Source organism: Bos indicus, chromosome 27 (genome assembly GCF_029378745.1).
Source record: "Bos indicus isolate NIAB-ARS_2022 breed Sahiwal x Tharparkar chromosome 27, NIAB-ARS_B.indTharparkar_mat_pri_1.0, whole genome shotgun sequence".
NCBI lineage: Eukaryota > Metazoa > Chordata > Mammalia > Artiodactyla > Bovidae > Bos > Bos indicus.
Window position 1 is genome coordinate 27,956,822 of NC_091786.1, and position 144,179 is coordinate 28,101,000.

Genomic DNA, 144,179 nt, shown 5'->3' on the forward strand with positions numbered 1-144,179 from the left:
AGGGACTCAATTTTTATTGAATTGGGCTGGATTTCTGAAAGGAAACATGTCCCCCCCAAATGGAGCGTCTGGGCCAAGTGACATGTTGCTCTACCAAAATGGTGTTTAAGAACAGGCGTGTCTGATGTTCCATTTGAAGACACCTGCATTGCTGTGATGTCACCTCTGCTTGTACAGTGCTAAACTAACCACGTGTATCATCTCCTGGATGTGAGAGAGGGTAGAGGGTAACCTTTGATGATAAAACCAGGAGCCAAGTACAGGCAGGGCGCCCTGGGGGAGAAGGAGAACTGGAGTTGAAAGGATGGAATTTTCCGTAGGAAATACAAAGGCTTTTGCCACCTGACTCCTACTTACATTAATTAAGCTAAAAAGATTTCATCTCTGCTGAAAAACATTCTAGTCATATATCACTCACTTTCATCCCACATTGAAAGTATCGTTGCCACCTATGCTTCTACTAATTTCAGTGATGAACAAAAGATTACATAAGATAGTACATTTGTCATAATTATTGGCAGGTGCAATTTTCAGCTTCGTTATGAAATAGGATTATAACTGAATATAAAATGTTGACAAATGTGAACTGGTTTTTCCAAGAATGTTTGAATATTGAAGTACTTAAAAGTTTCCAAAAACTCAGAGAAGCGCAAGTGGGATCTCTTCCAAAATGATATGAATAACAAGTTATCATTGTATTACTCTAAAACATATTTAATTAACCGAATAGCCCATACGTATTATTGAGGCTCACATTTCTGGCTGTGATGTGGGATACAGATGAATTATTACAATTAGTACCATCCCTAGTGGAGCTTACATTCTAGTATGAGCAACAAGTGCAATGCCCGGAAACTAAGGTTGAATCTGAATTACAAAGCATGTGTTATTAAGTAGAGGGTGATCAGTAAGCTTCATGGAGGAAACCTACCCTTGAACATACTCATCAAGGGCTTGGACAGGTGAGAAATTGTGAACTGAGAAAAGGGCCCTCTCAGTTCACGTCATGCAAGCAGTCCCGTTCGTGGTATTGAGTATGGGATGCTGAAGGAGGAGAGAAGAGGGCAGGCAAAAGGAGAATGCAGATGAAAGGCTGAAAAACAAAGTGAAAGAAGTGAAGTTGGATCACAGAGGGAATTGAAATCTAAGGAGCAGGGTTTTGATGATTTAGGAGACCAAGAAAACTGGCATGCTATTTTAGGGTACATGGGAGGTTTACAGGAAAGTAAGATGAGCAAGATACTATAAATACAAGGCCAGCCAGAAAAAGAGTGGAGAGTGTCATTGCGACCTTGAGTTCTGCTTGTCTCATTCGTGGATCCGCTTTGGATCTTTGGACTAAAGACTTGGCCACAAAATCACTTATACTTTCATGGGTCTTATAATAAACAGAGTACCTGCCCTGTGGCATCTTTTAGTTGGTGATAAACACGGCTGCACACCCGTGGAATTGCTTACTGTGCTGTATCTTATAGCTTGACACAGTGACATGGAGACCAGATCGCTCACAGCCAACACTACTAATTGGCTCCATTAAAACAAGAAGTGATTGTGCCGAATCCAAATAGAGTTGAGGTTCAAACCTAACAGAGGAAATAGGCAGAGAGATAAAGAGTGGATTTTCTGATTTGATAGATTTAAAACATCAGTCTTTGCAATTCTAAAAGTAGTGACGTACTAATTCAATTTTCCAGGTGCTGGTTGCCTTCTTTAAAACATGTATGGTGCTATTTAGAGAAACTTGTAGCAAGACAGAAGAGAAAGTTTGAGGATAATTCCAGTGAGCTTTAAATGAAATTATTGGACCACATGAATTTATAAGATGTGGGTCTGAAGAGTATTCTTATTTCTTCAGTAGAGTGTTTCAGACTGCAAGGGGGAGTAATCAGTTAAGAATGGGTCAGTGGAAGGTCTCTGGGATGTGAATGTCAAAGGTAGAATTAGGAATGAATTTAAGTTGGATGTTAACATAGCTAAGTGTAGCCCAAAGTAGTTTGATAGATTAGATGCCTCCAGTGGCTCACCTAAGAGAAGACTGGTTGAGAATACCTTTTATTTCCCTTCTGGGCTTTTCACTTTGCAGTTGAGGACTTGGGTGGCCTCAAAAATCTTTAGGGTGAAAACATGTGAATCACTCTGACTTGGAAATGACAAAGTTTCTCTCTTGAGAATACAAATCAAGACACTTGGCTTTAGGTTAAAATATTAAATGATCACTAGCTTTTGTTATAATTAAAGGTCTTTCTTTTACAGTGAAGAGATCCAGTGCTTCAAGTGTTGAATTGGTTAAGCTGAACAATTTCTGAACATCTCAGTGACATGTTATCTAATAATATCTTTTGTTTTTCCAAGTTTTATTCTTGAATTATGTTATATTACCAAAGAGAAATATATTTTACTTTACATCCTCATAGAAATGCCTTCCCTGAGTTAACACTTTAATGTTTCGTCCTCATATTTTTTATGGGGTCACTGTAAGAAGTAGCACAGGAAGAGCCAATTTATATTTTCTATAAAACTGCAGTTGAAGACTTTGTTTAGTGTGATGGAAAATTCCTTATACAAAGATTTGCATGATGATATTTTCCAAGGACTTAATGCCCAGAAATGACAGATTCCTACCAACAGTCTCATAAATTGTCATTCATTAGTGATCTGTAAATAATCCATGACAGTTCTAATTTGTCCTTGGCTACCAGGAAGTTCACAGCTAAATTTAATTCACAACTAGAGTAACAATTAGAGTGACTAACCTACCCGTTAGTTTTGGTTCAATTATTTTTTTCTTTTCATTCAGAAACAATTTCTATTTGTTACTCCATTTTCTTAATTACCTTATTATATATATTTTAACTTTGTAGGCTGGAAAAGTAGTAGACTACCTGTAAGAGCTGTTGTTTGGTCACTAAGTCGGGTTCGACTCTTTTGCAATCCCATGGACTGTAGCCCACCAGGCTCCTCTATCCTTGGGATTTCCCAGGCAAGAGTACTGGAGTGGGTTGCCATTTTCTTCTCCAGTGGTTTGTAGGAGGCTAGGCTATAAATACAGAAACGTGATATACAAGTGAGTTCCTCACAACCTACCCCATATACCATTTCTTTCCCTTCTTATGAGTAAACCATAGGATTTAAAAGGATCTTTCATTTCATATCCACTTGCATAAGTCATGCAGTAGACACATGGATCATAATTTGCATATTTTATCATGCTATGAGGGTTCAGAAAATTTCCTGAAACAGTTAATGATCTTCACATATCTATTTGTTATTAGTAGATACAGCATCAGTCTTGATGCCATGGCCAAATGGACATTGGCCACGGACATTGAATTCTTGGGTTCTGGGAAGATAGCTCACATCTCTCGTTGCTTTATGCACTCAATGTTCCTTTTTGATTAAAAAAAATGATTTGATCTGGATTCTAAAGCTATTGTGAGCCCTTTAGGTATGGCTCAGTTTCTGGCCATGTTCCTGCTGCCTGCGCTGGAGGAAACATCCATTGGAAAGACTGAATTTGGAAAGGAGGGGAAAATACCAGCATCTTTCTTCATTTAGAAGTTCAGCGGGAGGTGCTAGAGAAATTTCTCCACCAGCAAAAGTCTTGCTAAGACTTTAAGCTTGACTTCTTGTCACATCCTCTGTGGAGCTTTCTTTGCTCTGTCCTTTATCCCAAGCTGAATTAATCCCTTTCACTTCGGTATATACTGAGAGTATATGTAATGCTGTTACTGCACTTGAAAAATTATTTTATAAGGTGTTTTGCTGTCTTGAGTAAATCCTCCTTATATTGTTCCCTTGATTTTATTCTGAAAACTAGAATCCTTCAAACTTTTTCACTAAAGAATTGAGGCTTTATTTTTATCTAAAATAAAGATCACATTGAAAGTCATATAATAGCAGTTGTCTACCTGGGATACCCTTGCAGCAGTGGGGGTACCAAGAGTTCTCTGGATTGTGTCTCATCCTCACTTATGTCATAGCTGGAGGCTCTCTTTCTGGACCTGATTTTGACAGCAGAGCATTTGCGTTATGTCTGAAATTTGGAGGCTTTAAAGCAGTTGCTTTACTTCTGTTTTCTCAAATAATTCACTTCCCTCTATGAGTCTTATTTTATGAATATAGAGGTACAGTTGTCCCTCAGCATCCATGAAAGATTGGTTCCAGGACCATACCTCTTCCCAATACTCAAATCTGAGGGTGCTCAAGTCCTTTATATAAAATGATACAGTATTTTTGTATAACCTATTAATACTCCCATCCTCTCATGTACTTTAAATCATCTCTAGATTACATATATTTGATACAATGTAAATGCTATTTAAGTAGTTGCTGGTGCATGGAAAATTAAATATTTTCTCTTTGGAACTTTCTGGAATATTTTTCCTAGTATTTTCTATCTGTAGTTGGTTGAATCCTTGATTATAGACCTTGTAAAGGTCTGAGTTGTACCTTTCTACACTAAAAGGTTGAGTGTACCTTTTTCTTAGCAGTGGACTTGGAGAGGGAATAAATTTAGGAAGAATAACATATTAATATTATTATTGCAATTACCTAGTCATATAAATATGATTTACCTTTTTTGTATTTGATTTACCTTTCTCTTACCCATATATATTATTTCCTGGACAGCTTACCTACAAAATTACCTTCTTTTTTCTATTTACATACTCTGTGTTGACCTAATTTGTTTGTTTCAAAACTCCTTTGAAATGCTATAATGAAAAGTGGTTTTATTTTCTCAGTACTCTGAACCTGTCCATCTTCTGCTCCTTCATGGTATCCATTGCTCCTGCTTCATCTCTCATGAAGTGTGCATGTTTTTCTTCATTTTCTCAGCTATCAAACCTGCTTGCATCTTTGCTTATTCCCCTATGATTTGCTTTCTCCTCTCCATTTCACAGGCTTCATCTCTTTGCTGTTAGGAATCCAGTAATACTAAAGGTCACTTTCTTTCATGAAGTCTTTGTACTCTAAGTCATGGGCATCTGATGGGATAAGACCACATCTTTTCCATATCCTTTATGTTGTCATCCCATGTAAACAAAAGGGCATGTTTAGAAGATGGTAGAAAGCTTAATGGGCTTCCTTGGTGGCTCAGACAGTAAAGAATCTGCCTGCAGTGCAGGAGACCCAGGTTCAATCCTTGGATTGGGAAGATCACCTGGAGAAGGGCATGACAACACACTCCAGTATTCTTGCCTGGAGAATTCCATAGACAGAGGAGCCTGGCAGGGTACAGTTCATGAGTCTCAAAGAGTCGGCCATCACTGAGTGACTAATGCACACACACAAACACACAGAAAACTTGGTGAGCACGTTCACAAAGAATAAGGACCTCTCAGTGGGATTTCAGAGAATATCATCTCCTTTGGGAAGATTCTCTTGTCCCGTTTGACATCTCTCCCATCCGAGTAATATTTAGAGAAACTTTCATTTCCATGGAAGGAAGCGGATTCAAGACACAAATGCTCTACAGTAGGTAACACCTGACGTGAAAATCTCAGAAAGCATGAAAGACTGAGAATAAATTTTGTTATCAGAGAAAGAAGCATTTAGGACAGTGAAACAATGCATAAAGAGGAAGCAAGTGATTTCTGACCTAATTGAAAACTCATAAACTTAGCTCAATTGACTAAAAGTCTTAAGTGAAGAATATGAATCACCTTAAAGAGTTGCATTGATTCAGCAATTTATCCACATTTTACCACTTGGACAATTGTATAAAAGACAATTGTGAATAAGGACAATTGTGAAAGCTGTATTTTGGTTAAGAGAATCTCCCCTACCCCACACCCCATCTTTATGAAGGGGGTATAAGTACCCAAATAGTTTTTCTCTTTCAGATTACATATATAGTAAGTATAGTGATGCTCTCAGATTCCAACTAGAATGCCACATTTGTTAATACAATCACTTATTTCTATTCTACTTTATCATTAAATAAAAATGAAAACTCAAGAGTTTTCTCCATGTTGGTTAAATTACGTCCTTTATCTTTAAAGTTATTTGAAAGGTAATACATATATATATATATATATATATATTTTTTTTTTTACCACTTGGCCAAAATAGATTGAGAAAGTACTACCCTTGTTGTGATAACTGCATTTTTGCTATGAACGCATTAATTTCATTTTATTTTTAGTGCTTGTTCACAGTTCAATTTCAAGAGTGTCTGTCAGGCTTGTTAGAGTCAAAGGAAAGAATGTATTTCCTTTTGATTTAAAATGTCTGTGCTGTCATTAGCTATTAATAGTAGAACTAATAACAGGATGGCTTGGCACAGACTTTTACTGTCCTTTTCCCAGTTAGACAATAAATGGTCAATGTTCCTCGGAATGCTTTTGATGAGAAAATAGAGATAACACTTCATTTTGTATAACATATTTCACAAAGCTCTTTCACGTTCATTACCTCACTTAATCTGCACAAACAATGATGTGAATTAGGTATTATTTTCTGCATTTAAATGTGAGGAAATTGATGCTCAAGGAAGCAATGATTTGGCTGAAGACACAGTGTATAAGAGCCAGGGCTTAAATCCATTTTTTTCTTACTTTTGCTTCAGGGCCCTCTCTGTTCGGTTGATCCAAAAGTTTGTTCAGATTTTTCCATAACAACTTACAGAAAAACCTGAATGAACTTTTGGGTCCCCAAGTCCCATGGCCAAAGGAGCCTGGCAGGCCTGCAGTCCATGGGGTCACAAAGAGTCTTTCGTGACTGAGCGACCAAACAACAAAAAATACATCATTACATTGTCTTCTTCTCCTGTGCTGTGTTCTGACCTGTTTAACTAACTAGTTAGTGTCCTTAACATGCTGCCTTAGAATACCTAGTGCTTACTGTTCTAAGTATTTGCATGTATTACGTAACACCTATAAGGCATGTCAGATTATTGTCTCTATTCTGTTTTTTTAAACAAGGATCTTAAATAACTTGCCCAAGATCTCATAGCCAGTAAATGGAATAAATAGGTCTTAATTTACCTTGAGAGACCATATGCTTAGTCGCCATCCATTGCTTCTGAAATGATAACTTTCTAAAGATTTTATAAATAACTTTTCTCATCAACAGCATGGTTTGGAGATGACTTTCTAGATACTGGTTATACCAATAAGAATTTGAGTAATCATTATATTGGACCACTTTCCAAAAAAGATGGATTTCCTAGTGGGTAAACTGAACTGAGGGAGAAGGCAATGGCACCCCACTCCAGTACTCTTGCCTGGAAAATCCCGTGGACGGAGGAGCCTGGTAGGCTGCAGTCCATGCGGTCGAGAGGAGCTGGACACGACTGAGCTACTTCACTTTCACTTTTCACTTTCATGCACTGGAGAAGGAAATGGCAACCCACTCCAGTGTTCTTGCCTGGAAAATCCCAGGGATGGTGGGCTGCTGTCTCTGGGGTCGCACAGAGCTGGACACGACTGAAGCAACTTAGCAAACTCAACTGAAATATGTATTCTGTTAGAATTCAAATCTTTGGAGGTATGAAGAATAATGCTATTGCCATAAAGTTGCCAGTTTTGAGACTAAGACTGTAGTATGTCAATTGCTCAGTCAACTATACATCTGTTTATTGAACACTTGTTATGTTCAAGGGCTGTGGTAGGTGTTTTGATAATATCTACATGAAGCCTCAGTTCAGTTCAGTCCAGTCGCTCAGTCGTGTCCGACTCTTTGCAACCCCATGAATCTCAGCACGCCAGGCCTCCCTGTCCATCACCAACTCCCGGAGTTCACCCAAACTCATCTGCATCGAGTTGGTGATGCCATCCAGCCATCTCATCCTCTGTCGCCCCCTTCTCCTCCTGCCTCCAATCCCTCCCAGCATCAGGGTCTTTTCCAATGAGTCAACTCTTCGAATGAGGTGGCCAAAGTACTGGAGTTTCAGCCTCAGCATCAGTCCTTCCAATGAATACCCAGGACTGATCTCCTTTAGGATGGACTGGTTGGATCTCCTTGCAGTCCAAGGGATTCTCAAGAGTCTTCTCCAGTACCACAGTTCAAAAGCATCAATTCTTGAGTGTTCAGCTTTCTTCACAGTCCAACTCTCACATCCATACATGACCACTGGAAAAACCATAGCCTTGACTAGATGGACTTTTGTTGGCAAAGTAATATCTGTGCTTTTTAATGTGCTATCTAGGTCAATCATAACTTCCTTCCAAGGAGTAAGCGTCTTTTAATTTCATGGCTGCGATCACCATCTGCAGTGATTTTGGAGCCCAAAAACACGAAGCCTAAAATCTAATAAAAGAAATACTTTTGAACAGGCACTTGTTAAACCCAGTAAAGGCACAAAACTTCACGGAAACATGTGCAGTTCCCTTAATATGGAAAAAACAAGGGAGACTTGATGGAAACAGTAGCCTAGGAGCTAGTCTTTGGGTAAAAGTGAGGAAAAGGCAGACTATAGTACATGGTATAGTTGTATATGGGTTCTTTGGGGATACTTCATCAAGGATAAAGTTTACAGAACTTACTTTATGAATCAGTAGGGACTTTATGTGATTGCAAAAATAAAGTACATCCATTTTCAAGCACTCTGTGCTTAGAGAAACCACTGCACTGACATTTGTTGAAGAAAGGTTCTCCCGAGTGTTTAATTGGGCATATTAGGAAGGATAAATCTTTCCCATCTCAAAGAATCAATTCTTGCAGTTATTTATATCTACTTTTATATCTTTTTTTGGTAAGCACCCAACATTCATTTTGATTACGGTTAAATCAATATAAATTCTGAATGAATTTCTGTGACTCTCACTTTGCTTATTAAGCTAGAAATTCAAGGGCAATAGAGATGAGACTTTCACATCATTTCTTGGAGAATGTTTTTGATCAATGGCTTTTAAAAACCTAAGCTTATTCTTCCTTTTGTTAACATCACGAGAGAGGACTTCTTTGCTGAAATTGATTGCTCTTCTACAAAAACAACACTAGACAAATTTTCCAGTGGGAATTGACAGGTATATTGTTAGACTGTTAAGAATCATGATTAAGAAGAAAACATTGTATTTTCATTTCCGAGCCTCAAGGTTATGTTCAAGAGTTGAATGAATTTTGTTTGCAGTTCATTTCCTAGTAAGTGTCCTCATCACACTTAAGCAACTCTGTACTCCTTTTTCCTACAAACTACCTATGGCAGCTGAGGAGTAAAGGTGAATAAGCCTAAGTTATGTGTCTAAATATATCTTCTCTATAAGACTTCTCTTGGTCAGAATCAAGAGATTAACTGGTTTTAAATTAACAGTGGATATATAGATTTTGACATATGCCAAAAAGGAAGTACAATTTAATTCCCAAAGGATGTACTAGTTGAAGTTTCAGCATTCATTTTCAGGGAACTTAGAGTCAAGAGGTTGTGGTCCATACGCTTGACTTTGGCAACTTAGTAAAATCCAGAAAATAGGTTCACTAGTAGTCTCTTCTGGAGAAGGCAATGGCACCCCACTCCAGTACTCTTGCCTGGAAAATCCCATGGACAGGGGAGCCTGGTAGGCTGGAGTCCATGGGGTTGCTAGGAGTCGGACACGACTGAGCGACTTCACTTTCACTTCTCACTTTCATGCATTGGAGAAGGAAATGGCAACCCACTCCAGTGTTCTTGCCTGGAGAATCCCAGGGATGGGGAAGCCTGGTGGGCTGCCGTGTATGGGGTCGCACAGAGTCGGACACGACTGAAGTGACTTAGCAGCAGCAGTAGTCTCTTCAAAGGAATCCATTTCAGTGAATTCAGGTGTGTTGTCACTACCATTAATTGGCTTCGATTTGATATTTGGCCAAACTAATACAATTTGTAAAGTTTAAAATAAAAAAAAGAAAAAAGAAAAAAAAAAGCACTAGTTAAAGAGGAAGCAAGGATATTAAGAGGAACAAGATAGCCTCATGCCACTGGAGTTTACAGTCAGATGAAGAAACAGGACCTTTACAATCAAATGAATCAAATCAAATGAGGAGGTAGATATGTAGACTATAATTCTAAAGTAGGATAAATTAAAATAACTGTTGTATGTTTTTGAAAACTAGAAGCTATGGGAACAAAAAGAGGGCACTTTCCCCCTGTTTGCTGAAATCTAAATGAGATTTATTGAAGAGAAGTTTGATCTGAAAATTGAACTCTGAGCAGAATTTTAAAAACTGGAGAAGTGGAGGAAACAGTGGAGGAAAAGAGAACTATATGAACAACGAAGCAGAGATTTTGAAAGGCAGATGCTGAATGCCAAGGGCTGAAGTACAGCTCTGCAAATGACAGCAAGATAGGAGATAATTAGGAAAAGGCTTATTGAAATCAGGTTGGAAAATTCTTTAAAATCCTACTAAATGCATGGACTGTTTTGTGTGAGTAGAAGCAAACAACACATATTTTGAACTCTAATGACATACTTGAGACAAACTATTTAGAACAAGCTTTGTAAGTTACAGTATCTGGGGATGACTCATGTCATGTGCCCAGAGCTGCCTGTTTTTGCGGGCCAGTACCTTAATGAAATATCTTCATGACATCTTGTCCTTGAAAATGAGTCTGACATCCTCAGCATCTTAGCTTTATCTTAACCAACTTTATTTTTGACAAGTTCACATGCTTGTGATTAAGATACGAAATAATGCAGACTTGCACTGAAAACAGAGGCTCCTCTCCTGCTTGTTCTTTTGCTTCTCTTCCCCAGAGAAAACTACATTGATCACTGAATTCATATGGCACTTAAATCCTTTTTTTAAAAATATAATACTACTGATTTTTTATGTTAATGAACCATCATTTGCTTACCAATTTCTTTAAGGGATATGGGGGTTGCTTTCATTTTTAAAAAATTTTTACAAGTAGCATTGTGATACACTTTTTTGCTTTTTAAAAATAAACTTTGTGTTTTCTTAAAACAGTTTTAGTTTTATAGAAAAATTGCAAAGATGGTACTATATTCAATTTCTCTTATTAGTAAGGTTTAAGCAATTAGTAAAGATATACAGTTAGTAAGTTGAGCTGAACAGTACTGTCGATCAATTTGATCTAATTGATACATGTGTACTACTCCATCCAATAGCAGCAGAGTGCACATTCTTCTTAAGCTTGTGTGAAAAATTCACCAAGTAGATTGTACACAGGACCATTTAAATATGCCTTTACAAATTCAAAACAATGGTGATCACTTTGAGGAACTTTTCTAGCAAGTATATAGAAAGGATAAATAAATGAAAGATAAAGGTGACATACAAAATATATCTTAAAACATTCATATCCATAAAATAGAAGTTCTAGAAGCAGCAAAAAATTAAGGGTAAGAGATATTTGAAGAGTATCTATTTTAATTTTTAAAATTATTCCATCTAGTGAAAGCTATGGTTTTTCCAGTAGTCATGTATGGATGTGAGAGTTGGACCATAAAGAAAGCCTAGCACCGAAGAATTGATGCCTTTGAACTGTGGTGTTGGAGAAGACTCTTGAGAGTCCCTTGGACTGCAAGGAGATCCAACCAGTCCATCCTAAAGGATATTAGTCCTGAATATTCATTGGAAGGACTGATGCTGAAGCTGAAACCCCAATACTTTGGCCACCTGATGCAAAGAACTGACTCACTGGAAAAGACTCTAATGCTGGGAAAGATTGAAGTTAGGAAGAGAAGGGGACGACAGAAGATGAGATGGTTGGATGGCATCACCGATGCGATGGACATGAGTTTGAGTAAACTCCAAGAGTTGGTGATGAACAGGGAAGCCTGGCGTGCTGCAGTCCATGGGGTTGCAAAGAGTCAGACATGACTGAGCAATTGAAATGAGCTGATATAAAGAGTAAGAATACAAACTGAAAGGTTTCTTAAAGGGCAATATAGACAAAATAGAAGTGAGAAAAGCCTATATATAGATACATTATGGTGAATTTTAGGACAACAAAGACAAAGAGAATACACTAAAATCTCCCAGGGAAGAGAACAGTGGGTCCTCTAGGAAGAAACAGGAATTAGAGTGCTACCATATTTCTCACTTTTTATGCTGAATACATGAGAGTAGTATTTTGTTCAAGGAAAGGGATTTCATCGAAATTTGTTGATCAAAATATTTGATTGTGAATATAAAACAAATGATTAGTTTTACCACTCAAGATGTTCTTTAAAAATGCCACTGAGAGTGGAACGGCTATACAATAGAATATTATTCTGTGATAAAAAATAAATGAGTTAAAAGGCTGTGAAATGCCAGTCAGAATGGCTGCTATCCAAAAGCCTATAAGCAATAAATGCTGGAGAGGGTGTAGAAAAACGGGAACCCTCTTACACTGTTGGTGGGAATGCAAACTAGTACAGCCACTATGGAGAACAGTGTGGAGATTCCTTAAAAAACTGGAAATAGAACTGCCATATGACCTAGCAATCCCACTACTGGGAATACACACTGAGGAAACCAGAATTTAAAGAGACATGTGTAACCCAATGTTAATCACAGCACTGTTTACAATAGCCAGGACATGGAAGCAACCTAGATGTCTATCAGCAGACGAATGGATAAGAAAGCTATGGTACATATACACGATGGAGTATTACTCAGCCATTAAAAAGAATATATTAGAATCAGTTCTACTGAGGTGGATGAAACTGGAGCCTATTATACAGAGTGAAGTAAGCCAGAAAGAAAAACACCAATACAGTATACTAATGCATATATATGGAATTTACAAAGATGGTAATGATAACCCTGTATGCAAGACAGCAAAAAAGACACAGATGTATAGAACAGTCTTTTGGACTCTGTGGGAAAGGGCAAGGGTGGGATGATTTGGGAGAATGGCATTGAAACATGTATATTATCATATGTGAAATAGATTGCCAGTCCAGGTTCGATGCATGAGACAGGGCGCTCAGGGCTGGTGCACTGGGATGACCTGAGGGATGGGATGGGGAGGGACGTGGGAGGGGGGTTCAGGATGGGGAACACGTGTACACCTGTGGTGGATTCATGTCAATGTATGGCAAAACCAATACAATATTGTAAAATATTTAGCCTCCAATTAAATAAATGAATTTATATTAAAAAAAAAAGACTGTGAAAAAACAGAGACATTTAAGTGTGTATTAATACATATAAAGAATCAGTCTGAAGAAGTTACCTACTATAGTGAAGACAGAAAAAGCAAACCCGTAGAAACAGTAAAAGGATCTGTGGTGTCCAGGAGTCCCAGGTGAAGGATGAGGGGCACGAATGAATAATAGGTGGAGCTCAGGGAAACTGCTGGGCAGTGAAACTATTCTCTATGATGCTATAATGGTGGACACCTGACATTATGCATTTGTTGAAACCAACAAGACTATATAACACAGGGAGTGAAGCCTAACATGAACCAGGGACTCTAGTTAATAATAGTATATCAGTGTTGGTCATCAGTTGTAGCAAATGTACCAAACTAATATAAGATGTATGTAATAGGGAAGAACTGTGGAGAAAGAAGTATTCATGTATGGAAAGTCCCTGTACTTTTGGTTCAGTTTTATTTTTTTGGTAGACTTAAAACTGTTCTTTAAAAGTCTATTAATTTAAAAAATGTATTCCAGGAAAAAAAAATCCAGAACACAAGAATATATGGGAATCCACTCCAGTACTCTGGCCTGGAAAATCCCATGGATGGAGGAGCCTGGTAGGCTGTAGTCCATGGGGTCGCTAGGAGTCGGACACGACTGAGCGACTTCACTTTCACTTTTCACTTTCCTGCATTGGAGAAGGAAATGGCAACCCACTCCAGTCTTCTTGCCTGGAGAATCCCAGGGATGGGGGAGCCTGGTGGGCTGCCATCTATGGGGCTGCATAGAGTCGGACACGACTGAAGTGACTTAGCAGCAGCAGCAGCAGCATGAATGAGAAAACTACCAGTAAGGTTTATGATTTGTAAAGTATCAAGAACCAAGAGAAAAAAAGCTGTATCTAAAATAATCTAGAGATTTTTGAGATAAAAATCCAGGTTAGTGGAATGGGATGGAGTGTGGGAAAAAAGAGCATGAGGGGCCCTCAGAGTGGTGAGAATATACTAGGGAACTTGACTTAGGTGCAACGTAGAATTGTATTAGTATATATAAAATGGTAAGGAAAATTATCACAGGTATTTTCTGAATCAAATGGGAGTAATTTAGGAAGAATAAAATTTGAGGATTTTAACTCTCAAACCAGGACAAAACTTATGTCTAATAAAAGAAAAGTAAAGAAAAATTAAAGAAAAGAGGGAAAGAAGGAGGGAGTTGGGGGAGAGAGGGAAGGAGTCAGGGGAAATGAGAGGGGAAGGGAAGTCCAAACATGGTCAGAAATTATTGAGCAGGTGCACAGCTATTCTATAGATTGGGTGAATTGAGGGGATGGGAGTGGTGAGGCTTAGCACGAGGGGCAGACGCTCAAGAGTCCTTTAACCGTACAAATTCTTCAGTTGTCAATGAAGTTTGTAATTGAAAGTCAATGGAAGGTATCTTAGAACTTTGGTCTGTTTTGCAACAGTTTTTTGTTTGTTTGTTTTGTTGTTATTTTTTTTGTAGCATGTGAGCAATTTTGTAGCATGTGAGGCAATTCCATGTGAGCCACTCCTATAAAAATGGTTGGGTTGGTCAACAGTGAATGAATATGAGAGATTTGTATGAGAAAAAATTTTCAAAATGATAATTGTTGAAACAGTCATCTGAAGAGTCTAGTGTAATGGCTAGTATTGCTATCAAGTAATGTTATTGAGTTACTGAACAACAGACTGGTTCCAAATAGGAAAAGGAGTATGTCAAGGCTGTATATTGTCACCCTGTTTATTTAACTTATATGCAGAGTACATCATGAGAAACGCTGGACTGGAAGAAACACAAGCTGGAATCAAGATTGCCGGGAGAAATATCAATAACCTCAGATATGCAGATGACACCACCCTTATGGCAGAAAGTGAAGAGGAACTAAAAAGCCTCTTGATGAAAGTGAAAGAGGAGAGTGAAAACATTGGCTTAAAGCTCAGCATTCAGAAAACGAAGATCATGGCATCTGGTCCCATCACTTCATGGGAAATAGATGGGGAAACAGTGGAAACAGTGTCAGACTTTATTTTTTTAGGCTCCAAAATCACTGCAGGTGGTGATTGCAGGCATGAAATTAAAAGACGCTTACTCCTTGGAAGGAAAGTTATGACCAACCTAGATAGCATATTGAAAAGCAGAGACATTACTTTGCCAACAAAGGTTCGTCTAGTCAAGTCTATGGTTTTTCCTGTGGTCATGTATGGATGTGAGAGTTGGACTGTGAAGAAGGCTTGAATGCCGAAGAGTTGATGCTTTTGAACTGTGGTGTTGGAGAAGACTCTTGAGAGTCCCTTGGACTGCAAAGAGATCCAACCAGTCGATTCTGAAGGAGATCAGCCCTGGGATTTCTTTGGAAGGAATGATGCTAAAGCTGAAACTCCAGTACTTTGGCCACCTCATGCGAAGAGTTAACTCATTGGAAAAGACTCTGATGCTGGGAGGGATTGGGGGCAGGAGGAGAAGGGGACGACAGAGGATGAGATGGCTGGATGGCATCACTGACTCGATGGACGTGAGTCTGAGTGAACTCCAGGAGGTGGTGATGGACAGGGAGGCCTGGCGTGCTGTGATTCATGGGGTCGCAAAGAGTCGGACACGACTGAGCGACTGATCTGATCTGATCTGATCTGAATGTTATTGAGTAATGATTCTTGGTAAGGATTAAAGACATTTTTATGCATTTTTATGTTTTACTTAATTTATCTTTAAAATATTTCAAAGGCAAATGGTGTGATACTTCAGACACTTGACTGACAGTATAAGTTTTCTACAATAATTCAAATGCCTCCTTGAAACAGATGAACGGAACAAAATGTTCTGTGGGATGAGTGTTAAATTATTATTGTTTAGTAGAAAAATGAGCTGAACTTTGGCTGCTCTTATGTAACTCCATAAGCTGGTATTATTTCCATTTCATCCTTTATATGTATGCACAAATATTCTAATACAATAAAGGTCACTAATGGGAGCATTAAAAGGAGTTTTTGAGTTCCCATTCACCAGAAGCTTCTTTGTTATAATTCATATGTGTTTAAAATTCTCTGATTTTCTCACTGTCCGATTACCTGCTTTAGATGTTTGTTTTCTATACTTTGGCTGCATCCACAAAAATTAAAGTAGAGAGTTTTAAGGAAATTATTTAGATAACTGTTCAGAAGATAAAGACCTCATACATTTAGGAAAGAAAACATTTTGGGGCTGGTGCACTGGGACGGCCCAGAGGGATGGTATGGGGAGGGAGGAGGGAGGAGGGTTCGGGATGGGGAACACATGTATACCTGTGGCGGATTCATTTTGATATTTGGCAAAACTAATACAATTATGTAAAGTTTAAAAATAAAATAAAATTAGAGAAAAAAAAATTTTTATTTCATACTAATTTTAAAATTGAAGTGTAGTCTATTTACAGTGTTGTATTAGTTTCTGGTGTAATATTTTACTTTACTTATTTAAATGGGTTACTTGTGTGGATCATATTCTCTTATACTTGCTGACTTCCTAATTTGCTGTTGGTTGTGTGAACATGAGTTGCTTTTGAATCCTGATTGGACTAGATGGGGGTGAGCTGGGGAATGTTTGTTTAAAGTTCCCACTAGGCAATGTGCTCTGGTCATAAAAATGGTCAGAACCTCTGAATTCCACAAAAAATAGAAGATACTCGTTTATCATTGTTTGCCTGGACAGAACACTATTTATCATTTGCAAAAACTTTATATTTAACAGCCTAGCAAAAAGTCATTATTATTCAGGCTTTGTGACTCTAGAAAAAATAAAAATAAAGCATACATTAAGGAAAATGTCTAGAAATGGCCCCCCAACTTCACATGATTAATACCGGTGTCTTTGAATGTGGTGAGTTATCACTCCCATGGTTATGTTACATTATATGGCACAGTTGACCTAAAAAAGGGTCAGGCCTCCCAGTGGACCTAATCTAATCACATCGCTGCCAAGAGAAGAGAACATTCTCCTGCAAGTGGCAGAAGAGGGAAGAAGGGAAAGTCAGAGAAATTCAAAATGTAGGAAGGACTTGACCTGTTGTTGCCATTTGAAGATGGAAGGTCCTCATGAGAAGGAATGTGGGTGGCCGTAGGTCCTGGGAGAATGATCCTCAGCTGAAAGGTAGCAGAGGGTGTTGGGCCTCGGGTTGCCCTGATTTTGTCAACACCCTGGAGGGGCTGGGAGTGGGTTCTTTTCCGTGGCCTTCAGATAAAAGAGCCTAGCCCTGTCAGCACCTTGATTTTGACCTTGCGATATTTTGAGCAAAGTCCAGCTGAGCCCACCCCACAGGACTTCTGACCTACAGAACCGTGCAATGATATATAGGGGCTGTTTTCAGGTTCTAAGATTGGGGAATTGGTTATGTAACAGTGGACAGTGAATATAGGATCTAAGACAGGTAGCCGTTGATGGTTTGAGATGCTAAAGAGAATCCCATTCCAGCATTTGATGTTTCAGAGCGCTTGCCCATTTTTCCTCACATCCCACTGACTTGACTTTTAGTTTGGTTAAAACAGGCTCCCTCAGACATCACAGAAAGGATTAAAAGTCATTAAGATTTTCAGTTATTAAGATATGTAGTGTAAATTTTTTTTTTTTTTTTTTTGCTCATAAGGGGTCTTGCAAATCTAACCACTTACTTAGGTAATACAGGTAGCAGGAAGTAAAGCTGATCCTAGAAGCCATGATGCAGAATTTCTAACCCAGTCACCTTTCCCCTCAAGGCACATTGCCTCTGAGCTGCATATTCTCATTGACTAAGAAAATAATCCCAACTCTAAAGAGATACTGTACTTGTTTGATCATTTGGCTAATTCTGCACAGAATCCTCTTTAAGTATCTATTGAAGTGTAGAGACAGGGACAGGATTTAAAAATCTATATTATAATATGAGTCTCCCTAATAACATCATAAAATAACATTGCTTCTAATGGACAATTAAATAAAGTCCAGAGGAAACAAGCAGCTCGTTCAAGGTCATCCTTTGCAGTTGAGAAACTGAGGCCCAAAGAGGTGCCATTATTACTTCAAATGTCCCCAGCCAGTTCATGGCAGAGAGAGAACTATAATGTGAGTCTCTTGATTTCCAGTATTTTTTTTATACTAAATTGTATGGACGTGTATCAGTTCTATAGAACTTGCACCCACACCAGTTTGAGAAATAAAATATGCTCACAACCTCCGAGTTACCACTATACTTCCAACAGGAATATCCATGACTTAAAGTGAAGCTATGATATTCTCCGAGGCTACCATTTTTCTTTCCCCTTTGGATATGGGCCATTTTTAAAGTCTTTATTGTATTTGTTACAATATTGCTTCTGTTCAATGTTATGGGTTTTTGGCCTTGCGGCATAATCTTAGATTTCAGATAAGGGCTCGAACCTGTAGCCCTTGCATTGGAAGGTGCAGTACTGACCACTGGACCACCAGGGAAATCCCTGGGGCTACCAGTTTTTAGAGTCATTTTAACATTAGTCTGGCTCCAGAATTGTGTTAAGCTTGGTTGGAAGGGAAACCCATGATGCTGCATACCTGAAGGATGGGAATTATACCCAATCCTGTTATGTGTGACTAAACAATGGTTTAATCCCTTACTCACTGCCCACTCCTGACTCCCAATCCCTACAGGGCTTAGGAGAAACCATGAGAAGATATGCTTAGTCATGAAGTCTAAAAATAGCTCTGAGAATAAAACACCTCCCTTGCCCTCAGGATAACTGTGGCTGATATACTTCTGCTGCTGTTTTCTCCATCTATTTGGCACATTAAAGAATGTGTCTGTTGCTTGAGTCCCTTGAACCATTAAGACATATCCTATTTCTTTGGCTTGTATGTTGCTTCGTGAAGATGAATGTCAGCTTGCTTTTGTTTTCCATGTATTTATTAGAGTATGCTTTCCTGGTGAATAGAAGCTTGGCTTTTTTTGAAGCTAGTTTAAACTCAGATGTTTTCCCCACCGGATCTGAGATCCATTGAGGGCCAGACGCCAGGGAGCTGTTAGACATATGTAACCCTCCCCTTCACGTCTCTTCAGGAGTTTCAAACAAGTTTTAATTATAAGAGAAACAAAAAAACATTTCTTCTTCTGTACTGCTAGGGGAAAAAAAAAAACAGCTTTGTTGGGAAATTGATTCATCATTGTGCTTTGATGTGCCTAGTTCTGTTTCTCAGAGTGACTATTTCAAATATTAAGTACTTATATTAAATATTATGTTTTTACATAAATAGTGAACATACACTATACATTATATGTACATGTGTGTATGTATGTGTGTGTGTGTGTGTGTGTGTGTATATATATATATATATATATATATATATATATTCTGTGTGAGACAGTTATGAAAAAGATGGGAGTGTTTTTTAACAAAATATTGAAATGTTTCAGTGCCTCTAAATATGAAAGTGACACTTTTAGTTACAAATGCATTGATCAGAATATGTCAGGTTCATGATTTGTATGATCCTAATCAGCCTCGGGACAGAAGGGAGCAAACCCTCCTCTAGCTTTCTGGGGAGTTGTGTAAGTCCCGAGAAATGCCTTTTCACTTTGACTCAAAGCACCAGAAAAATCTGGGAAGTTGAATAGTGCTTGCTGATCCTGTGTCCTGGTTCTTTCCATCACTGTCAGCGTGTCAGCTAGCCAAGCACCAAGACAATGTGCTTACCACCCAGCCTGCCTCCCTCCCCATCATCCAACTGTATTCGGATATCCAGGAGGTCACAGGTAGGACATCTCTAAGATGTTCTGTCTTCCGCACATGGCTGGAGACTAGATGGCTCTGTGGGTGACTTCCACATTGAACTCTGATGGCCTTCATCCTGGTTATTTTCTCAGAGCTTCCTCTGACACTTTTGTAAAATCAAGATGATACATAAAACGTACTTCTTAAGATTCTTGGGAAATTCATCATGGAAAATATGACCGTATAAGATTCCCATAGATGTCAAGAGCCTAGTAGCTATTTCAGACATCTCATTTCCCTTTACTTTCATCCCTCCTCCTCTCCAACCATTTCATCTTCCCCTGCTCTTTTGGTGAATGAAACCTAGTCTGGTGACCTAAAGATATATTTTTACTCCCAGCGGTGTATACAATGGTTAAGTTTACTTTCATTCATTCAGTCGACCAGCACATCAGGTTTTGAGTGTCTGCTCTTGAGAGACACTGTTCTGAGTGCTAGGGGGCAGGCAATGAACAAAACAGGCCATTGCTCTCCTGGAACAAAACTTCTAGTTGGAGGAGGAAGGCAATAAGGAAATAAGTAGTATAATATATTAGAATGTCATAAGTACTCTTGGGAAAGATAAAACAGGAAATGAGGTAGGGTTTTGGGGGAAAAGAGGAAATAGAAAAAAGATTTAATGGTCTAGATAACTGTTTGTTGAGATAGTAATGGTTGAACAAAAATGCCCAAGCTGGTAAAATAGCAAGGCATGCAGGTACATAGAAAAGAATATTCCAGGCAGAAGCAGAAGCCAGTGCCAAATCCTGAGGGGGAAGCATGCTAGATATGTTTGAAGAACTGTAAGGAGCCAACTTGGCTGCAGCAGTGTAGGAAAGAACAGGAGGAACTGGGGACATAGATGGAGAGTGGAGGAGTTGCTGGACTGTGCCGGTCCTTGAGAGCCATGAAAAATGAAGGGGCCTTTGGCGGGTTTGTAGGGGAATAGAATATGATTTGGCTTCATATTTTTAAGACTCACTCTTCTGGCCATGTTGAGAAGTGTGCTGGGGGCAGGAGCAGGGTGGAATCGGCCGAGGTGGGGTGCAATCAGGAGGGTATTGCAGTAATTCAGGAAAGAGATGATGATGATTTAGACCAATACAGTAGCCATGAAGATAAGTAATCAGTTTATGGTTATTAAGGTAGAGCCATGAAGGTTTGCTCATGGTTTAGATATGAGATTTGAGGTGAAAAAGGAGCCCAGGATGACTCCAAAGTTTTGGGCCTGTTGACTAGGATGGAGATGGGGGGGAAAAAAAAAAAAGATGGAGATGTTGTTAATGAGATGGGAAAAAAGCTGCAGTAAAACAAAACCATTAATTAAAATCACTCATAATCAGTGTAGGAAAAGCACTGCCACAAACCCCATTGGAAATAAGCCACGTGCAGAGTTATGTGGGTGGCTGCTGATTTTGTTGATACAATCTGGAAACTAAGATCTTTTCATAGCAGTTATCAGTGCTCACTTGGTCTTGCTGTCAAATAATGTGACAATGTCTAGAGTAATTGTTCTACTTGGAATTTTATGATGGGACTCAGGTTTGCTGGGTTTTGTTTCTGAGACTGGCTAGTTCACTATAATATGAAGTAAGCTTTAATGTAAAGTAATATTTCCTCATTAGTAATCATTGAATAACCCTTCATGACTGTGACTAATGGGGTGGTTCTGGTCCCTTTGTGGTCTTCTTTCTAGGTTCTGGGAAGTCTCTTTTACATGATTTGCAGTCTTCTTGTATAATGCTCTGTGGGCCTGACTGTCCAGCTCTCAGTTTAGACTCTTCATACTAAATCTTATCCATTGTTTAGAGATGTGTTCAAATGCCTCCTTCTTTTTCAGGGGATTCCTACTGAGGCTTATCTTTCTTCATGATCAGTGTATCTACCTATGTCAGAAGCACAAGACTGGTTAGGGAACATGTGTACTCTGTCTGCTTCACCTCCTTCCCTCATCGGCCCCCTCTACCCAGTGTTCTGTTCCTGAGTTCCCTTTCTCAGTTTTCCATTATGGCTGAGATAAAAATGGCCTTGGCATTCATGATAAGAGCTGGTGATAAACGTCTCTGAAAGGAAGTCACCTACCGCTTGGAATTCTACCTGAACCCAGATTCCCCTACTGATCAGTCCCACAGCATTTCTAAGTACTTGCTATGGACAAGTCTCTTGCAACAATAGCTTGAGAGGTATTATTAATTACTCTACATCCCAAATCAGGTAGATTAAATATATTTTTGTTATTATAGAAACAAAAAAGTGAAAGTATTAGTCTCTCAGTCCTGTCCAACTCTTTGCGAGCCCATGGACTGTCGCCCACCAAGCTCCTCTGTCCATGGGATTCTCCAGGCAAGAATGCTGGAGTGGGTTGCCATTCCTTCCTCCAGTGAGTCTTCCCAACTCAGAGATTGAACCTGGTTCTCCTGCTCCGCAGGCTGATTCTTTACCATCTGAGCTACCAGAGATGGAATCACATCATAATTAGAGTAACACAAATTGTCATGAAAGATTTCAGTATGTATGATGATATCTGAAAAGAAGACAAGGCCATTTATGTTTATTATAATATACACTGAATAAAGCGTTAGGTTATGTTGCGACCTCATCCAGGTGAGGCTGGTAGGAGACTGACGAATCATCTTCTTCTTCACTTCTTTTCTCCCCATCCCCTATCTATTAGTTTTTCTAATACCTAGAAATAGGGCAATAAAGAAAAGTACAGTATACAGTTTTTGCTTTCTTTTAAACTAGCCATTAATTTCAGGCAAGAGTAGCACATACCTGCTATATTTTTTTTAACCTTCACATGATTTAACAGAGAAGAATGGTGACTTTATCATGTTTTTAGTGTGATTTCTTATTGCTTAAAAATGTCAACCGGTGAAATTGAAATAGGTCATTACTTTGTTTTCTCCTTTATTTCAATGACTTGGTCCACCCAGCAGTACCCATCATTGCATTGTTTCCAGCTGATCTGTTTTATTTGAAAATAATTTATCCCTTAACATTGATAATGCTATAGAAACGTTTGACATTAAATGTACCTGATATCATCTTCAGAAAGTTACAGTTGACAGACTAAAAGGAATATGTGTGGTGTTTTATTTTTCAAATCTTAGTAAAATGACGTCCTACAATGTTTTAGGGGGAAGGATGATGGAAATTTTTTGCAACCAGAAGCTGAATATTCAGTTGTCTCGAAAGCAGTCCCCCTTATTCAAATAGAGTTTTAGGTGTTTGCTTTGAAATAAAATATTGGAAAAGTAGTGACAAAGCCATTTTTGAAATCACTGGTTGGCCACAGCATGCTAATAGGGATAGCACAGTGCCATGGGTGGTGGGAATGATGAGCACATTACATATGAAGTTGTTTTGTGGTGGCAAAACCCTTTAGCTCCTAACTCATGATATCATTAGTTCAGTTCAGTTCAGTCAGTCGCTCAGTTGTATATGACTCTTTGCGACCCCATGAATCGTAACATGCCAGGCCTCCCTGTCCATCACCAACTCCCAGAGTTTACTCAAACTCATGTCCATCAAGTTGGCGATGCCATCCAGCCATCTCCTCCTCTGTCGTCCCCTTCTCCTCCTGCCCCCAATCCCTCCCAGTATCAGGGTCTTTTCCAATGAGTCAACTCTTTGCATGAGGTGGCCAAAGTACTGGAGTTTCAGCTTTAGCATCAGTCCTTCCAATGAACACCCAGGACTGATCTCCCTTAGAATGGACTGGTTGGATCTCCTTGCAGTCCAAGGGACTCTCAAGAGTCTTCTCCAACACCACAGTTCAAAAGCATCAATTCTTCAGCATCCAGCTTTCTTCACAGTCCAAATCTCAGATCCGTACATGACTACTGGAAAAACCATAGTCTTGACTAGACAGACCTTTGTTGGCAAAGTAATGTCTCGGCTTTTCAATATGCTATCTAGGTTGGTCATAACTTTCCTTCCAAGGAGTAAGTGTCTTTTAATTTCATGGCTGCAATCACCATCTGCAGTGATTTTGGAGCCCAAAAATAATAAAGTCTGACACTCTTTCCACTGTTTCCCCATCTATTTCCCATGAAGTGACGGGACCAGATGCCATGATCTTCATTTTCTGAATGTTGAGCTTTAGGCCAACTTTTTCACAATCCTCTTTCAGTTTCATCAAGAGGCTCTTTAGTTTCTCTTCACTTTGTGCCATAAGGGTCATGTCATCTGCATATCTGAGGTGATTGATATTTCTCCTGGCAATCTTGATTGCAGCTTGTGCTTCTTCCAGCCCAGCATTTCTCATGATGTACTCTGCATATAAGTTAAATAAGCAGGATGACAATATACAGCCTTGATGTACTCCTTTTTGTATTTGGAAAAAGTCTATTGTTCCATGTCCAGTTCTAACTGTTGCTTCCTGACCTGCATATAGGTTTCTGAAGATGAAGGTCAGGTGGTCTGGTATTCCCATCTCTTTCAGAACTTTCTGTAGTTTATTGTGATCCACAAAGTCAAAGGCTTTGGCATAGTCAATAAAGCAGAAATAGATGTTTTTCTGAAAATCTCTTGCTTTTTCCATGATCCAGCAGATGTTGGCAATTTGATCTCTGGTTCCTCTGCCTTTTCTAAAACCAGCTTGAACATCAGGAAGTTCATGGTTCACATATTGCTGAAGCCTGGCTTGGAGAATTTTGAGCATTACTTTACTAGCATGTGAGATGAGTGCAATTGTGCAGTAGTTTGAGCATTCTTTGGCATTGCCTTTATTTGGGATTGGAATGAAAACTGACCTTTTCCAGTCCTGTGGCCACTGCAGAGTTTTCCAAATTTGCTGGCATATTGAGTGCAGCACTTTCACAGCATCATCTTACAGGATTTGAAGTAGCTCAACTGGAATTCCATCACCTCCACTAGCTTTGTTCGTAGTGATGCTTTCTAAGGCCCACTTGACTTCACATTCCAGGATGTCTGGCTCTAGGTGAGTGATCACACCATCGTGGTTATCTGGGTCATGAATATCTTTTTTTGTACAGTTCTTCTGTGTATTCTTGCCACATCTTCTTAATATCTTCTGCTTCTGTTAGGTCCATACCATTTCTGTCCTTTATTGAGCCCATCTTTGCATGAAATGTTCCCTTGATATCTCAATTTTCTTGACGAGATCTCTAGTCTTTCCCTTTCTATTGTTTTTCTCTGTTTCCTTGCATTGATCGCTGAGGAAGGCTTTCTTATCTCTTCCTGCTGTTCTTTGGAACTCTGCATTCAGATGCTTATATCTTTCCTTTTCTCCTTTACTTTTTGCTTCTCTTCTTTTCACAGGTATTTGTAAGGCCTCCCCAGGCAGCCATTTTGATTTTTTGCATTTCTTTTCCATGGGGATGGTCTTGATCCCTGTCTCCTGTACAATGTCACGAACCTCATTCCATAGTTCATCAGGCACTCTATCTATCAGATCTAGGCCCTTAAATCTATTTCTCACTTCCACTGTATAATCATAAGGGATTTCATTTAGGTCATACCTGAATGGTCTAGTGGTTTTCCCTACTTTCTTCAATTAAGTCTGAATTTGGCTATAAGGAGTTCATGATCTGAGCCACAGTACCTCCTGGTCTTGTTTTTGCTGACTATATAGAGTTTCTCCATCTTTGGCTGCAAAGAATATAATCAATCTGATTTTGATTGGTGTCAGTCTGATTTCGACCATCTGGTTATGTCCATGTGTAGAGTCTTGTGTTGTTGGAAGAGGGTGTTTACTATGACCAGTGCAATCTCTTGGCAAAACTCTATTAGCCTTTGCCCTGCTTCATTCCGTATTCCAAGGCCAAATTTGCTTGTTACTCCAGGTGTTTCTTGACTTCCTACTTTTGCATTCCAGTCCCCTATAATGAATAGGACATCTTTTTTGAGTGTTAGTTCTAAAAGGTCTTGTAGGTCTTCATAGAGCCGTTCAACTTCAGCTTCTTCAGCATTACTGGTTGGGGCATAGACTTGGATTATTGTGATATTGAATGGTTTGCCTTGGAAACAAACAGAGATCATTCTGTCGTTTTTGAGATTGCATCCAAGTACTGCATTTCGGACTCTTTTGTTGACCATGATGGCTACTCCATTTCTTCTAAGGGATTCCTGCCTTAGATATAATGGTCATCTGAGTTAAATTCACCCATTCCAGTCCATTTTAGTTCACTGATTCCTAGAATGTCGACATTCACTCTTGCCATCTCCTGTTTGACCACTTCCAATTTGCCTTGATTCATGGACCTAACATTCCAGGTTCCTATGGAATATTGCTCTTTACAGCATCAGACCTTGCTTCTATCACCAGTCACATCCACAACTGGGTATTCTTTTTTTGTTTTTTAATTTAATTTAATTTAATTTTTTAACTTTACAATATTGTATTGGTTTTGCCATATATCAAAATGAATCCGCCACAGGTATACATGTGTTCCCCATCCTGAACCCTCCTCCCTCCTCCCTCCCCATACCATCCCTCTGGGTCGTCCCAGTGCACCAGCTCCAAGCATCCAGTATTGTGCATCGAACCTGGACTGGTGACTCGTTTCATATATATTATACATGTGTCAATGCCATTCTCCCAAATCATCCTTTCCTCTCCCTCTCCCTCTCCCACAGAGTCCAAAATACTATTCTATACATCAGTGTCTCTTTTGCTGTCTCGTATACACAGTTATTGTTACCATCTTTCTAAATTCCATATATATGCATTAGTATACTGTATTGGTGTTTTTCTTTCTGGCTTACTTCACTCTGTATAATAGGCTCCAGTTTCATCCACCTCATTAGAACTGATTCAAATGTATTCTTTTTAATGACTGAGTAGTACTCCATTGTGTATATGTACCACAGCTGTCTTATCCATTCATCTGCTGATGGACATCTAGGTTGCTTCCATGTCCTGGCTATTATAAACAGTGCTGCGATGAACATTGGGGTACACGTGTCTCTGTCAATTCTGGTTTCCTCAGTGTGTATGCCCAGCAGTGGGACTGCTGGATCATATGGCAGTTCTATTTCCAGTTTTTTAAGGAATCTCCACACTGTTCTCCATAGTGGCTGTACTAGTTTGCATTCCTACCAGCAGTGTAAGAGGGTTCCCTTTTCTCCACACCCTCTCCAGCATTTATTGCTTGTAGACTTTTGGATTGCAGCCATTCTGACTGGCGTGAAATGGTACCTCATTGTGGTTTTGATTTGCCTTTCTCTGATAATGAAATGTCTATTTAGTTCTTTGGCCCATTTTTTGATTGGGTCATTTATTTTTCTGGAATTGAGCTGTAGGAGTTGCTTGTATATTTTTGAGATTAGTTGTTTGTCAGTTGCTTCATTTGCTTTTATTTTCTCCCATTCTGAAGGCTGTCTTTTCACCTTGCTTATAGTTTCCTTTGTTGTGCAGAAGCTTTTAAGGTTAATTAGGTCCCATTTGTTTATTTTTGCTTTTATTTCCAATATTCTGGGAGGTGGGTCATAGAGGATCCTGCTGTGATGTATGTTGGAGAGTGTTTTGCCTATGTTCTCCTCTAGGAGTTTTATAGTTTCTGGTCTTACATTTAGATCTTTAATCCATTTTGAGTTTATTTTTGTGTAAGGTGTTAGAAAGTGTTCTAGTTTCATTCTTTTACAATTGGTTGACCAGTTTTCCCAGCACCACTTGTTAAAGAGATTGTCTTTTCTCCATTGTATATTCTTGCCTCCTTTGTCAAAGATAAGGTGTCCATATGTGCGTGGATTTATCTCTGGGCTTTCTGTTTTGTTCCATTGATCTATATTTCTGTCTTTGTGCCAGTACCATACTGTCTTGATGACTGTGGCTTTGTAGTAGAGCCTGAAGTCAGGCAGGTTGATTCCTCCAGTTCCATTTTTCTTTCTCAATATTGCTTTGGCTGTTTGAGGTTTTTTTGTATTTCCATATAAATTGTGAAATTATTTGTTCTAGCTCTGTGAAGAATACTGTTGGTAGCTTGATAGGGGTTGCATTGAATCTATAAATTGCTTTGGGTAGTATACTCATTTTCACTATATTGATTCTTCCAATCCATGAACATGGTATATTTCTATTAGTGTCTCTTTGATTTCTTTCACCAGTGTTTTATAGTTTTCTATATATAGGTCTTTAGTTTATGTAAGTAGATATATTCCGAAGTATTTTATTCTTTTCATTGCAATGGTGAATGGAATTGTTTCCTTAATTTCTCTTTCTATTTTCTCATTATAGTGTATAGGAATGAAAGGGATTTCTGTGTGTTGATTTTATATCCTGAAACTTTACTGTATTCATTGATTAGTTCTAGTTCTTTTCTGGTGGAGTCTTTAGGGTTTTCTATGTAGAGGATCATGTCATCTGCAAACAGTGAGAGTTTTACTTCTCCTTTTCCAATTTGGATTCCTTTTATTTCTTTTTCTGCTCTGATTGCTGTGGCCAAAACTTCCAAAACTATGTTGAATAGTAATGGTGAAAGTGGGCACCCTTGTCTTGTTCCTGACTTTAAAGGAAATGCTTTCAGTTTTTCACCATTGAGGATAATATTTGCTGTGGGTTTGTCATATATAGCTTTTATTATGTTGAAGTATGTTCCTTCTATTCCTGTTTTCTGGAGAGTTTTTATCATAAATGGATGTTGAATTTTATCAAAGGCTTTCTCTGCATCTATTGAGATAATCATATGGTTTTTATTTTTCAATTTGTTAATGTGGTGTATTACATTAATTGATTTGTGGATATTGAAGAATCCTTGCATCCCTGGGATAAAGCCCACTTGGTCACGGTGTATGATCTTTTTAATGTGTTGTTGGATTCTGATTGCTAGAATTTTGTTAAGGATTTTTGCATCTATGTTCATCAGTGATATTGGCCTGTAGTTTTCTTTTTTTGTGGGATCTTTGTCAGGTTTTGGTATTAGGGTGATGGTGGCCTCATAGAATGAGTTTGGAAGTTTACCTTCCTCTGCAATTTTCTGGAAGAGTTTGAGTAGGATAGGTGTTAACTCTTCTCTAAATTTTTGGTAGAATTCAGCTGTGAAGCCGTCTGGACCTGGGCTTTTGTTTGCTGGAAGATTTCTGATTACAGTTTTAATTTCTGTGCTTGTGATGGGTCTGTTAACTCATACCTGTGGATAGATCAACTATACAGAAAATTAACAAGGAAACACAAACTTTAAACAGTACAATAGACCAGTTAGACCTAATTGATATCTATGGGACATTTCATCCCAAAACAATGAATTTCACCTTTTTCTCAAGCGCACACGGAACCTTCTCCAGGATAGATCACATCCTGGGCCATAAATCTAGCCTTGGTAAATTCAAAAAAATCGAAATCATTCCAAGCGTCTTTTCTGACCACAATGCAGTAAGATTAGATCTCAATTTCAGGAGAAAAACTATTAAAAACTCCAACATATGGAGGCTGAACAACACGCTGCTGAATAACCAACAAATCACAGAAGAAATCAAAAAAGAAATCAAAATTTGCATAGAAACGAATGAAAATGAAAACACAACAACCCAAAACCTGTGGGACACTGTAAAAGTAGTCCTAAGGGGAAAGTTCATAGCAATACAGGCATACCTCAAGAAACGAGAAAAAAGTCAAATAAATAACCTAACTCTACACCTAAAGCAGCTAGAAAAGGAAGAAATGAAGAACCTCAGGGTTAGTAGAAGGAAAGAAATCTTAAAAATTAGGGAAGAAATAAATGCAAAAGAAACAGAAGAAACCATAGTAAAAATCAACAAAGCCAAAAGCTGATTCTTGAAAGGATAAATAAAATTGACAAACCATTTGCCAGACTCATCAAGAAACAAAGGGAGAAAAATCAAATCAATAAAATTAGAAATGAAAAGGGACAGATCACAACAGACAACACAGAAATACAGAGGATCATAAGAGACTACTATCAGCAATTATATGCCAATAAAATGGACAATGTGGAATAAATGGACAAATTTTTAGAAAAGTACAACTTTCCAAAACTGGACCAGGAAGAAATGGGTATTCTTTTTGCTTTGGCTCCATCCCTTTATTCTTTCTGGAGTTATTTCTCCACTGATCTCCAGTAGCATATTGGGCACCTACTGACCTGGGGAGTTCCTCTTTCAGTATCCTATTATTTTGCCTTTTCATAGTGTTCATGGGATTCTCAAGGCAAGAATACTGAAGTGGTTTGTCATTTCCTTCTCCAGTGGACCACATTCTGTCAGACCTCTCAACCATGACCCATCCATCTTGGGTGGCCCCACAGAGCATGGGTTAGTTTCACTGAGTTAGACAAGGCTGTGTTCCTAGTGTGACTAAATTGACTAGTTTTCTGTGATTGTGGTTTCAGTGTGTCTGCCCTCTAATGCCCTCTTGCAACACCTACCGTCTTACTTGGGTTTCTCTTACCTTGGACGTGGGGTATCTCTTCACGGCTGCTCCAGCAAAGTGCAGCCGCTGCTCCTTACCTTGCTGCTGCTGCTAAGTTGCTTCAGTCGTGTCCGACTCTTTGTGACCCCATAGATGGCAGCCCACCAGGCTCCCCCGTCCCTGGGATTCTCCAGGCAAGAACCCTGGAGTGGGTTGCCATTTCCTTCTCCAATGCATGAAAGTGAAAAGTGAAAGTGAAGTCGCTCAGTCATGTCCAACTCCTAGCGACCCCATGGACTGCCGCCTACCAGCCTCCTCTATCCATGGGATTTTCCATGCAGGAGTACAGGAGTGGGGTGCCATTGCCTTCTCTGGCTCCTCTCCTTGGACGTGGAGTATCTCCTCACTGCCGCCCCTCCTGACCTTGAACATGGAGTATCTCCTCTCAGCCTGCAGAGCCCATGCATTTATTTTTCTTTTGTATATTATGGTAGTTGATGGTCAGATGAGGATTGGAGAAGGAGATGGCAACCCACTCCTGTATTCTTGCCTGGAAAATTCTGTGGATAGAGAAGCCTGGCAGGTTACAGTTCATGGGGTCACAAAAGAGTCAGACATGACCTAGGGACTAAACAACAACTGCAAACATTTAAATATTAGTGAGATTTGCTTGTGACGCTAGCCAGTTTAGCAAGCCTGAGCTCTTAGAACATTGCTGCAGATTCGTGTTCAAGTCTCCAAGCCAGCAGCTACCGCCTTGCCACGTCCCATGATGAACAGCTCAACCTCTCTCCTATTTGATGAGGGTAGGCATTCATCAAAACGTCAGAATGATTAAAATTACAACCCTAAAAGCCCTTTTATCAGCCCCTCCTCTTTAATCTCTTCTTCTCTCTGGCTGCATCCTGTCACTTTTGCAACTGACTATTACTGTTTGTTTTTTTTTTTTGTCAAGAAATTGTACCATGTTATCAAAATTGCTTGTTGTCCAAATTGCTTTCCGAGGCTACAAAACATTGTTTGTGGACAGTGCTGAGCACAGAGGCCTCTCTGTCTTCTCTCCCAGAGTTGACAGGGGAGGAGGAAGCGGGAGGAAGTCCCGAGACCTGGAGGGGCTGAGCCTTGCTTTGTCTTTATGCAGCTTGGCTGGAGAGCCAAGGAAGTTTAGCTTCCTCCAAGTAAAACTTGGAGGAAGCTCCAAGTAACTGAGCTTCTAAAAGATACTATTACATGAAATTTTCTTCCTTCTTTTTATTCGTAATTTATGCTTACCTTTATGTGAGCTTTTGTTTTTTGAATGAACTCTGAGAGTCTGTGGAATAGCATCCTGTCAACTTAATTATATATGAAACAAAAAGTAAAATAGGTAAGATATATATATATATATATATATATATATATATTATATATATACATATGTATGTGTATGTGTGTATATATATGCACTCACATATATATATGCCTTACCTATTTTACTTATATACACACATAAGTATAGAGTGCAGAAGAATTGATGCTCTTGAACTGTGGTGTTGGAGAAGACGCTTGAGAGTCCCTTGGACTGCAAGGAGATCCAACCAGTCCATCCTAAAGGAGATCAGTCTTTGGTGTTCATTGGAAGGACTGATGTTGAAACTGAAACTCCAATACTTTGGCCACCTGATGCGAAGAGCTGACTAATTGGAAAAGACCCTGATGCTGGGAGGGATTGAGGGCAGGAGGAGAAGGGGACGACAGATGAAATGGTTGGATGGCATCACCAACACAATGGACATGGGTTTGGGTGGGCTCTGGGAGTTGGTGATGGACAGGGAGGCCTGGTGTGCTGTGGTTCATGCGGTTGCAAAGAGTCAGACATGACTGAGCAATTGAACTGAACTGATACATATATACACACACATATATATATATATGTATATATGATAAGGTATATGAATATGTTTCTATACTTATATATGCCTTGCCTATTTACTTATGTTTTATTTATATTCACATATAAGTACACACATATATACACATATAACACAATCACACACATATATACACATATAGGCCTGTGGGAGGAGGGGACTCAGGAAAAACTTGGTGAGCCCCTAGAAATTTAGGGAAGGTCCTAAAGTCCTACTGCTGGGTCTGAAATTTTAGATGCTACATTATGGTAAGCAAATTGACCTTTGGAGGAAAGCAAGAATTTTGCACTGGAGGCAAGCCTGCCCCACATTGTCAGTTCCTTTGTTTGCAGACTTCTATAAATTCTGGAGCTTCAACTGTTTGTTCCTTATTTTTGTTTTATTGCAGCTGCTGAATGCTAGTAGGCTGTTGATGACAAGTATATTTACTAGGCATACAAAGTGCTTAGGCAAAAGGGCATCCATGATAATTCATCTTCAATGTTTAGAGAAGATGAGCATCAGTGTCAGAATTAAGTGGGGACAGGACTTCCCTGGTGGTCCTTCCAGTGAAGGACCTTGTGGTTAAGACTGTGTTCTTCCAATGGAGAGGGTGTGGGTCCCATCCCTGGTTGGGGAGCTAAGCTCCCACATGCTGCATAGCACGGTCATAAATAAATGTGTGTGTGTGTGAGTCGCTCAGTTATGTCTGACTCTTTGTGACCCCATGGACCACAGGCACCCGGGCTCCTCTGCCCATGGAATTCTCAGGGCAAGAATACTGGAGTGGGTTGCCATTTCCTTCTCCACATAAATAAATAAGTATTAGTAAAAACAGAATTAAGTGGGAAGAGTAGCCAGTGGTTCTTAGTGACAAGGTGACATGAGGGAGAGGCTCCTTCGTCATAGTTTCAGAGATAGTATCAATCTCAGGAGAGATTAGGAATGACTCTGTAGGATTGCATTACCAGATTATCACCTTTTTAAGAATTATAGTGAGACCAGAAGGGAGAATGCTGTTTAGTTATGTGTAGCTTTTTCTATTGAAATAAATAGAAGAGAATTACTTAGGCTTCACTCTTTGTTTCACTGTTTTTTTCCCCCCTTGGAGGATAATTGTTTTACAATATTGTGTTGACCTCTGCCATACATCAACATGAATTAGCCACAGGTATACATATGTCCTCTACTTGCTTTTGACTTGGGAAAAATAGTATCTTTCCTCTAAGGCTCAATTGCCTCATCTGAAAAATGGGACTAAAGCATCCAATATTTCAGGGTTGTTACCAGGATTAAATGAGATAATATATGTCAAGAATTTAGCATAATGTTTTGGCAGCAAGCACATGCTTAAGAAATGATATCATTTATTATTCTGGTGTGGAAATTGTATTTGACGGTGTGTGTGTGTGTGAAAAAGATATAAGTTGCTTTCTCTTTTTGCATTTTTATGAATATGTGACTTTCATCCAGCTGAGCTGAGGTGTCCGTCACAGAGAGGGCTGATGTAGGATGGTTCCTGGAGAAATGGAAAGGGATCAAGATGAGATTCAGCTTTTAATGTCCCTCATGGGAATTTTCAGGGACCAGGTAGACAGTAGAAAGGAAAGCCAGACTGTGAGCAGAGGAAAGCTTTATTCAATTCATTACTAGGAGGCTTAGTAGATAGTCGGATCAGCCTTTCTTGTGTGAGTGCTCAGTCATGTCTGACTCTTTGCAACCCCACAGGCTGTTGCCTACCAGGCTCCTCTGTCCCTGGGATACTCCAGGTAAGAATACTAGAGTGGGTTGCCATTTCCCCCTTCCAGGATTGAATTCGCATCTCCTATATTGGCAGGTGGATTATTTAACACTAAGCCACATGGGAAGCCAGGCTATATCCTAGTGTTTTACCTAAGAGAGGATCTTCTTAGACAAAAATAGGAAGGAGAGAAAGTTCATCCCTTCTGGTCTGAGGACTACAAGAAGGAGAGGAAGATAGGAAAGTCAGGGCAGTCTTCCTTCACTAAATGTTGTCCAGGACTGGGAAGTTATTTTATATTAATTAAAAGGAATATCAGCAGCAAGGGGAGGAACTCCCTTTGCTGGGTACCCCCATACCCATTGGGTGCAGGGAGAGAGGGCATCAGAGTGAACCAGGTGATGCAGTGGAGCCAGGCACAGAAGAAGGGCTTGTGTTTCGCTTTCTGGAATATGATGCTATTAATGGTGGCATGGGTGGAGCTGAGAAGTGCTTTGTGCCCTCTGTGAGATACCCAGGTGTTGACTGCTAGGCTGGACTGGTGATAAATAAAGGCCAGGGCTCCAAGGAACATCCTTCATCCCTAATTAGGTTCCAAGAGACTGGCTGCCAGACTCTGGCATCAGATCCCAGAGACAGCACCACTCAGGAGACAGCCCACACCAGAGACTGGCATGATGCCATATCCCACACAGACCCAATCTGTCCCCCATTCTGAGGTCTTAAAACTCACTACAGTCTCCATATCCCCCTTGCAGTCTTAGAGGGAACACAGGGAGAAGGGGAAATGTGAGATTGTTTTTAATTACTGGATTGACTTACATTGATGGATGGAACTTATTTAAGTCCCCCTCTGCCCCATTCACCACCATCATCATCAACACCACACCGAGGCAGGGAGGCAGGAGAAAGATAGAGTGCCTTGGAGATGGAAAACATGTTCGCCATAGCCATCTTGAAGTAGTGTGCAATGCACCTTGTCTTTTTAATAGCTTTTATTAAATATGTCAGATCTTATCAACATGCATGCTTGTGTGCTAAGTCGCTTCAGCCGTGTCCAGCTCTTTGCAATCCTATGAACTGTAGCCTGCCAGGCTCCTCTGTCTAAGGGGTTTTCCAGGCAAGAATACCGAAATGGGAAGCCATGCCCTCCTCTGGGGGATCTTCCTAATCTAGGGATCAAACCTGCATCTCCTGCATTGCAGATGGAGTCTTTACTGCTGAGCCTCTGGGGAAGCCATATCAATATATGAAAGCTAAATAGAAGAAGAAATTAAGAATGGATATACCTCATTTTTGTAAGTGATAGGTTTACTTTTTCTGATGTGCTTTGCCATTTTATTCCTCTACTCAATGCCTAAGTAAATCTGGTAATGGAAGTCAGTTGCTGCTTCACAGTAGAAGTTTCCTCTTGTTTTTATTTTGATAGTTCTGAGTTATCTTGAATATATCAGCCAATTTTAATCTAAACTTGCATTTCCTTTTTTTAACCTTTATATTAGAGTAGATTAACCATGTTATGCTAGTTTCTAGTGGACAGCAAAGGGACTCAGACACACACACACACACACATGTTGAACTTGCAGTGCATTTTAAAATATAAATATTTAATTAAAAATCATGTTTCATTACAGCAACTCTACAACTCTTTTTTACTTTGTAGTATTTATAGAATATGTGAAGGCATGCATTGAGTGAGGGAACCCTAAAATGAGAAACTTATCATTTTATATTCTTTGGGAAAACCCAACCCAAAATAGGAAAATAAGGTATGAACAGTATTCAGATGCCTAGGGATGGGCATTCTCCTTTGAGAGGTAGGCTGTTTGAGGAATCAACAGGTTTGTCAAAGTCTATTATTAGAAAAGCAGATGTATAGGTTTCTTCATCTTTCTTATCCTGCTGGTGGAAATAATGCAGTCCTTTAAAAATATATAATAGACATCAAACTTTTTTTAAAAAAAGATAGTCACAAAATAATTATCAAACTGTTTTGAACAAAACAGATCAGAGTATACTTCAACAAATTTCAAGATTGTCTAAATTTTGTCATGCTAAAAGCATAGCAAACTTTGGTTACACAATTTTATTCTGTTTTTTTGTTTTTTAGTGTTCTCTTATGATTATAACAATACATTTAAAAAAAATTTCTCTTTATGCTGTGAAATATGTATTCCTTGTTCTCATTTTCATTCCCGATTTAATTTTTAAAAAGTATTGTACATAATCATAAGCACAATTAAAGCCCCAATTCTCTGAATAACATATATAACTTTTAAAGAAAGTGATTAGAGGTGGAGGTGGATAACTGAACTTGGTAATAACAGTAAAATGATCACAATCAGTGGCTATTGTGTGAACATGGCCTGTAATTAACAGTCTCTGCAGTGACACCCAGCAGCAGTGCTCCTGCATGAGTTACGTGATGGTTTGTTATTTTATGTTTCTCTCCAAGATTTCCAAAAGAAGTGGCATCCAAAGTACACCACTTATTTGTAGGCTTCCAAACTCTTAATTTAGAAGACATTAAAACATCACGGTAGAGAGGAAAATGTTGGAATGGTTCATGTTTAGGGCTAACGTCTACTCTAAGAGTCCAGCTATTTCCTTCATTTTAGAGTTGAGATTCAGAAAAGGTAAGTGGAAAGCTTTATCTGTGTTTCTGTGTGTGATTGCAATGTGAGAGAACCAACAGAAATAGCATTAGAGCTGAGACATTCGATCATATTGTAGTACACACACACGCACACACAGAGTTCAGTTTTTCTAAGTGAAGATAAAAAGAATTTCAACCAAAATGCTCCTGGCTCTTCCCTTATGTGCTTTCTTTCTATAGTTCTAGCTAATATATGTCTTTAAGATACAGAAGAACATTGGGGAAAAACTGGACAAACTGAACTATTCATATCTCATGTTTTCAACTGATAGAACATATTATCTCTTCTTTTAAATCCATTTCTTGCTTAACTGACATGCCATTTATATTGAGTAAAGTACACTAATATGAAGTGATCTTGAAAAGTTTTTATATATTTACACTTGTGCAGCCACCACCCAGATGAATATAAGGAGTAATTCTATTATGCTAGATACTCCCTTAAGCTCCTTACCAGACATCACCCGCCCTCTGAAAGGTAACTACCATTCTGTCTTCTACTCTTGTATTAGCTTTGACTGTTTATGAGGTGAGAACAAGTTGATTCCAAAAAATATGTGTTCTTTGTATCTTTCTTCTTTGAGCAGAATGCCTTTTAATTCCATCTGTTTTGTTTGACACACGCGTGCTAAGTTGCCTTAGTCACGCCTGACTCTGCGACCCTATCAACTGTAGCCCACCAGGCTCCTCTGTCCATTGGATTCTTCAGGCAAGAATACTGGAGTGGGTTATCATGCCCTCCTCCAGGGGACCTTCCCAACCCAAGGATCAAATCCGTATCTCTTATGTCTCCTGCATTGGCAGGCAGGTTCTTGACCAATAATGCCTCCTGGGAAGCCCTGTTTGATGCATCGGTACTTTTTTTATTTCTCTTTTATATTCCATTATATGGCTAAACTGCATATTGTATATCAATGGACATATGGGATACTTCCAGTCTGGGGCTATCATAAATGAAGTTTCTACAACCATTCTTGTATAGTTTTTTGGAGGATGGTATGTGTTTATTGCTCTTGGGTCTATACCTGGAAGTGGGATTTCTGTACATAGACATGTGTTTAACTTAAATAGAGATTGCCAAGCTATTTTACCAACTGGCTGAACTGGTTTATGTTCACACTGACAATGTATGAGAGATCCAAGTGTTCCACGTCCTGGCCAACAGTTAATATAGGCAATATTTTAAATTTTAGCCATTTTGGTAGGTGTAAAGTGATGTCACATTCATGGTTTTAATTCACTTTATCATTAAATTTAATTTAAACCTAAGTATTTAATAGTTTTGTTGCTACATTAAGTGATATTTTATTCCATTATAATTTCATGGCTGTTAAATGAAATTTACCCAATTCTGCATTTTGACCTAACTTAAAACATTACTAAGTTCATCTGTTCATTGTGGCTTCTTCTGTATTTTCTGATCATAACCATGTCATGTGTAAACAGTTGATAGTTTTAGTGCTTTATTTCCAATTTTTGTATTTTTTCTTTCTTTTCCTTGCTTTATTGCAGTGGCTGAGATCTCCAGTGGTCTTCCACAATGGCTCAGCAGGTAAAGAATTCACCTAGATCTCCAGTGTAATGTTGAATGGTGATCACAGATATTCCTATCATGTTTCTAAAATGGGAGGCTTACTCAATGCATATCATTATCTTGTTAATTCTCTAGTCAAACCATACTTTGTAACAACACAACAATTTACATTTGGTTATTTCACATTTAACTGGATTTCTTTGATCTCCACATGATTTCCAAATATAATTTATGACAAACTGCACTGTTTAGAAAGCAAATAATTTTATTTCATGAGATCTTTGTATTTCACATTCAATTCTAGAAAATATATGTTAAGGAAGCATAATTTATGAAATGCAAAGCTTTCATACCTCTTTATTTGTGACTGCTTTAAAATATAGGCAACTTTTATATAAATATTTTTCTTCACCACATTTGTACATAGTTTCAAAGAGAGCAGGGATTACATTTAACCCAACGGTAACTATTAGAATGCCTTCTCTCAGTAAATACTTGTTGATTGTTTTAGAGAAAATAAATTCTTTTTATTATTCTCAAACTTAAAATTGCATTATGGTTGTTGTTGTTTAACTGCTAAGCCGTGTCCGACTCTTTGTGATCCCATGGACTACCAGTGTGCCAGGCATCCCTGTCCTTCACTATCTCCTGGAGCTTGCTTATTGGTTATAATCACCATTTAAATAGCACTACATTTTACCATATTATTGCTGTAGTAAATAGTCAAAATATAATCAAAGCTGATTTTTTTCTGGAAAAATATCAATTAAAAATTATATTAACTCAGCATACACTATTGTGTAACCAGACAAGTAAACATATACAGCTTTGAAACATAACAGGATACCTGAATGCATTTGTAATCATCAGAATATGTATATATCAATCTTTACATGTTAGTATACCAAATTCCTGTTACCTGATCACATGGACTACAGAATTTATTCTAATTTTAAAATAAAATACAAATTAATTTTCATTGGTATAATTTCCTTTACTATAAACGTAGAGAAAAATGTTAACTTTTTTTGGTCTCATCTCTTTATTTCCTCCTTCCTTCTCCTTTTTGTTTTTCTTGTTTACCCATAAATTAACCGTGTTGTCTGATTTCCCTGGTTCGGTTCAGTTCAATTCAGTTCAGTCACTCAGTTGTGTCCGACTGTCCGCGACTCCATGAATCGCAGCACGCCAGGCCTCCCTGTCCATCACCAGCTCCCGGAGTTCCCTCAAACTCACGTCCATAGAGTTGGTGATGCCATCCATCCATCTCATCCTCTGTCATCCCCTTCTCCTCCTGCCCTCAATCCCTCCCAGCATCAGAGTCTTTTCCAATGAGTCAACTCTTCGCATGAGGTGGCCAAAGTACTGGAGTTTGAGCTTTAGTATCATTCCTTCCAAAGAACACCCAGGACTGATCTCCAGGACTGGTTGGATCTCCTTGCAGTCCAAGGGACTCTCAAGAGTCTTCTCCAACACCACAGTTCAAAAGCTTAAATTCTTCGGCACTCAGCTTTATTCACAGTCCAACTCTCACATCCATACATAATTTGGATAATGTTGGGGACAGTGGTGTTTGAAAATATTATAGACCTAGGTCTATAATTTTAATTTTAAGTGAAATTGTAGGTACATTTGTTATATCAGATCTGCAATAGTACCTTTATAAACATTACTTTTGATCATATGTACTAAAGGGTATTTAATCTTATGGATGTTGTTTATGGGTTTTAAATCCTGTAAAGAAAGTAATTACCCTATGCATTTCCGAGGCAGACATTAGGTAGCGAGGGTGATTTACTTACATCCTTGTTCCAGGTAGAGGTAGACATAGCAGTGTGTCCTGAATCTTCTCTTAATCTACATAATTAAAAAACACGTATTAGTCGACATCCCTAGTATATAGACTGCACTGCTTCTCACCAGTCTGTCAGTCAACCTAAACAAGGCTTTTATTTCTCCCTCTTTGCCTTGCTTAAGATCAGGTGATTTATTTAACAAGAGATACATAGGTAGATACACTTGTAATGCTGAAATTTTGACATTTCAAGGTAAATCTAGTATCAGAGGGCTCCATTAGGTAGTCTGAAGTATGTTCAAATTACACGACAGAAAATTTATTCTTAAAACTAATGACAGCAAGGGAGAGGGAACTATTCAGAGTAAGTAGGGCAGTATTGTTTATCTAAAATTTTTTTGGCACATTATTTGACTACCACTCCATTTAATATGACGTATGCAGTCACCTGGACTTGTATAATGTCAGTGCTTAGATTAAAAAGAATTGTAGCTCAAAACCTTATATTCTTCACTGTGCATTCATTTCATGTATGAAATGAATGAGTCCACAATATTTCAATATTTGAACACTTTGTTTTAATACACCTAGCTATTGAACCTCAGAGTCTATGCTAAATGTTATTATCACTATAACAACATTAGGGGATTTAAAAAACTCACAATTTAATGTGCATGAGTGTATAGCTTTCAAAGTTTGTTTCATTACACCCTTATGGATTATCTTATTACATTTATACATTACACCTTTAACAATACCAAGACAGAGGTATATACACATAGTTACATGCATATTTTCAGCGTTGGAAATTCATTTATTGTCCTGTCTCTCAAGTAATCTGGATACTTAAGTAGGCCACATCTTGGGAATTTCTAGAACTTACATTTGGAACACTTTAATTGATATTGTAGGTAATGAAATTTTACACCTACCATCTCGTATTTCCCTTCAAATTACTTTTAAATTGCATCGTCCTGTTTTCCTGGCCATGCGATTAAAGAAATGGCTAAAGGAAAATGCTGGAAAGATATCATTAAGCATAGAGTTACCTCATTTTTCCTTAAGATATCAAAAGTGCAAACTCAACAATGTTGGAATGAAATTTGATTTATAGTGAAACAGAGAACCCCTGGAATTCGCAGAAAGGAAGTGAGCAAAATTTGCTAACAGCTGCAGTTGAGTAAGATGTCCAAGGCAGAGCAGTCGGTCATCTGTTCAGTGGGCAGCTGCAGGCAAAGCCTCACCAGCTTCCCTCCAGGAACCAGGTTTGGCATTTTAATTGCTGAAGTGCACCCACTGGTGACCAGCTGCCCAGAGAGCCAATCCGGAGTAGCTCTGGGTCCTTCCAGAATCTTATGGGAAAGATTGAGAAGAGGGAAAGAGTATCTTGACCCAGACAGAGCCCAGCTGGTCCTGAGTTTCCTAAGACACCAGCAGACACTGCCTTGAAGTGGACAAGCAAACACTCAGGCTTCTTAGAAGAGAGAAAAGGCTTGAAGCAGGATTCTTAGGCTTCATTTTAATTAGGGTCAAATCCGAGTCTCTGGCTGAAGAATGTAGCTCCACGTTCATCTTAACCTTTCTCTAGAAGAACACGAGCTCTGAGGAGTTAACCTTGCAGCCACTACTGATTTGACGCTAACTTACCCCCCACTTAGGTTGGGATTTTGCTCTGTGTGTTTGGACCCCAAGGTGTAGAAGGAACTCCTGGTAGGAAACAAAACGGGGATCCTTTTTGCGTAGCCCGGAGGCCATGCTGGCTGCTTCCTCCCATGGATGGGTATTTCCGGTCATCTTTGGGTCTGATGCTCTGCTTCACTCTCTGGCCCCAAATGTGATCTCTGATCATATGTATCAGGCAGTTTGTGTTTCATTCTGTAATTCACTCCAGTTGAACACTTCTATTACATGAACTTCTTGAAGGGAGAGCCATAGCCACAGACTTTTTCTTCCCCAGACTACTGATATATGAACCTTGCTGATAAAAGGAGTAGATAGAAAGTTCCAAAGTGAAGCTTTGAGAGCATTCAAGAATAAATCCACGCACATATGGACACCTTATCTTTGACAAAGGAGGCAAGAATATACAATGGATTAAAGACAATCTCTTTAACAAGTGGTGCTGGGAAATCTGGTCAACCACTTGTAAAAGAATGAAACTAGAACACTTTTTAACACCACACACAAAAATAAACTCAAAATGGATTAAAGATCTAAACGTAAGACCAGAAACTATAAAACTCCTAGAGGAGAACATAGGCAAAACACTCTCTGACAGACATCACAGCAGGATTCTCTATGACCCCCCTCCCAGAATATTGGAAATAAAAGCAAAAATAAACAAATGGGACCTAATTAACCTTAAAAGCTTCTGCACATCAAAGGAAACTATTAGCAAGGTGAAAAGACAGCCTTCAGAATGGGAGAAAATAATAGCAAATGAAGCAACCGACAAACAACTAATCTCAAAAATATACAAGCAACTCCTACAGCTCAACTCCAGAAAAATAAACGACCCAATCAAAAAATGGGCCAAAGAACTAAATAGACATTTCTCCAAAGAAGACATACAGATGGCTAACAAACACATGAAAAGATGCTCAACGTCACTCATTATCAGAGAAATGCAAATCAAAACCACTATGAGGTACCATTTCACACCAGTCAGAATGGCTGCGATCCAAAAGTCTACAAATAATAAATGCTGGAGAGGGTGTGGAGAAAAGGGAACCCTCTTACACTGTTGGTGGGAATGCAAACTAGTACAGCCACTATGGAGAACAGTGTGGAGATTCCTTAAAAAACTGGAAATGGAACTGCCTTATGATCCAGCAATCCCACTGCTGGGCATACACACTGAGGAAACCAGAAGGGAAAGAGACACGTGTACCCCAATGTTCATCGCAGCACTGTTTATAATAGCCAGGACATGGAAGCAACCTAGATGTCCATCAGCAGATGAATGGATAAGACAGCTGTGGTACATATACACAATGGAGTATTACTCAGCCATTAAAAAGAATACATTTGAATCAGTTCTAATGAGGTGGATGAAACTGGAGCCTATTATACAGAGTGAAGTAAGCCAGAAGGAAAAACATAAATACAGTATACTAACGCATATATATGGTATTTAGAAAGATGGTAACAATAACCCGGTGTATGAGACAGCAAAAGAGACACTGATGTATAGAACAGTCTTATGGACTCTGTGGGAGAGGGAGAGGGTGGGAAGATTTGGGAGAATGGCATTGAAACATGTAAAATATCATGTAAGAAATGAGTTGCCAGTCCAGGTTCGATGCACGATACTGGATGCTTGGGGCTAGTGCACTGGGACGACCCAGAGGGATGATATGGGGAGGGAGGAGGGAGGAGGGTTCAGGATGGGGAACACATGTATACCTGTGGTGGATTCATTTTGATATTTGGCAAAACTAATACAATTATGTAAAGTTTAAAAATAAAATTAGAAAAAAAAAAAAAAGAAATCAAAGAAAAATAGCCCAAGTCTTGTAACTCCATTTCTAAGTTTTGAGTGGTGGGCAAGGAGGGGAGAATGCATTGATTAAAAGTGAGGGAAGAGTGAAGGAATGAAGCAAGTCTATAGTGCTCTGCTGTCTTCTAATGTATTCTGGCAGGAAGTTACTGTGAGTGGAGCAAATATTGTACACAACCCTGTGTGTTTGGAAAGAGGACAGGAATGTGCCTTGGGAGTGAATGGAAATTTATTAAATTAAGATTCCCTCAAACTTGATTTTCTATCTTTACCAAGCACTGTAGTTAATTGGCATTTCTGAGACTCCTGTGGGACCCAGGAGGCAGACAAGAATCAACAATTCAGAATCATGAAATCAAATGGAAAATCAGTCACAGGAAGACTGGGAAAGAAAATGTTCTTTAATACATGTATTTTCCAATATCTCATTGAAACTATGATTGAAAATGATCCAAAAAGTGTAGAGAAAATAAAGAATGGTAAAGTTATATGAAATTAGTTTACATAACATTTTAAATTTGTTTGTAAAGTGTTTTGATAATTGTTTGATCTGGCTTATATAAACAGATATATCTGTAGTGATAGCTGTGTATTTATGTATACACACACAGAAGAGTTCTAGAAAGAAGAGGGCAAAATGAACATAAGTTACTTCTGGACATTGAGTATACAATTCTGGTGTAGGATACAGAAGATCTGTTACATTTCATTTTATATTTCTGTGGCGAGTTTGAGGGAACATTATGCTTTTTAATGTTAAAAATTCTGAAATACATTGAGATTAAAATAATAATTTACATTCTTCTCAAAATTAACCTTATTTACCATCTTGGCATATTTGCTTGCACATCTTGTTTCTTTTAAGAAACTTGTGTATAATTTTGTTAAAAGCAGTGTAAACTTAAAGCTAGTACAAAAACAAAAACTCTCAAACCACACAGACTTGCAGTTAACATTAGATGCATAAAATTCTGTGACATCTTTCTTTGTATGTTCATCAGTAAAAGAATGGATGGGCTTCTTCAGTGGCTCAATGGTAAAGAATCCACCTGCAATGCAGGAGACACAGGAGATGCCAGTTTGATGCCTGGGTCAGGAAGATCCCCAGGAGGAGGGAATGGCAATCTACTCTAGTATTCTTGCCTGGGAAATCCCAACAGAGGAGCCCGGTGGGTTGCAAAGAGTCAGACATGACTGAAGCGGCTGAACACACACACACACACACACACACACACACACACAATGAAAGGATGGATAGATGAATGAACAGATGATGGGTGGCTCGATAGACACATAGACGTGCAGGTACAGTTAAATGTAGGAAGGTGAGCTCAGTCTTTATACACAGCTCACAGCAGAGTCAATATTTTAATTTAACAGAAGAATCAACCTAAAGTTTTATTTTCAGAGAAAACTGTTGGCCTGAAATAATTTGTATCTTCTAAGAGATATCTTTTCTTAAAAGATTTACCTAAGAGTCAAACAAAATTAACTTAGTGAAAAACATGGAAGTGAGTTCATTTTTCTTTATCTTTTATTTTTTAACCTACAAAGATCAGTTGACTCCCTATTACGAAAGTAAAGGTACCGCCACTCTCATATGTCTCGTATTGGCTGTAATGTTAGTATTTATATTTACCAAGTTTAGAACATATTATCTTCCATGATGATATTTTCCAAGCTATTATAAATTCAAATAGGTTCAGTGTTCTCCACCATTCAGTCCCTTGGCTACTTGAATTTTTCAGTGAATTAATTTCTTTGGCTGAATTTTGTGATCATAGTCTTTTGGTTATTTTTTCCCCCTAAATGGGCTATTTTCATGTTTGACAATATCTACTTGTTGCTTGCTTCTGTCACAATTTAGGTTCCAGTAATGCCCATCCTTTACAATTCCTTTCATTTGATTTGTGGACAATTTTTCGTTTTCTTCTTATATTCAATTTTGCAGGAAGTATAACTAAAGTAGAACTAATGTCTGTACCTCTTATTTGACTGGCTCTTCAGTCCCAGGATGCCTAGAATACTTTATCATTAAAACATGATGGCTCAGATTGTAAGGAATCTGCCTGCAATGCAGGAGACCTGGGTTTGATCCCTGGGTCAGGAAGAGTCCCTGGAGAAGGAAATGGCAACCCACTCCAGTATTCTTGCCTGGAGAATCCGTGGACAGAGGACCCTGGCGGGCTACAGTCCATGGGGTTGCAAAGAGTCAGACATAGCTGAGTACTAACACTTTCACTTAAAACATGGTAGCTGAACTCCATTAGGGCTGAAAGTTGTGTGTTTATTTTGTAGTAGATTTTCTAGGAACAGTGATTTTTCAGTCTAAAGATTTAGCTAACTCATATGATTTGCAAGAAATTTGCTTGGATTATTTATTTGAATAGATACTCTTTTTCGTTTGTTAAATTCCCTATTTCAGGAATACCTGTTAGCTTCCTGTTTGATTGTCTTAAGTTCTGCTTTTCTCTAGTGGCTATAATCCATCATTCATCTTCCTTTACTACAGTTATCTGAAGCCATTCCTCTATGTCAATAATTTAATTTTCAATCATATCTTATTCTACTCTAGTTATTAGTTTTATAGGGCCATGGCCTTAGTTATTTTTTATCCTTCAGGTCAATTGTATCCTGTATCATCTCATTGAGTTATTCTTTCATTTTGCCTTTGAGTTCTTTCCTTAATGAACTCATGTTCTCTTGTTAAATTCTTTTGGAAGAAGCTGATTGGAGTATGGTTGTCAAATGAAAGTTGTCTATTAAATTTGCATTTCAGAGAAACAGTAAATTGTTTCAGTTAAATATGTCTCATGCAATATTTAGGAACTTCTAATACTGAAAAGTTATGTGTTGTTGATGTGAAATTTAAATTTAACTGGGCATCTCCTATTTTGTATTTTCATTTGTAGTTTTTGTACAGCATTTCCTTCCCTTCTCTCCTTCTCCACTCAAACATATTGGCATAGTTGTCACATCAAAGTGAAAATCGCTGAGTCGTGTCTGACTCTTTGTGACCCTGTGGACTATACAGTCCATGGAATTCTCCAGGCCAGAATAGTGAAGTGTATAGCCTTTCCCTTCTCCAGGGGATCTTCCTAACCCAGGGATTGAACCCAGGTCTTCCACATTGCAGGTGATTCTTTACCAGCTAAGCCACAAGGGAAGTCCAAGAAAACTGGAGTGGGTAGCCCATCCCTTCTCCAGGGGATCTTCCCAATCCAGGAATTGAACTGGGGTCTCCTACATTGCAGGCAGATTCTTTACCAACTGAGCTATTGGGGTTGTCATAGCATTCATTTTTTTCTTGCTCATTCTTGGGTGTATCTGTCAATTTAACTTATTAGCTCTGATATCGTGTAGGTGGCGTCTTGCTTCTCCTCCTTGCATACTGTTCATTTTCTTCATTCAGTGTACATTTTGAAAACTGAATTTTCTTTTGCAGGCTATTTATTTTTCTGTAATCTAAGGAACATTGAATGAAGAAGAGAAAAGCTCATGTCAGATAGTCTGCAGTTGTTTTTATGTCTCATGATTTTTTGTGGTACATTGGAGAATGGGTTTTATTCCAATCTCCGGGAAGATCGGAGAAGACAATGGCACCCCACTCCAGTACTCTTGCCTGGAAAATCCCATGGACGGAGGAGCCTGGTGGGCTGCAGTCCATGGGATCGCTAAGAGTCGGACATGACTGAGCGACTTCACTTTCACTTTTCACTTTCATGCATTGGAGAAGGAAATGGCAACCCACTCCAGTGTTCTTTCCTGGAGAATCCCAGGGACGGCGGAGCCTGGTGGGCTGCCGTCTCTGGGGTCGCACAGAGTCAGACACGACTGGAGCGACTTAACAGCAGCAGCAGCAGCCTGGGAAGATACACTAAGATAATGAATGCTTTCTCAAATTCAATGTATAACCTTGACTCTTCACTCTCTTCAGAGCCAGCTAATGTCTTGTTCAGGGTAGGAGAGGCTAAGTTACAATAACAGGTAAGGCCCAAGATATAGTAGCTTAACAGAGGAGTTTCTTCCTTCTCATCAAATTTCGTTTATTTCCCCATTTTGTTGCCATGCCTTTCCGGAGACAATGATTTCTAAAGCGTGATTCCTAAAGAGCTAGCATTCATAGTTTTAGTTGTGGTTTGTTTTTAATAATCCAGTTTTTTTTTTAACTAATATTTTGTTTCTAATTCATTAATTTTCACTAAAATTTTCAACAACACAGCTCTTATGATTGGGAAAGGAAAATTACCAATGACCTGTTTGGTTCATATACTTTGGCTGCACTATTGGTGAATACAGTTTCCTTCTTCTAATGAGCAAACATAAAACAATCAGAACTAGGCATCTCGATTATATGTACAACAGTTCAGTGGAAAACAGTTGTAAGAATTAAAACCACTGTTTTCTGACTATAAGGAAGAAACGTACCTAATAAAATGACAGGACAGGAATTTTAATAATAATGATGTCAGTTCTGCCATTTGGTGTTTGATTTGGACTCAGTTTCTTTATTTTTACAATAAGAAATTTGTCTGTGTATTTTCAAAGACTACTTTAGGGTTTTGCATTATTTTACTTTTATTTAAAATTAACATTTGGGTTGGCTTTTAGAAATGTACCAAATAAATGAATGTTACATGGCTGAGTGAGATCAATATAAGATTGATGAAGTTTAACCTTGGCAATGTTAATAGCTAAAATTTTATTTAAAATTAATAACTACAATTTTTAATTAATTTTTCGTTGCTGCAAAACCAGTATTTTTCAGCATTGTAAGTTGCTAGATTCCTCCTACAGTAGAAAGAGGAACACAGCATATTTGTGATATACAGTAGGTGTTCATATTCAATTGGTATATTTAAAAATGTCACTAACCCATCTATATAATATATATACTATACTGTACATATTATATCAGAGAAGGCGATGGCACCCCACTCCAGTACTCTTGCCTGGAAAACCCCATGGACAGAGGAGCCTGGTAGGCTGCAGTCCATGGGGTTGAGAAGAGTCGGACATGACTGAGCGACTTCACTTTCACTTTTCACTTTCCTGCACTGGAGAAGGAAATGGCAACCCACTCCAGTGTTCTTGCCTGGAGAATCCCAGGGACGGGGGAGCCTGGTGGGCTGCGGGCTATGGGATCGCACAGAGTCGGACACGACTGAAGCAACTTAGCAGCAGCAGCAGCAGTACATATTATATAGTTAATAAAATGAGAAAATAGCTTTCCAATAAACATGTTTTATTGCAACAGAAAGACCTCTGTAGCAAGATTCATTATTAAGGAATGTGAATTTCAGAATATCATTAAATCCTGAAAGTGATATTCATCTATAACAGTAAAAGTTTTGGTAAAAACTTTCCCATCCATAGATAGACACAGCACTTTCAAGAAGTGTCTTCTAAGCCATTCTAAGTGTGTTGTTGTAAAATTCATTAAAGAAACAAAACATTCTTTGGGTATCTCATTTTTATCTCTGAATGTGTTTTTCTTTATATTTTTTATATCCTTTATGACATCTAGATCAAAGATGTTGTATTGATAGATGTCATGCATAATTTTACTTTTTCCTGCTAACGAAATTTTGAGTTCCACAGTTCATATTCTCTCATCTTTAATTTATTCTCATAGATGTGAAAAAATCCTAAGCAGAAATTTTTCTTGAAAACCTTATGATCTAAGTGGTATTAAATACCTAAAAATTGAATATCTTCTCAAGGGTAATTATATTTAAAATTGTGAATGTTAGTTCATGAAGAAAGTTCCAAAAAATTTTAAATGATGATATAATCTGATATCTATTTTCTGCTTTATGTGATTTGGAAATTTTATGGACATTATCTCTAATGATAAATACTTTCCTTAAGGTTATCTACAAAGCTTGCTCTCTTCATAGTCACTTTAACTGTTAATCTATTTTCCTACTTATTTATATTGAAAGTCCTTAATGATCGTTTTGTACCTAAATTTAACAGCTTTCATAGTTATCATTAATTACTGTAGCATTTTAAACTTCAAATATTAAGTACACGTCTGTATTTCAATTTGATGGCCAATTTCAACATACACCCTGCATAAAACGAGCTATACTGCTCTTTAGAGCTCTACTGCTGCCTGTGCGCTTGCACACTTGCAGGTAGAGCCAGTAAATGCCTTGTTAGTATTATTAAAGTTACGCTGTTGATTTGGTAGGATGGTGACCTATGTAATTATATGTTAACTGTTTACACTCCAGTTTGAAATGTCATCAATGTAGGAATTTGGCTATTCCGTTATCTATAGGCTAAGGATGAGTTTGAAAACCAAGAACAAATTTTGGCCAGACACTGGTACTAACATCCAACTGAGTTTGCCCTTGCTTGTAAAATGTGAATTATGTTACTTCTTTAGCAACTTGTTCAGTTTTTCTACTCTGTGACCTCCCTCTGCCTCTTTTGCAGGAAATATTCATTTACTATTGAGGAGGATTTTTAAAAACCTACTAAGGAACAGTCTATAGCTAGCGAGGGGCAAGAATCTCTCTCAGACCTAGGTTGGGGATGATTATATGTAGAATTACTCTTACCTCTTTGCCTCTGGTTGATCCTTTCCACTAAGTCTGTGGATCAAGCGAATGAGCTTTGGCAGTAGGAAAGGATGAAACCTCAGGGTGCCTCCATCATACTTCAGTATGATTGAAGATTAGCGCTGGCAGGAGTTAAACTGCCAACATATATACTAACACAGCTTAGTTACAGATGTGTCCCCAGGTCAACGTATCTGGTAGGATTCTGTGTTTCTGGATCGAAACCTCTAGCAGGATCACTGGCTGCCCTAACACTAGAGTGAGAACTTTCCTGGCTGCCAAGTCTTCCCTTAAATACTTTTATGTAGTTTTGGCTGCGCTTGGTCTGTTGCTGTGCACAGACTTTTCTCTAGTTCCGACACGTGGGAGCTACTCTCTAGCTGCAGTGTGTGGGTTTCTCATTGCGGTGGCTTCCTTGTTGTGGAGCACAGGCTCCAGGCTGCTCGGGCTTCAGTAGTTGCAACACAGGGGCTTAGTTGTTCTCTGGCATGTGGGATCTTCCTGGACCACGGGTTGAACCCACGTCTCCCGCATTGGCAGACAGCTTCTTTACCACTGGGCCACCAGGGAAGCCCTGCCAAGTCTGTCTGATGGCCTCCTGATGGCACCTGGCTCACTGGGGATATGGTGCCATGGTCCCGTTGGGCCTCAGCAACAGCTCTGGCCGCTGGTGCCAGCATCCATTGTTGGAAGCTTTCTGCCACCGTATTTATTTTCCAGTTACCCAAGCTCTGTTTCTGGGGATACCAACCTCTGTCTCTGTGCCCAGGACACCCCAGACCTCAGGCTCACCTCTCTTTCTGTAGGTAGGCAGGTGGTCTCTCCCCATTCTTTAATTACTGTAGCTGTTTCGAAAACTCCTCTGCAGAGATAAAGACAGCAGCCTCACTGTCATTCCAGACCAACTCTTTGTTTTTGTTTTTTTTAAAGATTTTTTTTGATGTGGACCATTTTTAAAGTTTGTTAGAATATTGCTTCGGTTTATGTTTTGGTTTCTTGGGTGCAAAACATGTGGAATCTTAGTTCCCTGACCAGGGGTCGAACCCACACCTCTTGTGTTGGAACGTGAAGTCTTAATCACGGAACCATGAGAGAAGTCCCCAATCAACTCTTATCTGTGTTCTATGGCCCCAGAAGCTCACTGCATAGGAGCACTGTCTGCCCTCCCGTCCCCATGGTTATCCCTCACATATTGTCGATTTTCCTCTTTCTGCTTCCTGCAGCCTTAAGTCTAAGGATGCAGTGTCAGTCTCCATTATCTGCTTTGTGGGGTTTTCTTTTCCAACTGGGTAGCAATCTCCTTAATATTTAATTGAACAACCTAGGTTTGAGTTTATACTGCAGATCCTGCTAGTAGCAGAACTGAGCAGACAAGCCACAGAAGCTTACATCATCGTGATGACAGCTTGTTTTTGTTTATTTTTTTTATTCCATTGTGTTTTCTAATGAAATTAGAGGAAGTAGGTAGTATTCAGTAAGTGTTTATATTTACTATGAATCGCTCCTGTATGGTTGTCTGTTTTAAGAAATATGATCCCAGATTTGGACATCTGAATTTAATAAGGATTTTAGAAGCCTGTGAAACTCGAGAGTGTGTCTTGCTGTTACCAAGGATGAGGAATGAGAGAGGACTTAGTACTCTTCTAAGCAGTCAGGCCTGCAGAGAGAATTCACATCTGTTGTAAAGGAAACTAGCCCCACCTGTTGTTCAGATTCATTTTGCTGGCGTGCAACAGGAATTCTATCCCTGGAAGTTTCTCCTTGGGTGGGTGTTTCTCTTGTTCTGGGCAGCATCAGAAAAATGATTCCTCTAAGAAAAATGTGAAGGGAGAAATCCCATCTAGAGATGTGTCATTGCATTGAACACGGACAGAGGAAGTGATCCGAAATGGTTGGTTGTAAAAGCATCATCAAGTTGTAAGATGTTTATTTTGACTTTCTATTATTGTGTCTTTGAAAACTAAAGATGAAAATTGCTTTTCATTTAATTTTCCATTCATGTACTAGGTCTTCACTTACTTGTTATCTTGTCTGAGTCTCAGCATCTTGTACAATCATGTTAAAAATAACCCAAGGGCTTACTGTGAGGAGTAAGGCAGATATTGTAGAGGAAACAGCTAGTATATTCATTGACATATAATGTTCATTCAAGAGATGTTTAGTCTTTTCCTCCTTTTGTATATCTTAGCCTATGATCGTCATTCTGGTATCAGAATGCAGGGTCAGAATCTAGTATCTAGTCTCAAAGAATTTAACTTAATCCTAGATTTTATTTCACGTGTTTGCTTGAGATCAGTAGAAAAGGACACACTGGAAAAACCATTGGGTGTGTTTGCTTAATGTATCACATGCTTTAGCACATAAGAACTGCCAGTGAATGGGCAAAATGCAAATACAGAGGTTTGGTTTTATGTTTTGTTTTTAAGCACATTTCTAGAAGCTAATACGAATGGTTTCTGTTACTTTTAGGGCTTGCTGTATAAAGAGAGAAAGGGAGATTGTAGTGATGTATGTGATAGATACCAGGGCTCATGTAGAAATTAAACTTTTTGAAAAGTAATAATATTTAACAAGCATTATTCAGCACCTCCTCTGAGCCAGAAACTGCTCTTTACCTGAACTCACCAGGGGTGGAAAACAGACTCATTCTAAACTCATATCCTAAATTCATTTACTCACATCCTGGTGCTCAGCACCTGGTTCTTGCCCTCATAAAAGTCACAATTGCATGAAAGATTCTGGTCTGGAGGAAATCACTTTAAGAAAAGAATCATCATTCTCACGATGCTAATAAATTACAAGAGCTGGTCCAAGAAACTTGCAAATGATCTTATAAGTATTAATAATAAATCTAAAGTTTATTACCTGAATGGCTGTTTATCTATATTTTATTTCAAGTTCTCATAAATATTATAAATAATAACTCTTCAATATTAGGTTAATCTGAATGAAAATTTGCTTTCATTTAGTGGAATTCAAAGTACATTATTGTGTTTTTAAAAGACAGATATTACAAACTGAAATTTAGGCAACACTGGTTTCTTGGCATGTGAATGTCTGAACAATTGAAGGAGAAAATTGGCTATATGCACAGCACCCATTGTTTTTCTCATTCTTCTCAGCTGTTACTGTTGTGGCCTTTGTCAGATTGCAAACAAATGATTAATCCCAGTTGGTAAGACATTTTGTTTGTTTGTTTATCTGGTCATGTTCTGGCTTTATACATGCACCTGCATACATAATTTTAAATTTTGGCTTATATAAAAAGAATTTGATTTAAAGGTAGATTATTTGAGCACTGAAGGTGTGTTTGTACTGCTGAACTCTCTTTAGAAAATAGTCACAAAGGATGACTGAAGAGGATTTTTTCTATTAAAGGCAGGAAGTTTAAAAAGTGAATTCCATGACCACCGCTACTGTGTATTACTTTGGTGCTTACATGAATGGTATTGTTGAGAAATTCCTGTTATCTTACAATGAGTAAAATTCTAAATTAATTTCCCAATCCTGATGAATCATTTTTTAATATAGAACACTGAGTTATTTAGAATTGTTATGTAATTTTTAATTATTTTGTAGAAAAAAACGAGGAAAGAGTTGCTGTGACTGAAGCTGACAGCTGAAGACTAAAGGCAACAGCTGGATTATTTGTCTTTTAGTCTCTTTACAAAAATGCCTGTGTATGGCAAGATCCAGTTTTCTAACTTATTACTTTACTATGATATTTTTCTCTACTCAGAACTCTTTAGTGAGGTTCCAGTTTGGGGTAGGTGGAGTAAACAAGGACTTCTCTGGGGGCTCAGATAGTAAAGAAGCTGCCTGCAGTGCAGGAGACCAAGATTCAATCCCTGAGTTGGGGAGATCCCCTGGAGAAGGGAATGGCTACCCACTCCAGTATCCTTGCCTGGAGAATTCCATGGACAAAGGATCCTGACAGGCTACGTACAGTCCATGGGGTGTGAGCCCTGTCTCTTCCACTGAATACAACTATCAAACCCAGATCAAATGCATGGATTATATATTTAAAGACTCTGAGAAGTAAATAGTCACACATGAATTGAGAAAGCAGAAATGAAAATACTGTGAAGTGAGTGGTGAGTTCTCTGTTTTTCCTCTGGGGTAATACTCAGTTTCAACTTGGGGAAACTAGGAAGTGGAATAATCAGCATGAACAGAAAGAGCTCCAGGACTGGCTGAAAGTGAAAACTGATACCTGACTAGTCTTCATTATATGTAGATTTAATTCATATGTTTACCACACAAAGAGGGGCATAGAAAAGAAGTCTAACTGATGGTAGATATAGTTTCTAAATCCTATTTGAAGGTATAAAATATTGATTCAAAATAGAAGGTGAAAATTGAGTATGCATATTGTAATCCCTGGTGCAACCACAAAATAAATTGTATGTTTACACAAAGAGATATGGTAAAAAAAAAAAAAAAAGATGAATTTAAATGGAACACCAAAAGAAGATCCAGGAATGAAAAATAGGCAGAAAATGAGAGAGAACAAACCCAGAAAGAACAAACAGCAAATAGTAAAATGGTAGACTTAAATTCAAGTGTATTAGTCTTACACTAAATGTAAGTCGTCTAAAAATCAATTAAAAATCAATTTTTGAGTGGATAAGGAAAAATACATGATGTTACAATATGCTGTGTAAAATAAGGTCATTTTGAAATAATGACTGCTGCTGCTGCTAAGTCACGTCAGTCGTGTCCGACTCTGTGTGACCCCATAGACGGCACCCAACAGGCTCCTCTGCCCCTGGGGTTCTCCAGGTAAGAATACTAGAGTCGGTTGCCATTTCCTTCTCCAGTGCATGAAAGTGAAAAGTGAAAGTGAAGTCGCTTAGTCGTGCCAGACTCTTAGCGACCCATGGACTGCAGCCTACCAGGCTCCTCCATCCTAGCTATTTTAAAAGTAAAAGGATGGGAAAAGATAAACCATAGAAATTTTAAACAAAAAAGAAAATTTGAGTTGCAATGTTGATAGCAGAGAAAGTAGAATTTAGGGGGAAAAATGACCAGAGATTAAAAAGGAAATTAAATAATGATGAAAGGAACAATTTCCCAATAAGATGCACATAATAATCTTAAATAAGTGTGTATCCAACACCAGAGGGTCAAAATATGTGAAGTAAAAATTTATACAGATGAAAGAAGAAACAGTTATATTCATTATTATAGATGAAGGTTTCAAAAATACTCTCTCAAAAATTGGTAGAAATAGTAGGTAGAAAATCTGGTAGTATGTTGAAAAACTGGAAGAATGAAACTCTTATCAACCAAATGGACATAAATAACATTTATTTAACATTTGAACCCCAAACAATAGAACATACATTCTTTTCAACTGCACATGGAATACCCACCAAGGTAGACCTAATTTGTGTGAGAAAAAAATTTTTGACAAGTTTAATAGAAATAAAATCACAAAAAAATAGGTACTCTATTCATATTGGAATTAAATTAAATATCTGGAAATTTTCCAGATATCTGGAAATTCAACAACACACTTCTAAATAGTCATGACTGAGAATGGAAACTAAGTTTAATATTCAGAAATCAATATACTCCTCCAAATAAACAGTTAAAAAATTAAAAATATATCATTTCAACTACTGCAGAAGTCATTTGACAGAATTCAGTTGACATTCATTTTTGATAAAAAGCTCTCAGCAAACTCAGAATGGAAGGAACTTCCTCAAGTTGATAGAAGACCTGTACATAAAACTTACAGTTAACCTCATACTTAATGGGGAAATACTGATTTTTAAAAATGTGATTTGCCAATTTTGTTTGGAGTTCTTCTACATTCATAGTTGAGAGTATTTTAAATTTGTGTTGTGTATTGAGTGGTATCAAGGTTTTGTTGGCTTGGTGAAGTGAATTGAGAAATTTCATATTCTAAACTCTGAAACAATGTGAATACTGGAATTACTGTCAGTTATAGTGATCAATATCGGAGAAGACAATGGCAACCCACTCCAGTACTCTTGCCTGGAAAATCCCATGGACAGAGGAGCCTGGTAGGCTGTAGTCCATGGGTCACTAAGAGTTGGATATGACTGAGCAACTTCACTTTTGCTTTTCACTTTCATGCATTGGAGAAGGAAATGGCAACCCACTCCAGTGTTCTTGCCTGGAGAATCCCAGGGACGGGGGAGCCTGGTGGGCTTCCGTCTCTGGGGTCGCACAGAGTCAGACACGACTGAAGTGACTTAGCATAGCATAGCATAGTAATCAATATGGGTTCCCTGCTGGGCTCAGACAGTAAAGAACCTGGCTGCAATGCAGGAGATCTGCGTTCAATCCCTGGGTCGGGAAGATCCCCTAGAGAAGGGAATGGCTACCCACTCCAGTATTCTTGGCTGGAGAATTCTATGGACAGAGGGGCCTTGCAGGCAACAGTCCTTGGGGTTACCAAGAGTTGGACACAAATGAGCGACTAACACTTTTATTTCATCATATCAATACATTATATTAAAGAGATAGATACATAAATCAATAGAACAGAACCCAATATCCAGAAATAGAACTGCACAAATACACTCATTGATTTTTGACAAAGATATAAAGACAGTTCTCTGTAGAAAAGATTATCTTTCCAAGGAATGGTTATTGGAAAAATTGGAAATCCATATGCATATAAAAGGAACCTCAACCTAATCCTTACATATTGTGCAAAAATAAGTTTGAAGTGGATCATAAACTTAAATATAAAAATCCAAAATTATGAAACCTTTAGAAGAAAGCATAGGAAAAAGTCTCCGTGACCTGGGGTTAGGCAGCAACATCTTAGATATGACCCCTAGAAAGGAAAGAAATATTTGACAAGTTGACAAATATTTGATGATATTTGATAATTTTAACAAGATTAAAAACCTTTGTTCTGTGAAAAATACTGTTAGGAGAGGAGAAAGATACACAACAGACAGAAAATATTTATGTCTCATATCCACAAAAGGACTTGTATTTAGATATTTAAAAAATAAACTGAAAAGTCAATGGTATGAATACAGACAATCCAGTTTAAAAATAGGCAACGTCTTAAACAGGCCTTTCACCAAAAAGGATATAAACAAGGTAATGAATCACATGAAAATATGCACACCATCATTAGCCATTAGGGAAATGCAAATTAAAATGACAATGTGGTAGCACTAGAATGGTAATTAAAACAAAACAAACAAAATACTGTCACTATCAATTACTAGTAAGGATGTGTAACAGCTAGAATTCTCAAACATTACTGATGGGGATACAAAATGGAATAGCCACTTGAAAAACGTCTGGTAGTTTCTCCTGAATGTAAACATATGCTTACCATATGACGCAGAAATTCCACTCCTTACTATTTACTCTAGTAAAATAAAAATGTATGTTCACACAAACCCATATGTGAGTGTTTGTAATACTCCATATTTACCCCCCAATTGGCAATAAACCAGAAGTCTTTCAGTGGGTGAATGGTTAAACAAACACTGGTACGTCCTTACAATGGACAACTACTTAGCCATAAAAAAGAATGGGTATTGAAACATGCAACAACTTGGATGAATGAAAGAAGAAACCTCAAAAAGTTGCCTGTTAGATGTCATAACATATCAAAAAAGGAAAGCTACAGTGATGAAAACAGGTCAGTGACTGCCAGGGTCTATGACCCAGGAGAGGATGTGCCTACAGGGAGATAGAATGAGCATTTGTTTTGTTTTGTTTTTTTTGGTGGGGATGGAACTGTTCTGTATCATGATTCTAATGCCAGCTATATAAATCTATGCATGTGTTATAATCCATAAAATTTTACTGTAAATTAATTTTATCTGTAAAATAATTACCCTTCAATTAAAGTATAAAATTAAAAAACAGTCAGTTATAAAATAAAATCAGAAAATAACCTTCTCAATGAATGTCTACTGACTTCAGATAATCTCCCAAACTCCAGAGCAAGCAATGAATGACTTCCATTCCAGTCACACCTGTCTTCCTGCCTGTTTTTCCATGATTGCTCAGTTCTGTCCCAATTCATGGGGTATCTCTATTCCTTAGTGCTTCATTCACTTTGGTTTTTCTTTATTCCTTAAAGATCCAAATCACAGGGTACAGATCTCCCCAGGACTGATATTTGTTCCAGCATCATATCTGGAGCTGGTTACCTGGCAGATGTGATTGGTTACAGCATGACCTTATTCACCAAGAACGTTCAGTTTTCAGAGACTTGAAAAGGGATCAATGTTTTCATTTTCATGGTTTTAAAACTTCTTTGGGCAAGGGTGAATTTCATCCTACTGACATTCTGAACAATTTTCTGTGACTCTAATACCCCTGTGCAAAGATGAAAGCAGCTCAGAGTATTTACCCTGGCAGAAATACAGTTGAACGGAGATAATAAACCATTCAGATAAATGGAGAACAGTTGTTCTGCTCATTAACAATGGATATAGGCAAAAGAAGTGCTCATCAGTTGTACCATGAGGGATTAAGAAGTGCCATAAGGAAGAATTTCCTACCATGAAAAGTGTTACCCTGCTGAAAATCATGACTGTGGCTGACTATGGAATCATTCTCTTGATCTCTTTAAGAGAAGTGTAGATTCTTCATCATCTGAGATGGTTTAAGAAAGGCCTAATAGAGGGACTTCCCTAGTGGTCCAGGGGTTAAGACTCTGCACTTCAGTGTAGAGGGCGCAGGTTCAATCCTTGGTTGGGAAACCTTATCCCACATGCCAGGTAACATGGCCAGAAAAAAAGGGCTTAATGGAAAGCTTGAAGGAGATCCTTCTGCAACTCCATTGTGGATTCTGGCATGTTTCCTTCAGGTTCCTCTTTACTAGGTCAATATTTAAAGAACTTGAGGGTTGCAAAGCTTCTTCACTTGAGAGGAGAGGCAGCTTTTCCTCCACTAATGATCAGAATTTAATACTAGATCACTCAGGGCCAGATTCATTTGCAAAATATTTGCTCAGCTTTGATGCTTTAAAAGCCTCTCCAAAGTTAAGGAAACCCCGAGAAATGGATTATTTATGCAGCTCTGCAGAGCTTGGTATCTGCCATGGACTGTGTTTAATCCCTTCCTAAGCATTAGCATTCTAAATTTATGAAAAATTTCTGACCTATATTAAGTATATTTCATGAAGTTATGATCTGACTCCAGTCATGTGAATGTAGGATTCCCACTCTTTCTGAGGGACTTGAAAGCCCTGGTGAAGGCAGATGGTAAAACTCAGAAACCCTGGCATGCTTCTTTTTCATTAAGCTCCTGGCTAATTTCTGATGAGATGTCACAGATTTAATCAGTTTTCATTTAAATGGCAGCTTGAGAAAAATTATCTTCTTTTCATTAGTGTTAGAAAAAAAATCTTATAACTGAATTTTGACTACATTGAAGTGATGTTTAATTGCAAATACTTCCCATTATATATTCATGGAGTAGAAAATTCAGTATTATTTTCTTTAAAAGTAAACTGGGCACCTATAGAATATTAGAGAAAACAAAGCCAAGAGCAAGGTTCTCTGAGATGGTTTTGAATTCTCTAAGACTTTATAAATAACTGGAAAAACGATGATTTGTTATCTAGGTCCTGGACTGGAGTAGAGGATTTCTGAAATAAAATGTCAATACAGGCCCTCCAATCAGCCCACACCTGTCTCTACATCTCTACAATCAGCTCTGAGGCTTCCCTAGTGCTCTATAATAGTTAAGACCTTGACCATGGTCATCAGAGAGAGGTGGTTTGGGATCTAAAATTTGCACGTGTATACCTGAAATTTAAAAAAAAAAAATTAAAAAATTTAAAAAATTAAAAAAAAATAAATAAAAATAAAATTTACCAGTTATTAATGGTATGATAATGAGTGAAGAAGGAAAGTTATGACCAACCTTATATTGAAAAGCAGAGATATTACTTTGCCAACAAAGGTCTGTCTAGTCAAGGCTATGGTTTTTCCAGTGGTCATGTATGGATGTGAGAATTGGACTGTGAAGAAAGCTGAATGCCAAAGAATTGATGCTTATGAACAGTGGTGCTGGAAAAGACTCTTGAGAGTCCCTTGGACTGCAAGGAGATCCAACCAGTCCATCCTAAAGGAGATTAGTCCTGGGTGTTCATTGGAAGGACTGATGCTGAAGCTGAAACTCCAGTACTTTGGCCACCTCATGCAAAGAGTTGACTCATTGGAAAAGACCCTGATGCTGGGAGGGGTTGGAGGCAGGAGGAGAAGGGGATGACAGAGGATGAGATGGCTGGATGGCATCACCGACTCAATGGACATGAGTTTGGGTGAACTCTGGGAGTTGGTTATGGACAGGGAGGCCTGGTGTGCTGGGGGGGTCTCAAAGAGTCGGACATTACTGAACGACTGAACTGAACTGAATGAGTGAAGTGGTACTTTACATACATCTTAGAAAATACTCTCCATACAAACTTGTTCAGGAAGAAATAGCTTGTAGTTAGTTAGGAATATAGATTACCAAGAGCCTCCTTATCTTGAAAACTGAGATAAAATCTGTAATCTTATAAAAATCACATAAGATGATTTCCATGAAGAAGTGAATATATAGCAAAGTGTTAGTTGATCAGTCATGTCTGACTCTTTGCAACCCCATGAATTGTAGCCCACCAGGCCCTCTGTCCATGGAATTCTCCAAGCAAGACTACTGGAGTGGGTCATCATTTCCTTCTCCAGGGGATCTTCCCTACCCAGGGATCGAACCCATATCTCCTGCAATGCAGGCAAATTCTTTACCATCTGAGCTACCAGGGCTTAGCCTGGCATACAGTATATACAATATACATAGCAAGGCATGCAGTAATGGCATCAAGGGAAGAAATATTATTTAAGGGAAAAGTAAAAAGGCATTAGGTAAGCTAGTATCTTTTTTACTAAGGAAACAGTAAAACAAGGTTAGGATGCAGCTAGAGGGTGACTTCCAGTCTGGGTCCTGTGAGATCACACCTTCAATGACTTAGGATTGTATTGCTCCGCGGCGACTGTGCTGCCAAGTGGGATCCTGTCACTTATGGAATTTTAGGGGTTTCTTTTCATTCTGGAAAAGTGACAAATATTATTTAAGAATTTGTATGAGGTAAGAATGGTTATTACTATCAGAACGTGAGATCCACATTTCTTTCACAAGCATACTAAACTACCTGCCACCCTCCAACCCCCATGCATCCACTTGCAGCCTCTTATCTCTGCCAAGGAGAGAACTGTGGACAGAACACGTGGACTAGCCCCTCCCCTCCTCTTGCCCCAAATTAATGGCATGGTGGCCAAGGTGGTCATTTGCAGGCTGGCCGGGAGCTTTTGATATGGTCTTCCTTGCTTGAAAAGATAAGAAGTCATCTTTGGAGACTGATGTGGAGGGAGCAAAGCAGTGAGTGAAGCTGAATGCTTGTGATGCAGAGAGAGATCCTGATGGCCATCATGGGCAATGAGTTAAGCTGAAATTGAAGGAAAGTAGAAACTTTGAGTATGGGTAAGTATGATTTACAACATTGAGATGGGTGCTTTATAATGTAGAGAAAAGATATTCAGATTAGAAAATGAAAAATCCAGAAGGCAGCGAGAAGAGAATGGAGTAGGTTTCTGGGTACTTAGAGAGTGTCTGAATCCATGCCATGCTGTGCCTTTAGTGAGTATTATATTCTAGTACTTTTGTTTGAGGATATGAAGGGAGGTCGTAATTCTTTTGGAAAAGTCTAATATGGAGTGGCTCCATACTCTCCACTAGAAAATCCACAAAGCCTCCTGGCTTAATGAAGATGCCAATAAGAGCAGCAGATGCCTTTGCATTTTAATCCTCCAAACATTTGTTCCTCAATTTTTTTTTTTTCTTTAATGAATGTGAGTAAAAAGTAAGTATTGCCTAGAATGGACCTAAAAGGATGCTCCATTTGTTTATGTATTTTAAAATACGTATTGGCTACCAATAGTGTGTAATATTCTTCGCTAGGCCCAGTGTATGCAGTAGGGACCCATCTCATGTTAGGCGACAAAGAAGTAAATAGATCCTGCAGTGTGGGGTGTCCCAGCCATGTTGTTAATAAAGATAAGGTGCTGTGGGAGCTCAGAGGAGGGGCATCTAACTGAAACAGCTTGGCACTAATGGGGCAGAGAAGGTGAGAAAGTTTCCTCAAAGTATAACACCTTGCAGACTCATGACCTGCCAGCAAGCTCAGCCAGGTGAAGGGCAAAGGGAAGTGCATGTGTGAAACTCCAGGAGGAGAGAGAATGGTGTGCTTAGGAATTGCAAAAAAAAAAACAAAAGAAAGAAAAAAGAAAAATCTGTCCCTAGACCACAGGATATGAGAGTACAAATGGCAGATATGTTGAGGGTTGGAGGCAGATTCAGAAGCCAGGACCAGGACATGTGAGCTGTTCTACGGCATAGCTCATGGTTTGGAGTTGATCCTTACAACTTAGGAGTTTAAGAAAGAGAGTTCATATTTGAAATAGGGAGATGACAAAGTGGTCAGCCTGGAGAGAGATTAAAAGATTAGAATTTACTAGACTTGGACTCAGCGTAGATTCCTGTAATGATATTTTAGCGGGCTGAAGCAACATGATACACAGGAGGAACAGTAATTAGTTCTCATGAAGGAAATGCAAGTGGCTTTGAGATTGTTGAGTTGAGATGTCCTTGGGATATATGGGTGGTGGAACAGAATAAGTCATAGGATACAAATAGGTTTGGAAAATAGGAGAGAAATCCAAGATTAAACCATTTCATCTTCCATTTCTGTAATAGCCAGATAGTTGGCTATTTGGATAACTTTGTGCTATGTAACTAATTCAAGCTCTTCACACTTTCAAGTCTATGAAAACCAATTAGAAGTCTTTTACTTCATCTATAGATTTAAGAGTCTGTATTTTAGTGAGTTGTATGGTCCAGAAATCTAATTTTGAGTGGGTAAAGAAAATCAATACAAGTTCTGTCTTGGATATAGAAATGTGAAAAAAATACTTTGTTTACCTTGCTTTTGTGTATAGCAGAGAACTATCTAAAATAGGTTAACACAAAAATGAAAACCCCTAAATCAATCAATTTGCCATAATATTTATGAGTTATGCTCTATCATATTCCTGTGGACAACATAGTCATTGTAAACACACTGATGAGAACCTGGATTTGCTATAAGAGTTCGTATTAAATGTGAAGGAGGAAGAGTCACCGCCTCTGTCATCTCTACATTAGACTTGGCTAATACGGATTGCTCCACTCGGTGCCTCCTCTGTGTGTGCACATGCACAGAAAGCCTTGGCAATATACACAGAATAAACCACACTGAATAAACTTGCTCGAAAGCAGAAAATTATTCTTTGGTTGAGTACATAAGTATAACTGCTGTACTTAAAATGGATAACCAACAAGGACCTACCGTATAGCACAGGAAATTCTGCTCAATGTGATGTGGTAGCCTTATTGGAAGGGGAGTGTCAGGGAGAATGGGTACATGGATATGCATGGCTGAGTCCCTTTGCTGTCCCCCTGAAACTGTCACAACACTGGTAATCAGCTGTACTCCGATATGAAAGAAAAAGTAGAAAAATAAAAGTATGTGAGTATAACGGTGATTGATAAAAGCATAGAAACTGATTAATGCTCCATTTTGGAGACTCCTTAATGGCCAGGTGATATGGATGGATAGCTGGATTGACTACATAAGTGATGCTTGACTCCTGAGTATCCATATTTGGTCAAAGATGTGTGAGGGCATGTGCGTTTCATTGTGTTTACCTTGTATCTTCAAAGCTGAGCACAATGGCTGGTAGTTACATGCTTTACAAACATAGTGCTGAATGAGCCAAAGAACAAATGAATAAAATGTTTCCACTAGTCACCATGGAGGGAGGATAACACTGAAAAGAAAAGCCCTCAGCAACTCTGGACTGAGCTCAACTCCACACCCCGGGTCACTTGGCCACTCAGCTTTGTGTAGTAATTGCAGCACTAGAATTTGAACTGAACAACCAGGATGAGGGGGGTCATGTTTTGGGGATCAGACTTCTTTTCATCGTGAAAGCTACTGGGTGGCCTCTGACATGATGTGTTTAGTTATCAAACATGTCAGTTAATACCATGGAGAGAGCACATGTATTAAATGTGACAGACATAACAAGGGTCAGGGATTAAAGGTGAATTGAAAAGGGCTTTTGACTTCATCGTGTTGTTATAACAGTTTCTGTAGGTGGGATACATGAGTGAAAAAGAATGATGAGGCGTCATGGTGAGTAGTCGTTTTCTTTCTCAGGCTGCTCAAGAAATTTTTTCTACCTCGAGCTGAATATTTTTTAAATACTGTGACAATGACTACATCTATGTTGTTTGTGGGAGAACACAAACATAGTTAAAACGGTTACCTGTTCTTTATCACTAACTTTCATTTGTCCAATTTTTATTGGTTATTTTTTTCTGATTGTAAGTAGTATAGACTTATAAAAAATTGATGAATGATATCAAAATTAAAATGTGTATAATAGCCCCTTGAGTATGACCATGTGAGGTCTACGTTTCTCCATTTTAATTTGAAGATAGTGTTTTCTCTCTTAATCAGACATAAAGAACTACTGGAAGGCTTCCTTTGCCCCACCACCATGTTGGATACTATGATATATACTAAAATTTCCGGGGTGGCTATGGAGCTTCTCCAATGGCCCTGCAGTTAAAGAATTCACCTGCAGGAGACACAGGCAACATGTGCTCGATCCTTGGGACAGGAAGATCCCCTGGAGAAGGAAATGGCAACCCTCTCCAGTATTCTTGCCTGAAAAATCTCATGGACAGAGGAGCCTGGCGGGCTATCATCCATGGGGTCACAAAGAGCTGGACATGACTGAATGACTAAGTATACATATGGAAATGATAGATAGACGTGGGGAAAGTCTAATAGTATTACTCTGTACCCAGCGGTCTGTTAAAATGCCACACTGGGCAGTGGTGGTAATCAGAGCACATATGCCTGAGTTCTTTGAGGGTAGATGCCAGTGTCTTTATCTTTGGATCCCCAAGGATGATGCAAAATGTTCAGCTAGCACACTGAATGAATGAATTCTTATTGAGTAAAGGGTCAGCTGTATGTGACCATAAATGGAATAAGCATCTGTTAAGAGGGAGATGGTTGCAGCCTGCAGCCACTAACAAGGTTTAAGTCCCTGGCTACACAAATATGTCAATTAATAATATATTATTTTTAAAGTATTTAGATAATGATATTTGTGGAAGTTGTGAGCAAAACTAGGGAATAGTTGACCATGTTTTTAAAGTTCCATTCTATTATCTGATTTATCTGCTGGCTATGGTGTTGCGACTGTTGCTTTCTTATATTGGGTTGGCCAAGAAGTTCATTTGGGTTTTTCCATAACATCTTACAGAAAAACCCGAATGAACTTCTTGGCCAACCCAATAGATCAGTACTATTAATACACTGTAGCAATCCACTGGGTAACTCAGGCAAAGAGTAATCAAAGACTGATATATATCAAGGAATTGGCATCACCTACTCTGGCTTTCTTTGTCTCTTTGGTATAAAATCTGCCTCTGGTAAAGCTTCGGGTGTTTACTAGTTCAAAAGCAGCCATTTCTCTTACAAAGCAATGTAATTTATAAAAGCAGACCCAGCTTCCATGTTTTGTTCCAGCTGGCTGGGATGTTGTTGTTCTTCCTCAAAAGTTTAGAAATAAAGACACAGAATGTGATGGTTTTGAGGTGAATAGTTTTGTGTGCAACATTTGAGGAAGAAAAGCCTTTTTCTACATACAATATATTTCAATGTCTACTTAGCGTGCTAGGGGCAAGAATTTCCTGTTTGTCACTGGCCAGCTCCATTCAAATTAAGTAAATTCCCCTTGGGCATCAGTATAATAGATCTATCATTGTAAAAGATCTGTACATAAGGATCTTGACTAAGTTCTCTCCCCACTTTACTTCATTTGTAACTTCAGTGAAAATCTAGCTGCAATTTTAGAGAGTGCAGCAAGGCAAAGCATTTCTCTGAAGACAAATGGAAGAAGCTAAAGTTACTATAACCACTTGTAGCAAATTATAAACTGAGTCCATATCTTTCTCTTCTCTTTTCCTTTGTCCTAAGTCCCTAGAAAGGCATACAACAGATTTTGACATTTTCTTACTTTGGGTAGCTGCTCAGCTAGGTGCTCTGTGAAGACCTCGAGGGGTAGGATGAGGCATGGGTAGGTGGAGGGGAGGCTCATGAGGAAGTGGATAAATGTATCCTTACGGCTGATTCGCATTATACTGCAGAAACCAATACAGCATTGTAAAGCAGTTATCCCCCAATTAAAAACAAACTTAGAATAAAACTTCCTCATTATAACTTTTAACATACTGGTATAATCTGAAATCAGAAAACTTGCTTGGGTGCTGACCACCCAGATAGAGATCCCTATGATGGTGTTTGGTTATTACACTAAATATGGTCATATTCCTGCAGGATTATAGGCTGAGAATTGTGACTTTTGTTAGCAGAGTGGGTAGAGCTGGTTCCATTCAGAGTCAGATTCACGTTAACATATATTGTGTTATATACAGTTTTAAATGCAAACCAGAATGCAATGGTTTTGATTTACAATGATCAATTTAACTGTTACACAGGGTATGATGCTTAAGTCAACAATGAGTCCCAGAAGACTGTCCCCATAGACAAGCTGCTTGGGAATCCAAATTAGAATGCCAGCTTATCTATTTATAATGAGAAGTGCATCTGTCTGATGAGAACATCACTTGTTGGTCTGACAGATTCAGTCTCTCCCTATACATTAGAGACATGAGTTGCCAAGTTTTTGAAAATTACTAGGGAATATGGATTCAGAACAATGGAAATGAGTTGATCTTATGTCTGGTCTTCCAACTGAGATGATTTTAACATTTACCCCTCTACCAGGCTGGCCTTGCCAAGAAAACTACTCTGTAAGTCCCTAAACGAAAGTGGACAGTCCCTAAATCAGTGTTTGTGTTCTTCCTTTTCTTTTTCTGTGCTTTTCTTGGCCAACTAATTCTCTCCGAAGAAGGACATAATGCAACTCTTTGGGCTTTTGCCTACCAGACTGTCAGTTCATCCAATCCCAGTCACATTGCAGCCCTGGAGCTCTAAGCTCAAGTCTATATAATCTTTATAGGCATTTAGGGGTATTGCCAAACCCTCAAATCACATGTGTAATTTATTGGTCTAACTCTAGGTTTGTTTAATCATATCCTTTATTTTCAAATCCTGGAAATCAATTCACTGCAGCCCTCCAACCCAGCCTTAAAAACACTTCTATTTCTTTGCTACATTTTCCAAAATGGCAAAAGAAATGGGATTGTGAGATCCAGGGGAATAATATTGTTCTTTGTCAGTGATATTTAATACAAATTAAAATGAGTTTGAGGCTTATTTTCAAAAAATCAAAAAAAGAAATGCCAAATAAGTAAAAACTAGACTTTCCTTTTTTGGTGATTATAAAGAGAATATGAGATGATTTGGGGGTTGAGGGTACTTTTTCGGGAGCTGTGTTAGGCGTTACTGACACTTTTCAGCATAAATGAATAGATTGACATCAAATACCCCCTGGAAGTATTCATGAGATGGCTCCATAATCTTCTGCTATCTCCTCAAACAACTGGATATACACTGAGGGTCAGCCAATATAGTGTCCATGTACCCACCCTCAAAGATGTCAACTTCTTCAAAATAAAGATGGCCAAAACCTGAATAATTGTATGTTATCTTTGACCCATGACCAAATCTGATTGATTTATTTTCCTAATCCAATATGACAAGTATTTAGTACTTGGGAGAGTAGATCTTTAAATAAAGGATGTGTTTATATTGCAGAGATTAAGATAATCTGGAGTTCTTAAACTGTATCTGTGTAATGACATTGTACTTGATCAGTTATTGATTTCCTTTGCCCATATATTTATTTTGTTTTGAGCCCTACAGTGGGAAATGGCCTGATGCTCTACACCAAATCCTGCATATTTGCACTTCACAAAGGTTCAAAGGTTTGCACATGGCCTGGAACAGTAAACATTAGTCCTAAAGTCATCCTTCAGCTCCTGACTAGGCTTGGGGTTTAATTGCTAGTTCATTAATACCGGCCACAGGGTGTGGATTTGTCAAAACAAATTCTGACTGACTGAGATGTTTCATGGTTAGAGATTTTAACCACTTCCCACTCGGCCCCTCGGTGTTTCTTAAATTTCCAACTTCAAGAGACTGGTTTGGTAAACATGCCCTGTCCTCTAGGTCATGGGGTTAAGTATCAGTTCAGTCTTTCTGAACTTTTCACTTTTTCTGTGTAAGTATAAGACAAGTACTTACTGCATCGAAAACTAAGAGTCTATGAAGATGAAAGACCTTATTGAAGTAGCGAAGTAAGCAAAATATCTTTATAGTTCCTCACCCTGCCTTTTGGAACCATTTATCCTTTTCTTGGTGAATATCACCTCATCCTTAGGTTCCCAGTATTTATACCTTTTATAGATGTTTGCATTAAAAAATAAACATAGGGAAGGACTGTATTTAATCCAGATGATTGAATTGCTAATGGTGAAATTTGATAGAAAAAGAAGAAACTTCAGATACTGAAAACTATAACTCAAGAGAAATGTCTACATGTAAAGGATATATAATATATATAAAAAAATATAATATATATGTTTTATATATATATATAAATTTCTATAGGTCCCTATATAGAAAAGTTATGCAGTCTATGAAATAAACAAGGATCCCACTTTGTAGTAGTGCCTAATGCAATTCATGTGTTGCACACACAAAAATTGAATGCAGTCAGTACTTACTATGAAATGTATTACACACATAACTACTATTATAAAAGTATTGCATGCCAATACACACACCAGGTAGCACCAGAATTCTGCCGATGAGAAACCAGAATGCTCTACTCCATACTCCCCATTCCATTCTTACTCCTAGAGGCATCTTTTAAGTTATGTTCTTATTTTAGGCAATTTGGTAGAGACCTTGGTAATTTCTTGACTGACTGGACTTAAACAGTTCACTCTGCAATTTGGAAGATGGATTTTTGCTCACTTGTACTTCACCTTCCTTCTATTAATATTCTTCTCCTTCACTTAATGTAACTCTAAGGTAATTATAAGCTTTGAGTAGAATTGTCTATTTCTGATAATTTGCAACACTCTCTTTGTTCCCTATAAAATACAATGAGAATCTTAGTCCAACCCCCTTTCCCCAACATTTTCTTTCTCATTTCAGGTCTTAATTCTGTCACTCTTTTTCAGTCTTTAGATTGTAGATATTTTCACTTTATGCTAAAAATACAACCAAGTCTTTGTCCAGAGGTTAATTTTAAATATAGAACAATAAAGCGTATGGGGTCACAAGGAGTCGGACACAACTGAGACTTTGACTGTCACTTAATGTTATTATGACTACATACATGTCATTTAGTGTTAGTTCAAGATCTGTGTTGGAATTAAATTTTTTTTTAAGAGTCCAATGTCACAACTCCCTAGTTCACTGAAAAACAAAGATTCCTAACGTTTAGGTTCAAATCAGTGATTTTGTTCTCACATTGAGTCATTTGCTCAGAATCAAGCCTCATTTATTTATTTTAAAAAATTAATTTATTCATTTTAATTGGAGGCTAATTACTTTACAATATTGTGGTGGTTTTTGCCATACGTTGACATGAATCTGGCATGGGTGTACATGTGTTCCCCATCCTGAACTCCGCTCCCGCGTCCCTCCCATCCCATCCCTCAGAGTCCTCCCAGTGCACCAGCCCCGAGCACCCTGTCTCATGCATCGAACCTGGACTGGCAATCTATTTCACATATGATAATATACATGTTTCATTGCTATTCTCTCAAATTATCTCACCCTAGCCTTCTCCCACAGAGTCCAAAAGACTGTTCTTCACATCTGTGTCTCTTTTGCTGTCTCACATATAGGGTTATCGTTACCATCTTTCTAAATTCCATATATATGCATTAATATACAGTATTGGTGTTTTTCTTTCTGACTTACTTCACTCCATATAATAGGTTCCAGTTTCATCCACCTCATTAGAACTGATTCAAATGTATTCTTTTTAATGGCTGAGTGATATTCCATTGTGTATATGTACCACAGCTTTCTTATCCATTCATCTGCTCATGGACATCTAGGTTGCTTCCATGTCCTGGCTATTGTAAACAGTGCTGTGATGAACATTGGGGTACACGTGTCTCTTTCAATTCTGGTTTCCTCAGTGTGTATGCCCAGCAGTGCGATTGCTGGGTCATATGGCGGTTCTATTTCCAGTATTTTAAGGAATCTCCACACTGTTCTCCATAGTGGCTTTACTAGTTTGCATTCCCACCAACAGTGTAAGAGGCTTTCCTCTTCTCCACACCCTCTCCAGCATTTATTGCTTGTAGACTTTTGGATAGCAGCCATTCTGACCAGCGAGAGATGGTACCTCATTGTGATTTTGATTTGTATTTCTCTGATAATGAGTGATGTTGAGCATCTTTTCATGTGTTTGTTAACCATCTGTATGTCTTCTTTGGAGAAATGTCTGTTTAGTTCTTTGGCCCACTTTTTGATTGGGTCGTTTGTTTTTCTGGAATTGAGCTGCAGGAACTGCTTGTATCTTTTTGAGATTAATTCTTTGTCAGTTGCCTTGTTTGCTGTTATTTTCTCCCATTCCAAAGGCTGTCTTTTCACCTCATTTATAGTTTCCTTCGTTGTGCAAAAGCTCTTAAGTTTAATTAGATCCCATTTGTTTATTTTTGCTTTTTTTTAAAATTTTATTTTATTTTTAAACTTTACATAATTGTATTAGTATTTCCATTACTCTGGGACGTGGGTCATAGAGGATCCTGCTATGATTTATGTCATAGACTGTATTTTTTAATTCTGTTTTCCTGTGTTATTTGTTGTCGTTGTTCAGTCACTAAGTTGTGTCTGACTCTTTGCTACCCCATGGATGGTAGCACTCCAGGCTCTTCTGTCCTCCACCATCTCCCAGAGTTTGCTCAAATTCATCAGATTCCTTATTTCTGAGCCACCTGGGAAGCTCCTTTATCATACCCTCATATATTTTTACTCTCCATCATATCATCTAGTCTATTTTCTTTGTCCTCTCTTGTAGCCATGAATCTCCCCCCTTGACTCCTCCTCCTGGACTCCCAGCTCCTAGACCTGGGTTTCATATTGTTTGTCTTGGTTAAATCTGCTATTTCTCTACTGATTTCTTAGCTTATCTTCTCATTTTATTGTAACACATCATAAAGTAAGTCCCAAGAAAAGACTGTTGTTTAGTCAATAAGTCATGTCAAACTCTTTGGCAACCCGATGGACTGTAGCTCAACAGATTCCTCTGTCCATGAGATTTCCCAGGCAAGAATACTGGAGTGGGTTATGATTTCCTTCTCCAGGGGATTCTCCCAATCTAGGAATTGAACCTATGGCTCCAGCTTGGCAGGTGGATTCTTTACCACTAGTATATTCTGCTCCATGCATTCACTCATCCTTTGCTCCTTTTGTCCTATAATGTTGTGTAAAGCTTCCCTAATAGCTCAGATGGTAAAGAGACCCAGGTTCAATCCCTGGGTCAGGAAGATACCCTGGAAAAGGGAATGGCAACCCACTCCAGTATTCTTGCCTGAGAATCCCATGGACAGAGGAGTCTGGTGGGATGCAGTCCCTGGGGTTGCAAAGAGTCAGACACAACTGAGCAACTGACAGTAATACCGACACTAAATAATATGTTCACATATAATTGGTATTTATATAAATATAGTAATAAGTTTGATATATAATTAATAGAATCTCTGAAAGGAGTGAAGGCAAAATGTACTCTTCTTGAATTGCAGTATACTGATACTTTGGCTGCTGCTGCTACTGCTGCTAAGTCGCTTCAGTTGTTCTGACTCTGTGCAACCCCAGAGACGGCAGCCTACCAGGCTCCCCTGTCCCTGGGATTCTCCAGGCAAGAACACTGGAGTGGGTTGCCATTTCCTTCTCCAATGCATAAAAGTGAAAAGTGAAAGTGAAGTCGCTCAGTTGTGTCTGACTCTTCGCGACCCCATGGACTGCAGCCTACCAGGCTCCTCCATCCATGGGATTTTCCAGGCAAGAGTACTGGAGTGGGGTACCATTGCCTTCTCTGATACTTTGGCTGAGTATAGAGTTCTAGGCTGTAAAGAGTTTTCCTTTCAAGCATTGTTCATGCTGAAGAGAACTCAGGTACCAGACTAAGTCTAAGGTCTGTTTTTCCCTAAAAAACTTTTAGTATTATCTCAGTATTTTAAGTACTTATATGTTTTCAGTGGCATACATGAGGCTCTTTTTGAACTTATGATATTCATTCAGTGAGGCTTGTTGATGCCTGGCTTCCTTCAGCTAAGGAATCCTCACCTCTCTCATTTCTGTAATAATTGCTGTCTGCCACCTTTCTGTGGCTCCTTATACTTGGATAGTAGACCCTCCAGAGGTGTCCTTTCTCATACTTTTTGTCTTTATTCATTAGTCCATATCTGTAAGAGCCTCTTGGCTGTTTCTTTAGTCTTTCTACAGTATTTTATTTCAGTGAGCATGGTTTAGTTTCTAAGTATGCTTTCTTGTTCTCTATTTTAATTATTCTCTTTAGAAAACTTCTGTTTTTGCTTTTTAGTTGTAATAGCTTTTCCTCTGCCTAAGTTTATCAGATATTTCCCCCTACCCCACCAGCCATTTTTTACATTATCTCTGTTTTCCAGCCTGCCTATTTGAGTATTTATCTATAATGTTGCTGGATTGCCTGATAAAGTGGTGTGCTTGATTGTTTGGTTAATAAAGGAAAAAACAACTGACTATTGTGGCTTTCTTTTATTTTTTTAGAACTGTTTATTCTTAAAATTCCTATCTGAGTAGAAATTCTGGGATTAAAAGACATAAGAAAGTGTGATCAGGTATCACATTTGGGTAAAGAGGCACGATTTGGCATCAGTGGATCTCCACCACTCTTATGAGATCTCTTATGAGAACGAGAGGATTGTTATTCTCAGATGCAGAAATCTAACTAAAACTTTGTCTTTCTCCTGGGAGTTTGTTTAGTCATTTTAGAGATGCACTATCAAGTTTTATCTTATTTTGGATCTTGATTTTGAATTAATATTATTACTTAACTAGTAGTAATAGTTGCTTTAGTCATGTTGGTAGTATTTTATTATTTGCTTGGGGGTGAATCCAGCTCTTTGCTGGGCTCTAGAATGGAGAAGATGTACTGAGGAAGAGAACAGTGTATGTAGCTGTTTCAAATACAGAACTTGTGTTGGGTTCTGTTTTCAGTCACACTTCTGAATCTTGCACTCCACTGAGATTCCTGCACAGATGCCCCACCCACTGTGCAGTCCCCTTAGAGCATGTTTTGGACGGTGACTTCCCCTGCCTGTTCTTAATAACAGTCCCTTGTCCTCTTCTGTCTGCGTCACCATCATCTCAGTGCCCACTCTTCTTTGCTCTTACCTATTTTCTCCTTTTTATCCTACTATGTTGCATAAGTAGTATGTCCACATATAACTGATACTTATATAAACGTATTTGTAAGTGTAATATATGAATGTTTAATAGAATCTCTGAAAAGAGGGGAGGCAAAATGTACTGTCTTCGTCAATTCCAGTAATTGCATATCTAAAGTATCACTAAATCTTTTCTATCTAATCATATACGAGTAGATGGATTCTGAATCTTTTCACTGTGGTTTGCTTTTGGTTTTCCTTTTCGGGGGGATTATTTTAGGATTTAAAATTCTTTAAAGCATAAGACCTACGGCCAATTATTCACATACTTACCTTGGATGTATTACTTCTGGGTGTGCAATACACTCCTGATATCTGAAATTTCTCTTGCCACAAATACCTGTTTTTCAATAGTATAACATTTTGTGATCACAGTTATTTCTGAACTTCCTTTACTCATGTAATATGTACACATTTCCCCCCAAGAACAACAACCACAGACAATTTGACTTGATCCCTTTTCCTATGATCTGTAAAAATAGGACTTCACCCTTACGCTGGTTTGGCACATTCAGTGTTGTATGGCATATACAACACCCTTCCAGGAGTGAGGTTTTAAAGTGAGGCCTGTAGGTCTCCATAAACTAAAGCACTCTGAGGCTCCCAGTCATCTACTATTCACTTCATTTTTTTCGCTGCTCTTACAACTAGGAAATCACATTTCAGCGCCTTTGATCTTGGTGAATGCACACAGCTAGGCAGGAAATGGGAAGAGGCATTAGTGAGTAGCTGTTGGCCAGCGAGCTTTTGGAAGTCTTGCTCTGTGGAATTCTGGAGGTACAGAAAATGCCTCTGTCACCTCTGTGAAATATGTGGTGTCATATTAAAATGTAAGTCACGGGGAGAAATCATAAAAATAAAATCTAGCCAAAATAGAAGCAGGAGGAGGTTCCAGAAGACAGAGCAGAGTTTCCAAGAATGAAATTACATGACAGACATAGGAGTACCCAAGAGGATGTTGAAATTCAGAAAGCCTCTTCTCCAGGTGTGGCATGTAACAAATCTCCTCAGTGTATGCACTTTTGAAGCATGTCAATTGGAAGAAGAGCATGTGACAGTGGACAGTTTAATTCTGTTTGGCTCAGTGACCTTTTAAAAGGGAAGGGTCCTCTCTGAGATATTTCCAGTCCGCTCATGCGTCTGCCATTGATTTGCATGGCAGAAGGTATGTGCATCACAGCAAAACTTGCCTCAGAGCAGAGCCTGCCTAATTGTCCAAAAAATGGTGCTTTTGGGGTATTGTTCCAGTGCAGTAGAAGAGCTCTCCCCTCAAGAGAGCTCTCCCCTCAAGAGAGCTCCCCTCAAGAGCAAGAGCTTGTCTTGCTACTGAGTGGTTGGACCTGTGAAGTTTTGAAAAGTGTATTAAGAAATAGACCTGCAGACCCCAAATTTGGAAGGAAGTAGTTTTGTCTAGTTTTATAAAAATTTGTGCATAGAGCTGCTGGAGGCTCTCCTGCTTCATATAATCTGACAGCCTCATGGAAAGTTCAATAAATGGTTATTGCCTGGATAAGTGAGGACTCTTTCTATTGAGCTCAAGAGTCCATCACTGAGAAACAAGTGCCTTTTCTTTTCCCCTGTATGTCTCTCAAGTATCTATTTCCCCCTCTTCTAGCCCAGGAAAGATACATTTCATTCATCCATTTAACAAACATCTTCCTTAGGGGCCTGCCCAGGTGCACTGGTCACCTTTCTTGCCCTTGCACTGACGTTTTTCTGACATACCTCGTTTATACTACCTTTCATGTGATTTCTTTTGGATGCCCAATTCGCTGAGGGCTGGAATCATGACTTTCTCTCCTGGCATTCCTAGCACCTGGCAGAGCCCAGCTCATAGTGATCGGTCAGTAAAAGTGTGTTGAATACATGATTGCCAAATAAAATAGAAGCTCTGACTAGAGATGTCTATAAATATCAATTCATTGACTAACATATCAGATGTATCAGGGTGTGGAGTTGGGGTTCAAACCCTAATCACTTCACTCCAGAGTCTATGCTCTTAACACTGTTCTAGACTGCCTCTGTGTAAACGAATATCATGGTGTAATAAGTGTTTATAGCCACTGGTGTGGGAGAAAGAACACTGGCTTATAAAGTATGTTCAGAAACTTGCTCATGTATGCAGTATGGAAAAAGTCATTTCTGATTTCTGAAACTCAGTTTGCTCATTTCTAAAATGAGAAAGTTATACTGGATGTTCTTATACAATTCATGACAGCTCTAGAATGCTCTAATGATGTACCTAGTGGTATGTATTAGAATGTAGACTCGTGTGCTCTAATAGATGAGAGGAAAAAAAGCCAGGCAAGACATGAGTCAAGAAGATACAAGAGATGTTTTGGCAGTGATGGGGACAGATTTAAACACTTTGAACGATGGACAAAGCTTATAAAAATGAAGAGGCAGAATGAAAAACAGCTTTGGGCAGAGGTGGACAAAGGATTGGGACTTCCCAGGCAGCACTAGTGGTAAAGAATCCGCCTGCAATGCAGGAGACGCAGGAGAGGTGTGTGTTTGATCCCTAGCTCAGGAAGATCCCTGGAGGAGGGCATGGCGACCCACTCCAGTATTCTTGCCTGGATAATTCCATGGACAGAGAAGCTTGGTGGGCTACAGTCTATGGGGTTTCAAATATGACTGAAGTGACTTAGCAAGCACACACGCAGGCAAAGAATCTAAAGACGGCTGGTACTCGTTTTAGAAACAGAAACTCTGAAAGTTAAGTCAGTTTCCAGAGGACAGAAACTGGGCGTTTCTGTCTCTTAAGTTTTATGAGTTGGTACATAGTGTGGAAGCACATGGACTGGAAATAGCAGTACCACTATATAAAAATTTACACGTGTGACAAGGAATGATACGGATCATGGATGTACTGAAAACTATCCTCAGACTCATTTAAATATTTTTAAATATTAACTACTTATTTTAAATTATTTGAGAAATTAAATACATATTTTAAAAGATAAATATTCCTAAATAGTATGAGTGATTGTTTTTGTTGAATTAGTGACTTTGTTTTTATCTATCCAAATTGTTTGTTTTTGTCTATCCTGAAAATTAGGGAAACAATGAGTAAGTGTGATTGGGCACTATTTTTTAACCTGTATCAGCCACTGAAAGGCTAAAGTCCAGTCTTAGTCTACATGCAACACATTTTCATTAATTTGGGTGAAGAATAAGTGAAAAGCATGATTTTTTTGAAAAGCTATGATTTTTAAAAATAATTTTGTTATTTTTCATTTTGGTGAAGAATAAATGGAAAGCGTGATTTTTTTGAAAGGCATGATTTTTAAAAATAATTTTGTTATTTTTCATTTTATTCTAACAGTTAAAAAACATTAAAGATTTTAGTTGATAAACATTACAAAAATCCCAAAGCAAGGACAATTTACAGTGCATTTGTTTAATTGTTTTATTTTGTTTAGGGAATCATAATATTCCAGAAAAGTAAAGATAAACTGAGTTTCTAAGCAAAAAAGCAAATAGTATGACATATGTAATCACTTAAACCAGGCTAAACATATGCATTCACTCCAATAAATTGTTGCTTCTCATAGACTCCTAGATTATGTATTCTAGAAAAATTTGATTTGTGCTTAACGTGTGAATTATATATAAATAAGTATTTTTTAAAGTATTCATTTTTAAATTTTTGGCTGCGCCTGTCTTCATTGCTGTGCACAGGCTTTCTCAGTTGTTCAGGGTGACAGCTACTCCCCAGTTGCGGTGCGTGGGCTTCTCATTGGGGGCTTCTCTTGTTCTGAGCACGCGTTCTAGAGCGCAGGCTGAGTGTTTGTGGTGCACGGGCTTAGTTGCTCCATGGCGTGTGGGATCTTCCTGGACCAGGGATCGAACCTGTGTCCCCTGCATTGGTCGGTGAATTCTCAATCACTAGACCACCAGGAAAATCCCCTAAATAGATTTTTTTGATGTCTAAATAAACTGCTCTCCTGGAATTATACTTACGTTATTTGCATTTTACCACTCAGAGAGGTTCATAGTGAATAGTACATCCTGATGGCAACTATAAAAATCTTGGTTCAAGTTTTGCCTTACTACTTGTTTCTTGTGTTACTTTCAGAAAGTTGCTCAACTTTTCTGATGCTCAGTTTCCTAACATTGTAAAAAGACATTGTTAATGACATTTGCTTTCCAATTTGTTGTGAAGAAAACAGGTGAAGGTTATACACATATGGTTTGTGTGTTGTACAGTAGGTGCTCAATGAAAGTTGAAAGTGGAGAGTGAAAAAATTGGCTTAAAGCTCAACATTCAGAAAACAAAGATCATGGCATCCGGTCCCATCACTTCATGGGAAATAGATGAGGAAACAGTGGAAAGAGTGTCAGACTTTATTTTTCTCAGCTCCAAAATCACTGCAGATGGTGACTGCAGCCATGAAATTAAAAGACACTTACTCCTTGGAAGGAAAGTTATGACCAACCTAGATAGCATATAGAAAAGCAGAGACATTACTTTGCCAACAAAGGTCCGTCTAGTCAAGGCTATGGTTTTTCCTGAGGTCATGTATGGTTGTGAGAGTTGGACTGTGAAGAAGGCTGAACGCCTAAGAATTGATGCCTTTGAACTGTGGTGTTGGAGAAGACTCCTGAGAGTCCCTTGGACTGCAGGGAGATCCAACCAGTCCATTCTGAAGGGGATCAGCCCTGGGATTTCTTTGGAAGGAATGATGCTAAAGCTGAAATTCTAGTACTTTGGCCACCTCATGCGAAGAGTTGACTCATTGGAAAAGACTCTGATGCTGGGAGGGATTGGGGGCAGGAGGAGAAGGGGACGACAGAGGATGAGATGGCTGGATGGCATCACTGACTAGATGGATGTGAGTCTGGGTGAACTCCGGGAGTTGGTGATGGACAGGGAGGCCTGGCGTGCTGCGATTCATGGGGTCATAAAGAGTTGGACACGACTGAGTGACTGAACTCAACTGAACTGAATAAATTCATTGACTAGGTGCTCAATAAATTACTTATGAATCACTAAATTAAATGGAAATATAAGTCTGTTCTGGTTTAAAGCATCTTCAACTCCATGCATTAATGCATTTAAGTGACAAAGCAGTAGAACATATTGCAAATAACATGGGTGCCACAACTTGGGTTCTAAAGCTATTAAATAGTTGTGTGATCCTAGTAGGCCAATCAAATGTGTGTGGAAAAATGATCAAAAATAGTTGATCAATAGTTGATTAAAAATATTGAACTATAATTATATAATGTGATGTGCTTCAATGATTCCCACTCCTTGGACTTTGAAGTTTCTGAAAATGGTCTCTGAATCTATATGTACATATATTATTTTGTCAATCAGCAGATATTAAAGTGTATTTGTTCTCATTAAAATTATTACTATTAAAAAGGGACATATAGTCTGATACAAAAAAAAAAAAAATAGTGAGGATGAATTACCTATGCTGAGCCTCTGAGATCAGCTAAAATCGCTCATCTCCATTTTTCATTTTCACTGAGATTTGTCCTGTGAGATTCAGCAATCCTTGGCCAAAACTCAGCTCCGTAGTACATGATTGGAATAGACTGGTGTCAGTTCTGCCCTTATGAAAGAATGGCTTTCTAGAATACATGTTCTTTTAATTATGCCAGTGTATCCTTTCTTGTCTGCCCCTTGGGTTGCCATCATTTTCTCTAGTAACGTCCTGATTTGCAGATCAGCGCCCCACGTGGATGAGTTCTGTTTCGGCTACCCATCCCGCGTAGTACTTTGATTAATCTTAAAATTCTTCTATTTTTCAGTGGAAAGAAATAAACCACATTTCTGGAAAATGAGGAAAGTATATGAAAAATGTTGTGAACCCTGTACTGACTTTAGATTAAAGGAAGAGAATTTGAGCCAATTTGATTGAGATACCTGTGTACTTGTGTACTTTGAATTTCTTGAGAAATTGTCGGTGTGTTCAAGATGCCACATGGCGGGTGGAGGCTTCCTGTCTTACCACTCAAGGGTTCATCATGCTGAGAACTCAGCAGTCAGTTTATGCCCCTCATGGGACCTACATGACCTTGTGATGTGCATGAATCTCTCTGGGTCTGCTTTCTGGAGAACACCTGTCACTGAGTTGTGTGTGAGAAAAGAGAGGTCTTTGGTGTACTTTACCAGTTTTGGAAGGTACTTGATGAAGCAGTCATCCCTTTTGTCTCTCATCACTTGATTGCCTGCCATTCTAAATGATTCCTTCCAATTATTCTTTAGATCTCACTAAAAGAATTCTGCTGGTCGTTCATTCTGGTTCTGTCTCTGTATTTAACACAGACACAGTCCTCATTACTTTCATCAAAGTCATTTGATAATCTCTTTAATGGGAAATCCCTGATTACAGTTGCATTCTTTTGGCAACCCTCAGGGGTTGAAATTGCTCTAATTTTTTTGGTTCTGTGCATTAGGCTGAGATGAAATCCCTTGAGGACAATCTCTTCCTTATTGAATTCTTGGGGAAGAAAAGACTATGTGTGAGCAAGTTGGGGAAATGTGCAACATTAAATGTAGTGGAAGCTGTGCCTTTTGCATCTTTTAATAGACCATTGTAAAAATGTAAATGTTCTTTAATTAGTTTTACTTGTTAAATTCATATTTCTTCCAAATGTAATTCAAGGCTGAGATCATCCAAAAGATGGCCAGATTTACACTGATTACCCTGGCAGCTCGGATGGCAAAGAATCTGCCTGTAATGCAGGAGACTTGAGTTTGATCCCTGGGTCATGAAGATCCCCTGGAGAAAGGAATGGCAACCCACTCCAGTATTCTTGCCTGGAGAATTCCATGGACACGGGAGTCTGGTGGGTTATAGTCCGTGGAGTCACAAAGAGTTGGACACGACTGAGTGACTGACAATTTCACTTTCACCATCACAATGTATTCATTTGATTAAGGGCATCAGAGGTGAAAATGGAATTACGTAGGGTTCATCACATATCACCAAGGTCTGCAGTGGTAATGTAGAACACAGAGGAAGAAGCTTCAGAACACAGCTGAGCAAACCCATCTGGAAAGAAACCTCAATCAAAATAATGCTCAGTGGAAGGAAAATATTTTCAAAGATCAAACTGTTAGGGGGACCAGTGCTTGATGGAAGGATCCCACATTACTTATCATTAGTAATTGGTAATTGGACAGTTTAATGTATTGTTAAAACCTGTGTGAATGAAAAGGGGAAATCTTAGCAATTATCCTGTGACAACAGGCTTTAAACTAAGGCTCTCCCCGGAAAGCCGGGATGGACGATATACCTGGTAATAGTCCAGTTCCTATACATCTGCACTCTTAAGCACACAAAAGACATCTTGTAATGAAAGAAACAGTCAACTAAGAAAAATAGTACTCAAACTTTCAACAAAGCTGGGAAAGACTTGTTTGGCCAAGATGGGAGAGAAATTCTAGATGTGTTGAAAGTTGTTCACTGAGTAGCAGAGAGTGTATCTCAAACTGCTCCTCCTGTCCTGCGTTTACAGGTTTGTGGTTTTGTCTAGTCTCTATGTCATGTCTGACTCTACCTCCCCACGGACTGCAGCACTCCAGGCTCCTCTGTCGTCCACTCTCTCCTGGAGTTTGCTCATATCCATGTCCATTGAGTCAGTGACACTCTCTAATCATCTGTCCTCTGCCAACCCCTTCTCCTTTTGTCTTCAATCTTTCCCAGCATCAGGGATTTTTTTTCCCCAAAGAGTTAGGTTTCATCTGTCAAAACAACTTGTCCCCGAGACTGTGATTTAATGAGTGATACTAGCTGGCAGTCACCCTAAGTATGCCTTAGTTGATGACTCTAAATCCTGACAGCTCTGCCATTGTTCAGCTGTCTTAGAAGGAAGGGTTTGATTACCAGCATAGAGTGGTTTCCAGTCTCATGGACTATTTTTTTTTTAACTTATTGCCAAAGTCTGTAATTAGTAGGATGGTAAGAAATAGCTTATTAACTAAGACATGTGTAGATTACCATTGCTGCTGCTAAGTTGCTTCAGTCGTGTCTGACTCTGTGCGAGTCTATAGACGGCAGCCCACCAGGCTCCCCCATCCCTGGGATTCTCCAGGCAAGAACACTGGAGTGGGTTGCCATTTCCTTCTCCAATGCAGGAAAGTGAAAAGTGAAAGGGAAGCTGCTCAGTCCTGTCCGACTCTTAGCAACCCCATGGACTGCAGCCCACCAGGCTCCTCCATCCATGGGATTTTCCAGGCAAGAGTACTGGAGTAGGGTGCCATGGGGAAAATGATTTCCTAGGACCAGATTGGTGGTGGTGATTTAGTTGCTAAGTTGTGTCCAACTCTTGCGACCTCATGGACTGTAGCCTACCAGGCTCCTCAGTCCATAGGATTTTCCAGGCAAGAATACTGGAATGGGTTGCTTTTTCCTTTTCCAGGAGATCTTCCTGACCCAGGCATCGAGCCCAGGTCTCCTGCACTGCAGGTAGATTCTTTACTGACTGAGCTATCAACGAAGCCCAGGTCCAGATTGATCTAAGCTAAACCTTTTGGAAACTGCCTCAGCCAGTTAAAAGAAAGAGATCACAGACTTCTAAGATCCCTGTCAGCATCTTTTATCTGCTTTTGACAGCTCTTAAACCAGCAGTGTAAGAACTTCAAGTGAACAAAACATAAGTTTACAATTTTATGGACCTATTAAATGAGGGCCCTATATTATATGTGCATTCTAAGTATAGACATTGATTTCATAGCAGTATAATTGATGGTATTCGAAAGTGGGGGAAAAAATTGGCTTGGGAAGCAGTAAAAATGTTCAAGACTCAACCAAAATTGAAAAAAAAAAAAAAAGAAATCAGGATACCTGAGCTTTAATTTTAGTTCTTCTTTTGATTTGGTTTACAAATATATGGAATTTAATATTTCTTGCCTTAAAAATAAATCAGTGAAAATGCTCATGATGGTGTCTTGGCTGCTTCTAACCCTGCAGAGAGATTGCCATAGAGAAAAGTGCTTAGATGCAGGGGTGGGGAGAGGATGGAGACTGTGGAGCCACATATATGTATGTAAAATGACCCTGAAAATGAACTTCAACTCGGGAACAGATTGGCAGGCATTTGACTCCTCACACACTAAGGAGATCCTCTCCTCCACACCCATTGGGTTGGGATGTCTCATTTGCTAAAGAGATTCATCTTCCAAAAATATTAACTATGTTTTGTGTATTTTTTATCAAAGATTACTGAGGAAATGTGGAAATTCGTTTGTCTATTAGTTATTTGGATTTAAAAAAGAGAAAAAAATCATCTTTTTCATCCCATCAAGACTTAGTTTGATACATTTTGCAGGAACTTTTAAAGATGATAAGACCTGGATGTATTTCTCTATGTGTGTGCAAATATTTTACATTGGTTTAAATGGTTTAATTTATATTTGATTATTTTAAATTACATTAACATTAGACATGACCCTCTCAAGTTATCTTATGGAAGACTCTATTTCGAAGATCTCCATGACTCTGTCTGGTGCTGGCAGCCTCCCTTATCAGTGCAGTGTTAATATCTTGGTCAATTGCGTGGATCTACTTTTTAAATTAGCCAGTTCCTTCTGTGCCAGTAAATAGGAAACTCAAAACACTTGAGGGCATTTCATTATTATTTAACATTCCTAATATGACAGTGAAAGTGTGGGGAGCTGGGTGAAGAAGTCAGCTGAGGTTTTCTTGTATGATAACCATTCTTGAAAACCTGGTGCAGTGAGAGCTCATTCCTTAGCAGGTGCAAGGGTGTTTGGGGGAAGCAGCTGTTGAATTCGGAGAAGGCAATGGCACCCCACTCCAGTACTCTTGCCTGGAAAATTCATGAATGGAGGAGCCTGGTAGGCTGCAATCCATGGGGTCACTAAGAGTCGGACACGACTGAGCGACTTCACTTTCACTTTTTACTTTCATGCATTGGAGAAGGAAATGGCAACCCACTCCAGTATTCTTGCCTGGAGAATCCAAGGGACAGAGGAGCCTAATGGGCTGCTGTCTATGGGGTTGCACATAACTGAAGCAACTTAGCAGCAGCAGCAGCAGCAGCAGCTGTTGGATTGGTTGAGCACATGGGCTCTATAGTCAAATAAACCTGGATTTGAATCTCAGCTCTGTTGTTTACAAGTTGCACTGTTTACTGTTACTGAACCTTTCAGATCTCTATGTCCTTAATACATTAGCAACCATTTTATTTTATTATATAATTTCATATCCAAGGCAGTTAGGTAATGGCAGGTCTATAAGGGTAATGTTCTTTAAGAGTTCAAATTTAAATTTCTTCAGGCCCAGTATGCTTAATGATAAATGAGTGAATGTTTAAAAAAAAAAAAATATGTTGTGCTGATTTCTGAAAAACAAGCCAGTTCGGTGATGACCATGATGACGTTAATTGGTGCAGCTTCTCTATAGCTCTACCCTCTTCATTTACTACCATTTCAAGTCTTTTGCTTAAGTTTTTCTAGACCTTGCTCATTTTTCTTGCTAACATCTGTTGCTGTGTAAGGGGAAATTTTGAATGAACAGATAAAATCTTCCTACTAGCTACTGTCCTAAATATAGTCTCTGACATCAGGTCTGGCCAGAGAGATAGCCGAGGTTATTTTTAGGAAGTCAGCACATAAGGAAATTAGGTAATAGTAAGAAACTCCTGGTTTCTATCTCTGTACGTAACCCATTATGAGACACACGCATCTACACCAGTATCTTGTTTTCCTGCCCCTCGGGTATTCCGAGTCACTCCCTATCTTGTCTTTAGAACATTAAGCAGAAACTTGAGACAGGAGGTAGCAAATGCAACCTTTGCATTTGATCTTGTGATTTTTTCTGTGCAGAGCTTCATAGAATTTCATTTCCGGTTAATAAGGGGGAAATTGGAACTGAGGAGAAAGCTTAGGCTCTGCCAAAATATACCAAGGGTTACTAAGTTCAAATGTAGAAAATAGAAAATGGGAATGAAAATGGAAAAGTCCTGGCAGATGGCTGTGTAGCAGTCTTTCCTTAAAAACGGAATGGCGCCCAGCACTTAATGGTACAATGTCTTATCACAGAATTATAACAAAATTGCTCTGTTTATGCGTCTTTCTTTTCTAAAGCCTGAGTGTCTGACAGCCAGATGATACATCTAGTACCATCCTCACTTTACAGAGTGGAAAGATGAGACAGAAAACTATCACTACCCTGCCAGGAAAACGTTTCTAAGCATTTAATAACAGCCATTTAGGCTGCATCTTTGCAATTCCACACGTAAGTATGAATGTCAAAAGTGTATTGAATGTTCCAGGTGTTTCAGATGCACAGTTGGTTTATTTTTGTATAAATAATACATTCAGGTAATTGAGGTATAAAATTTTTATTTGGAGTTTTATCAGCATGCTGGCAATCATAGATTAAAATGATTTCCCTTTTTCAAAATGATACACATGAACTTACAAAGCAGAAAGAGACTCACAGACTTAAAGAGTGAGCTTATGTTTGCCAGGGGAAGGAGGAGGCTAAGAGATACTTAGGGAGTTTGGGAATGACATGTACACACTGTTTTTAGAATGGATAACCAGCAAGGATCAGTATAGTGCAAGGAACTCCCTCAATGTTTTGTGGTATCCTGGAAGGGAGAGGAGTTTGGGGGAGAATGGATATATGTAAAGGTATGGCTGAATCCCTTAGCTGTTCACTGGAAACTATCACTTCATTATTAATTGGCTCTATCCCAATACAGAATAAAATGTTCAAAAAATAATAATTGCCACCTCAAGAAAAGGTTTTCCTTTTTTATGTCCTACCTATTTCATTTGTCAGGTTCTTTTAAATATTATTAGTCATATATTTATTTATTTTAGCACCTTTTTAGTAAATAGTACTTTATCCAGAATCAGAATGAATGACTTATTTGATATTGGATATTATTAACAAAAAAATTTCCTATACTGCACAAAACTCACTAGACAAAAGCATCTTCCAGAAAGTTAACTCTGGTCACTAACCTCAGTGGCAACCACCAAAACAGTTATTGGTGTAATTCTCCGAGCAGGTATTATACTAGGCAAGGGATGATTACTATACCTTAATACTTTCTGTGATGGCCACTCAGGGTCGTCAGTGGGTGTGCATTCTTCATTCCAAAGCACAGACTCTTCTACATCTACTTTTGAGTTTTGTCTTCTCTCCAACAGTCAGCTGTTACCTCTTATTGCTATAATAGCTCCCAGTAACAATTCCTATAGGCTTCAAACCTGATAGGAATAGGAAAGTTAGATAATCAAGCTTGATAATTAGTGCGGGGGCTTGAATCTCATGCTTAAGTAGTGGTTTAAAAAGAATCCATGGGACTGTAATTGCAGACTATAGGATATGGTTTTAATAAAGTTGACCCACAAAATCTGTTCAGATTCTCCTTTCTGTCCAGAGATGGAACCATGTTCCCGAAGCCCTCCCAGCACTGAGTTTATTGCTGAAACTTGCCAGGACAGTGGGTGTGGGTCCCCAGGAGGCATGTCTGGCAGTTCTTAGTATCCAGCTTGTTGATTTGCTCTGTTCCTTTCCTCTGTTCTGCTTATTGTGACATTAAAAGTAACTCAGGCCATTTCATTCTCAGTCAGTATCACTATTGCAAATTCATGATGAAATTGGCCATGTGGAGAAAAGAATAAGTGCGGTAGATTTCTTTCATTGTAGCCATATTTGTTAATTACTGGGTGGGGTTTAGGAAGAATTTATGCACTATTTATGAACAAATTATTGATTATTCCTTCCAATTCATATGGACAATCTAGAGGTAGAACAGCTTTAATTTTAAAAATGCTTGAAAGACATATAGTAGTTAAAACAAAATCTCTGGATAAGATGACCTAAATTCAAATCTTAAATATACTATTCTTTGCTATGTACTTTTTGGCAAGTTGCCTCATTCTCCTCATGCAAAATAGGGATGATGATAGGAGTTGCTTATGGGTTGTTATTATGAGTAAGTTAAATGAGTTATTATGTGTAATATGTTGGAACAGCAATAGGGCTGGGGTAAGCTCCATGTAAGTGTTAGCCCTTAAATAAAATGAGAACTTTTGTAGAGATACTCCATAAAGACAACATACTCCATAAACACAAAGATAAATGTAAACATTTATCTTTAGCTTTTTTAAAAAAATTAATTTTGTTGTTGCAATGCATGAGCTTTTCTAGCTGTAGCGCATGTGCTCTGGAGTGCACGGGTTCAGTAGTTGTAGTCCACAGGCTTAGTTGCCTCATCGGCATGTAGGATCTTAGTTCCATTACAAGAGGTCAAACCTACGCTCCCTGCATTGGAAGGCAGATTGTTAACCACCAGACAGACCTCCAAGGAAGCCCCTATCTGAAGCTTTTAAGCCCCTAAAGATATCAGCCCCAAACTCCTCCATGACCTACCATACTAATAGTAAGCAAATGAAGAAGATACTACTCATGTTACAATAATAAGAAGAAATCAGATGTGTATAAGGCAAACAGGATATAATCTAGAACCCAGGGCTTTTGAACTTACTCCGGTTTCTTCTCATAATAATCACATTGTGGCCTTACTTAAATAAAATTAACTCTTTAAAATCATTAACCACTGCAAGCATAAATATTAATATCCACTTACTTGTGTTTCCAAATTGCTGAGTCTACCTGTAGCATTACTTGAGCATTGCACAAATATTATTGGAGGAGATAATCCTCAAAAAGCTACCGTTGTCTTCTTTTTTCCTCTTTCTTTCCAGTGGGAAAGTATATGCTTTGAAGTATATGCTTCCCTGTTGTTCTATATAGTTTTTCCCTCTCTTCTTTTATGCCCACATGTCTTAGGAACTCCTTTATAGAATCAGGTGAAGATTACCATTAATATGATCTGTTTACCATTAACATTACCCAAATTGTCGTGATTTACTCTTCTCAGACTTATCATGACCCATGTAGTTTTAGGAGACATTCTAGACCCTGCAGAGTTTGTAGCCCTGATTAGAAATGGAGCAGATCTGTTCAGGCTTTGATTTTGTTTTGTCTGTGTGATCTATTATGTGTGCATGGTTCCTATGTTTAAGTCAACCGAAATGTGTTTAATACTCTTAAATGATTGGAAATTTATTGTTAAATATTAAAAAATAGTCTGAGATATCTCAGGACTATTATTCTGTAATCCCATGCACAGAGGAGCCTGGAGGGCTATAGTCCATGGGGTTGCACAGGGTCAGATACAATTGAGCGACTAACCAACCAACCAACCAACCAATATTGTAGATAGAGTGTTTTTGTTCAGTTGTTTGTTTGAAAGAGATTTAGGACAAAAGTGAATCATATAGATAAATATTTTAGGAACAGCTAAGTGGAAGAAAGTTCACCTGTATCTTATACCAAATTATTATGACAGAAAATCCTAACATTGACTTACAAAAACATAATGCTGGGCCATGTTTAAAAAGTTGCCAATGAAAAAGACTGCCTATATTGATGACATAGTAAAACTCATAGAATATTAGATATAGAAAGTACTAAAGGATTTTTAAACCCTTATGTGCTTTTCTTTGGTCAACAAGTAAAATAGTTTTAGAACCCAGGGCTTATGAATCTACTTCAACATTTTTCTCATACTATCATATCATAGTTCTTAGTAAATAAAGTTACAGAACCCCTCTTTTAAAAGTTTTAACCATTGCAAGCATAAATATTAATATCCACTTACTTGTGTTTCTGAATTTAGACCACAGGTGTTAACAGCACTTGAATCCAGAGTGCCTGCTATATAATAGATTCAATGTAGATTAATGGAATGAGTCGTAATCATAGGTGATTTTTACTTTCTTCTTTGTGCTTTTTAGCGTTTCTGAATTTTTACATTGATTATGTGATTGTTCTGTGAGAGATTTTTTAAAAGCTGGTTAAATATGTAAAACTATAGACCTGGGCATCACATTAGTCTATTAGCTGGAACAAAAAAAAGATAAGTTTCCATCAGATACTAGGAAGTTTGAAGAACTGTATACAAATGCTAAGTGGTCAGATTTCTCTAAGAAAACAATATAAGCAGTTTGATCTGGAATTAGGGGAAGCTGCATAATATGGGAATCAGTTTAGTTCAGTCGCTCAGTTGTGTCTGACTCTTGGCGGCCCCATGAATCACAGCACGCCAGGTCCCCCTGTCTATCACCAGCTCCCGGAATTCTCTAAAACTCATGTCTATCGAGTCAGTGATGCCATGCAGCCATCTCATCCTCTGTCGTCCCCTTCTCTTCCTGCCCCCAATCCCTCCCAGCATCGGAGTCTTTTCCATTGAGTCAACTCTTCACATGAGGTGGCCAAAGTATTGGAGTTTCAGCTTTAGCATCAGTCCTTCCAATGAATACCCAGGACTGATCTCCTTTAGAATAGACTAGTTGGATCTCCTTGCTGTCCAAGGGAGTCTCAAGAGTCTTCTCCAACACCACAGTTCAAAAGCATCAATTCTTCAGTGCTCAACTTTCTTCACAATCCAACTCTCACATCCATACATGACCACTGGAAAAACCATAGCCTTGATTAGATGGACCTTTGTTGGCAAAGTAATGTCTCTGCTTTTTAATATGCTATCTAGATTGGTCATAACTTTCCTTCCAAGGAGTAAGCGTCTTTTAATTTCATGCCTGCAATCACCACCTGCAGTGATTTTGGAGCCTAAAAAAATAAAGTCTGACACTGTTTCCACTGTTTCCCCATCTATTTCCCATGAAGTGATGGGACCAGATGCCATGATCTTCGTTTTCTGAATGTTGAGCTTTAAGCCAATGTTTTCACTCTCCTCTTTCACTTTCATCAAGAGGCTTTTCAGTTCCTCTTCACTTTCTGCCATAAGGGTGGTGTCATCTGCATATCTGAGGTTATTGATATTTCTCCTGGCAATCTTGATTCCAGCCTGTGCTTCTTCCAGCCCAGCGTTTCTCATGATGTACTCAGCATATAAGTTAAAGAAGCAGGGTGACAATATACAGCCTTGATGTACTCCTTTTCCTATTTGGAACCAGTCTGTTGTTCCACGTCCAGTTCTAACTGTTGCTTCCTGACCTGCATATAGGTTTCTCAAGAGGCAGGTCAGGTTGTCTGGTATTCCCATCTCTTTCAGAATTTTCCACAGTTTATCGTGATCCACACAGTCAAAGGCTTTGGCATAGTCAATAAATTAGAAATAGATGTTTTTCTGGAACTCTTTTGCTTTTTCCATGATCCAGTGGATGTTGGCAATTTGATCTCTGGTTCCTCTGCCTTTTCTAAAACCAGCTTGAACAACTGGAAGTATGAAACCTTATAGATGAAAGACTGATTCCATCCTACTGGAGGCTAAATTCTCTCTGGCTTCACCTGAAGAGCAGTATTGGAGCTCTCCTCCAAGTTACCAAGAAGCCAGTCCAGCCCACTTCCCATATCAATTTGAGTTAACCATACAGTATAATATTTGGTGATGTTATTCTTAACTTTTTCATTTTCGTGAAAGAGAAACCATCCCCCCCCCCCGAAAAAAAATCCTCTTAAATAGGCAACAAATTAATAGGCAACAAATAAGTAGTCCAAGAGGACACATGTAGTTCACCTGTGGAAAGTGCTGACTCGAAGCTCTCCCTGTATTAATGTGATAGAACCAAATAAAATGGAACCTTCATTGTATGAATGAACATCTCTCCAATTTGACCTTGCTGAGCTTTGTTTATTAACTTCTTTCAGTATCCATGGAAAAAAAAATCTCCGTGTCTCCTTTTTCTCAGGCCACTTTCCTGACAGATAGCACCTCTCTCTCCTTTACTTTTTTGTGAATTGCACTTGAACTGCCCAATGCTGAGAAAATGAATGAATGACTCACCCTCTATTCAGTTGCGGATTTTCTGCAGCTGGCCAACACCGTCCTGTGAATGTGAATTCTGTCATCAGGGTTGAATTAAGATATTAACTGGCAGTTACTCATTAATTTCCACCATGAACAATGACTTGACTCTGTCAGCCATTTCTGAAACATTTCCGCTGACATTTTTCATGCTGAATTGAACTGGACTTAAAAGCTGGGACAGGCACATGGGAGGAAGTTAGAAATACCAGTAATGCTGATGGGTGCCGTCCAACAGGAACCAAGGCGAATGGATTTAACACAGAATACATGACAAAACACACACACACACACATGACCGATTATACTTATAACTGCGTTTCACTTTTAGGATACCCCCACGAGTATTTGTGGTTCTTATCATATTTTTTTCCTCATGTATACTTAAAATATAGAGCAGATATTATACTTATTTTTTACAGAAAAGAATGGGTTAAATAGTCAATAACTGAGCAAAAGCTATGTCCAAGTTCTGCAAATTTTCACATAAATTATTCCTTTTACCTTTCACAGCCCCACCCTTTAAATTGTATTATCCCAATTTATAGATGTGAAAACTGAGACTAATTAACTTGCCTAGAGTCAGGGTGGCAGAGCCAAGATCAGAATTCAACTTTCCCTTTCTCTAATTTCACATTCTGTCCTGTACAAACATAAATGTTCTTTAAAAAAATAATGAATACGTAATGGCAGGGTTTGTATCCATCAGGCACAATTTTCTGCCAGAATTACAGTGTTTACCTGAAGTAAAATATGGTCATAAACAAAGCAGAGAGTGCAGCTGGTGATTCCATCTGGGATGATTAACTGGCATATACAGTATTTTTTTCCTTCAGTTGCAAAATGAATGCAATGAAACCTCAGGGTAATGGGTTTATTCCCATAGGGGACAAGGTGATCTGAATGATGTACCAGGGAAATGCTTCATGTGGGAATAAAATTTCAAGGGATTCATTAAGTATCTTTTGTAATTCTTAAAATAGTGTTCAGTGTATACACTCTCCAACTTAAAAACTGTGTATCACATGCATACAAACTTATACTCAAATATATACTTGGCTTTAAGAAATAGAGTATTTGTTTTAATGAAATGTAAGCAGTATTATAAAAAATATTTATAGGGAATTGGATAAGATTCAGGGCTGAGAGGAAAACAGTGGGAAAAAACCCTAAATACTAAGATAGTTGGCATTGTCTATAATAGCTGTTTAATAACTGTCAGAATATAGAGCATAAATTGAATTGCTTATCCTGCTTTTAAAGGAAAAATTTTCTCCCCTTTAGTCCAGCCTTAGTGGGGGAGAAGAAGATAAATGTTCAGTTCTCAACATGATTGTTAGTCTCACATTTGATTTTAGGATTCTACCAATGGAGAATGTCTGCAGGTGTCCTGGTATTTGAAGGAGCGGCTTGAAGGAAAGAAGGTGGAAAAGGAGCATCCTTCACCCTCCCCTTACAGAGTGCTCAAGTGACAGACTGCAGTGTGACACAGTCATGTCACTGTGATTTATTCCTCGGCTCTTTCTAGAAGCACAGTCGCTGCGCATGTGCTCAGGTAGTGACAGTCTGATGTTGCATGCTGCATAGGGATAGTGATAGCAATAAAAATATGGTGCATGAGGATAGATTTATTTTTTTATTACGTATGTAAAAAGTAATCCAAAAAAGAAAGCCTCTGTCCATCCCCAGAACTTTCAACATAACCACCTGCAGAGAGTAGATCCTTTAAAACCAAATGCAGCTGGAAAGTTCCCACGTATCATTTCCAGACTCAGAGCCTAGGAACAGGAGTGCCCAGGTGGGGTATGGTGAGTATATTAGTTAAGACTCTCCAGGGGAACAGAATTCATAGAATGTGTGAGTTTATTTAAGGAAGAAATTTATTTTAAGGAATTGGTTCATGTGATTAGGGAGGTCTAAAATCTGCACAGCGGATCAGTAGGTCATAGACCCGGAGAAGAAATGATATTGAAGTTCAAGTTATAAAGGTCGTCTCCTGGCAGAATTCTTCTTGCTTAAGGAGATCAGTCTTGTGCTCTATTTAGGTCTCCAACCAACTAAATGATGCTCACCCACATTATAGAAGGGCAATGTGCTTTACTTAAAGTCTACCAATTTAAACTGAAGCTCATCCAAAAACACCCTCATTGACACATTTAGACTATAGGCACCATATCCCAGCCAAGTGGACACACAAAATTAACCATCACAAGTCCATCTCTAGTCAAGTTGGAACCCATTTAACCCAGTTAACTCGGCACATCTCATTTAACCATATTTAATCACAATCTAACTATAATTACTGTCACTTTCTAAGGAACTGGAGTTTAGAACTTGACCAGAAAAATTTTGAGGAGACAGTTTGGTCCATAACATGGGAGTAGGCTTGGGCTTCTTTATTCTCATTCTTATTGGCAAAGACCATTGAGAAGAAGGGATGTTCCCTTTTATTTATTTTACCATCCTCTACATCTAGCCTTTAATGCTCCTGCCATGAGAGAATAGGATGAGAGCTGGGGCACAAAACAGGGATCGAGTCCAAACATCCTGAAAGTCAACAAGGAGGACACTCACATCAGTGGAGTAGAGATGGAAGAAGTGAACAGCTGAGATTGGTAGAAGACAGATTTGTTCTAAAATGAAAGAATGGATATCAAATACAGTAGATAGGTCATAAGATGTTTTGGGAGATATATTTCTTCCAGAAGAAGTATATTTACTGAAATCTTGGGAAAACTAATTTTATGGTGAGATACAACCAAGCCATCTTCCTTAGATTCCAGAGTCCTTTGAGCAGCTAGAGCTTTGATAAACATTGATGTCCTTGGGGATGTGGGATGCCACTGGGGAAAGAATAAAGATGTTCATAACTGTGGATTATTATCATTTGCCCAGGAGGCTCTTTGATTCTTAGTAGCATACTACTTCTACTTGAGGAATGTAGACACCCTGAGGTCTTCATGCCTCTGGCCAATCTGAATTGGAACCACAGGATATCCCTTTTACTTAAATAAGTCAAATCTGAAATTGGCTCTGAACAAGGATCTGGTGGGGATGGCAGAAGGAATCTCTCTTGAAATGAGAATATGCATGCCATTGAGAGAGACTCATCATCTAAACAGAGTCCTGGTGAAGATTCCCCAGAACCTTCATTGACAGTTTGAGCTTGTCAGTGAAGACCATGCTTATGCAGAGAGGTGATGATGGCATCCTCTCTCTCCACGTCTAGGGGGTATTTTCAAGGGGGTATTTTCAACATGGTGTTCTTACTCTTACATCTTGCCCTCACAAACAAGAAGAAACTAAACTGCCACCCTAGAGTGTGCCTTTAACCATAGAGGGCAGACAGCTACATGCCAAGTATCTTTTTCCTGTTCTTTGTCCCCCTTCAAGAGCACTGCAGCTGCATGACCACACACTCATCCATTTTGTTCCCTACTTCTAGTATTTGCTTGAAGATCTGATTTGAAAACAGATAGTATAAGTAAAATACCGTTGCTTCTCCAGGGATCCATTTCCCCAAATTTCACTGTTGTTCTATGTATAGTCACCTTGTCTATCATAAGATATATGTTGAACTGTTGCATGCAAATATTATTTTGATTTTTTAAAAACTCAAACAGCATGCTTTTAGTCATCATAAGTAAATGTATATGTCCACATCACCCTATCCCTGAGTCCTCCCCCACCAAAAACTAAATAAAGGGCAAGTGAATAAATAAACAAAATTGTTCAGACTGTTGACCTTCCTGTCAACAAAGGTGACACGAATTACATGAATCTGTTTTCCAGCTGGAGACGTGGGCGCAGCCAAGAGTATGCCTACATCATTAACACCACCAAACCCACAGACTGCAAACAACAGCTGTGTAAAAGGGCCTACCTTGGTATTTTGTGTGTTTATGAGGACTTAAAAAAATATGTACATGCACACAAAGCTGAATTAATGACACCAGATGATGGGTCGAGGATAGAAATTTTTAGGACCAGTGGTCTTCCCCTTTTAATAAAATGAAGAAAATGTTGTTTCTGAAAGTATATTTACAGAAAATATATTTTACCCCAAATATGTTTAATACAGTATTTTCAGTACTTTATTAAAAGGGAAAGAAAAATGGAGAAAAAAGACTCTAAACTTGCAACTCTACTTCTGTTACAAATTTAAGAGACAGAGTTGGAGAGAGAGAGAGAGAGATTGTGTGTGTGTGTGTGTGTGTGTGTGTGTGTGTGTGTGTGTGTACGCTTGTGTGCTCATTTGCTCTATCAATATAGTAAATGAAATGAATGTTGGATCACCTCTGGAGTAATATGGGAAGTCTTATCTCAGATCTCAACTTTATTTCCCAGTGGGAGATTTGGACCATGAGCAGAAAGATTTGGCTTGAGGTTAGTTTTCAAGTTCCCAGAGTTTTTGCACCTTCCTAGCACCACGCTTAGACTCACTAATCTTTCTATCTTTAAGACAGCTGGATAATGAGCCATCTGCACAGTTGGAAATGGATCTGGTTTGTTCTACATTTTACAGTAGATACAGGTCAGTTACAAAACAAGGATGGGGAAATTTGAAAACATTAAATTTTATTTCATGTCATATGATACAGTATATGTGTGTTTTTTAAGAAAAGCCCACATATATTATCGCAGGTGGCTCAGTGGTAAAGAATCCGCCTGCTGATGCAGGAGACGTGGGTTTGACTTCTGGGTTGGGAAGATCCCCTGGAGAAGCAAATGGTAACCCACTCCAGTCTTCGTGCCTGAGCAATCCCATGGACAGAGGAGCCTGGTGGGCTACAGTCCATGGGGTCACAAAGAGTAGGACAGGACATGGCTTAGCGACTGAATACACATGCACATATAGTGTAATTGGATATTTAGATTGGACTCTTCTCATACAGCTCACAATAATAACAATATTTATCAAAACCTCAGCGACTTGAGAAGGAAATATTCCCCAACAAGATGACTGACACCAGTTTTCAAAGTGGTAGAGAGAAACTGAGGCATGAAATTACCCTAGGACAATAATGTTGAAATGGGACAAAATAATTGCATTATCTTTCCTCACATCTCTCTTCTGGATATTACCTTTTAGCACAGAGATAGTACTAGAGAGAAATAGACATTCTAAATCAAGACCAATGTTATAAAAAATTAGTATCATTATTACCATTACCCTTATAGAAACTAAAAATTGCATGAGTGCTCAGGATTTATACTATAATAGTCTGTTACTCAGAGAAGGCGATGGCACCCCACTCCAGTACTCTTGCCTGGAAAACCCCATGGACGGAGGAGCCTGGTAGGCTGCAGTCCATGGGGTCGCGAAGAGTCGGACACGACTGAGCGACTTCACTTTCACTTTTCATTTTCCTGCATTGGAGAAGGAAATGGCAACCCACTCCAGTGTTCTTGCCTGGAGAATCCCAGGGACGGGGGAGCCTGTTGGGCTGCCGTCTATGGGGTCGCACAGAGTCGGACACGACTGAAGCGACTTAGCAGCAGCAGCAGTCTGTTACTTATCTGAGATAACTACTTTTATTTTTTTCCCCTTTCTTTTTTTTTATAGCTTATTTTTAATTTTATTTTATTTTTAAACTTTACAATATTGTATTGATTTTGCCAAATATCGAAATGAATCCGCCACAGGTATACATGTGTTCCCCATCCTGAACCCTCCTCCCTCCTCCCTCCCCATACCATCCCTCTGGGTTGTCCCAGTGCACCAGCCCCAAGCATCCAGTATCGTGCATTGAACCTGGACTGGCTACACGTTTCATACATGATAGTATACATGTTTCTATGCCATTCTCCCAAATCTTCCCACCTTCTCCCTCTCCCACAGAATCCATAAGACTGTTCTGTACATCAGTGTCTCTTTTGCTGTCTCGTATACAGGGTTATTGTTACCATCTTTCTAAATTCCATATATATGTGTTAGTATACTGTATTTATGTTTTTCCTTCTGGCTTACTTCACTCTGTATAATAGGCTCCAGTTTCATCCACCTCATTAGAACTGATTCAAATGTATTCTTTTTAATGGCTGAGTAATACTCCATTGTGTATATGTACCACAGCTGTCTTATCCATTCATCTGCTGATGGACATCTAGGTTGCTTCCATGTCCTGGCTATTATAAACAGTGCTGCGATGAACATTGGGGTACACGTGTCTCTTTCCCTTCTGGTTTCCTCAGTGTGTATGCCCAGCAGTGGGATTGCTGGATCATAAGGCAGTTCTATTTCCAGTTTTTTAAGGAATCTCCACACTGTTCTCCATAGTGGCTTTACTAGTTTGCATTCCCACCAACAGTGTAAGAGGGTTCCCTTTTCTCCACAGTGTCACAGTGTCTTCCCTCCTCTCCAGCATTTACTGCTTGTAGACTTTTGGATCGCAGCCATTCTGACTGGCGTGAAATGGTACCTCATATTGGTTTTGATTTGCATTTCTCTGATAATGAGTGATGTTGAGCATCTTTTCATGTGTTTGTTAGTCATCCTTATTAACAGGCACTTATTATGAATTCACTTATGGAAATATCCTCTCACAGAGTTTTCTCAGAGACTTTTCTGAGATATTGAAATGAGGTCTCAGAAACACAATTAGAACATAGACATTTAGTTTCCTAGCAAACACTGATCCTTTTCAGGGAAATTCTATAAGTAAAGAAGCAAAGCTGGTTGTCAGTAGTTTGAAGTAGCTGGGTTAGATTGTGAATATTAATGTGTAAATTACAGCCTGAGTCAGCTATACACAACGTGGGGTGTATGCATGTCTTCCAATGGTTTATTTAAAATATGATTATGCATTCTGGTCTAATTGAGTTTCAAAAACAAACTTGAGATATCACTTGCTACTTCAAGATGTTTTTCTTTGAAACTTTCAAATAGGTAAGATCCTCCAAAAGTCAAATCTTAAAGTTTATTTGTACCAGTTTTAGAAAACATTCTGTTCTCAGTAATTCTTTTTTTTGGAAGAAAAAGAGTTATGTTTTATTTATTTTTTTAATATATGTATCATTTCCTTTCTTATTTTTTTTAATTTTATTTTATTTTTAAACTTTACAATATTGTATTAGTTTTGGTGGTTACATTGGAGGTCATAAGACCTAGTCTTAAAAGCGGCAAGCTCGAATATGGCTGGTTGGCTGATTGGGAGGGTTATACACCCCTTCAACAAGAGATCAGAAATGAGGAGCCAGGAGCCAAATGCTAGGTTCAGGAGCCTTCTGAGTGCAAATCAGGGTCAGGGGAGAGGTTGTTGGCTCTTCTCTAAAGAGTACTGTTTCTCTGTTTGAAGGAGCACTTTTAATTCAAAATTATACTGAAACATGAAAGAGTTCATGGGGATGAGTTAATCTCAGGCTAAGTAATGAGCTACATATAGTTCACTATCCAGTGATCCTTCCCGTGTAAACACATTAACACAACAACTACATAATTATGCAGGTCATTACAGGGCTTCTCCAAAGTTAAGGACAAACCCCTGGTCACTAGCCTATTGGGAAAACCCTTTGCTCAAAGAAGGCAAGGAAATATCTCTGGAATCACTGTTCTGAGTCCTTGGCTTATGACATACTTCATTCTCTGGCATTTAAAATTTATGTTCACTAGGTCATGTGATCCTTTCCACTGTGTTTCACTGGTCATACATTTTTTTGGTCATTTCCTCTATGCTAATTAGAGAATTCTCAGTATCTTTTGTTATACTTGTCTTAACATGATAGAAAATTTCTGCCTGGTGCTAGAGAGATTTTTGGGTTGTGACACTGTTGCTGAATTAGTTTTAAAAGTTAATTGCACTATTTGATAGAACTACAGCTCTTCTCTAACATGAATGCTGTGTCATTATGCCTTCAGAAAAAAATGCTTAAAATTACCTTCTTTTAAACTGTGGTTTCTAATGAAAGGATTCTCTAGACTTTGCTCGTTCTAGGTTTGAAGATATTAACTTTCAGACTGAGTGTTCACTGGAGAATTTATTCCTCATTATCCCAAAGTGCTCTATTCTACAAATGTTGGTGTCTCCCTAGTTAAATATACCTCCAGTGCAAGTAAATGCAGTTGAGGTTTAGAACTCTGTGAAATCCTCATAGAGCACAGAAAGATTAAATCGTATTTCTAAGAGTCACAAGTTATGGGTACAGTAGAAAGGATGTTCTTGTGACATTATCTTAATGCTAGTTATATTGGAATTCTCTTGTAAATTGGCATTTTCCTAAGGCATATTTGCTTTTAGCAATTTAAATGATATGTCTTGGTATAAGTATGATGTTTTGTGGTGGACAGTACAGAAAGATAAAGAAAAATAAAAATAAATAAGGATTTTCTTAGCCCAATTAAAAACATACATATACTTTTGACCTACATGAATCACACCACCTGAATAATTCAGATTACTTTGCCAAAAAAGGCAAGGCAAGGTATTTATGAGAGTGTCCCTACGTTTAGATAGGCTTTATAGTTGGATACTTAGAAATGTTCCATTAGGGTTTCTTTGAATTTGATGGGGAATATTGAGCAATTGAGTAAGTTCTGTGAACATGCATGTCAATTACAAATATTGGTCATCTCAGTTTGTATGGAGCACACTTTCTGTTAGACCAGGCAGTATAAACCTGGGTGAGAGGATCTATGTATTATAATAATTTCATGTTAAGGTGCCAATATGCTCTTCCCTCTTTATTTTCCTAAGTCAACATTCTCCAAAGACCATAATTCCTGCATCTTAACCAAAGGTAAATTGATAAAAACAGAATTTGGAAAGTGATTAGGGATGTTCAGGTAAAGAATTGATAAACTACTTGGTTTTTTCAGATTATTGAGGAATGATAGGGAATAACTGACTAATACAATTGTATGTATTTAAAGCATGTTATTGATTATTTTCATAGTAGTGCTATAAATTTCACTTAGTCCAGCTAACTAGATGGAATTAAAATGGGTTTATGAACAATAACAATCTTCATAAAAGTTTTTCATTATGGCAAAAATTTTTACAATTATAAAAATTTTTAAGTGTACAGTATAGTACTGTTAACTGTAGACAGGATGTTGTTCAGCAGATCTCTAGTTCTTCATCTTGCAGAACTGAAATTTTTTACCCATTGAATAGCAGTTCCCCATAGCAGCCTTCCCAGTTGGTGAAGTGGTAAAGAATCCACCTGCCAATGCAGGAGATACAAGAGACGTGGGTTCAATCCCTAGGTTGGGAAGATCCCCTGGAGGAGGAAATGGCAACCCACTCCAATGTTCTTGCCTGTAAAACTCCATGGGCAGAGGAGCCTGGCAGTCTACAGTCCATGGGGTCACAAAGAGTAGGACATAACTGAGCGTGCATGTGCGCACACACACACACACACACACACAGCAGTTCCCCATTTTCCCCTTTCTCTGGTCTCTGCAACCACCATTCTACTCCCTGCTTCTGAGTTTGACTGTTGTAGATTCCTCATATAAGTAGAATCCGTTAGTGTGTGACCTTCTGGACTGCACAGTTCACTTTGCTTATGACCTCCAGTTTCATCCAGGTTGTTGAATGTTACTACAGTTTCCACAAGACCAGTTCGGTGACCAAGACTTAGCTAAAGTCAAACGGAATGTTCCTGGTCTCTGTGTCTTGACTTGACCGTGGCCCTTCCTCATTCCCACCCCATTCTGTAGAGCTGTATCCTAACCATCCTTTAAGGTCCTGCTCACATGCCAGCTCCACTAGGAAGTTTTGTTTCCAGAGTTCTACCTTACCTCATTGGAAAACCAATGGCCCTCTTGATAGTACTTTGCAGTGCCTTTGTGTCTATAATCTATCTCAACAATTAAAGTGAAAGAACCTGAAGGCTGGAGACAATGTTTCTCTCCTTTTCATGTCTTCCACTGGGCCTTGTATTTAATGGGTTAACAAGCAATGATCCTGCAGTATCTGTGGATAGATAAATAATATGGAAAATACATCCAGTCCCAGGTCTGAAAAAGTGAATTATAAGTGTAAATATTGTTCAAACTCTAAAACTGGTTGAAAAGCAGTTTGGATATAGTGGATGGACTACCTGAGCAAAGATACTGTTTCTAACTCTTTTCTTGAATTCATAGAACCTTCTATCTGGAAGGGAATTTTGAAATCATCAAATTTACTGACTAGTTCTCTTAAGTTAGAAAACATGGATCCAAAGACTGGAATGACTTACTTAAATGGCAAACAGATAGTAGCTGCAGGAATTTGGAACCCAGCTTTCTTGAAGCCAACGTCAGATTTCTTTTCACTCAGCTGCACCACCGCCTACATGCTGCCTATTTTGGTCTCTAAGTTGTCATGAAAACAGGTTCTGGGTCCCTGTCAAAATGTACACTGCTAGGTATGAAAAGGTATGTGAATATGTCTCTGTGTGTGTTTATGTATGGAGGGAGGAGAAAACAGTTTTGCAGCCATAGACTTTGTTAAGTTGCATACAACATACCCCACCTCTGGTCTATTCATTCTTCATGACAGCAGTGGGCTTCCTAGGTGGTTCAGTGGTAAAGAATCTGCCTGCCAATGCAAGAGACCCAAGAGAAGACCCAGGTTCAATCCCTCGGTCGGGAAGATCCCCTGAAAGAGGAAATGGCAACCCACTCCAGAATTCTTGCCTGGGAAATCCCATGGACAGAGGAGCCTGGTAGGGCTACAGTCCATAGGGTTTCAGAGAGTCATATACTGAGCAACTGAGCAGACATGCATGCATGATAACAGTATGATTGCTAGAGAATGATGATGTATTTTGCATCAGGCTCTTGGCAATGGCAAGAATATACCCCTGTAAAGAATGCTCTCTTGACCTTTTAGCATTACCCACACTTAATAGAAAGAATTAATGTGTCTAAAAGAGGTTTTCTCCTGATTGAACACTCAACGTTCACCTCTTAAAACATGAGTGTTTTGTTCCCTTCTGTGGAAGAATGGTAATAAGACTACTAGTAATACCAACTAAAATATTTAAAGCAATTTTTTTTTCCCTAAGGGGAAAATGTTTTTCTAGGACAACAGTCTTCTTATATCACTTTGAATTCACACTATAAACCTTGGTAGCAATAAAAACACAGAATTATCCTCTTAGCAGCGATACTGTATGTGGAGCAGATGCAGTAAGATAGAAGTGAGGTTAATTATAAAATTATCAGAAACAGAATAGCATAAAACCCCATAAAATTAGGCTTCAGTGGTTAAAGCCAGAATATATCTAGAAATGGAAGGAGTCCACTACCTTTTCTGAGATTAGAAATATGAAAGAAAGGGAGGGAAGAAGGGAGATGGATGGAGGAAAGGAGAGAGTTATGTTTTGATAATGCTTTTAATGGTTGCATTTGTCCATTTCTTTATAACAATGATGAAGAAGCTGTTAGATAATGACAAGAGAATATATATATCAGCAGTAGGTTCATGCCTGGATTCTGCCTCCTAAAGTCTGTAAGACCCTGGACAAGTCAAGTCACTGAACTTTTTGAACGTTTTCCTCATCTGTGGAATGGTGATCCAATCTTACCTTATACTGATAAGAAGTGAATGAGAGAGGTTGTCAGTAAGTGCTCAGGAAATGGTAGACTGTTATGCACATACTATACTGGTTATGATTAACTTTTATTTTGGCTTCAAATATTGATAAGTTGCATATGGCTAGAAATACATGGACTCAGTCATGGACCAAGTGAGTGTAAGGGTATTTTTGAAACCATAACTTTATCATCAGGAACATTAGAATTTCAGAAGGAAAACTTGGGGGTTACTCCAATCAGCTTCTTCCTTTTACCCCTCTCCAGCAACCTGAGGTTGGAAAGAAGTGACTTGTGTCAATAGCACAAGGGGAAGAAGAGGAAGTAGAATCAGGACTCAGGTCTTTTTATTCCAAGGATCTTTCCATTAATTCCACCAGGCTCTACATTTGTCACCACTCCTACAACTGTGATCATTATTATGATGACCAAAATTAAATTTAAATAACTTTTTAAAATTAAATTAAATTCTTAATGAAATTGATAAAGCAGTTTGCATCAGTTTTCTCTTTTGTCACATCGAGGAATTGAATCAGATGGTATAAGTGGTTCCTACAGTTTCTTTAAAAAAAAAAAGTATATATTTATTTGACTATGCTGTGTCTTCCATTAGTTACAGCGTGTGAGCTCTTAGCTGCAGCCTATGAGATCTAGCTCCCGGACGAGGGAGGGAACCTGGCCCCCCCTGCAGTGGAAGCATGGAGTATTAGCTACTGGATCACTGGGGGAGTTCCATTCCTACAGTACTTCCAATGATAGATGCAGTGCTGGTGGTACCAAGGTAAAGGGGGAAGAGAGGGCATTTCTGAAGTAATGTAAAGGGGGTTGTGTGTTGACACTGTTTTGCATTTTTACATTTACTTTTTCTTATCCAAATCCTGGTAAAAGGGCTAAAATAAAATTTTAGCTAATAGGTGACCAAGCATATCCTCATGGCTGTTATTATGCCTGGCTTGGTCAGACTCACACTGCTGTACCACATCCCAGGTTGGAGGTCATTCCCAGGAACTAACATGGCACTAACCAAGATAAGATTGGAGCAGGAACCAAATTCAGGTCCCAGAGCTGGAGGTGATTCACCACAGTTAATCAAGAATGATGAAAAAGATGAGCTGAGAGGGAGAGAGGTGAATAGTGACTGAGACCTGAGATTAAGTTGTCAGATATTCAGAGGTGATGATGTGGAAAGAGGGAACTCAGAGCTGAGTGGCAGCCAGGGCTGTGCAAAGCCAGAATGAAGAGAACCAGTTGGCAAAGGCAAGACTCTAATCAAGACCAGAGTGAGAGCTGGCTGCAGGGGACCTCTTTGGAGAACAATGACACCACCCTTTTGAAAACCATGACACCACCTTTTTGAGAGAAAGTGAAGAAGAACTAAAGAGCCTCTTGATGAAAGTGGAGAGTGAAAAAGTTGGCTTAAAACTCAATATTGAGAAAACAAAGATCATGGCAAATGGTCCCACCACTTCATGACAAATAGATGGGGAAACAATGGAAACAGTGAGAGACATTATTTTTGGGGGCTCCAAAATCACTGCAGATGGTGACTTGCAGCCGTGAAATTAAAAGACTTGCTCCTTGGAAGAAAAGCTATGACCAACCTAGACAGCATATTAAAAAGCAGAGACATTACTTTGCTGACAAAGGACCATCTAGTCAAAGCTATGATTTTTCCAGTAGTCTTGTATGGATTTGAGAGTTGGACTATAAAGAAAGCTCAGCACCATAGAATTAATGCTTTTGAACTGTGGTATTGGAGAAGACTCTTGAGGGTCTCTTGGACTGCAAGGAGATCCAACCAGTCCATCCTAAAGGAAATCAGTCCTGAATATTCATTGGAAGGACTGATGCTGAAGCTGAAACTCCAATACTTTGGCCAACTGATGCGAAGAACTGACTCATTGGAAAAGACCCTGATGCTGGGAAAGATTGAGGCCAGGAGGAGAAGGGGACAACAGAGGATTAGATGGTTGGATCGCATCACTGACTCAATGGACATGAGTTTGAGTAAACTCCGGCAGTCGGTGATGGACAGGGAGGCCTGCTACTCCCTGCAGTCCAGGGAGTAGCAAAAAGTCAGACACGATTGAGCGACTGAACTGAACTGACCTTGATCTGATGATGGGTTTGCTTGTTCTCAGTGTTCCCACAAACATATTGCTTAAAGTTTCATTCTTAGACAACCAGAGATTGAAAGTGACTATAAATCTTGCAGGGAAAGGACAGTAAAACCTTTCATAGAAAAGTAAAATTTCTAAAAACCTTATTGCACAAAATATGCAAAACCCTTAAAATAATTTGACATTCCAATACATATTTTGGGGCATCAGAAGAGAAATAAGCGAAATTATTTAAAGAGAACTTAGTCCAGAACATGATAAAGACTTGCCTATTTCTGCAATTTGGATTGACTTTGCCATAAAGGATATAATATTTGGTCTATAGTGAAACAATTATATATTTTTACCCCAATTTTGGAGACGTTCTTGAGAATTCCAACCAAATGTTTATTTCTCAGCTAATAGTTCTGTTATCTCAGCCCTAACACCTTCACAAAAGTACTTATCTTTTTTATCCCCCTGCAATAAAACTATGTTTTCATAAAACAGCTGCTCTGAATGGCTTCTAGCACCAATCATAATATTTAAAAGGTAAAAAAAAAAAAGTCTCAGATTCTTTTCACTTGTTAACTTGCTTTCAGATCTGTTTTTTTTTTTTTTAATTTGTTGAAGTATTGTTGATTTACAGTGTTGTTAATTTCTGTTGTACAGCATAGCAATTCCATTCTACATATATATATATATATATATAAAATATTCTTTTCTATTATGGTTTATCTCAGGGTATTGAATATAGTTCCCTGTGTTGCACAGTAGGACCTTGTTGTTAATCAGTCTGTATGTAATAGTTTGCATCTGCTAACCCCAAACTCCCAGTCCATCCTGCCCCACTCCTCCCCTTGGCACACAAGTCTTTTCTCTATGTCTGTGAGTCTGTTTCTATTTTGTAGATAAGTTCATTTCTGTCATATTTTACATGCCACATATAAGTGATATCATCTGGTATTTGCCTTTTTCTCTCCGACTGACTTCACTTTAGTAGGATAATCTTTAGTTCCCTCCATATTGCTGCAATTGGCATTATTATGCTGTTTTCTGTGACTGAGTAGTATTCAGTCACTTATGTACCACAGCTTCTTTATCAGTTTATCTATTGAGGGACAGTTAGGTTGTTTCAGCGTCTTAGCAATTGGAAATAGTGGTGCTATGAACACAGGGGTGCTTGTATCTTTTTGAATTATAGTTTTGTTTTTTTTTTCCAGATATATGCCCAGGAGTGGGATTGTTGGATCATATGGTAATTCTATCTTTAGTGTTTTGAGGAACCTTCATACTATTTTCCATAATGGCTGCATCAACTTACATTCCCACCAATGAAGTAGGAGGGTTCCCTTTTCTTTACACTCTCTTCAATATTTGTAAGTTTTTCCATGATGGCCATTCTGACTGGTGTGAGGTTCTACTTCATTGTAGTTTTGATTTGCATTTGTCTGATAATTAGAGATTTTGAGCATCTTTCCATGTACCTATTGGTCATCTGTGTGTCTTCTTTGGAGGAATGTCTATTTAGATCTTCTGCCCATTTTTTGATTGGATTGTTTTTTTTTTGTTGTTGTTGTTGTTGAGTTGCATGAGATGTTTATTTTGAAATTAAGCCCTTGTTGGTTGCACTATTTGCTAATACTTTCTCCACGTCCATAGGTTGTCTTTTTTTTGTTTGTTTATGGTTTCCCTTGCTGTGTAAAAGCTTGTAAGTTTGATTTTGTCCCATTATTTATTTTTGTTTTTATTTCCATTGCCTTGGAGACTAGCTTAAAACATTGGTGTGATTTATGTCAGAGAATCAGTATTCTTTAATATAGCTATGGATTCACTACTTTTAACATGAGGATAAAGTAGAGGAGTGTGTAATTTGGAATAAGAAGGAAGACTAGGCTCACTGACACTGTCTTATCATATCTGATACTGGTGTCTTATCAGATAGAGTTTCTCACATCCTTTGAATCTATGCATTGTAAAATCCAAATATTTGCATACACATAAAAGGTCAGTCATTTGGATATTTTTTCTACATGATACTCATTTGTTTCTAAACCCTTCTTTTCCACAAGGATTTGGACAAGGAACACTGACTTGGAATAATGTGAGAAAACCTGTAGCATAATGCACATTGATAGAATATATTTTTAGTTGTCTGGACATGAAGAATAACATCTAGCTGATTAAATGTGTTTAATAGAATTTTTGGAAAGAATAAATTACCCTCTGCTATTATAATGACCTGCTATTTATAGCTTTGTTCTGGACAAAGAACATCAAAACAGAATGAATTAATTGTTCTCCATGCTATTATGTCTTATATATAGTCATATCAACATTTATAAAAATATCAAATCAGTACTGATAAAAAATAGAATGTAATTTTCCTCTATTGTCCTTGAAGAAGGAAAATTATTATTATAGATCCTGTACCTTCCCCTTCCATGGACTGAGGAGAAAAGTTCATATTTATCAAATGTAAAAGAATTTGTGTCATAAATCTTGTCAAAAGGTATAACCCAGTTCCTTCCTGACTTCCATCCCATCCTGATTCTTTCTTAACTAGTTTCTTTATTGCAGAAAAATAGAGAAATCAAAATTTATTATTTAAATCATTAAAAAAAATTTTACTTATTTGTCTGTGCTGGGTCTTAGTTTCAGTATGTGAGATCTAGTTCCCCAACCAGGAATTGAACCTAAGCCCATTGCATTGGGAGCACAGAGTCTTAGCCACTGGACCACCAGGAAAGTCCCCATTTAAATCATTTTTAAGTATACCGTTCAATGGCCTTACGTGCACATACATATTCGGCAACCATCACTACCATCCATCTGCAGAAAGTTTTCATCTTCCCAAACTAGTACTTTATACTGGTTAAACAAAAACTCCCCATCCTCCCCTTTGTCCCATCTATGGTAACCACTGTTTTCTTTCTATCTCTATGGATTTGCCTGTTCTGAAATGTTGTTGCTGAACCACGAAAAGATGCCGGGATTCTTGGCCTCCGGAGGAGAAGAATTCAATCCGGGGCCAGAGCCGAGGCTTGCTCACTCAGAGCTTTTGTGCAAGAGAGTTTTATTAAAGTATAAAAGGGACAGAGAAAGCTTCTGACATAGACATCAGAAGAGGGCAGAAAGAGCACCCCCTTGCTAGTGTTAGCAATGGAGTTATATACTCTCCAACTAGTTATTACAATGAATCAAAAGAATGTCTGGAGGTTGTAAAGACCTCACTAGACCTACTCTCATAATTTAGATTTTAAGATAACAAGATTAGCCAGAAGGTTTTTTCCAGAGACTGTCCTCAAACAGGATACATTATTGTTATATAATCCTAAGGAATATAGAGGGGAAAAAAAGTTTGTCCTTTCTTCTTCCTTGAGAATCCCAGACCCCTCTGTCCTTGGGGACCCCTGGACTTCTTATCAACCCGCCTAGGAAATGACTCTCTCAGTTCTAGGTACCTTATATTAATAAAATCATGCAGTATTTGTCCATTTGTGTCTGGGCTTATTTCACTTAACAGTAATGTCTTCATGGTTCATCTGTGTTATAGCATGTGTCAGGGTTTCATTTCCTTTTAAAGCTGAGTAATATTCCATTGTATGTTTAGATCACATTGTGTTTATCCAGTCATCTATTAATAGCTGTCTAGATAGCTTTCTCCCTTTTGGCTATTGTGAATAACGCTGCTGTGAACATTGGTATATAAACAGCTGGTCAAATTTCTACTTTCTTTTGGGCCTATACCTAGAAGCACAATTGCTGGATTAGTGGTGATCTTTGTTCCAATTCCCTCTGAATGCTTTAATAATTTTGTTTGGGTCTCTATGTCAGACAGCTTCTCCTTAATCTTGTTAAAAAATGCTTTATGGAATATTTAATACTATAAAATTTGAAGGGATGCCAGCTATTAATGATTTTATTCATTTAACCAGTACATAACAAAAATGTGGTAAGCATTTGGAATGTCCAGGTACTTTTCTAGACTTTGGATTCAGGGAATAAGATGTAAACAAGTAAGGAGATAATACAACCCCAGCATGGATATATAAGAAAATAGGAAGGTAATATGATGGAAAGTATTCAGGGCTACCTTAGTTTTGCTCTGTATGGAAGGACTCTCTGAGAAGAAAACTTTGAGCTTGGAGACCCTAGGAATAAGGAGGAGGCAACACCAGGAAGACTGTTACAGGTGGAGAAAATAATAAATGCAAAGACTCTCAGGTGGGAACAATTCAAGCCATTGTAGCCAGAGTCTGTTGTTCAAGGGCAGAGTGGTATGGATAGTAGAAGTGGAGGGTGTAGAAACTTTGCATTTTATTTGGAGTTCAACCAGAGACCAAAAGACAGCATTAAGCATGAAGTGGCATTATCTGATTTAGAGTTTTAAAAGATCACTGATTGTTCTGTAGGAAGACAAGAAACAAGAGAAGCAAGGAAACCAGATTCGGCTATTTCAGTGGTGCAGGTAAGAGACTGTACTTAGAGGGGAAATAGTGGGTAAGTGCAAAAGAAGAAGAGAAATTGAAATCCTTTTTTTTTTTTTTTTTTACATAAACAAGTTAATTTCTCTCTCATGTAAAACTTTGTTAAGAGCTGTTAATGGTGCTCTTTGGTAAAAAATCTTGGTGCCTTTTTATCTTTACCATGTGTAATTTCTATTGTTAAGGTTATTCCATGGTCCAAAATGACTGCAGGAAATCCAGCCATTATATCATCTGGAATATATTTTGAAGATAAGGTCAACAGAACTCATCAAATAATTATAGTTAGGAAAGGAAGATATGCAACTAAGGTTAATGCCTATTTGTGGCTTAAGTAATTAGATAAATGGTGGTGGCACAGAATGAGATAGAGAATATTTGGGGACTATTTAGTAGGGTGTTTTGGAAGGGTGAAATGCTATTAGAAATATTTGCATTTTAAGTGTTTTTGTTTTTTTTTTTTTAGTTGAGATATCTACTTTGTATCCAAGTGAAGATGTAAACTAGAAAAGTCTGGAATTCATTGAGGAGGTGAGGGTTTGAGAGATATATTTGGAAGTTATTGGAATATAGATTTAAGTCTGTTGGCTAGATGAGATCACCTGGGTAGAACATAGATACAGAAGATGAAAAAGTTCAGAACCAAGCTCTTGGACTTCAGTGTTAAAAGTTGACAGAGAAGGAGAAACCAGCAAAGACTGAGTCTTAGTAGTGACAAGGTGGCAAGAAAGCAGGAGTGCACAGTATCATGAAAGCACCTCATTGTCAAGGCCATGTTGATTGAGAAGACAGAAGACTTTCTGTTGGAATTGCCAATGTGGAGGTCACATCAGTGATCTAAATGGTACCATTTCAGGAAGTAATACATTGAAATTCTACATCAAACTAAAAGTCACCCGCTTCATACACTCCAACTGAGGGCCTAGCTGTATGAAGTTGGTACACAGTGTCCCGGGAGTACATGTTTTGGTTTTGTCCTTTGGATTCCCCTGTTAGATATACATTGCTCTTAAATAGAGCTTCAGAAATAATGTCTTGGTGATGAATGATTCCGACAGGATCAAATAAATCCCAGAGTGTTAAGCACATCAGGTTTATTGTTAGTTGTTTCCTGAAAACGTTTGAAGCCTTGACTCTGTTAGGTGAAATATAACTCCATTAAATTGTCTGACTTTTTAATACTTTAATTTAGTGCCATGGACCACTTTTAGTGGAAAATGTTTTGGCAGAAGGATCCCTTTTAAATGGCTTGGCTTTCACAATTCTGCCGTTCACCTTTCAAGCCTTTTCACCTGTCTATTCCAAATTTGCATCTGGCCCAATGATAACTGGGAAGGAGTTTTAATTAGCAAGGATGAAACAAGTGAAAATTGTTTAGGAAGATAATGAGATGAAAACACATTGGACTAGAGGATGAAACCCTGATTCATCTCGCAGGTGTCTGTCACTGACCCTCTGCATTACTATGGTATCTGTAGAACCTTTTTAGCCCCCAGTTTCACATTTGTAAACTCTCTAAATAAGGAATGGGAATTACATCCTTAAATACTATCAGGATCCTCTGATGTATTCTAAGGCATGTAGTGACAATCCATGGACACGGGTCTGGATTATACAGATCTAGCCTTACTAGCAAAGAACTTGCCCTGGATATATAACTGGGAAATGTCATCTGACAAAAGGTGGAGATGAATGTCATCACCCTAGGTCAGGATGGACTACTTATTGTTGTTCAGTTGCTAAGTTGTGTCCAACTCTTTGCAACCCCATGGACTGCAGCATGCCAGGCTTCTCTGTCCTTCACTATCTCCTGGAGTTTGCTCAGAATCATGTCCATTGATCGGGGATACCATCCAACTATCTCATTCTCTGTTGCCTGCTTCTCCCCCTACCCTCAATCTTTGCCAGCATCAGGGTCTTTCCCAGTGAGTCAGCTCTTCGCATCAGGTGGCCAAAGTACTGGAGCTTCAGCTTCAACATCAGTCCTTCCAGTGAATATTCAGAGTTCATTTCCTATAGGATTGGCTGGTTTGATTTCCTTGTGGTCCAAGGGACTCTTAAGAGTCTTCTCGAGCACCACAGTTCAAAAGCATGTTATTTGGCTCTCAGCCTTCTTTATGGTCCAACTCTCACATGCATACATGACTACTGGAAAAACCATATCTTTGACTATACAGATCTTTGTTGGCCAAAAGGAAGATGTAGGAATAGTACAGGAGTGGAGGAAAACATGGTGGAAGGAAAAGTGTGACTATGAAGCAAGTCGGAGATTGGAGGCAAGAAACTGAAATCCAAGGCTTCACAGTAGTTGCTGGATTTCAGTCACAGGCCAGGCAGCATCACATAGGCTTATGAGGAATGAGGACAAGATTTGTTTGGCTTGTTTAAAGCTGTGCCACAGAGTGGGGAGATTGTGGCTCAGCCTCAGCTGAATGGATAGAAAACATGAAGCTGAACTGAGAGATTTCTCAACTGTATATATTAATAGGTGTGTAAAGAAATAGCCTCTTGCTGTAGATGTTTGTGTTAGAACAAAGTGAATGAAGGGAGAAGGTGTGGAGCCTCCGGCTGGAGAGATTGACAAGGTATGTTGCAGAGAAGGATCTGGAGAAGGACAAGAGCTGGAATGTGGAGGCTGAATCTGTGACCAGGAGATGCTTAGATCAAATTCACTCTTCACAGTCTTTGTGTCTCTCCTTCTCTTTCTTGGGTCTCTAAAAAGCATGTGATTCCAAAACCAGCAGTGTTGTCACACTTTGCTCCTGTGGCCCTACAAAGAATAGTGTGCAAGATTTTTAAGTGGTGGCAAGCTCAAAATAACATTTGTATTGCACTTTATAATACATAAAGCACTTGAATATAATTAACTCATTTGATTTGATCATCACAATAATGCCTGAGGCTGATAGTTATAAACCTCGCAACTGATGAAAACAGATGAAATCCTCATCAGCTAAATATGCGGCTTAGTAATTAGCAGAGTCAGCCAAGCCTACCTCCGGACCACATGGTCCTCTGGTCCTCAATGCCATGCTCTTTTCACTATATGGTGCAAACTTATTAAAAATTAAAAGTCTGTTTTTAGGACAGCTCATAGTTTTAGGTACCAAAATACCAGTTATTTATTAGATATGAGGAAATAAGCAAATTTGAGGATTTTTACCCCATACTTTAATGAAATTCTAAAGGCCAGGAGGCAACTGGCCAACAACAGAAGGAGAACCAAAGAGGATGGATAATTGATAATGTTTATATTCAACCCAGAAACTGGTAAAGAATCCACCTGCCAGTGCAGGAGATTCAGGAGATGCAGGTTCAAACCCTGGTCTGGAAGGTTCCCTGGAGGAGTAAATGGTGATCCATTCCAGTATTCTTGCCTGAAAAAATCCCATGGACAGAGGAGTCTGGCTGGCTACAATCCATAGAGCTGCAAAGAGCTGGATGCAACTGAGCACGCGTGCGTGCGCGCACGCACACACACACACACACTCGATTCAGAAACTGTCAAAGTTAGGTGATGTTTAAGTTGTTAGAGTTGCCTGGTTATTCATGACACCCAGTGACGCTGAGTCTTAGTAATAAAAACTTCAGAGAATCCGAAAGAACTCATCATTTGCTTTGTTATTTTGAGTTTACCACTGCAAGGGATAATCTGTAATTGGATCACATGATTATAAATGACTTATTTTTTAGGGGCATAATAAGCAATGCAAAGGACAGGTCTGGTTATTAGTACCAAAATATGTATTTATTCCACATACTGCTTTTTTCAGACCTTTTCTGATATCTTGTTTCTGACTATTAAATTATACCCAAATAGAATATGCAACTGCATGTATCCAGCTTATTTCAGTGGGCACTCAGGGCGGCATAAATAGAAACAGAATAATCAGAAGCATTTAGAATTCTGTTCTTATTCATCTAACAGGCTTGTCTTTATTCTAGAATGCATGTGGTGATTTTAATCCTCTTTCCACACTTAAGACTTTCCCTGGGCCTCAGTTTCTGGAATTCTCTTTCTCCATGAAAAGATTTCCAAGACAGATACCCACCTATGACTGCTTGTTTCTTGTCCACACACACAAATCAAAGTTGCTCAAAACGCGGGAAACAATGATCAAGAGTAAAAAGAAAAAGCTTATTCCTTAGAAAGAAGGAAGCTAGAAGATTTTTTCAGACTTTCTTGTTTGGGGGAAGCAGACTGCTTTCTTCTTCTTTTTTTTTTTTTTTTTAGTTAAAGCAGATTTGAAACATGAAAAAAAAAAAAAAAAAGTGACCTAGATTGTGTTGTGTTCTTCCCTGGAGAAGGGAAAGGCTACCCATTCCAGTATTCTGGCCTGGAGAATTCCATGGACTGTATAGTCCATGGGGTCACAAAGAGTTGGACATGACTGAGCAACTTTCACAAAGAGTTTAGCTGAAGTGAGCTCTTCAGCCATTGGTTTTAAGTGAGAAATTTGATTAGTCCTGTAGGAAGCAATAAATGCAATGTTGGGGGAAATGCAAGGTTGAGAGCATGTCAAAAAAGTTGCACGATAATTATGTTTAATGTGGAGGAAAAATTAAAACCAAACAAACTGAAAACCCACATGCACCAAATGTTCCCCGCCCCCCCGCCCCACCGCCATTAACTGTAGAAGTTAGAAACTATTCTGTATGCCTCTTCCCAACCTGCACTGAGATTTTGAATTTTATAATTTATACTAATATGTCACTCTACCAGATGTAGTCTTTTGAGGCACTCTGGTTATGGGAAGCAGATGAAGTGAATTGTATGTTGAATTGTACTTTTTTATCTTTATTCCTCTTTTTTTTTTGAAATATGCTTTTCAGTTATCCCTTTTTAAGAGGACTTTGGATTAGAATTGGGCAGTTGAGTTGACTTCCTTGGAGAATGAATCTGGATGTTAGTTAGATCTACTCAGAGGGTTTTCTTTTCAGAAGTAGACTTGAAGAAAAAGTGATTCTTGCTCTCAAATTCACTCTTAACAGTCTTCAGGCAGTTGACAAAGACTTTTGTATGCTAGGTGCTGAGGAATACAGAAATAAAAGTGACACTGATTCTGCCCTCCAGGAATTTACAGTCTAGAGAAGGAGCCAGAATATAAACAAAGACATTGATAAACAGTTAAAAATTGTGCTAAGCGCGATGATGGAGAATAACAGACATGCTTTATATCCATGTGCTTTGTTAATTCCTGGCCCAGCAGGAAAGCCCAGCAGGCACACCATCCATCTTCGAGGCGTCTTGGTGTTCTTTCTAGAAGCTCCTCTGGGGAGAGATGATGGAAATTGATGAAGATGAGAAGACAGCAGGTTGATGTAGCACAGAGGTTTTCAAGCTGCGCCCCCCCTTATATATATACAACTTAGATTCTAGAAAGATCTGTGATTCTGCCGTGGAGAAGGCAAAGGGAGTGAGCAGGGAATAAGGTTTGAGGCTCTGGGCTCCCCCACCTCAACTTCTCTTAGACCTGCTCTGCCTTTATGTGTTGAAGACTTCTGCTAAAGGAAGAAAAGCATTATAAATTCACTGTTGTGGTCTGAACAGATCAGTATTTGGAACTAGACAATTCTGAATTCCAAACAATAACCCTTGAGTAGCTTGTCTTCAATCCCTTGAGTCTGTTGCTCATCATTTGTAAAATGGCACCCAAGCCTATTCTGTGGGGGTTTTCAAGGCTTGTAAATACTGCCTAGGAGAGAGGACCTTACTAAGGAAAGCAGTCCTTATTATTGTTATTACATATATATGTGATTAGTATGCACAGATTATGAACTTATTATAAATAATATTTTTTCCCAAAAGTTTTGTGGTGATATAACCCTTGGATGAAATAAAACATGGCTACTTTGGTTAATAGGTTCTATGCTTTACTTTTTTTTATATCTAGGATTTTTTTTCCAAATACTAGAAATTCATCTAGAAACTTAAATCTCACCCCCTGTTGAGAACAGTTCTTCATGTGCTACTAATTCTGCCAAATGGACAAACTCGACTGTTCTCTCAGAATACACAATTATAGAAAGAAAAAGAGAGTTGAGAAGTAAAGGACAAAAAAGTTCTGTGTACATATGGCCATGGGATAACTTCTTTAGACATATTTGGTCTGTAAATGCCTGTGGAAACTTGAATGTATCGCCTTTGTTTTTCCAGATTTTGCTCATGGGAGGGACACTTAGTTTGTTCTTTGAATTTAACCATTGTATTTTAACATACATCCTGATTTAATCATATTGGTCAAAATTTTCTTTTTATAACAGCCAGACAGCTTGTGCATATAAGCACATGCAGTTTTATTTTGTCACCAACTGGTCACCATATGGAAGTCCGTTGAAATGTATTTTGATTATATAACTGTGTACATAGGCAGATCCTCCCAGGGGGCTCAGGTAGCACTGTGGCAAGTGGATTCAGCTTGAGACTAAGATGTGAATATGATAGGTGGCATTTCTGGACCCACAGTACCTTGTTTAAGAAAGACTCATAAAATGGCAATCGATGCCTTAGATTATTTTTTTACAATGAACTCATACAAATATGTACTATCCAACTTTCTTCAGATGTAATTAATGTTGCGGATATTTCTTTAGTAATTTGACTACTCTAACAATGCATTCACAATAAATATATATATAGAAAAGAGAAGCAGAAGGAAACCTAGAATGAGTTTTTAGAGTTGTTGAAAATGCATATGTAATTTAAGCCCTTTTAAAAAATTTTGAAGTTGGGCTATTCTATGGCACAGAGACTTCTGTCATAAAAATGAAGAATGAAAACTGTGTTTTTTTTCTTCCTTATTCACCCCTGATATTATAAATATTATTTTAAGGCCATTTAAAATAACTGCCTGATTAGAATTTAATTACATGTTGTGTTGAAAATGTCATACTTTACAGTAGAAATAAATCGAGATATATTTTTAGTCTCAACTATACGGATATAAGGAAATAACATGTAGTAGTTTTCTAGATGCGATTAGATATTTGTTTTCCATTTTGGCATTTCCTTTCAGTTGACCTGACATGATGATAAAAATGACAGCTATTTCTCAGTTGGCATTTGAAAGACAAGAGCAATAAGAAACCCAGCAGAACTCCTGGAGAATTTTCATAGGGAAAATAAGCATATTGACATTCTTTGACTTTTGTATATGGATTTTTGGCTCCAGCTGTTCCAAAGCCATTAAGAGTTAGAGTTAATCATTCTTGATTTTTTTATTGTCAGTCAGTCCCCTTATTCATAATGCTGAATAATGCCAATACTATTTAGTTTTATTTATGCTCACAGGCAGTGCTATGGCAAAAATTTCATAAGGTGGCATACTAAAATTCTTGCAGGTAAGTGATAAAATATGTGTTCTTTAGCAGGCTATTGATTGATGTTCTCAGTAAGGGAATAAATCTTTTGCACTTAAGAGGTGGTACCCAAATAACCTTAAACAACCCTACTGTGTAAAATATATCAGCCATCTCTTTCCTCTAAAGATAAACTGAAGGCTCTTTTGAAATATGTACAAATCCTTAATTTCTAAGTTTATTGGCTAAGTCAGCTTATTTAGTAATGAAAGAAATGACTCTTCATTCCTATGTGAGCATCTACTTTCATTGCAAGATTATCAAAGCTTCTTGATGGAGATTGATGCTGGCATAAGGTCTAACATGCTCTCTCCCTGTAGATTCATAAAGTGCTCCCGTTCATACCAAACTTTTAAACCCAGAAAAAAATGGATGGTGCAGTAATAAGCAGAACAATGATGTTCCAAAGACGCCTGTGCCCTAATCCCTGAAACCTGTAAATGATATGTTATACCACATGGCAAAGGGGAATTAGGTTTCAGATGGAATTAAGGCTACTAATCAATTGATCTTAAAACACAGAGATTATTCTTGATTTTCCAAGTGGGTCTAAATTAATCATAAGTTTCCTTAAAAGTAGAAGATAGAGATAGAAGAGGTGGGACTGATGAGGCTGGAGAAGGACTCAAGTCATTATTACTGCTTTTGAAAATGGAGGAAGGAATTTCATTCATTAGCCAAGGAATGCTTCCATCTTCTAGAAGCCGAAACAGGCAAGTAATCAGATTCACTCGCGTTTCCAGACAAGAATGCAACTCTGAGAAGATCCTGTTTTAGTCTTGTGAGACCCATTCCAGACTTCTATACAACTGTAAGATAATAAATGTATGTTGTTTTAAGGCAATAAGCTTGTGATAATTTGTCACAGAAGCAATAAAAAACTAACACGGACCCCAGAAGACAATAGCGTCTTTTTTTTTTTAATTTTATTTTCTTTAACTTTACAATATTGTATTGGTTTTGCCATATATCAAAATGAATCTGCCACAGGTATACATATGTTCCCCATCCTGAACCCTCCTCCCTCCTCCCTCCCCATACCATCCCTCTGGGTCGTCCCAGTGCACCAGCCCCAAGCATCCAGTATCGTGCATCGAACCTGGACTGGCGACTCGTTTCATATATGATATTATACATATTTCAATGCCATTCTCCCAAATCATCCCACCCTCTCCCTCTCCCATAGAGTCCAAAAGACTGTTCTATACCTGCAGTCATGGAACATCTATTACTTTCCTGTTTATTAAATACAGTTTAATTCCTACTGTAGCATCTTAGGTGTAATTAAAACATCCTCCATGAATCAGAGTGAAAATCATACTTGAGTGTCTGTCAGTTGCCTTGATAACAGCTTTATATTTTCTCAACTAATTATATTAGGAAGGCTGGAGCTTAGTGGAGTGAACAGTGGGGTGGAAGCCCAAAAATCTTTCCACCCATGCACAAAATATACAACCATTCCTTCTCTATCTCATTCCTAAAGTGCCCTGTTAAGGTAGAAGGATGCTGGCTCATGACGGTCCTTGGGCACATGCAGAGTTCAGTTGCCTGAACAGGTTGATTTGGGGGTATAGGAAAAGTATTAAAACATAGACTGAATTTAAAAAATAAGTAAAAAATATAGATTGGCTCCTCTGTCCATGAGGATTTTCCAGGCAAGACTACTAGAGTGGGTTGCCATGCCCTCTTCCAGGGAATCTTCCCAACCCAGGAATCAAACCCAAGTCTCCCACATTGCAGGCAGATTCCTTACCATCTGAGCCACCAGGGAAGCCCAAGAATATTGGAGTGGGTAGCCAATCCCCTCTGCAGGGGATCTTCCCAACCCAGGAATTTAACCCAGGTTTCCCACATAGCAGGAGGATTCTTTACCAGATGAGCTACCAGAGAAGCTGAAGTATTGATAGAAGGGACTTTTGAGACCGTGTAGTCTAATAGTTTGGTTTTACCAATGAGGAAATTCAGGCCCAGGGTCACTCAGCTGGTAGGTAGTCAAATTGAGATGAGAAACCAAATATTCTGTTTCTCCCTAGTTCTTTATTGTTTCTACTATAGAATGAATTCTAACCAGACCTATGCAATCAGTTCCTCTGCTGGTCCAAATTACAATCACCATCAAGCCAAATGCACTTGAAGTATTACATCCAGGAAACCATAGTTATATCTATTTATGTTCCCTAGATAAAGTCCCTACAGAATTCTCGTTAACACCAAAAAGCTCAAGAGGAAATGAAAAGTTCTGTGTTCAGTAACAGTTGAGACCAATAATATTTGTGGATATAAGTGATATGACTTAAGCTACGAGTCACCAAATCATTCAAGCATAAAGAACAATGAGTTTATATTTTACCTTGTTTATTAGCTATAGTCTCCACTACTGGATTGACCCAAAACCTCGGTGACTTTGGGTGACTCTGATATTAAACATGACTAAATGTCTTCTCTATGTATGGCGCTTTGGGTAAATTAGTCAGCTTTTCTGAGCCTTGGCTGCTTCCTCTGTACCACGGAACTGACTGTTGTTTATGTTAGCTTCTCAGTCTTGTCTGACTCTCTGTGACTCCGTGGACTGCAGCCTGCCAGGCTCTTCTGTCCATTGGATTTCCCAGGCAAGAATGTAAGAGTGGGTTACTACTGGAGTGGCTTGCCACCCCTTCTCCAGAGGATCTTCCTGACCCAGGGATCGAACACCAGTCTCTTGAATTGTAGGCAAGATTCTTTACTGTCTGAGCCACTAGGGAAACCAGACTACTCTGTATCAGAGAGCTATTAAAAGGATTAAAGGGACTAACACCTGCAAATTCCATACGGTTATTTGCAACATAACAGGTGCTGAGTAAACAGTAGCTATTTTATTGTTACATTTAAAAAAAATAAAACTTGCTAAAATTTCTGAAGAGCATATATATCTCAGTGGGAAGGAAAACAGAAGGAAAGCTAAGCAAGACCCTTGGATCTAGAAAATGAGAGGAAAGAGACGGGAAAGGGAGGATGACAGGGGTGTTGGGGATGGGGGTGGGGAATGAATGTCATTCCAGAAAGGGGGGAAGATTGGAGAAATTCAAAGGCTCAAGGGTCAAAGGAGAGGCTAGAAAAAGTGTCAGAAGGAAGGGCAGAGAGAAGGTCAAAGGAAGAGAGAGGAGGGGGGAAAGAGAAGGAAAGCAGAGAAGCCAGCGATGGTTTATAAAAGTGGCAATTGAGGAAGACATGAGAAGAGGGGGGGAAAAATGAACACAGAGAGTGATTGAAATCACCAGGTCATATTTTCTTCTGATTCATCTCCTAAAGGAAATACTTTGTAAAGGAGAGCTTTGCTCTTTTGTGTACTAAAGAATATAAAGTAAGAATCCCTCCTTCCTTTTTTCTAATGATGACCCTGAGCAAGGGCATGCTCCCTTTTAAACATCCCTCTTGTCTGAAGCTCTGTGTCAGTGTGATCATATAGGGTCTCTTTGATTTATGGGACTGATGTCAGTTTCAATGGTGTCTCTGGTAGCTCCTTGTCAATTGATCCCTCTGGAACTGAACCCAAAACTCAAGTGATCCCAAATCCCTTACAGATAGATGGCTTTTGTCTTTTCCCACAGTCCCCATAATCACTCCCCGAAAGTATAAAAGTGAAGTGAAAAAAATGAAAGTGTTAGTCACTCAGTAGTGTCTGACTCTATGTGACCCCATGTACTGTAGCCTCCCAGGCTCCTCTGTCCATAGGATTCTCCAGACAAGGATACTGGAGTGGGTTGCCATGCCCTCCTCCAGGGGATCTTCCCGACCCAGGGATTGAACCCAGGTCTCCTGCATTGCAGGCGGATTCCTTACCATCTAAGCTACCAGGGAAGCCCCAAAGTGTGAAAGTCTTTCTCAATAAGGCCTGGATGAAATAGAATAATGCTGTTTTCCCCAAACTTGTCTGATTTTACAAATACTGAGAAGCATGTCTATCTGGAGATGCTTATTCTTCCCTCCAGGTGATTCTTACAATTACAAACTTGAAATTTTGTGCTTGTAGAAATTCAAGCACTTGAGTAAAGTAAATGATCGTCTCAGTACCTGGGCAGTTCTAAATCTGATACCATCATTTTCCCAAACCAGAAGTTGACAAATTGACAAATAGACTTCAGGTCTATATTCTTAAAGTAGTTATCTCTGTTTTAGCTGAGCGATCTTACTGCTACTAGTGATGATAATTTTATGGATGACTCTGGTCTATATTGTCAGTACTCGAGAGATAACCTCCTCTGTTAAGTTTTTGCTCTGCCTTTTATAAGACTTAGTCATTCTTTCCCTGCTTCATGTCATAGCCTCAGATATGAATTACAGTTATATGGTGAGAAAATTGTCCAAGACTTCTCACGACTCCATGCTTTTTCAAGTAGAGGTTGTGTCTTATTAATTTTTAAGTCTTCAGTATTTTGCCTGCCTGGTACATAGTAGATATTCAACACATGTTTAGTGAGTGAATATTCAATAGACTGTTATGAAACTGTACCTGGGGAATGAGAAATTGAGCTTATCCCAGGAAAAGAATATGAAATAGTGGTAGGTTTGCCTCAGATCATCTTTACATTCTAATTAGGCCAGAAGCCCCAGGACCTGTCTCTACATCTCTCTGGGCATCACATTTCTTATCTGTCTAGAATGGGTGTAGAATTGATTTCAGAGGTTGGCTTGAGCTTTATCACTCTGTGGATGAACCTCTGATAACTAGGCTTTTCTTGTATGCTCAGATTGCATGGAACCCTGTAGAGAGGGAATGCTGGAGCAGGGGGTAGGGGGCTGGAAGGTGATAATGATGACTAACTCGAGATAATTTATTTTATGACATGATGCTGAACAATAATAATATATTGTTGTGTCAAATACTGTAGCATTCAACTCTGCCTCAAATCGCACAAGACGTACAAAAGGCAAAGACCATATGAGGTTTCTGAACTAACAGTGAATGATCACTGCAATATTAAGATAGAGAATTTACACTAATTGCATTAGGGCTTCTTTGTATTAATTAATATTCCCCGTGAGCTGACTCCTGCCAAATTTGTTTGGCTGAATTCCTGGTGTAGCTGTTAGTAAGACCAGGATCACATCAGAAAGTGAGGCTAAGAAGATTTTATTGTGGGAAAACCTAACGTCTAAATTTTGACAGAGGACAAAGGAATAAGGGGAGAGAGTTGGCTGCTATTTGGAAGAAAAGTTGGCACCTACAGTTTCAATTCATTTCTTAGTAAGGGTTGGGAAGGGAATTGGCCACTGAAGTCAAGTCTGCATGTATTTTTTCCTTTACATCTCTCTTATAAGGCAAATTTTGAAGGAAAAAAAGAATGCTGAATTTCTCCATTGTGAATTGTGCTGCTTCTTCAGCAGAGAAACAGGATAAATCCTATTTACATACTTTTACATCTTTTCAGCTGCTCTTAACAAGCCCCCAAAGGCTGAGTTAATGTTTATTTGGACTTGTGGTGGCCAAAGGGAATAGCAAGAATTATCCTCTGGATTGCAGTGGCAGAAAATGTGAGTCCTTTCCTGAGCTGGAAGAGGTTTACCTGCATGATTCGCCCTCTACTTTCTAATACTGTTCTGGGAGATGGAATTGACCTTTGGCTTACTAGAAATAGTGTGAACTTTGGTCTCAAATATACGAGGCTGGCTTCAAATTTCACTTTATTCACTTTTATAAAACCCCCAGTGTGTGTGCGTGTGTGTGTGTGTGTGTGTGTGTGTGTGTAAGTTGCTCAGTCATGTCCAACTCTTTGTGACCCCATGGATTGTAGCTTACCAGGCTCCTCTGTCCTTGGAATTCTCCAAGCAAGAATACTGGAGTGGGTAGCCATTCCCTTCTCCAGCGGATCTTCCTGACCCAGAGGTTGAACCCAGGTCTTCTGTATTGCAGGCATATTCTTTACCATTTGAGCCACCAGGGAAGCCCCAAAACCCCCAGTAAACTGAAAGAAATCTTTGAGCCATGGTCTTCTCATCTGTACAGTTGCAATAACCATGCTGTGTGCTAGAAGGGTCTCACGGTCGACAGGCCCACTGCAAAATGAACATGCAGGACTCTGTTCAAACAATATTTTGAATTTCAGGATGGTGATAGCAGAGGATTCAATGAGAGCCAGAGCCCTTTAGAGCTTGTATGATATAACAGGTTATATCTCCACAACACTGCCCCTAGATGTGCAGGCCACTTGTCTGCTGGATATAAGATGCTCCCCCTGTGTATGTCTGCATCTCAGAGCTGATCCCTGAAAACTACATTCCCACTGGCTGCTAAGTAGGTTTGAGCAATGGGAAGAAATGACAGGAGATTGGAAATTGGGAGAAGTCAAGTTCGTTCTTTCTTTCTCTTTCTCCCCTTGTCTTTTAACTTCTCGGATGCATCTCCAAAAGTGACTGAACCTCCTCTTCTCGCTCCAGCCACCCCAGACCAGCTCACCTTCTGGGGTCATTCTTTCCCTGACCCCACTTCCTGTTACACAATCCGCTGTCCCAGGTCTCTGCAGGTGGCCCCTCTTCTGTGCTTTGATAATAGCATCTTTTCCCACAGTTTCTCCAGCCTCCCTAAAGATAGCTTCTTCCTACTACTGCCTGTACCCTGCTTGGCGTTTCAGTTCTTCTAAGCTCTTCTAACTGGTTCCCCTTATTCAGTGTTCTCCTGAGCTATCTCACATGGAATCTGATACACATATCTGCCTTGTGAGGTTCTTACAAGGAATTCATTGGTCTGTGTGCTCTGTCTCTAAATCATATCCGACTCCTTACAACCCCATTGCAGGCAGATTCTTTAACATCTGAGCCACCAGGGGAGCCTATAAGTTGGTCTAAGGCAGTGTTTTTCAGCCATAGGTGGCAATCCATTCGTGCGTCATAAAATCAATCTAATGGGTCAAAATGGCATTTTAGAACCCCAAAATAACATTGAATAGAAAACACGGCAGTGCATTGTATGTGATTAGGGTAAGTAATGTTTCATAAAACTTTTTAGTTGTCTGTATGTGTATGTTGGGCTTCCTTGGTGGTTCAGATGGTCAAGAATCTGCCTGCAGTTCAGGAGAGCCAAGTCACTTCAGTCATGTCCGACTCTTTGCAATCCTATGGACTGTAGCCCACTAGGCTCCCCTGTCCCTGGGATTCTCCAAGCAAGAATACTGGGGTGGGTTGCCATGCCCTCCTCCAGGGAATATTCCCTGCAGTGCAGGAGACCCAGATTCAGTCCCTGGGTCAGGAAGGCCCCCCGGAGAAGGAAATGGCAACCCACTCCAGTATTCTTGCCTGGAGAATCCCATGGATAGAGGAGCCTGGTGTGCTACAGTTTATGGGATTGCAGAGTTGGACACAACTGAGCAACTAATGCTTCGTGTGTGTGTGTGTGTGTGTAGTGTGCACCAGTTCATAATGTAATAAAACTCTATTACTTTCTATCAGCTGAAATTAAAAAAAAAAAGTCAATGGTCTGTGATTATCTGGCACCTAATTAGCACTCAACAAATTGTAGCAACTCTTTTTGCTATCCACATCATGCCATATAAACACAGCCTAGTCAGACAGGACCCAAAGACTTAACTGTTTCATTTGACTTTGGCTCATCAGGATAGTTCCACAGAGTTGGGCCAGCCTGTTCTGAAACGGTCAAAGCATTTACTTGTATCTGTTTGATTTCTCGTAGCCAAGCCCAGCCTGAGTCACCACGCTTGGCTGGAAGTGAAGCCAACCAGGTTCAAAGAACAGAAACAATTTTAAGATAACATTTTATTTGTCTGTGATTCACTGCAAATCTGTCTCCCTACAGCTGCCTTCTTTAATATGGGCAAATGTCACCTAGAAAATTGGGAGTGGGGAGAAAGTGATGGAATAAACAACTTCCTGGTCAGCAAATTAGTAAAAATGCCATTTAGGTCTCTGGCATTCCTGTTTTCCAGAGATATCCAAGGACTCTACAAAGATAATGGTGCTTCCAGATGGCCATGAGATTCAGAAATAACAAATATTATCCACCCACCAGCACTTGCTGATGGGAGATCTGAAAGCCACAGGTTCCTTTATTTTGCCACCATGGCTGTAAATGCCTGCTGTTAAAGCTCCAGGTTGGTCATGATGGGAAAAGTCATAGCAGAAGAATTTTTGGCCCCTTGTCGAGTTCCTGTCTATTTCATCAGGCAAAGAAACTCAAGTTCCCAACCAGTCTTGAAATCCATCCAACTTCAGAGAACAAGGGAGCTGAGTAGTAGCGAAATGATGGACTTTTCTGCTTCATAACCTCCTCCCAGACCTCAGCAGAGCTCCCTCTGGGGTTGAGGGCAGCCTTCCAAGCTCTCACACCTGTTTGACCGCACGGCAGGCAAGGATCCTCAGATAGGTATGGTTTGGGGTGTATGTTTGGCAAGAGAAATGCCTGTTTCTACCACTGCATGATAAGAGTGTTTGCAAAAGTCAGGTGACAGAGAAAAGAGCAGAAATGGTTAACATTTACATAGGACTTAGGTTGTGCCAGAAGCTGTACTAAGTATTGGGTTGGCCAGAAACGTTGTTCAGGTTTGTCTGTCAGATGGTACAGGCGCTCCTGAACGAACTTTTTGGCCAACCCAATACTTGACACATATAAGCTCATTTGAACCTCACAATAACCCTGTCAGGTGGGTACTATTGTTACTCTCATTTCCTCGCTAAGGAGGTACATAGTTAAGGCAAATAACTTGCCCTAATTCACACAGCCAAATAGTCATTGCTGCTAAGTCACTTCAGTCATGTCCGACTCTGTGCGATCCCATAGATGGCAGCCCACCAGGCTCCCCCATCCCTAGGATTCTCCAGGCAAGAACATTGGAGTGGGTTGCCATTTCCTTCTCCAATGCATGAAAGTGAAAAGTGAAAGTGAGGTCGCTCAGTCGTGTCCGACTCTTAGCGACCCCAGGGACTGCAGCCTACCAGGCTCCTGTGTCCATGGGACTTTCCAGGCAAGAGTACCGGACTGGGGTGCCATTGCCTTCTCTGAAATAGTCATAGAGCCACGATTTGAACAAGACATTCTTGACTGTACAGTCAATGGTCTTAACCTCTACTCGGTCCAAGGATGGCGTTCTAATTTTACCATTAATCAATTTACCTGATCGGTTGGGCAAATCAACCCCTCTGTAAGGTCATCTTCTCAACCATAAAATAAAGGCATTTCTCTGGATCTTTGAAAATCCCTTCTAGTTGCTACCTTTCACGTTTTCTTGATGTTATAGTGTTCAGAGGGATCATATTAATTCATGGAATGTATTTTATTACCCCCAACTATTTCAGACACATCACTTAACTACTTTTCCAAACTGTCCAAACGGGGATAATTTTCCACTCATCCACTCCCGAATTAAAAGTGAGGGGTCCTAGTGTTGCCGCTGGGTCCCTGTCTATGTTCGTTTCCTCCTCTCCACCCTAAAATTGCCTTTCCTCCTTCAGCACCTGGCAGGAAATCCCAGGAAAGCTTGGAAATCCCTGAGTCTGTCACCCTCGCCCTGAAGGGAGTGCTGAGTTAGAGGGTCTAATGGGATTCATATATGAGAGTGATACACACTGAGGAGGTACTGGGGGAAGCAGGACCCTAAACAGTGTTTCCAATTAAGAGTAAGGTCAGAGAGAATCGCCCTTCTGGATGGAACCTTCCACCATCTGATGAGCTGATTAAATATCATGCTGCGGAAAGTAAATGTTTATCCCAAGCCAGGTGCTTGGACCATCCAGAACTATATTAGGCATGAGTAAGTGGTTTAATTGGCTCACCTTTATTCAACTGTTAGTGTTTATTCTTACGTGCCTGTCAGAGAGAATCTTTGCTTTCCCTTCTACAGCTGGCTCATAAAAACATACATTCATCTTCAAATGTTGAGGAGGGAATCTTACTTTAAATACCTCCTCTCTTTCCTCAAATTTGTATAAAAATGGGAGGGGGGAAAGACAATTAAAGCATGTTCTTCTAGCTTGCTAGTCTATCAATTTTATCCAAGTTCATAGAACTGTATTTTATAATTTGTTCTACGTTTTAAGTGCCGTTTGTCTTATCTCTTGAAGATGGGATCCTAGCTAAACCCTATGGACTTAATATAACTGTGAAATCACCAAAATGCATTATTTAGCTATCAGAATGTCTCTAAGGGAGATCCCTCATGATATGCACATGACATTCTTATTAATATAGGAATTTGTGGTCAGCTTGATTTGTTAGCCATAATTGACTTCATGCTTCTTTTCCTCTTGTGGTTTTGTTGTTTTTGAATTTACTTTCCAGGCATTCTTTTTCCAAACATGTGCTTATTAATTCATCTGCCTGGAATGGTTTGGATCGAAAACTATATCCAGATATCAGAAATGCTCTCCATCAAAATCAAAGTAGTCATGATTGTATCCAATCCTCCTTTTCCTTCTTCTTCCTTGATTCTTGGTTCTCTAACACTGTGGTTACTCAGGAAATACTATAATAATGATTTGGTTTTGAAATTCATGATGGACTCAAAATTTACTCTGTTTAGTGACTCACTAGACTTATTTTTGAAGACAGTATGAAGAATATAGAAGTATAGCTTTTACTTAAATATGAATTAGTGTTCTTCTGCATACTCATGCCATATTATAAGCGTAGGATGTTCTTTCAGAATAATCTTAGTCTGGTTCATTGAGAATTTTTGAAATTCATTCTCCAGTAAATTGTTTCCCCAAAACATGTCCACAGAGCATTGTCTTTACAATATGCTTCTTGAAAAAAGGTGCTGTGGGTCTGACAAGTTTAGGAAGCCTTATACACTCTTTCTCTTTTCTTAAGAGGAATCCTAACAATAGAATATTTAAGACTTGGAAATTCATCAATAGAGGAGCTCATTTTTTTCTAACCAGTGTAGTTCTCAAAACTACTTGATCCCATCTACCCATATCCTTGCTTTGGTTCTGTTAACTATCCTCATTATAAAGTAGCTTTCCTCAGAGTAGACCTGGGAAATGGGTCGTGGTTATATGCCCCCTGTGAAACAGAGTCACTGTCATTTGTTGAACCTTTGCTATGTGGTAGCACCATTTTAGGAGAAGGCAATGGCATCCCACTCCAGTACTCTTGCCTGGAAAATCCCATGGACAGAGGAGCCTGGTGGGCTGCAGTCCATGGGGTCACTAAGAGTCAGACACGGATGAGCGACTTCACTTTCACTTTTCACTTCCATGCATTGGAGAAGGAAATGGCAACCCACTCCAGTATTCTTGCCTGGAGAATCCCAGGGACAGAGGAGCCTGGTGGGCTGCCGTCTATGGGGTTGCACAGAGTCGGACACAAATGAAGCGACTTAGCAGCAGCAGCAGCATCATTTTAGGTACTCTAGATATTGTAATAGCTAGCTATTTATTTAGATGCTTTAAAAGAGCCTGGAATGATAGCTTTATTTTGTTTTTAGTGTTACTTTTTCTCCTTTTTTTTGGGGGGGGGCAGGGTGGCCGCACATGGCATGTGGGATCTTAGTTCCCCAACTGGGATCGAACCCGTGTCCCCTGTATGGAAGCATGATTTCTTAACTACTGGACTTCCAGGAAAGTCCCTGATGGCTCTAAACAAGACAAACCATTTCTCTTTGACATAAACATCCAAGATGGTGAGTAGTGCAGGGAGTTAGGGCATCTGTCTTTGCCAGCGTTTTCCAGGCACACAAATACTTTCTATGGTGTTGCGTCATCCTCCTTCAAGGTGTCTCTTCTCTGCAGGCTGGAAACTGGCTCATCATACTCACTCATGTCCCATCCCTGAGAAAAAAGGACAAAAGGAACATCCCTAACCAAAGAGAAAATAGGGGGCTGACAGCCTGCTGTGAAGAATTTGGTTTAGATTATACTCATATCCCATTGCCCAGCATGCCTCGTGCACCAGGACGTCTGGGAAATGTAGAGTTAGCCTGAAAGTGAAAAGTGAAAGTCAGTCACTCAGTAGTGTCCTACCTTTTGCAACCCCTGGATTGTAGCCCGTCAGGCTCCTCTGTCCATAGCATTCTCCAGGTAACAATACTGGGTTGCCATTTTCTTCTCCAGGGGATTTTCCCAACCCAGGGATTGAACCCAGGTCTCCTGCATTGCAGGCAGACTCTTTACTGTCTGAGCCACCAAGGAAAACCCAAGATACAGAGAGGGTAAAGCTAAAAATCGTGTCTTGTTCGGTGACTTTGAGCTTTGATATCAAGCTACCTAATTCCAGAGCCTTATAATGAACTGATACACACACAGTGCTTTCCCCACAAATTTCTCGTAGTCTTCTCTCTTCTTGGGCCTTTTCTCTCCTCATTTTAAAGGAGATTCATTTTCTAAATCAGTTGTGCTTAATGTCTTTTGTTTCTATTCAGTGAATTATCTACATGAAGTTAATGCATTTTAACTCAACCCAGTGATAACTGCCTACAACCTCACATTGGATGCATGAAAAATCTTGGGACTTAAGGGGTGATTTATTATCAGGAACTCCCTTAGGGAATCCGCATGGATCGATCATTTAACTGGGAAGTTTTGTTTCTTGTTTTTTACCTTACCTTTGTAAGGTAAATTACAAAACCTCAATTTACTGGAGTGTTCCAGTTAATCTTCTGCTTTATTGAGTGTCACACTGAATTCCCTGTTTCTTTTAACCTTTGTGGTGAAAAATCATTCTAGACATGGCTAAGCTACTTCACTGTTTTATGAAGAAAAAATATTGAGTTAAATTTCATTTTAATGGCTGAAAAATGTGGAACATCGTTTGCTTTGTTATACATCTTTTTGACAAACTGTTTTGAGAATATAATAAGAGCTGTGGATAAGATAAATTATCAAGAAAGACAAACATACACACAGCTGTGCGTCCAGTTTGTAGACCCCTGCAGCCCACCTTTAAGCCTCTGATACTAGGCCCCCAGGTTAAGAATCTCTGGCGGAGAGTGCTTTGGCCTTATCATTCTAAACATTTGTTTGCATTGTAATAAAAACATAGAGAAAAAGGGAGTTGTTGAAAACATCACTCAAAAATTGAGTACATTAACTCTGCTATATTTAAAATGGATAACCAACCAGAACCTACTGTATAGCACAGGGAGCTCTGATCAACGTTATGTGGTGGCCTGGATGGGAGGGCAGTTTGGGGGAGAATGGATACATGGATATGTATGGCCGAGTCCCTGTACTGTCCACCTGAAGCTGTCACAACATTGTTAACTGGCTATACCCCAATATAAACTAAAAAGTTTTTTTTTTTTTAATTGAGTAAATAAAACAATGAAAAATACTTTTCATGTGTATGCCAGGGAAGTTACTTGTTAATTCCCTTATTAATTCCTTTATCTGTCTTATTGATTTGCCTTTCTCTTTTAAAAGCAGAGTATCAAAAGCGTAAGCCTGATTAACCAAGCAAGGGTTTTTGTGCAGTTGATCCTTAATAAGTGAGTTATATTTTAAGAGCTTTTCAGTGTATCCTATGACCTCAGCATGCAAAAATAAGTTCCAGAGTTTAATTTCCCAAAAGCAAGTACATATACATAGGGAAAAAAAAATAAAAAAGAAAAAACCCAAACCTGAACAAACATCAAATATTCTTTCTTTCTAGCATGTCCTCTACTCTCTTTCTCTAATTGGTTCTTAATGGGTATTCCTTAATGGTATTCCTTTCCAAAAAGGGTTTTGGAAATTTAGGGGTATATTTCTGGTTCTCAGGAACCAGAAAGTCAGGAGGTGCTGTAAAAATTATGTAGATAGCCAGGGTTGTATCTGTCATGACTTTGTGATATTCCCCAGGACATTCATGGGGGTGAAAATCCTATTCCTAATGACTGAGTTAGATTATAAATTTATTTTACAAACACATGCACACCATAATTTTTTATGGTTTTTAATGCACTCAATTTTTTAAGAGTACCTGAAACTGCCATAAACTGCCATGTATATTGAGGGGAAATTTTTTTTTGATTTGGTTAAGAGCTTAACTAACAGTTGTTTTCCATTTCAGAAAATGATACTGTTTATGTTGAGTTGTTACTGTAAAACAATAAAACAGCCAATTTTTTTTTTTTTACGTTTTTTGGAAACAGCAGAGAATTGCAAATCAGAACATGCCATCAATGGTGAACTACAGGGAAATCAGCAGAACAAAAAAGAGAAAGAAATAGTCTTTTATAAAGGAGATGGGGGGCAGTTATAAACAAATAGTCCATTGGGGGAAACTGGAAATTCAGAGTATAGTGGCTTTTCATTGGCTGAGTGGTGACAGTCTCTCACTGGCTACTGCCGGGGTCCAGCCCTGGCTGATCCAGGGTATTCAAAGGAGAGACGGCGTAGGCAACCTATTTATTTAAATATTTATCAAAGATATAAAGAGTAATAGAATAAGGATAGCTCAGTAGGAAAATTCAGTAGAGAAAAGAGGCTGAATAATAGCTTGGTTTACGCAGGAGACCAATAAAACTTCAAGACAAGAAGTTTGCACCACTTACGTAGGCCGCAGGCGTCCTTCCGTTCTCCCGAAGGAGAGGAGACACTGGGAGGCCTCCCCAGTCGGATCTTAGAAGCCCAGGCATAATTAGTAAGCGTGGCGGGTTCCGCGCTCCAGATGGAGACTCAGCCAGAATTTGAGAGAGAGAGCGACATGGGGAGACCAAGTTTCGGTGAACAAGGCCCGCACTTTATTTTCCAAAGTAGTTTTTATACCTTAAGTTATGCATAGAGGATAATGGGGGAAGGGGTAGAGTCACACAGTAAGCCAGGCTTTCTTCCTGCAAACTTAGCATATGCAAAAGTTTAGGTGATTTGAATCATCTTCTGGCCCAGAGGCCTGTTAACATTTTAAGAAACTTATTTTTCTCTAAAGGTGATTATTCCAAAGTCAGGCGCCAGCCTCCAAAAAAGCATTGGACAAAGCTGCATTCCTATAGGGCAAAGGTGAGGTGGGCTCAATCAAGAAAAGAATTAACTCAAGGGTCCCAAGGTTACAAACATTGAGGCTACTACTTACATTTCTATACACCTATTATATCAATCAATACACTGCCAAGGACACAGTAGGTAAGGGGTATGGAGACTTAGCAGCAAACATTGGCCCAATAAGTGAAAAACCCTTCACCAATATAATTTCTAATCAATCTTTTAACTACTCAAAGGAATCTGTGTTTGGACAGTTTAGAACATCTCCTGCTTCTCACAGTTGGGAGGCTCTGAACAATCACATGTGGCCAGAAAAACCTATTCAGGCAGGCTAGAGGATTTCCAAAGGAGTTTGTAGGTTGACACACTGTCACACCCAGGAATTATTAACTCTTTTTTCAGAGAGAGGTAGTGGGGGACAGCTCCCCATAAAGTCACAGGTGTAGATGAAAGCACAAAGCAGAAAGTAGGCAGACTCTGGTTTTGGGGGTAGATGCTCGAGAATTTCCAGGGGGACTCCTGAGGCTCGATCCCGCCTTTGCGTATGCCGAGCCTCCTTCCTCATGACCTTTGCCACGGGCGGAGTTCCTCATGCTGGCTCCCGGCAGTGATAGAATTCCAGTTGAGCTATTCCAGATCCTGAAAGATGATGCTGTGGAAAGTGCTGCACTCAATATGCAATATGCAATATGCACTCAATATGCAATATGCTGGCTCCCGGTAGGCTACCCTGTTGCCAGACAAGAAGAAAGTCCTCTTTCCTTTTGCTGGGTAGTAAATTAGTAACCTTCTTACTGTTAGTAAAGCCAATTGACATCAAGTGGTAGGGCATGAGAGTTTCCCCTTCTGGTCTCCTGACCCTATTTTAAATGATGTTTCTGTTTACTGATTTTCATAGTCAAAAAAAGATCACCTCTGTATAAATTTACCTTCAAAACTGTCAGATTCACAGTTACTTCTTGTACAGGTATAAGTTCTACACCACTTCTCTGTCTTACAGTACTGTTATCCCAAATAGTCATATGTTGAAATATTTTTATTATAACTTCATTTTAGTCTATATTTATTCTATAAATTACAATATATTCAAAATTTCTTTGAGAAGAATGCTCTCAGTGAAGTTCTATCTCCTCATTCTTTTTACTACTTGCTAAAGAAAATTCACTGACACTAGTTCTGGATCTTTATCATCATTCAGAGCTGTGTAGTTAAAGAACTGAGTGAATTACTACCTTCAGGAGCTGAAACTCAAGGGGGCAGTTTGACTATTGACTAGCGAAATTTGATAGTGGAAATTTATTTCTTGCATTGTTAATACAATCACCTATGAAACTTAAACTTATGAATCCTATGAATCCTTAAACTAAAGGAATAAAATTATTTATGAACGTAAGTTGGGATGTTTAAATTCATTTTCTCTCTTTTCCCTCCATTTCAGAAACCCTCCATAATGCAAGTTAAGTATAATGAAATATCGCATCAATGGCATGTGGCAACCTAATTGAGTATAAGCTGGGGAACCTGGTAATACTTTAACTTCAAAGCCCTTGCATTTGATTCCTTCATTACTTTGCCTCCTTTCAAAGCATTCTTTAGCCATGCACCAAGTTTGCACGATGACAAATCCGATCTCTAGAGCCAAACATAGTGTTTCAATGTTCCCACGAATTAACTGGTACTTCTGATGAGCAGGCAGTGCACTTGATGCTTCATGGACAGTTCTGGAAGCCTGACACTAGGCTGAAGGCCGAGTTTGTCGTGGCTTCCGTTGATGCCCCTTTGTGCCCTGACCCTGGTCTGCAGTCCTAGGTCGTTCACGGTACCTGTGAAGTGAACTTGAATGAGTTATTTCAATTAGGCACACTATCCTGTTAATGCTTCCACTCCGGTAAGCTTCATGAAACCCTTCTTCCGTGTTTCAAAGGCAGCAACAACTATCCCCACATCAAAAGCAGTGCATATTTCCTAGGTGGTGGTTTGTTTTAGCCACTCAGTCATGTCCGACTCTTTGTGACCCCATGGACTGTAGCCCTCCAGGCTCACTGTCCATGGGACTTCCCCAGCAAGGATACTGGAGTGGGTTGCCATTTCCTTCTCCAGGGGATCTTCCTGACCCAGGGATCGAACCCATGTCTCCTGGTGGATTGGCAGGTGGATTCTTGACTGCCAGGCCACCTGGGAAGCATTTCCTAGGTACTCACAGTTGATGGATGAGAACTAACAAAGTGCTTTACCCACGTTGCCTAATTTAATTCTCTTAGCCTGTGTGATAAGCTTTACTGTTATCCCCATTGTACAGATGTGAAAATGACATTCTGAGAAATTGACAGTCATCAGCACCTGCAGAGGTCACATGACAGGCCTGTCGTTACCAAGCCCTCTTCCCTATTATGCTTTCCAGGCTTTCATCTTTATATCCTTGAATTTCCATGAGCTCTTGCTGCCTGGAATCTCACTCTTTAGGAATCATTTCTGCATTTTGTTTACAGATGATACATAGATCACCAAAATTATCCATTTCAACTTCTTTCCAGAGTTGACATCATTCCCCACCTCAAAAATTTATAAAAATCTACTGTGGCAAATCAAGTCTAAACTCCTTAGTCTGACATTAAACAACCATGATAATCTGACACAATCTGTCTTCTCTATTTCAACTTTATTTACCTCTTTATTGATTCTCATTTACTTGTTTTCTTGATGAAATATTCTACCTACTCACCCCACCACCAGCTCTTCTTTCTTTTGTAGCTCGTGTTACTATGCTCTCCAGTCCTTTGAGCAGAGAGAATTCATCTTCACTACCATTGACTTCCCTACATCCCTTCCTCTTTCTCTTTCTCTCTGTTTCTCTTCTCTCCTCTTTATCAGCTGCATCAATGTCCCTGGCATATGATTGTATTATGGCTTAGTATCTAACTTTTCTTAAAAAAATAAATCTCATCACAATAAGATGGTTAGGTCCTGTTGATATTTTGTGATTTAGTGATTAAGGGATTTTCTTCATTTATCATGTTGAGTCTTTCATTTGTTTAAGTAGAGTCTATGCATCTTTCCTCTATGCTTCCACTGTGCCATGGATACTCCTCGCCTAGAATCCTTTCTAATTCTTAATTTTAGGGCAAGGCAGGAACCCTCCCTTGCCATCTTTGTATCTTTCCAGAACTAGAGCTAGTAGATATTCTGTAACTGTTGAGTGAATGAAGATAATGCTGGAAAAGAAACTCCAGGAATTTTGTGAGTGTTACACATTTTCTTTGGATCTTGTAAAAGATAAAGGCTATTACTGAATTAGAACCCTTCTCATTAAGATGATATGATATAAAGCATAACCTCTTAATCCACCTTAAAATGCCATTAGGCAACAACCATGCTTTGACTTCAGGGGCTGGGAAGCAAACAACCTGTATTGTTCACCTGCTCTTGCTGGTGGCAGAGAGGGCAGATTTAAGGAAGGAAAATATAATATGATGATGTTTGGCCAAGATACAAGGTTAATGTCTCCTCACCTTCCAAAGAGTATGGAAGGATCATTCATCATCACAGCTGTTGGGGTTTAGAACTTTCTTCTCATCCAAATGGCAGTGTTTGCTACAGAAGGTTATTCTCCAGGGCTGCCCTAATCAGCCAGTTTGTCCTGTAGAGGCAGGGTTTGCCCTGGCTGGCTGTATCCAAGTGGTGACTTCAGCCCCTCTAAAGTCCTTCATTAAGGCAAACAACAGCCCAGCCCATAGTGGCACTGATTCCTAAAGCTGAAGCCTTGGAGAAGGAGCCTGATTTTCCATTGTGCTGATGGTTTGTTTTTTTTTCCAGCAATATGTTTACCTCTTCGGTTTTCTCTCTGCCAAGTACAAATCACTGTAGTTCCAACATCACAGTGTCTTAACTGTGCCTTGCCGGCTTCCATGGCTTCCCTTCAATGAACAAGCAGCTGGGAAAGAGCTTTTCAAGTCACATGAGCAGAAAATCTCTAAGGACAGGATGGGCTACATCCCACATCTCCAAGTCCTCACTAGACATCTTCTGTTTTGTCCCCGAGGAGACACACGCAGAGAGGACGCTGCAGATGAATGAACACCCTGATGGGTTGGGTTTGGTCACAAACATATATGTAGTTTCCTATCCTAAGGATCAGGGCAGGGTCATGTATGATCAACTGAGGATTCCTTTGCCTCCTTAGTTGAAAGTGTAGAATGTAGGACAACTGGATCTCTTGTTTCTTTGGACTTCTTGCTAGATCAGCACACTGAACTTGGCTTTCTGGATGTTACCTCTTCAGTTGCAACAAGAAGCATGGAAGCAAAAAGTTTAGGGCAGTTTTATCCTCATTTTAGCTCTACATGAAAGTGGAAGGGTCAGTTGCTCAGTCATGTCCGACTCTTTGCAACCCCATGGACTGTAGCCCACCAGGCCTCTCTATCCATGGGATTCTCCAGGCAAGAATACTGGAGTGGGTAGCCATTTCCTTTTCCAGGAATGGCTGTCCAGATCTTCACTGCATGTGGCCCCAGCATAAGCTACTAGACCTTCCAAAGGGCCTTCCAGGAAGAGGATGGCCACAGACCTTTGACATCAAACTGTGAACCTGGGAAGGAAAGAAGATACAGCATGTTTACCCAAAGCAAGAGAAGAGTTAGCTTTTTACTTCACTCCTTATACTTCACCCTTCCACAGAGTGTGGGGCCTTGCTCTGTTTGGGTGCTCCTCTCTTTGGAGTGGCATATGTGGGTAGGTACATGGGCACACAGGCATGTGTATATTTCCAAAGTTAGAAGCATGAGATCTTAGACTTTCCTGGAGGTCAAAGTGTGCCTTCAACCAAATCGATACAGGAAATAACGGCTTCTGTAGTTCCCAGTCTTCCAGTGAGTACACAATTAAGTGAACATAAAAAAAGGGGGCTGATTTGGGTGTAGGTGAGAACACACTGTTGTCTTTTTTTCTGCTCAGTGGCTGCACCATCATTGGGATAGCCAGACCTGGTTTAAGAACATTCCCTCTTCCTTTCTCTTCCTCTCCATCAGCAGTTTTTGATGGCTCATCTAATGAAGGATAGATACGTAAAGTCATATAGTCAGAGGTAATGTCATGATAAGATTCTTCTTTTCCCCAATACCTACCCTGTAATGTGTAGGGTTCTTCCAACCTGAGCTCAAGATATATTTTCCTCCACTTGGTGGCGCTGTGCACATATGTGCTTGAGGGACAGGGACCAGCCTTTGCCAGACACTCTCCGCCAGCTGTTGAGTACTGAGTGATTTTTCCAGTACAGCATTCTGTCTTTATACAGTGATGACTTCCCCGAGATGGCAGGATAGTTTTCGTTAGTGGGCACTGTGCACGCCTATAGCATAGAGGGCGAGAATATGACATGTTTGTGGTCTCAGTTTCATTGTCAACCAGCTGTGTGATTCACATCAAATTATTTTGCTGTGACAGTTGGTGCCAAGGTAGAGTAGGGGAGTCATTCCTGTTTAGTTTATCTCTGGAGTTTGCTGGAGGACAAACATAAAATTAGATGTGAAAGTGCTTTGGGAATTTAAACAATGGATAACAGAATGCTACTTGAATTCTATCCGTTCTCCCAATATGCGGGCTGCTCCTGTCCAGTCTTCTCTCACCTTCCAATCCATTTTCCGCGCCATAATCAGAATGGTCCTTCTCAGTTTATATGTGATCATACCATCCCCTTACTAAAATGCATATGTCTCCCTCCCATAGAATGAAAGTTGCAATGCCTTAAATGTCTTATAAAGCCCTTGGCCATAGGCGCTCTTCGTCTCTGGCCGGTCTGTCTGTCTCCTGATAGATTAAACAGTGCATTGAACATTGAAGCCTCTCTTGCTCTTCAGATTCTGGTCACGTGGTTCTCCTGGTCTGAAAGAGGTTTCTCCATTCTTCTCTAGGCGAACTCCCACTCATTGTTCCAGATTTCACATCAGGTTAGTGTCACAGGGAGCTCTTCCGTGGTCCTCTATTAGAAGCCTCTGATTGGTGCTCCTACAAATATGTATTGTCCTCAGATGTTTTATCTGATTGCTTTTCCTCCACAAAGGCACATTCATAAGCTGGATAACTCAGTACTGTAAGACTCTGGCATCTAACACGATCTCAAGCCCATACAAGATACTTGAGAAATAATGTGTTGAACGGCCAATTGGATGGTAGATTAGATTCCTAGGACGGCCAAAACAAAGTGCTGCAACTGGGTGTCTTGCAAGAAGATAAATATATTTTCTCATAGTTGTGGAGGCCTGGCGTCTGGAATGAAGGTATCAGTAGGGCCATGTCCTTCTGTGCCTCTCGCGAGCTTCTAGTCGTGGCCAGGGAGCCTTGGTGTTTATCTCATAGCTGCGTCCCTCCAGTCTCTGCCTTGGCCTTCACATGGTATACTTCCTCATTGTCTCTGTCTTGACATGGCATTTTCCTTTTTCTATAAAAGCGTCCATCTTGTTAACTTCAGGCCAACCCTAATGACTTCATCTAAACTTAATTATATCTACAAAGATCCTATTTTCAAATTAGATCACCTTCTTAGATAGCAGAGGTTAGAGTTGCCTCATATCCTTTGAGGGGACATAATTCAAGCCATAACGAATCAGAAACCAATTAATTAGTAATTAATTAATACAGGTTATAGACAGAAAAGGCTTCCCCTGACTATGACAAAAATATATATAGATATAATTAATATGCTGGCTTAAATAATATGTGTATAATGGATATGTGTATTTGTGTGTGTGTATACACACATGTGCATTAAACATTCTGTATTCCAAAAAAATTCTGCAAGGCTCATTACCCCAAATAAGAAATACGGGGTGATTTATTTAAGGACTTTATAGACATCAGCTTTTTTCAGATGTAAATTTTTCTGGATGACAAGAAATGATTTCTTTGCCTGCTTTTAGAATCCTCAATTATGATAATCCATCACCTTGTAAATTCTGTGTTCTTACCATTTAAAAATTTAAGAACCCAGAGCTTGGTAGTAATTTTAGTTATACAGCAACAGCCTACCAGGCTCCTCCGTGCATGGGATTCTCCAGGCAAGAGTACTGGAGTGGGGTGCATGGCCTTCTCCCATCATTTATTCAGATTTCCAAATTAAGGGACTTTCTCTGGTTAGAAGTTCTCCTCTTTGTCACTCTCCGGTTCTGCAGTCCTGTAGTCTGTCCTTTCCTGTTTCCTTACAGATGATTCGTGGATATACTAGGTCTTTTCCCTAAGCCTCAGATTACGAGAAGCAAAATTAAACCAAAAAAGCAAATGATCTGTTAAATTACGTCCTAATTTACAACATTTGGCAGTGCAAAAATCAAGAAGAAAATTTCACAGATATCTTGGATGAAGTGCCTTTTTTCAGATTAACATTGGGTAAAAGGAAGTGAAAGATTTCTTTTGGTTTTTGGTTTTCATTAAAAACTTTGAAAGTCATACATTTGAGGAGCTATTAAGTAAATTGCTCCTTTTCTTTAATATTCATTTGAATTAGTGTTGATATTGGGATCAGCATTTGGATCCAGCCACCACAAAACCATCTGCATTGGTCTTGTTTCAAGTTCAGAGCTACTAAAGCAATCTCTCCAAGAAGCTTAGAGGACATAACCTTTCCTGTTGATGTGAGCAAGAATCTACGCTGTAGACTAACTGGGCTGAAATAGACAGTTTAGATGTAGAGGATTATAGATGAGTAACCTATCAAGACATTCTTTCAAATTCCATCCCTAAGTCTCCAAGTAAGAGACTTAGAGTTTCAAATTTAGTTAGTCAAATCCCAGTCTCATCCGTTTCTAACTTTCCCTAAATATTTGTGGATGAATATTCTTTAAATTTTAGAAATGTGGGGGGAAAGTGTTGGGAGCAGGAAGGGCCCAATGAAGGAGGAATCAGGCCATTGCATTGTTTTAAGGCAGTTTGCAGGTTGCCTTCCTAGATGAAATATCTAAATTAGAGCCCTTTAAAAGGTGGAGTTGCTAAAAAACCTTTATTACCAAAGAAGGTCAGCAAATAAATGAGCTAAATCCTTGTACAAGGTACAAATCAGACCTTTAATTTCCAAATACAATTGCTATCAAAAGTTAATGATAAATTCCTTGATAAAGTTGTTGGTACCTACAAGTGTATTTGATGGGCATGGTTCCCCATTATGAAATATTAATACCTTGAAAAATCAAACATGCAAGTGAAAAACGCACCTGTGGGCCCATTTTCAATACAGGTATACGTGTGGCTGAGTCCCTTTGCTGTCCACCTGAAGCTATCTCAACATTGTTCATCGGCTATACTTCAATGTAAAATAAAATGTTGGAAAAAACTATATACAAAAAAAAAGTGTGAGGAATAAGTATAAAAACTCTTAAACAATTGGAAATTAGGGCTGTGTAGAAATAGACTGCATTACTGTCTGTGTATGTTCAACTTATGAAAAAGCATCCCTTCTTCCACGATTCCTTTTATCAACCATAAAGGGCTTTAGGATAGCAAATTGCATATTTATCTCCATGTTGAGTGAAATATCCCTAAAGTCTAATGCCCAGGGGCCATTCAAGAGTGATGAAAAGAGCTTCAGAGAAGGATCTCCTGTTTTACTGAACCTCTCTCTCTAGTTGCATCAATTTCCATGTTGATATTATGCAAACCTGTGGCCTATTGTAGTTCATTTCCTCTAAGGCTAGTACACTAATATGTGAAAAGCATTTAGAATCCCCAAGAGAAAGGTGTGACATGAAAGATGTGTGCTATTTGTATTAATGCCTTTGTTGTTAATTGCTCTTATTGTCTTAATCCCATAGCTATGGGAGAACTCAATGTAAATGTTGATAAAGCACATAATAGCATCCTGTGTGATAGAAATATCATAAAATGGTAATTATTTCCTTCCTTTTGCATAATTACTGAGGTTGTCTCTAGTCAGGAACGGTGAACTCTCAACTTATTTTCTGCAGCCGTCTTATTAAAAGAGCTTCCAGATTTTTTTTCCCCAGGCTAGTAACAAAGAAACCAAGCAAGGTCACTGAAAGGGATACTTTATTTAAAGCATAGTTGTTGTTGTTGTTGTTTAAAGAATAATCAACTCCACATTGAATAATAAATAAGATTCAAATTAAAATCCCCCTTTGGGCTAATTATCTGGATGTTTTCACTAACTGGCCTGTAGCCATTGTGTTCTTGTCCTATCAAGTTAAGAATTGCTCCCTCATTTTTGACAGGAAGTAAAGATAAGAGAAGGGAGGAGAAGAGGACTGTTACAGAGGATTTATTGTGTATTGTGCAATATATCCCCTTTCATGTGGGTCATTTCCATGATAACCTTGGGAGGAAGATGTTATGATTCCCAACTGAAGGGTAAGGAAAAATTTCAGATTAAATATCTGACTTTCCAATGACATCCATCTATTAAAAGAGGCAGGATTTTAACCCAACGTTTGAAATGCCTGGTTCTTTTTTTTTTAATTTATTTATTTAATTTGTTTATTGAAGGATACTTGCTTTACAGAATTTTATTGTTTTCTGTCAAATCTCAACATGAATCAGCCATAGGTATACATATATCCCCTCCCTTTTGAATCTCCTTCCCATCTGCCTCCCCATCCCACCCCTCTAGGTTGATAGAGAGCCCCTGTTTTAGTTTCCTGAGCCATACAGCAAATTCCCGTTGGCTATCTATTTTAAATACGGCAATGTAAGTTTCCCTGTTACTCTCTTCATACATCTCACCCCCTCCTCTCCTCTCCCCATGTCCATAAATCTACTCTCTATGTCTGTTTCTCCATTGCTGCCCTGTAAGTAAATTCTTCAGTACTATTTTTTCTAGATTCCGTATATGTGCGTTAGAATATGATATTTATCTTTCTCTTTCTGACTTACTTTACTCTGTATAATAGGTTCTGGGTTCATCCATCTCATTAGAACTGACTCAAAAGTGTTCCTTTTTATGGCTGAGTAATATTCCATTGTGTTTATGTAACACAACTTCTTTATCTATTCATCTGTTGATGGGCATCTAGGTTGCTTCCATGTTCTAGCTATTGTAAATAGTGCTGCAATGAACAATGGGATGCATGTGTCTCTTTCAGTTTTGGTTTCCTCAGGGTATATGCCTAGGAGTGGGATTGCTGGGTCATATGGTGGTTTTCTTTCTATTTTTTTAAAGAATCTCCATATTGTCTTCTGTACTGACTGTATCAATTTACATTCCCACCAACAGTGCAATAGCATTCCCTCTTCTCCAACACCCTCTCCAGCATTTATTGTTTTTAGACTTTTTGATGATGGCCATTCTGACCAATGTGAGGTGATATCTCATTGTAGTTTTGATTTGCATTTCTCTAATAATGAGCAATGTTGAGCATCTTTTCCTGTGTGTGTTAGCCATCTGTATGTCTTCGCCTGTTTAGGTCTTTCCCCACTTTCTGATTGGGTTGTTTGCTTTTCTGGTATTGTGTGTATGAGCTGCTTGTATATTTTGGAAATTAATCCTTTGTCAGTTTTTTCATGTGCTATTATTTTCTCCCATTCTGAGGGGTGTCTTTTCATCTTGCTTATCGTTTCCTTTGCTGTGCAAAAGCTTTTAAGTTTAATCAGATCCCACTTGTTTACTTTTGTTTTTATTTTTGTTACTCTAAAAGGTGAGTCATAGAGGATCTTGCTTTGATTTATGTCATCGATTGTTTTGCCTCTGTTTTCCTCTAAGAGTTTTACAGTTTCTGGTCTTACATTTTGGTCTTTAATCCATTTTGAGTTTATCTTTGTGGATGGTGTTAGGAAGTGTTCTAATCTCATTCTTTTACATGTAGCTGTCCAGTTTTCCCAGCACCATTTATTGAAGAGGCTGTCTTTGCCCCATTGTGTATTCGTGCCTCCTTTGTCACAAATAAGGTACCCGTAGGTGCATGGGTTTATTTCTGGGCTTTCTGTATTTTTCCATTTGAACCGCCTGGTTCTTAAGGCCACATTCTTTTCAATACATCATACTAGTTACTAAAAGGTATGAGATTGACATATGGAGGTTACAGCTTTATGTAAATACAAATACAGAGACTTGAAGGGCTTCTGGCCTTGGCAAGGGGCAGGAAATACGAAGTGATGGACCTACTCTGGTCCTAGACTTAAGTGTTGCTGTGATCTAAAAAGGATACATCTTTATATTTGCATTTTTGTTTCCTGTTCACTAAGCCCCCTTCCCATGCTCTGGCTATGGGGTGTGCAGAAGTGGCTCTTTGTGATAAATTATCATGTTTGTGTGTGAATAGATGAAAGGATGAATCAGAGAGAAGGTAGTGTTGACTGCTTTGCTATCAGCACAATGGGCTGTCTTTATGGAGTGTAATATTCAAGTCTATGCACCAGTGCTCTTTCAAATACAGAATCTGCTTCCTAGTTTCACTTAAAACTATCTTTTGTTTTAATTAAGAGGAATGTGGTTTAATCATCTATCTTTACAGCAAAGAGAGTTTTTCAGGCTTATAGTACTTTCAGATTCTGGGGTATATAAGTGAGAAATAGACAGACACTTTTAGGGAAGAAATGGATCTTTCTCTCTTCCTCCCTCCCTCCCATCCTTCTTTCCTACATCTCTGGGAAGACTCCATTCTGCAGGCTGGCAGGTCTCATGGGTGGTGTGTGATTTCACAAGCTGGATTCCATCTCAGAACATCGGATCCAGATCTTTCTGAAGCTTCATTCCAATGTCATTACCCCAGGGACCCCAGGGATGTGTGCACATGTGTTTATAATGGTAGGAGACAGGATTTCTACATGCATCTGAGGATTGGAATCAGTGATGTGGTTCAATGAGCAGCTCTTCAGTGGGAGTTGGGGAGACAGAAAGAGTGACTGAGAGCAAAACCTTGATTTCTAAGGTTTGCCAAATTCTGTGGTGTCAGTATTTCCACCATGGCCAACTTCAAGGCCATTTTTTTCCCTTGTTACATTTCAGTAAAGCCATCTAAGATGTTTTACAGAAGATAGCAGCGATAGGATACCATGGAGTTGAACTGATATTCACTTCTGACTTGAGACTTTATGCAATTCAAAGAGCTATTGGTTTCAATACCCTAATGTCTGTCTTCCAAGAAATCTTTTCCTTCTTTCCTAGAGAGATGATAATATACATTCATCACATAATTGAGGAGGTACCACTTTTTATTCTATCACACACCTCATCATCAATGCTCTTTATAAAACTAGATTTGTGAAAAGATCATGACTTAACATTTATTATATCCAGTTGGTTTGAAAACGAGATGTTTGTTTTGTTAATCTGTTTTCCTGATTAAGAAATTGAGGCAGCAGGCTATTAAAAGTTTTGCTCAAGGCAATACAATGGTTGACTAGAAATTTTCAAATTAAATAGTGGTAATTTCTTAGATCTGTTCATAGACTATTCAAAAATAAGATAAAACACAGTTGTTTTTTTTTAATTTTCCATGACTCTTAAACATAGTGACTCAAGGGACTATTTTAGGAATATACACTTTTTTAGAAACATAGATTAGCTAACGAAAGTAATTTTACGAAGTTAAAACTTAGAAAACAAGATAAAAGAATTTCATACTCTGCCAAGGAACTGTGCCCAGCTAAATGTAGTTGCTTCTGCATCTTGCATCTTATTACTTACAGGTTCTCTAAAGAAAAGAGTCTTTTTGCTTTTAACTGTCAAAATCTCAGTCTCTACATGGTGACTATACATAGCAGATACTAAAAAGTTTTTATAAATAAATCAATTTAAAAGATACAATAGCAAAGTCAAGTCTTCCACATTATTTCTATAACACTGCTTGGTTTTAAGTGTTATTGCTTATGAAGTAGGAAGTTTAGCGATGATGTTTGTTGTTTAGTTGCTAAGTTGTGCCCAACTCTTGCGACCCCGAGGACTATGTTTATCAGGAAGTGATTTAAAAGCTCTCTATAAATGCATTATTCATTTTACCAAGGTTTTTCTTTTATAGTTACAGCTTTTTGTGCCCTGTTTAAGAAATCCTTGTCTACCCTAATTGTTTTTTTTTTTTTTTTAACAGAAAGCCTTATCATTTTACTTTTCATATCTAGATCCACTTATGTATAGTGAGGGAAAGATTCTAGTTTTTCTTCCTGTTTTGCCATCCAGTTGACTTAGTCTTTTGTTGAAAAGAGTATTCTTTCCCTATAGCTCTGTAATATCACCTTTGTCATGAGTCAAGTGATACACATACGTGTGTGGGTCTGCTTCCATGCATTAAAATTTGGAGGCGCCACAAAAAATATATATAAATAAATAAAAGCACTCTCTAGGCATAAAGTGTGAATTAAAGTAGTTCATCTTCAAATGAAAGGCCCCCAGACGTCTGAATAACTTCTATATATGTGGACCAGGTTGAGCCAAAAGATAAAAGAATCTTACTGTTTTAATTACTTGTGTTGTTCTTCAGGGAACCCCTACCTCTGCCAGTTCTTACACGTAATTTATTCTTTTGTTCATCCAGCTATCAATTTATTTAAGAAATATTTATTATTCCAAATGCTGTTTAAGTAGTAGGCATATCAGAGCAAGCAAGAAATCGTCCAAGAAATCCTTATTACCAAGGAGGTAGTAGCAGTGTTGATAAGTATGATGCCAACAATTAAAATAGGATGATGTGACCTGAGAATAACTAGATGAATAACCCAATTTTAGGTTGGGTATTTAAGACTGAAATATATT